The following is a 144179-nucleotide window of genomic DNA, read 5'->3' as shown; positions in this document are numbered from 1 at the left end:
GCCTTATAGACAACATTGTACCTTAGCATATTGTAACTACAATTATTTCTGCATAAGCTATTCTAGGGACAAAGATATAAGCATCACCTGCAAGTAAAAATAAATAAAGAAATGACAGAATTACATTTCTGCTTTACACCAGTGAGTGTTTTATGGCTTATTTGAACAACAACAACAAACATCCCAAACAAAAAACCTCCAACATACCCAACAGCAAACCACAACAACTCCCAAGACTAAGTTAGGGTATTAGGTTACAAACTGCTATAGGAATAAATATTTGCATAGACATAGCAAATAAACAGATTGAAAAATGCTAAGTTTAAAACATGCATTACCTTTTTGTTCTGAAATGAAGGGGTAATAGCACTGCTGAAACGGGTTTTTCCTTGATTAAGTCTTAATTCAGAAAATCCTTGCCGGTATTCATCTCCCTGCTTTGCCTGAATGTTTCGATCAACTGCAGGACAGCTTTGAAATGCTCTCACTTTGAAGCCTGGCGTTTATTTCTGGATCACCCCATGATCAGTGAATACAAGCCAAAATATAAGTTGTTCTGAATCTCAGATTTCCTCTTTGAAGATGCACGGCAGAAACTTTTACCCATCCTAAAGTTCTTCTCTGTTGCACTATCTGAAGCACTTCACTTCATCAAGCATCTGTAGCTAAATGGCACAAACCCGACCTTTCTATTGCATCATTATTTATTTTCCCTGACAAGTAGACCATATATGGATGTGTTTCTTGAGCTTAAAGAATAATAAAAAAATGCCATTTAATTTTGAAGTAAAATATATTGTCCTGGAGAGTTTTATTTACCTTGAGGAAAATGGAGCTCCATTTACATTTCATTTAGCTGCTGCTTGTTAAACAAAACAACTAAACATTACGTGGGCATTTATTGATGTAGAATGATAAACATACTTTCAATGCTGCAAGTTTGAGATTCAGAATTCCAAAATATGACAAAATCAGCTATGAATCCACTCCAAGTAGTATTTTTAAGAGCTAACTAGTTGCAAGTAACTGTCCTCGTATCAAGTAAATGTGAACAGCAGACCCTCTGTCCGACTCCATGAAGTGAAATGATAGCCATATTCTGCACATCTGGCAGAGGGCAAGCTATTCAAGGAAGAGACAGTACTGATCCAGAGATGAACTAGAAGAGTCAGGCACATAGAGGAGAACTGATGCTTGGATTAACTGGAACATAGGAATAATATTCAGTTTGGAAGGTTTCTATATATTTGTCTAGTCAATACAATGAATGAAGGGAAACTATAATATATATCAAAATGATGCCTATGCACCTGCTTCATTGGTGGCTGTGGAAAAAACATTATATATAAAGAAAATGCAGCCTAGATTGCCATGGGTCTGATTTCCTTTCTGAGTACTTTTTTGAGCCTCAAGCTGGCTGTACTCACCTGGTCAGTACATAAACACCTCCTCATCTAAGCCTCAACAAGAGGCTTAGATGCATTAGGTTTAGAGACATTCTTGAAAGGAACCAATTTAGCAAGATTCTATAATCAAATAATGCCTGATCCCTTCAAACTCACCTTCTTCACTTGTGAGGTCTTTCAGGACCAGCATCATTCCCTTGCCATGCTTGATCCTTGATCTGACTTGCTCCAGCATGACAGCATGCCCAGTACATCACACATTCTCATTCCCTGCTGTCTGCAAAACCATTTGCCCCTTGTAGTTAGTGTAAGGGCTGTTCTTTTGTTCAAAGTTAAGGGCATTCAGCAGTTAGTGTGGCAGGCATAACAGCCCTTGATGTCGTCACCAGGAGTGTGTGAAAGTCTTACGCCCATGACAACATGTCAGCCAACCCTCCTGGCTTCTAAACAACACCCAGTACTTTTTCCCCTGGTATTACCTTAAGACTGTGATCAGCCTTGGCTTAAAACCAGGAATGAATATCTGCCACATTTAACCCTTCTGCTTGCCTTTTGGCAGTCCCTCATTGGATTCACACTGTTTACACTCTCAGAGACGCCTTGATGTCCCACTGAACTCAAAGGAAAACGACAATACCGTGATGCAGATTGATGCCTGGCGAAGGCAAGAGTGCTTATGGCTTTCAGGATGGACTGTTTGATTAGAAAAAAGACACTAGGGGTCAAGGTCCTATTGGCTGTGAAAATTGCAGGTAGTTTCCCATGCCATTCACACCATGCACACAGCCAATTTCCTTCCTTCCCACCTTCCTAGATTTCATTGCAAAGAACTGTGCACCCCTTTGATGCATTTTGAGTTCCTGTGAATGCTGCTGCACCATTTTCCAATAAAAGCACAGTACACTGCTTCAGAAGGTCTATTTTCAGATACCACCAACTCTCCCTTTTGTCTTGAGTAAATCATTTAACTCCTCTGTGTCTTGTTTCCTACATTAGAAACATGGAAACAATTGAATGCATTAACTTCTGAGAAGAATCCAAAATACCTTATAGATGGGAAGCCAGCATGAATACTTACATGGATAGAGATTGCAGAATAAGACCTTATTTAATTAGTAACTCTGAAAAACTTTGGTACTCTCAGAGGAAGACCTCATAGAAGCTTGAAGTATTAATTACAAAAATAATACTATACAAGAATTAAATCATACATTTGTGGATTTTTTCCCCCCAATAAAACAATGTTATGGCTTTATTACGACATATCCAATGACTAAGAATAACAATAATTATGATTTATTAGCATTGCATCAGATTTGCTAACATTTCCCCTGGGCCATGCACGGTTATATATCTGCATTTTCAGCTTAACCCCAAGACATTGCAAGAGATTACAAAACGTCACCTGCAAAAATAAATAGATACATTTGCACTATTTTCCAGGACAGATTTCAAACTCAGGCACGGCATATTACATCTGTTTGCTTTCTCTTTAAATAGAAAATGTTGGCAATAGACAACTCATGCTGAGTCAGCTAGGGTCTCACAAGCAGGGCACAACAAAAGATGTTTGACTCTGAGAGAAGACAAAGAAGAATGACCACATGAAAAGAGCAAAAGGTTGAAGTGAACAGAAACATTTGTCTTATTCCTCGTATTTCTCCAAAATAGCCAGCAGAAATCAGATGGAGAAATCACATATAACACTGCATGTATTATTTGATAGTCTGCTTCCATAGTTGAATTAAGTAACCCTTCATCTCAGCTAAGCCCTTCAGCTTTGCTCAGCTACACAAGTGAATCAGGCAACTGAGGTTGGTGAAAAAACCAAAGTGCATCCCAGGAGAAAGATGAGTTTGTTACACACTCATTCTGTGTGTACAGCAGCCACATGAAGAAATGCAGGTGAGAATGGATATTAGCACAAACCATGTTCTTGTCCATAGTCAGTTACTACCAATGATGACTAACTGCTGCGTCCAAACATTCATGGTTGTTGTGAAGAGGAGCCATTAGTTGTAACAGTAACAATATCTGGGCAGAAAATCCCAGAATGCCAAAATCCAAGAACATTACAGGTCAGAAGAGACCTTGAAAGATCATTTAGTCCAATTCCCCTGCCAAAGTAGGATCACCTAGAGTAGGCATCTTTCACTGAGCGCATAGACCTAGGGCACACATCCCTGTACCTTTTGCCATTGTATACAAGTGAGCAGACCTTTGCATTCAGTGTTGCCTTGCTTTGCTTCTAAAAGACACTTCTGAAGATTAAATGCAAACAGCAGAGCCAGTAGCAACTCCTGTGCCTCCTGCTGCACAACCCATGTTGAAATAACAAGACAGAAACTGCCACAGGGGAAATCCTTTGTGAGAACTAACAATTGCTTTGGCCATAGCACCCTTAGAGAAGCAAAAAGCCAGAGGCATTTGTAAGGGAAAAGATGGAGGATGTCACACATGCTCAGTGTTGAGAAACACACTGTAATTGTTTCTTGCTGATTCTGTTGCCTAAATATTTCAGTGCTGTAAAGATGTAGGTGCTTTGAGATCACTGTACTGAAAACGTAATCTTTCAGGAGCAATTTATCCTGGTCTAATGGCTACTGACTCACATCTCTGAGTCAGGATGGGCTTTGGCTCAGTGTACAGCTTATAATCAAAATGGAGTCCTCACTCCTCTGGAAATACGACATGAGGAACACCCAGTGTTCAGGGTCCTAAGCCCTATTTCAGGTACCTGATGACTCAGCCCAGCCCTGCCCTGCCAGTGAGCTTTGCAAAAGCATACAGCTACTGCAGTCACTGCCTCTCTGCAAATGTCATCATAAGGTCACATCCACTGAATAAAACTGAAAGAGGAATCAGTCAAAGGGAACTTGAAATGCTAATACGAAGTGAACACAACCCAAAGACTATATGAGCAAATACATGTTCCTTGGAGGAAGTGAGAAAGCATAAACATTATCTTTTAGTTACTTTTTGTTGTGCAAATATAATTTAACTTATGTTATAATGTATATTAGTAAGAATCCTAATGGAAGATTTGTCTTTTTCTTGACCTTTACAACATTCAGAGATGTTCCTGCAACCACCTTTGCTCTGAGGCTCATGCAGCAGAGCAGAAGGATGAGAATGGCAACAAGGGACACAAGCTGCTGTGAATAGCAAACATCCTAGGAAACACAGTGATTCCAGAATGGCATTGATTGAAAAATTAAATCAATTTTTATGGGAATCACCCTTTCCACAGTTTTTTTTTTAGTCAGTCTTTGCAAATACTCAAGGAATATTTACCTCTCCAATCAATCCCTTAGGCTAGTTTATGAGCAATGTCTCTTTTGATGCATTTGTCTAGTACTCTTCAATTCTTTTAAGACTGATTTGTTTCTACCTACCGTGCCTGCTGCATACAATAAGAGTTATTGCATTGCTCTTGTTCCCTTCTCTCAATGATATGACAATGGGCTTTGTAGATACAGATCTGTCTTTGTGCTAATATTGCCACAAATAAACAGCTCTTAAAAAAACCCAGAAGACACCCCTAACTAAAATCAGAAGCTTGCAGAAACATCTGTAACATTGAGCACAACAAAGTTCAAGGAACTACTGCTTTCTATATGGTTGCAGCTAAACTAAGGCTAGCAGGTGCTGCTGCTGGAAGACAAGACAGCACAGCCCCAGGGTGAAGTGAGTGGTTTTGGTTCCTAAGAAATTTGCTCCAGTATGACTTGGGATAAATGCTGAAGGTGGCTTCTGGCCACCCCAGCTGGAAGTGAGTTCACAACCATGGGGCAGAAACTCAAAGCAAGGGAGCGAGATGTCATCCACATTGGTTCTTGCCGTGCTACACTGGCCTGCTCCCACCATGATATGGCCAGGCCTGGGACATCACCAGCTGCTGTGCAGATAAGAACAGACTGTGCTAAAGGATACTGTACCATCGTCTCTATTTACTCGGTGCTGGTTTTGCTGTGCAGTCAAATTCATATGGACTAAATACAATATTTGAAATCCTGATCAAATAATCTGTCCTTTATACTGCCACTGAGAGAGCTTCATTGTTCTGCACTGACTGTTTTGAGCATGCAAGAAAGAGGACCAGAGGTTTGTGCCTCTGTTAATTTCAAATCACAATGCAACAGGTTTGTTTTACAGGGTTGACATTTGATTATTTGCCCTATATCTTTCAGGTTAATTTTAGAGCTAAACTTAGGACAAGTGTCTGGACAGAATGTCATATGACACCAGTGTATATCTGTCATACAACATGCCATGTGAACGGGTAATGTTCAGCCCAGTTAAAAATAACTGCACACTTACCTAATTCAGCAGACTTCTGGACTCTGTCTTCTGAACTGGTATGCAGGCAGTGCAATAATAAGGGTCACAAGTATACTGAGGGAAGAGACAGCACTAAAAGCAAGAAGACAGGATTGTTTTTTCTTGTATTTGTCCTTTCTTTTTTGTATCAAGTAGCAATTGTCCCATAGTAGTCTATATATAACAGCTTAGGTTATCTTAAAAAGGAAGAGAATGGTCAAATTAGAGTGGAATTATGAAAAGAATTGTAGAGGGTTTTCCCACCAAAGTGGCAGATCTCTGATTCCTCAAGAGCAGAGTTAAATGGCTGTTAGAATTCACACCCTAAGCTCAGAAGAGGACAGACTGTTTCACAGTTAAGAAGTAGCTTTCTACATGTGTGTTTTTTTTTTTCAGTTATGACAGAGCTAGATGGACACCAGTTAGTATGGCTAGATGGACACCAGTTAGTATGGCTGAGGCAGACACAGATCTTCCAACTAAGCATCATTAGCTTTCTGAGCTGTATTTGGAGATCATAGCTCTGGGGAAAACCTGACTACCATAAAGAAACCTGTTATACAAATGCCAAAACCACAAATGAGATGGAAAATTAGTTTAACACCTTGATGGATGAGAACAAGCACAACGACATGGACTAAGACTGGAGTAAAGAGGTAAACTTCAGCCAGGCTGCCTTGATATAGCAGAGAGCTGTAGCAATAACCCAGGTGCATTTTCTCCAATGGAGCTGCTGCTATGCTTTTGTCCTTTGGCATTTTCCTAGGCCCACCTTGCTGATAAGGAAAGATTAGTCTGTTTTCACCAGGCCTTGGATGTCAGGGCTGTCAATGTTCCTGCCACTGTGGTGATGACCGTCAATGCTGACTTCTCCTCTGGTGTGAAGGGCTGGCAGTTTCAGCTTCTTGCTGCAGAGAAGTCCTCATAGATCCCCAGCTGGTGCACAGAATCCCTGTCCACCCATGTTGCTGAAGCTAGAGCCTGCCTAAGAGAAGGTCACCAAAGTGAGAGAAAACACTGAATGCTGCCAGCCATCAAATGAAGCTGCCAACAGCTGAAGAGTGCAAATCAAGTCATCATCAGGGTGCACTGAGAGCCAGGCAGTATGCAGGGCTGCTGAGTTAGGACTGGGGGAGTGCAGGGAGCTGCTGCTCCTGTGTCTGATGAGCAAGGAGAGGGTTTTGTTTCAAGGCGTTAGTAATGGGATACAAACAGCTCCCTAGGTCACCAGGCTGAAGCTGGTGCAGCCCAAATGGAGGGGCTGATACCTGACAGCTGTTCACTAGCTGGTGGGAGCACAAGCAGGCTTGACATGAACGTGGGGGCAGGGTACTCAATCACATCATGGCTTTTAGCAGATACTGCTTGGTCTTCTCAGCCAAAAAACTCTCCCCTTTATGTTGGACAGACTTCTGGGACCAGATCAAGGCATGTTACCATGTGAATATAGAGAAATATATTCGAGAATCACAGAATGGTAGGGCTGGAAAGGACCTCCAGAGGTCACATAGTCCAGTGCCCCTATCTATCCATTTTGGGCTTGCTCTCAAGACTCTTTGCTGTGAGAACATGCCAGCACAACACTTTTCAAACCATGTTTACTATGTTTTCTTCTAATGAGTGCTTTCCTTTTGACCTGAGATTGTGAACCAAGTTTAGATGTTTTAAGCTACTCACACTTTATACCAATGTAGGTGGGCGTGTGCAGTGTCAAAGATATTTTAACTGAAATGCTGCAAAGACTGAGCCATTTATTGTTTGGCACATTCTATTCTCATGAAAATGATTTTGCTCTGTCTGCTGTGATTTTACATCATGTCTGTCACATTGGTTGTGGTCACCAATATGTATCGAGCATTAACCTCTGCTATAATCTTTCCAATATGTATCGAGCATTAACCTCTGCTATAATCTTTTATCCTGTTGTTTGCTACTTAAAAGTCAGAGGTCGGCTTAAGTAGATCCCATGGATTGACTCTGACCGTGGTGGTTTAGGAGCACTTGCAAGAAATGTTTGGCTTATAAAATATTCCCCTTAGAGACATTCTGCCAACTCACAAATGCTGGCTTAAATATTGAAAACTTGGCACTTTGCAACCTTTGAGAATATTTTCCCCATTATTTCTTTCTCACAGTCCTGTTTTCATGTAACGTTGAACTCAAATATGAATCTTGCTAAGTTCTCTATGACAATTTGAAGCAATGAGTCCCAGAGCTACACATTTCTGTGCTGTTGTCAAAACTTCTGATCACATCTTGCTGGGTACCAGCAAAGACCCATGTGTGGCTTTGAGCATCAGGAGTTGAGATCTCCATCCCAGATGTATGTTGATACGGAGAGCCCAGCAAGCAGAAAGCAAGGCTAACACCAGCCTAGCTTTTGACCTGTTGAGTCATACGGAAATGATACTGGGGCATGCTGTGAATGCTGAGTTCAGGCTGCACAGGAAACTGTGGCTAGCTTCAAAACAGAGTCACAGAAAAAAAACCCAAACCAAGTAAGCCTCATACTCAAGACTTCAGAGAATGTGCAAGCACACTCATTAGGGCAGCCTGTACAGCACCTGTCACCAGCAGAGCTTCAGGCACATTCATGTCTGGAAAGAGTCAGAACACTCCTGCTGCAAAAAAAAAAAAAAGTGATTGATAGTGTAAATGTTCACCAAGGTTATGGAATTTCCCTGGCTGTTGGTTCACTACTCAGGTTGTGAATAAGAGTGAAGTGTTTCATTTTTTGTTTTTAAAGAAAAAGATTTACCACTGGAGTAATTGAACAGTTCTGTCTTCATCACCAATCTTTGTTGCCACAATCCATGCCATATATTTGGCCCCAGGTTCTGTTTGTTGCTGCTCTGCATCACATCTGTATGACAAAGCATGTGAACCAGTATTGGTTTTGTGGTATGCTCAGGTTTATTGGTCCAGCACCAAAGAAGCTGATGGAGTCACACTGGAATAACTGAGGACAAAGCAATCAGTTAAAATCCACTAAAGTCTTGTAACACACTGGAAATAACATAAACACGTGAAAAAGAATGTACCAACCAGGCATTATCAATATTTTTCCCTAGTGCAATTATATTGTATTATTTATGATAAACTGTTATTGTCTGTGCTAGTTTGAAGCAAGCTAGAATGTTTTGGTAAAAGAACTAGATAATGGGCAGTGAAAATGAAAAACAATCGTGTCTCTTCGCTCACAGTCACGCTGAGAACTCTGGGAAGAAGAAGTAAAACATTCTACATTTTGTTTTTCCTTCTGCCTTTGCCTTCAGACCTAGTCACATCTCATTAACCTTGCTCCCACTAACCTTGCTCCCTAACCTCTTGGCTGCACCTCTCTTCTTCCTGAGAACTGGGGTAAGGTTGAGAGGGACGGGGGAGGTGTTGGGGTGGTTTGAGAGCCCCTCCTGGGGACTCAGGTTTCTGGGAGGGGAGTTGTGCTTCTGTATTGTTTATCCTTTGTATATTTCTGTATATAACTGTATATACTGTAAATATCGGCTTGTATATTTGCTGCTGTAAATAAATAGCTTCATTTATATTCCCAGAGGCTGTCTGAGTTAGCTGGGGCAAATACAAAAAGTGTGGGGGAGCAGGTAAGAGCCCAAACCATCACATTGTCTCTCCTAACCCTCCTGTCATGAAAAACACACATAAGTAAGCACTCATTCTCTCTTTACAGGTATATGTACACACGTACATCTTACTGGGAATCTGCTGTACTTGGATGAAGAGGGTGAAGTCTTTTTCCTGAGATATCCATTCCTGATACAAACTAGTTTGGCGAGACAGTAGCTGGGGCAAACAGGACAACACCATGCATGATACAACACATATATGCACAGCTTTTTGACTCAGCCCCAGGAATGCCTGGGACAGATCTGGGAAACTGATAATGTGCAGCTGCTGCTCACACATGAGTCTATCTAATCCATCCCTCAACTGTAATGCGCCCACTACTATGGTGTCTATTTATGTCCTGCAGAGCTCTGAGACATATATGTATTGCCCTGCTTTACCTAAATTGCTGTCCATATCTACTCACCAGGCTGCCTACATTTAGCAGCCTTGCCCATCAGCCTTCTCAAAATTCTGCCAAAGATCCAAGTGGCACAGTCCCTTCTCATGTGTGATAGTAGCATTTCTTTCCAATCAAGTGTCTCTCCTAAAGGATTAGCGACACATCAGACATGCACATTTCAAGACCATTCTCTGGCAGTTTGCCCTTGAGGACCTCCACCCCCACTAATCAAAGACTGCAGACTTACAAAAATTGTAACTATAAATATATTAAATGCATAGGATCACTTAAGACATTTTGAATGGAATTAATCCTAGAACAGAAGCCTCATTTTTCATCCTCTACCTGCTAGACTTATTCTGGGACCATGTAGATTTCCCATCTGCAACATCAGAGATGGAGTACTTTCTCCAAGATTCCAACAGCCATGTCCACTGAATTGGTCTCTGAAGAGGAGGCAGAACAAACATTTCATCTGAAGAAAATCCTCAGGACCCGTTTAGCATCCCTCACACTCTGAATGACACTGATAAATACATGCCAATCTGGCCTGTCAGGATCTGGGCTCACAGACTTACAAAATCTAAAGTCTTCAGAATTCAACATTGATGCAAACTTAGAAGAGAGGCGTGAAATAAAGGCTGTTGCATTCGTTCTGGGTTGAAACTCCCTGTTAGAAAACTTGCTTACCTGCTGAAATCCTTTCTCCATTGTGCAATATGATGCAACGTTTTTTGCTGCCTGGCCCTCGAGTGCAGTACTAGAGTATAATCTTCGCACCAACTTGTCAGAAAGCTGGACAGATCTGTTTTATATTCCCTCACTCTGTATTTAGTCAACTTTGTCCTTGTAAAGACTCCTGCTCTTCTCCCAGGCAACCAGCAACAGAACAAGGGGACACAGTCTCAAGTTGTGCCGGGGGAGGTATAGGCTGGATGTTAGGATGAAGTTCTTCCCAGAGAGAGTGATTTGCCATTGGAATGGGCTGCCCAGGGAGGTGGTGGAATCGCTATCCCTGGAGGTGTTTAAAAAAAAGCCTGGATGAGGAACTTAGTACCATGGTTTAGTTGATTGGATAGGGCTGGGTGCTAGGTTGGACTGGATGATCTTGGAGGTCTCTTCCAACCTGGTTGATTCTGTGATTCTCTTACACTTCGGGAGAAGAGATCAGCACCTCCAGACAGTGATTCAGCTGATCTTTTGTGACTGGTCAAATTAGAGCCATAGCTCTATAGGCTTGTAGCAAGACACCTTAGGTACACAAGTAGTTATATAGACTGTCAGTGTCTTCCTCTGGTCTCCAGGAAAGTAGAGAAGTGCCTGACATTCTTTGAGAAATGAGGGATGGGTCTTGCTTTTCTTACATTCATAGTGTGGGCATGAGGCCAGAAAGACTGGTAATCCTGCATGATACCCAGCTTCTTCTGCATGTCTTTGGATAACTTCTTTAACAGCTTTACACAGAGAAGGTCAGCTATGAACTCTCTTCTTAGCAGCTTTACACAGAGAAGGTCAGCTATGAACTCTCTTCTAAGAACAAAATGCCTGCTGAAGCCAAATGCCATTTCACTGTGTACATTCAAGTGAACACTAAGCAAGAAATTAATGACTTGGGTGATGCTTTGGTTGATTTGATTGTTGTATATTTTCCCAGAGTTGAAACAGGACAAAGGTGTTACTCACATTGCCATCATCCACAAGGTGCAACAAATCCATTTGTCTGTGAGAGAATCTCAGAGAATGGGATTCTCTCCTTAAATCAAAGCAAGCTCTTAACAAAGTGATGCCCTTTCAGTGTACCTTGTGGGACTCAGTCAAGCTCACTCCAGATGTTTCACTTGCTTGTCTTGAAGCTCTTTGGAGATGCTCGGTACCTAGGGAGGAGTGATAAGCAGTGTAGGCACCTCCAGTATAAGAGGATGTTCAAGGGGTTGTAGCTTGCAAGGACAGTATGCAAAGGGTGGTTTCCAGTGTAGCTGTAGCCCCAGCTCCCACTGCATCTCATGATACATTGTTCAAGACCTCTCTCCTCTTACAACAAACTTTCTTCTAACTGACTCTTGGCCCTTTATTGCTTTTGCTGCCAACTCTGTCCTTTAGTTTGACTGGCTTTTCATTCTCCCTGGTGTTAATCCCGTGTGTTATTTATAGACAGCACTGGTATCCACTCTGGGATACTTTCTTGCTGGCATTAATCCAGCCAAACCCCCCTTACCCCAGATAGGCTCAGTTCCCCTGCTTTGATCAGTTCTCCCTGCCTACACCTGTCTAGGCTGCACCTTCCTTTTGTGACCATTCCACACAATATTTGGGAGCAGATCTAATATATGTCTAATACTGCAGAATGTAAACACTTGCTAGTGTTAGGATTAGTAGCATTATTATTAATTGAGGAGGCCATTGGGAAGCTGAACTGTCAGAAGTGCCAGATTCTGCCTCAAAGGATGGCTGGTTTATATCCTCCTCCAACATCTTGGAAATCCTCTTTATGAAGCATAGCACAATAAAAGTATCTTTTGGCACCAAGGGAACCTTGTTAACAACACACTCAATTCTCAGTGTTTGAATTAACTCTTCTAAAATAGTTTTGTGTATTTCTTAATTTTATTTGCAGCAAAGCTAGAGAGGATAGTTGCTAAATATGACATATATTGAGATTTCCTACTATAAAATACTTACAAACTCCCTGCCATTAAATGTTCCTCTGAGGCACCTTCTGGCTCTTTTACTGTAGAAACAACAACTGTCATTGCCTCCCTTTGCTCCTGAGCTATAAATGTACAGTAAATGTAGTCACCAGCAATCAGCTGTGCAGAGAGGTGTGCTGGGGTGTAGCTGGAAGCTCAGACCCGTTCTTCTGGGGCTGAGCCTGATATCCAGTTGTAACTGTCAAGCCATAGGTAAAGGACAAGGGAGATGGATCCTTTCTATGATAGCTGCAACTCAGTTTGACTGTGGGATCTGCATAGCCTTATGGTTGGGAACTGAAAATGCATGCTTCTCCAACTGATGCCAGCACAAGAAACAGAAATCTTCAATTTATCAATGGAGTTCTTGGGAATTAAGTCATGACTGTACAGTACAGGTTAGCAGCATCACAGTAAATTAAGTAGTGATGTTGTCCACACAGGAAAATTAGGTTAGGCCAAGGTGACATGAAGCTGCTGAAAGGATTCACCGAGTATGTGTTTAATTTCTGCATTGCTGTTGGATCTAAAGCATGGCCCTTGCACAGGGGGCTCCTAGACCTGTATTCTCCCACCAGGTACTGCAGTGAGCAGGGCTGCTGTGTCTAAAGATGAGAGTAGTGATGCTTGGACTTCTCCATCATACTATTGCTGCAAGCACAGATGGAATTGTAAGTGACTCTAAGCACCCTGAGCCCCATGACTTCCTTGCTTGCCATTTCTGTTGTGGGCTTTTATCTCTGTCGTGCGTCTGGCTCCCTACAATACTCAGGTAGAGGCAACCTGAAGAAACCTTCCTGGCCCTATTGAGCTTGATTAGCCCTTTTTTGCAGATCAGACAGGTAGATTCTCAGACACCAAGACTTCGTTTTTGACCACGGTTGGATTCTGTCCCTCCAAGTGACTGTGCACCTAGCTCTAAAACAGTTCCAGAGCACATGCTTCCATGTGAGCAGTGTGGACATGCGATAGCTGTGAATTTCTGCTTCCACCCTTTTGTGAGTGATGCAGTCTGTTATTCTCCACTTATAAGAACATTAAAGTTGCAGTTGAAGAGGCTCCAGACTTTTATAGTTCAATGCTTTTTCAGCAAATTGGTTGTGACCCCTGCAGCCCCATGCAAGGCAACCAAGAGGATTGTGATATTTTGAAACATTTATTACACTATAAAATGAGTTACGTCCTGCTCCCTGACCCACTCTCCCAATGTGTCTAAGGTCAGCTATGCTCTCTCAGTTTCTCCAAACAAGCAAACCAGTCCAATGAGTTTTGATACTTTTTCCTCTTGCTTTTATTACAAATATATTTTGGGTCAAGAAAATATTTGTTTTGTAATGCAGAGGGCCGCCACCCACTGGAGGTCATTAAACATAGATCCAGCTTGCTGAAAGCTCATTTAATGTAGATGGATCCATTTGTCTTTTAATGCTGTGTTAAATACTTAAGTGATTTTCTTCTAAGTAAATTCATTGATGCATTGTTTACATACAGGTAAAGGGCCTGTGTATCATTACCAAAATCTCTGTCCTTGCTGAGTTATATATACACCTTACATTAAATGCATTTTCTTAAGTCCTACCTGAATTGTTTCAAGCATTCCAGGTCTTTGGGATTTCAGTCCAATCTCAGTGTGAAGCGAAAATTCTGCACCAAAAGGTTTATCAGCAAGAGCTGTTTAACACACAGGCAGGTGTTAAGCCTATAAATAGTTTATCTCTTGGCAACATTTAGACCTTGAGCCATAAAATATTCTGGCTTGCTTTGACTATAAGGTCAGGTCTGTTTGAAGGAACAGCCTGTTTAAAGGACACAAGTCCTCACGCAGACTTTTCAAAAAACCAAACCCACAAAACCCAACTCAACCCCCAAAATAAACATGTTACCTTAAAAACCCATGTCACTTCTTTGTGTGAAATCTCACCTTGGATTAATTTCCTTCTTTGGTCACTACAGACTCTGTCTGTGTTCGTCTTCCAATTGTGAGCAACACCTTACATGGTGATAAGTTTTCCTCCTTTCTATCCTTATCACCTTGTTTTCCAGAAATGAAATTCTCTGGGATCAGAAGTTTAAAACCCTCAGTAGTAGAGGTACGAAGTCCCATACAGTCCCCTGACAAAATGTTCAAATTAAATCCCTGCAGCTGCCTTGTTTTCTTACCTTGCCACGTTTTCTGTGTCAAATACAGTGTTTCCTTTTGTCTGGCACCGACCAACAGAAGCACTTCATAGTTTTCTCACACCTTGGATTATCTGCTCCTTTGGACTCAGCAGATGAAGCAGCAGTCACTACTCTTCAGGCAGGGGTGGGGAAGGAGGCACATGTCCTTTTCCTAAAGAGTCTGTTTGAAGCCTCTTCAAGGTTGCAGGGAGAGAACCTAGAAATGTGAAACTCTCACATTTAAAAACTGATAGGCAAAAAGGACTCCCAGTTTCTGTTTCTGGAATTCATGATTGTTGAGGTGACCTCCAGATGCAGTAGAGGGGAGCACTCTGAGTCCTGAGATACAAATGCTCCTGAGTAGTCATCTTGAATCAATTCCCACTGCTAGACTCACTCCCTGGCAGTGAGATTAGGCTGTTTTGCAGAGGTCCTGATCCTTCGTGGATTTTGTAACATGCGGACAAGTCCTCAGAGGTCCATGAGTAGTCCAATTAACATAACCCACATGAAAAAACCTGTACATCATCAGGATTTGGCCCCTACAATGCAAAGAAGGTAAATTTGATAGATGGTAGGTGACACCTACCTACCATATCCCTTGTACCATTCTCCTGATAATTTGGAAGATGGTGAGGACCTCAGGGTGAGAGCTGTTATCAGGAAGCATGAGACTCAGCTACAATCTAGAACTTGTTAAATAATTTAGTCATCCTATCAGATGACTACAGAAAACACCAGCATGACCTTGAAGCCTTGCTAATAGAAACAATACCACAAAAAATGTAATGTTATTAAGGATGTTATTTATGGTTTACAGGGTGGTATTTAGGTCAGCAGAGTCACATCACCAAAAAAGTCAAATTCTTTGGGGAGTTGAATGCTATCTTCTTGAAAAAAAATCCTTAGGCTACAGACTTACGTATAGCAGATGGAGAGGGGAACATTTCTCCAGTTATTGCTGACTGAAGATGTGAAACATATCTCTCTCATTTGAAAAGGCTATAAAAAAAAGCCTGCTGTCAAATGAGTGGTGTCAGTGGCTACTGCATAGCCTGGATTCCCTCCCTATTGGAAATCTCTCATGGATATCAAGTGGGCTCCTGGAGGGGGGGGCCACATCCATATACAGATTTGGTGACTGAAGCCTAATTTTGAGCCATGTTCACAGATTGTTGCTACTGAAGCTGGCTTCTCTTGTTAAAAGATTAGTTCTGATACTTTTGGTTAAATCAATCATCCTTATTCTTTTTAATTAGGGTAAATTAAGAAACCATGCCATTACTGGGAAGAGTAATCAGTCCTGCAAAACCCTGTCTCCTTGGATCATCACCCTAAATCAAATACTCCAGGCCAGGTTCCAAGAAGGCTCAAGTGGCTTGGGCTGTGTCTAGGTGACACTGACTTTTCTGCTTGGCAGTGGCTGGGTGTTGATACTAGAGCTGCTCAAAGTCTACCTCAGTGTTGCTGGTAAGCTGTGGACCAGCTTAGCCTACATTTGACCCAGCCCAGCTCTAGAAGCAGGCTTGGTAAATTTGTGAAGATGTTGCAGTCACTTGGATAGTCATTTGGTAAGTGGAAGCCATCACAGCTGGCCAGCTTTCTTCAAGTGAGAATCACAGCAGTGGGTGAGCTTTTTGCTTTCTCTATCCAGATGCTGATAAGGAAGCTTTTGCCACTTCAGATGATAGGCAATTGCTCATGGAAAAAGCAAACAGCTGGAGCCACACATCACCTGGGAGAAAGGCCACTTCAGATAGCAGATGAGCAGGTTCCACAGAGGCCAGTAGGAATCACAGAGAGGAAAATGGGTCAAGAACAAAAGTAGCAGTATCATTGGGAAGTTCCCCAAAGAAAAAGAGAATCTCCCAGAGGGATTTGTGCTGTGTTGGAGCCCTGCTCTGTCACCTCAGGAGGAATGGCCTTTTCTGGGAACTTGTCAACTGAAGCCTCACTGCAAGGGGGCAGAAATTCGTGCAGGGCTTTTATGTAGGGCAGAGTCAGGAACAAACCAGGCTGCTGTCAGCCACCCCATTGTATGCAGCCCTGGCAGGAAGTGGGACTCCTATCAAACTTGGACATGAGACAGGTAGGTAACAAGCACAGTTTGAGGGTGGCACTTGTATGACACTCCTTCACAAGGAAGAAGGTACACATCTCAATGGTGAGCTAAACTCCCATTAACTCACCCTGCTCCCCAAATCACTTTGGCAAGTGCAGTACCACCCAGACTAGCAGCAGTTATGATGAGATCAGGAGTATCAGGCAATATGGGCAGTAGAGAGCAGTGTCTTATGCAAATAGTTGGGAACAAGGAGATCCAAACCGTCCCTCAGCCCTACCAGCGAGTTACAAAGAGATTGGAAGTCATATAATGTCATCCTTCAGTTTACCCACACAGAAAAATTTTTTCCACCTCTCACATTTTGTCTGAAAGTGAAAAGTTACATTGAACTGAAATACATCAACAGAAGATGCTAACAAGGGCTATATATCATAGGCAGCACATGCTCCTCTGCATGTGTGGTATACACATTGCACAAAGCATGGCTAGCCTCATCTGGCTGCCAGTCTGTAGCAGCAACAGTGATCAATCCACTTGCACTTCTTGGTTGAGATATGTCGCAGCATGTTCTTTAAAGCTGATCTTTTCAAGATTCAGCCCCTAGGAATGTAAACTTGAAGAGCACAGTATCCCTGGAGAAAGCCACAGAGCACACAGTCTGCTAGGATAAATAAATCCACTTGGAAACTGCCTACATTTAGCTATATATAGACATTTCTAAAAAGTGAGAACTGCAGTGGTTTTTCCATCAGTACTTGAAGGGCTTTCTCCAGCCTCTCCCAAAGCCCTGTATTAAAGTGGTTTAGCAGAATAATCCTGTCTTAGCAGAGATAGAGACATGGAGAAGTGATTGGTCAGAGGAGGAGCCAGGTAAAGGGGCAAGATTAGCATCCAAAGACAGTTCCCACGGTGTTACAGCTTTGGGTCTAACTCTGAGCTGTGGTCTCTCAATCTTCAATTGAAATCCTGACCCTACTGAGATGAAACAAATTGTTTTACCCTGTGAAAATAAAGAAGGAAGAAATCAGCTCAGATTATGGCCTCAAAACTATTGCCTCATATTATTCATCTCACTTTGCCCATGAAGTTTACATTAGTTCCTCAAAATTGTCCCTGAAACCAGAGCCAAATAAGGCTGCATTGGTGTTGTAGAGCACTCCAAATTCTTTCCTTTCCCTGCCCACTCCCCGCCCCCCTCCCCCCATCTCTGGGGATTTGAATGGGAAGGAGAAGGTGCAAAAAAATGCTTCTCCCCCCTGCCCTGTGGGCTTGAAGGGTGAACAGCAAAAGGCGTCTTTCCCCACATGTGTACCGACTTGTGTGGAAGCCCATGCTGGGAACTGGGCTGGTGGTTGGCTGGGTTCTTCGCTCCCAGTATACATGGCAAGTGGACACTTTGTCTAGAAGAAGCATAAATAGAGCAAAGGAAAAGGCACAGAGTTCCTGCCTTGACAGAGTGCCCGCTTGGAGAGTGCCGTTTTGGACCGTCCCCGCTCATGGACAGCTTCTGCCTTTTGTGTAGCTCACGGGTTTTTCACCGTCCCTGCTTTTGGATGGTTCTCCCCCATTTCTGCACCACTCTGTGCAAATTTGCAACCTCAGGAAGTCCTTGGGTCCATTTGAGAGAGAGCTGCGAGCAGCACCCAGAGCTGGCTACTCTTGGAACATATTGCAGCCAACTTCCTGGTTGCTATTACTGCTGGGGAAGAGCCTAGCAGTTTGGCTCTCCCCTGCCACTTCTGAGGCAGCATCACTTCCACAACTCTCTGTCTGGTGGAAGCTGTGTCTTGAGACACTTCTAACTTTGGTGGCTTTACCACCTGCCTTGGACTTTTGCCGTGTGGGTCCAGATGACTGCAGGAGGCTGCTTCTGCAGAGGAGTCCAGCAAGGGATCATTGACAATCTCCTATCTTAGCTCCATGAGTAAAGCCTGCTGCTCCCTTAATTCTCTGCTTAGCCAAATTTTTAGTGGAGTAAAGCTGTGTTTGTGGCTTAGCCTTTTCTATTTTCTGACTTTCCTAAATCTCTACATTTGCCCATAGCATCCTGTGAAGATTTTCCTGACTGAATTGAGGATGTAAATAAACCTATTTTTATAATTCCTGCCTTGGCCATTTAATTCCCAGAAGCCTCCACAACAACTGGGCCTAGACCTCATCCTCTTACCTCAGTGCACACAGCTGCCTCCTCGGTCTATTACTCAAGAGCGCCAGCAGCTGAAAGAGGGGAATGGGCTGTAATTCTCTTTCACTCACCCTCCTTCCTACAGTCTCTCTCCAGTGACAACCAAACCCTGGAGGCTCCTCATCTCTGGGGTGGAAGAGGTAGAGGGGCGCATCAGACACAGAACTTGTCCAGGGCCAGATGATATAAGCAGGAATGGAGGAACAAGAAAGGGCAGGATGCAAACCAGCATCACAGATTCTGTGATACTATGAGAGTACATTGGTACACAGCTACTCTGTGTTATCACAGGTCTGTCACTCTGTATGAGAGGTGATTCATTACGTATAAAACACAGGGGCTCTACTAACATATGCCTAGTAAACATCTTGCCCAAGATTTCCAGTGCCATAACAGCATATTCCATTTGCAGCTCTTCTGTAGCCTGCCAAATGTCTATACTAGAGCAAATGTCTATACTAGAGCAAATGTCTATACTAGAGCAAATGTCTATACTAGAGCAAACACTACCAAATTGAAAGGGAAGCATCTGACACTGCTTTGCACTGGGCTGTAGTCAACCAAGCCTCTCCAACAGGAGAGCTGGTTGCTAAACTTTTGTTTCCCAAGAGCCACCTAAGTTACTCACTAGCTCATGAAGCTATTAACTCACAGGCAGCATCAAATTCTTTCAGATCTAGTCTCAAAGTCCTTGTCTTTTGTCTCAGTTCAAAGGTAGCATCAGTTTTAACAGCTCTGGCATCAAACCACTTTTCAAGACCAGCCCTCTTTGAGTTGCCAAGAATTATCCAGCTAGTAAGAGCCTAGCTGAGTACTGTTAACGCCTTGTGCATGTTGCCAAACTCAACAAGGAGTGGTACTTACTGGTGCCAACACTGCTAACCTTTAGGACAGATAAGCAAGCAGAGGTAAGAACTAGCACTAGTTCTTTGGCTGGCAGATGTGGAGCTGGGCCCAGAATCCAAGAGTGCAGGTTCACTTACGGTCTCCAAAATTCCCCACCACTGTATTGCAGATCCTGCTCCCTTCTTGTCTTATGAATTCCAAGCTTTACTGTGGGCAGCTGCTGAAACAAGTAATCCACTTTGTTCTTGCCCAGGCACTGCTATGAGGTATAATTTGAACTTCTCAACCTAATGACAGGGGAAAAAAAATTAAATTAATTTATAATCACCATGCCACAGAAAAAGAGATGAACACTGTGTCCCTGTGCTGCAGTAATCCTGACTGCTTCTCTGTTCTGGGGCACGCTGCATACGGGGCTGGGTATTCATTGCCCTGGCTCCTCAATGGAAGCACCACCACCCTTCAATCCCAGATCAGCTGCCCAAGCTACAGGGAAGGTAAGGGAGAACACAAGAACTCTTTCCATGATGTCCCTAGCAGCACTCTTTAGGAAATGTCTTACAGTGAGTGCGAAAGGGAATTTAATATTTGGCAGTGGGATCAGGTTCCACCTCACAGGCCTTTATTTGTTTGTTTGCTTTGTTAAATGGTGCTAAATGATTGATCTGGGACCCTGGGCACTTGAACTGGCATTTCTCATTTCCCAACGATGCCTCTCAGAGGAGGCACTGTATTGCCACACGTGTTTGAAAACTCCTCTCAATATGAAAAGCTGCCAGCAGGGAGCATCCTAATGCCATTGCCCAAACCAGCATCATCTCACCTTCATATCATTGTGACTGTCCCAGCCTCTGGGTAGGAACTTACTGTTGAGAGGTTTGCCTCTCATTCCCCCCCATCTTCTCTAGCGAGGGTGCAGTAGTGATGGCTCTTCATCCGAGACATGGGACAGTGGACTGGATAGGAGTGCTCTGCTCACTGGACTGCCCTGGATGACATTTTGTCATTGCCTTCTGATCACACATGGAAGGGGAGAAAAACATATCTTTTTCTGGCGGGTGCCACAGCCCCATGTCCAGTCAGACCGCCAGAAGACAAACAGCAAAGCTTCTGCTTTCAGCAGAGTATGGTGTAGCGGTTCGATGACTTGGCTCTGCCAAGTTCCACACTTCAGATCTTTACATGACCTTCTGGCACTGTAATTACTACATACAATGCTGCTGGGTAGCTCACCCACAAGGCTCAAAAAGGAACACAGACAGGTACATAAACTCCAACAGCGACACCTCTCGAAGAGGCTGAGGAAGCGGAGTGTATTACTTCGGTGGTTCATAATCCCTCATAATTCCCTACTCAGGCGCCGTGACTCGGTTTTGGCCTCGGGGGAGCGGTGGGCGCCCAAGGCCCAGCACAGCTCAGTGCCGCCCGGCCCAGCGCAGTGCAGCTCGGCTCGGCCCGGCCCAGCCTTCCGCCTGCTTTGCAAGTGCGTCTGTGCCACCTAGCGTCTCCTCTGCCTCACACGGAAACCGCCCGCCTGGAGCAGCCTCCGGTTGTGAGAGACACTCGGAGAAGTAGTTGAACAACTGCCACTACCGTTAGCTGGGTAAAGATCTACCTCAGATGGAAGACACTCAAACTCTGTTGCCTCCATCGGCACGCAGTCATCAAGCCATTAAACGCCAAGGGGAGATGAACAGAGGAAAGTTACTCTTTCTGCCCATCTCTTCTCCTGTTACCTGTAAAAAACAAAGTGCTGTAGTTCTGTCCTCTGGGATCTGTGCAATTAAATTAAACCCAGAAGGTGTTCAAAACTTCCTCCTTATCTTTTTAAGTGTTGAAGCAGTTGGATATTTCCCTCTGGAGAGAAAGCAGAGATACATTATAACGGAGTTGTTATTCCATGGAGTGCCTTAATATTGTGTTGATCTTCTCTGTAGTTAATAAATAAATATAAACAACGTAGTAGTTTCTCTGACATTGCATCTTTATAGCTCCAGAAAGTGAGAAAATATGTAAGGATTGCATATCATTAACATAAAATTCTTTCCCTGATGTTTGCAGAAGATCAGTATGGTCTCAAATTTGGGATCTCGTGTCTCCTGCCCAGACAGGCCTTCAAGCTGACTGTACAAGCTGTCCTTGGGCTCTAACAAATGCAGAAGAGTCACTTGCTAAGCAAAACTCCTGAAAACAGCACTGGCATTTCAAGGCGAACCTAAAAAGCATATCAAAGCATTATATGCAACAGCCTGAAACATCTTTAATGCCACATGATGCTTTCAGTATGGCTGAAAACCCCACCAGCTAGTACAGCCAGGCTGCTGTGCTTAGGGACGGAGCAGCTGAATACCTCTGAGGTGGTGAGTACTGTGCAGCAGAGGTGAGGAAGATAGGCACTCCTGCCTGATGCATCTCCGGCAACGCTGTATCATAGAATCATAGAATCAATCAGGTTGGAAGAGAGCTCCAAGATCATCCAGTCCAACCTATCCCTCAGCCCTAGCCAGTCAACTACACCATGGCACCAAGTGCCTCATCCAGTCTCTTCTTGAACACCTCCAGGGATGGTGCCTCCACCACCTCCCTGGGCAGCCCATTCCAGTGGGAAATCACTCTCTCTGTGAAGAACTTCTTCCTAACATCCAGCCTATACCTCCCCTGGCACAACTTGAGACTGTGTCCCCTTGTTCTATTGCTGGTTGCCTGGGAGAAGAGGCCACCCCCCAGGGTGGTAGATGGTTTAGGTGCAGAAACCAGCAAGACCCCAGGAAACTTTCCTACTCATACTAAAACTGTGACCAGAGGAGGACTATACAGACCTGAAACGAACCAAACTGTGCCAGGTAAGTCCCTCCTCTCTCTTCTTTGGTCGATGTTTTGGTCCGCTTCAAGTCTTCCTGCAGTTCTGCTTCTCTTCCCCATGAGGGAGGTGAAGGTGGGTGCTGGCAGAGGCCAGCAGCCCGGCTCAGACACACAGCTGTCACTAGTGAGAGGGTGACAGGAGCAGCCAGTGGCATATTGCTCCACTCAGAAGCAAGGTTTGCCAGCTGTACCGAGGAGGAAAAGCAGCAGGTTTCAGGATATAAACAGCTGTCGTGTTAATGCTGAACTAACAGGAAGAAAGGCCAGGCTTAGAGTCTTTATTAGCTCCCTTAACATGCTCCTATGTGCTTGATAAAAGCGATATGGAGGAGGTTTTCCAGGGACAAGCTGACAGGCAGGTACAGGGGATTTTGCTTGAAAATTTGCTTGATTATTTGCTTGAATGAGGAAGACACGAAGGAGCATGCATACTAGGACTAAGAATTCCTGAACTTTAGTGGCTTAAATTTACACAGCAGTGCCCTATTGTGAATCTTTTAAAAATCATCATATTAAGAGGACATACGTTAAAAACCTTGATATTTTCTCCAGTATTCACAAGCTGAACTGCCAGGAAAGTAGTTTCTATGAGTATTTATCATCTTTTGGGAGCTTTTCTTGTCCTCTTGATCACTGCAATGAAGCTATACATAGCACAAATTGGGTTTTGTGCAGTAGCTAAATTAAGTAAATATGGGGAAAGCTGGAAACAAGGGGTTTATATTCAGACATGGTAAGAACTAACAAGAGATAGAGTAGTAATTCAGGCTCTATTGTTGTAATACATGCAGAAGTAGGACAGAAAGGTGGGGTGGTAACTACAGCAAGTGGTGAATGACTTTGAGGTGTAAGATGCTGAAGCATAACTGAAAGGAGAGGAAGACTTCCTTTTATCTTACCATAATTTCCCTCTTTCAAGGAGCAGGTAGGATTTCACAAGGAAAATCACCACCACTTGTCCAGCAGCACCACTCTGATTAAATTTTATAAATGAGACAAAACAGTATGTCCATGAGAGACTTCTGAGTGAAACTAATGCTGGAGTTAATCACTGTGCCAGGTTATAACCTCAGTGTATCCTCTGCTGCGATGTGCCGTGCACTTTACAACCCTACAACAAAGGGAATAGGTTTACTTAAAATTCAGTGCTGCCTAGGGAAAAATGTACTATCAGATTTGCCAGGATAGATAAAAGCAATGGCTAAAGCAGAAAAAGCACTTGTTTACTTTGTTTACTTCTCAGAAAAGCAAGGTTTCCTTCCAGAACCTGAGAAAAGTTTTTGAATGTTCATGGCATTTTTGTGCAGGGAACACACAAACACACTATCTGACCTTCACTATTCACCAGATAAAGCCAGAATATTTTAATGTTTTAATTGGGAAAGATGCCTGTCTATCCCCCAGACACAATGCAGCCAAGCCTACTGAACTCCCAGGGTTTTAAGATGACAAACTATTTAACAACCAAGTAGGCTCAGACTTACAAGACTTAGACAATCTTTTGCTCATTTGTTAAGAAACCAGAACACAGGAGCCAGGGCTACATCTGGCAGTTCTGGCTTTATTAATAATACTGGATCAGTAACTAACGAGAGCTGTTAGGAATTGGCAAGCACTGCTTATAAGGCTGTCACTGAAATCCAGTTCCCCCTCACCCCCATCTCAATACTCTGAAGTGTTTAATAATTTTTTTTTAATGAGTGTTTACTTTTCACATTAACTAATCCAAAAAGTTATGCTATTAAGTTAAAAACAATGCAGAGAAGGGGAACATGTAGTTCTAGCAACTGCAAGGTCACAGAAAATGTTTTTCTTGAATTTTCTCCTGCCTCAATAGTTCTTAATAAATGTTACTCAGTGTTTTTGTGCTGTCATCTATCATATTTTAAATAGGAGAACTGAATGCTGTGTAGTATGAGTGTGATCAAATGGTGTGATCTGGGATAGGGGTCCTTCTCCAGAGGCACTATAAATGGAGAACTTAAAAGGTACTATTTGTCCATATGCTGTTTGTGGGATAACTGCTCAGCTTACTATGGGACAGGAATGCAGGGTAATTTAGTGCACTTCAGAAGGGAGGCTGAGATGCTTAAAACCAAGAGATGCTTATGTTATCTCTAGGAATGAACATGTACAAAGCTGGACTGCCAAGCAACTGAAGGAAGGAGTCTTGTGAAGATAAGACAGCAGTGTTTCAGCTAAAACAAACAAACCAGGGCTAAAACAACAAAACATGCAGCTTCAAAACAGATTTGGAAGGCTACAGTGCATAAGTGAAGACCTTTGACTAATCAACTGCAATTTTACTGTTAAAGTTGACACCCCTCAATATGCTAATGAGCCAAATGGAGTACATACTAAACACGTATGACTACACTACTCAGTTCTTCATCCAAATCATGCTAAACATCACCCATAAAGCAGAGACAGACAGGGTTAAGATATATTAAAAAAGAAAACAGAAGAGGAATTCTTTTCTTGGGGAAAAAAAGACACTGGATTTATCCAAAATAACAATGAGTGATAAGCTATGCTCCTTTTCCAAGACACCTCCCTGGTATGAGTTGCGCATTTGATATACAGCTTAACTTTTGCCAGCATTACCATTTCTATTATATATTAGCATTACTGCAAAGATTTGCACCTCCAGCTTTGTTGGATGTTACCCAGGGTTTACTAATGTGAGCTCAGTCTCTTGCAGTTAGTGCATTTATCACTGGGAATCGTGAATCTGCCTTATCTGTTGCTGTAATAAATTAAACCTATAAATTATTTCCTCTTCCTGAACCTGTGTCAGCACAAGGCCTTACTGGGGGACTGGAAATGTTGATTTTGTCAAACAGTAGTTTCTGTAAGAGTCCCAGGACTTTGGGAACTTACTCATAACATGACACTGCTTTAGCCAAAAAGGTCGCTGTGCACTTCTTCAGCTGTGCCAGTAGAAAGTAAAATATTTAGGATTCATATCAAAATGACAAATATTAGTAGATCCAGAATGGGTCCCATCTATCGTATAAATACCTCAACTGGTAGCAATTAAACAAAGATTTTTAGGTAGAGTAGGATACTACAGACCCTGGATAATTGGGCTAGGGAAATGAAGCCATTGACAAAACCTACCAATGCAGAGGAAGTGAAGCCTGTACAGGTGGGATCCAGCAGCAGAAAAGACATTCCAAGCTGCAAAAGTAACTTCAGTCTCTACTCCAGCACTAGGACTGCAGCATTACTCCAAGCCCTTTGGACTACTTGTGCAAGAGAGCCAAGGATTAGCCAGAGCAACCCTTGCTTTAACGCTGGATCCACAGCGCCGCCCTGTGGTTAATCATGCAGCTCAACTGAATCCTGCTGTCCCGTGTCACAGTGACAGCAGCAGCAGTGACTACCACAGAAAGCAGCAGACCTGGGTCACTCAGCAACTGTGAATGTCCTGCATGGAGTAGAACTGATTCTTAACAACATGCTATACAAGCCTTGTCCCCAGAAAGAGTGCATCGCTGTGAACTAATGACTTTAAATGTGGGTAATAGTATTTTTAAAAGATGTGATGTTTTGAATCCAGCATATTTACTGCCTGTTCCCTCTGATGGTGAGCTGCATCATTTTTGCGCTGAAGTAATGTTTCACTACAGATGACTATGGGAAGATCTGCAGAATCAGCTTCTCAAGAACTTGTATCTATTGAGCAAACAAAAAGAAGGCACAAACCACAGGCTTTTCACCAGTACAGACTGGGACTGCTTGAACTTAAAAACATTGGAGGAAATGCCAAAACCACATCACTTTTGCTTACCTTCTAGAGCAACCCAGGATCAGGGAGTCATGCTCTTCTTGACCAAGTGGACCAACAGAGAACATAAATCAAGGACAATGTCCTGTTTGGTCTATCTACCACCCTTACAAAGTTTTATAAGGAAAAGGTTTGACATGGCATCATCATGTCTACCATTAATTATCCTGCAATAATTTAGTCCATATCATCTTGGGTGCTATATTAACCATTATAACAAAGCTCATAGGGAAACCCACCAAGACTGCAGCTGAGGAAATAAAACCAGAAGAGGCACAGCTGGACACATAAGCTGGTGCTGTGTACACAGGTGGCACTAACTACTCAGTGAAGAAGAGTTAGCCATGAGACTAAATGTTTTAGTGTTGGACTATCTTCTGTACCTTAAGGTATCACAGAATCACAGAATAGCAGAGGCTGAAAGGGACTTCAGAAGATCATCCAGCCCAATCCCCTGCTAGAGCATGATCACCTACATCAGATCACACAGGAACATGTCCATGTTTTGAGTATCTCCTGAGAGGGGGATTCCACAACCCCCTTGAGCAGCCTGTTCCAGTGTTCCATCTCTGTCATAGGGAAAAGTTTCCCCCTCATGTTTAAATGAAACTTCCTATGCCTCAGTTCCCACTTGTTACCCCTTGTCCTGTCACCAGGCATCACCAAACAGAGCCTGGCTCCAGCCTCCTGGCACTCACTCTTTACATATTTATAAAAACACTGATGAGGTCACCTCTCAGCCTTGTCTTCTCCAAGCTAAAGAGCCCCAAATCTGTCTCCCCTCATAGGAGAAATGTTCTATTCCCTTAATCATCTTTGTGGCTTTGCATCGGACTCTCTCAAGCAGTTCTATACCCCTCTTGAATTGAGAAGCCCAGAACTGATCACAGTACTCCAGATAGGTATTAAGGTAGTACCCTACTTCCATTAGTAACCCTTCTTTGTATAGATGTCTTGGTTCCTTTTCTTTTCTACAAACAAAGGGGCCAAGGAAAAAAATTAAAGAGATGGAGGTATTTTCAGAAGACAACTAGACCAAAAACAGTGAAAACCAGTAAAAAATTAAAAGACCAATGACCAGAATTAAGTAATTGGACTTGGGGATCAAGCGCTGGGTGGTAAGGGTGTAATGGAGGGGTATGATCTGGGGTAGGTGTCTGTCTCCAGAGGCACCCAGCTTGAGCTGTAAGCTGAGAGAAATTGGAAAGCTTTGCTTAGACTTTACATAAATCAGTGGGATCCTACCATCAGAGCCTGTTTTGGTGGCCAGCATGCATAAATTCATAACATGTCAATACTGAAATGGTTCATAATGGTGTAGGTATTGCCATGGGGAAAGGAAAATAAACTCTACTCCTATAAAAACATCCACACTATTGATTAGACTAATTACATCAATAATAAAAAGAACAGCAGATGTCTAATTAGCCCAGTAGTACCCAAGCCTGTGTGTACTTCGCAATGCCCCTTCTTTTCCAACTCAGGATTTGGATCCTTGTTCTGTAACTGCATTCCTCACCTCCACAAATTGGCAATTTGTACCATCTAAAGATGGTTGCTCTGGAAACAGCCTACGATTACTTCCAGCTTCACAGCAAGAGCTACTGAACTACAAGACAAACAAGTATAGCAACTCTGTCGCTTGCTTCCTCAGGCCAACAAACTTGCCTCAGGACTCAGATTGTTTTCTTCTTTTTTATCTACTCTGTGAAGCCAACCCTAGGAGGAAGCTTATGTCTGACTTCAGACAACATTAAAGCCTTCAAGTCCCCTTTTGTAGAAAGAAGTTGAAATTGGAAATGTCACAGAGGCCAGAAAAATAAGACATCTGCCTAACAGAAAGGGGCATGGAAGGCATCTAGAGGCTTAACACTCAGGATCATTTCCTAAACGAGAGCCTTTCTGTCTGGAATCTCCCTTTTTTTCCCCAAGCCTATGGCCTCTGACAACATCCTACTTAATATTTACATATTGTTGCTCACTATATTAGCAATGTGTCACTCAACTCAGGGTCTTCTCAGCTTCTTCATTCACTAAGCCATGCATCAATTTGGAATCGCTCAGGCACCAAACCCACACTGTGCTAGCAGAGGAAAAAGCAATGGGTGGTTTGACATCTAAGCAAGCAGCGTTTCTTACCAGATTTTTGTCCTGCTGTCAAGCAATAGGAGGTGAGATCATAGGAAAGGCCTTTTCCTATCTTCATTCCCCTCTTAGGGACTTGGATAACAGACTGGCTGCACTGTGTGCAGTACCTGGCCCCTGCTCAGTAAGGTGCAGATTACCAGTCAGTCATGTGCCTGGACTGCTGGCATATTGCAAGGCATCATTCCAGCTTCACTAGGCTACTGTGCTGTTTTATGACATATAGGGAAGGAAAAAATACTTCAAACTGCTGTCCAAACTATCTCCTCAGTAGATGTCTTAAACTACAGGGAACCTTCCCTTTATAGGGATATATGAGAGAGAGTGATTTGCCATTGGAATGGGCTGCCCAGGGAGGGGGTGGAGTCACTGTCCATGGGGGTGTTCAGGAAGACTGGATGAAGCACTCAGTGCCATGGTCTAGTTGACTGGCTAGGGCTGGGTGCGAGGTTGGACTGGATGAGCTTGGAGGTTTCTTCCAACCTGGTTGATTCTATGACAGATGAGAAACTCTGCAGCAAGCATGAAGTCAGCTGGCCCCACACATTCACAAAATGAAAATGCTCAAAAGCTATTAGGGTTTCAGTTTTCTGTTACGTGGCTCTATGAGCTTGGCCTCTACCAGCACTGCTGAATCTCACTTTCTTAATCTACTTGCAAGTTGCTCTGACAGCACAAATAATTAGTCCTTTAATTAAGGGCTGTTTTAGCTGACGTAAGTTGCCACAAAAGACAAGATTACTTGTTTGAAGCCTTAGGGTAACTGCAGTGCCAGTAGAGTGTTACAGAAATAATTCAAAACTACGTATCTCATTAAACATGAAAATGAAATTGCCTGTATGTGCTTAACATAGAACTCTTCACATCTGATTTGCACCAGTGATACATATGCAAATGATCAGAGATGAAGAAAACATTCTCCTTTGGCTTCCTCTCCTCCTGCATTAGCTTAGTTCACTTTGGAGGAAGGCAGCTAAGTAGAAATGCTTTTCAGTATTGCTTAAATTAAAGCAAGTACAATGTTTTTTCCTCTAGGTGAAAGACTCAAGAACATGCTGGTAAGATAAGGACAAGGCAAAACAGGCATGCACAAGATAGCTTTCAGAGCATTAGACAAGTATTCTTTTTAAGACACAGATAATATTCTTAAGACCCAGGCTCAGTTTTGGCTCCTGTGGAGGTGCAGCATCAATAGATTAAGCATTGAGAGCTCATGCTGAGCACATCAGAGGCTGCAGGAGAAAACCAGCAGCAAAGTAGCCCTCAGGCAAGCATGAAGAACTTGAGGAGGAGGTCCAAAGTGTCAGGCTCCATCTTGGGGAGACTTAGTGCAAGATGGTGGAATGAGGACCAAAGGGGTGGGAGTGCCAGAGCTAGGTTGTTAAACACAGTAAAACAGACACTGCTGAAAAATTACAGCAATGACGGTAGAGTAGTCTTACTGTTCCCCAACTCAGTTCTCCAAACGATCATGTGGGATTAGAAATTGCCAAAACCATCCTACCACATGTAGATTTTTCAGAGGAGATGCAGAGCTCGTGTCAGCATTCAGCCTTGATTTGCTGGTGAATTGTAAGCAGAACTGTATTGCTAGCTGTAAAAAAAGCCTACCTGGTCCTCAGTCCCTTGAGGGATGCAAAACCAGTGAGAAGTTTCCTTTCCACAATGTAAGAGTGTGATTAAAATGGCACAGAAGAAGAATGAGGGTATGTTTGCCTTCATTCACTTTTTTCCCAGATTTCCTTACCAAGGCACTTTCTTTGAATTCTTTTTAGTCACATTTATATCAAAGATGTGTTCTTTTCTCATATGGGTGAGGAAATAGCATCTCATCATCCTCCCTCTCCCTACAACCTTCCCTGTTCTGCTCCAAAGGGGAAGCACAATGCATTGCAAGGAAAGGTACACATGTAGTTGGTAAGGCTAATTAAGTTGTCATAGGTCTTCTTCAGTAACGCAAGAAAGCGAGATAAAGCCCCTCCAGAGGTGGAGGAATACAGGGGCTATTGTTTACATTGGTGAAAGAGTAGAGTTTACCATTCTCACAGAGTTGGCAAGTGGTTGCAGGGGACACTCAATTCCAAAGACACATTTTTTGTTGACTAGCTCAGTAAACTGCTACTTCCTATCATGGCAGTGACACTGGTTTTATACGGTATGAGACAAAATCTCAGCTCAGTGTACAGGCAGCAGGTGAAGGTTCCTTGCGCTTCCACCCACACAGATCCCAATGCTATATCTACCTCTTGTCTGCTTTTCCCCTCTCCTTGCCTGCTAAGTGCAAATGGCATTGGCTGTGAGGATCTAGAAATCTCAAGTGACATTTCACATCATTATCTTTTCCATTAGAGCAAAGCACATGGTTCTAACATGTTTTTGAATACAAACTCCAAATATTTATTAATAAAACAATGAGTACCAAGACTCACCCTTCAAAATTCTGCACATCTCCCAGTGTCCTGGCTCACTGCTACCTTGACTTTTTTTGGTACATTCTAAAGCATATTAACACAAGGGAATTAGACACAGTGGGGAACAGGAGAAAGATATTTGTGAGATTTCCATACGCAGAATTGTAGACCTGCTGATAATACAACCTGTATGCCTTTACCACTGAACTGACTGCAGTAAAAGCCAAACCTTCTCCCATTACCACCAGCTCAGATTGTACACAGACTGCATATAGCCTACCTCCCCCTTTCCTTTAAGGAGAGTAATATACAAATCAAGTTTTTATCATTGTTGTTATATCCACAGTGAATTTTACCCATCTCACAAAATGCAGTAATACACAGAACTCAAAACTAATTAACTTCAATTAATATAGAGCATAAGACAAAAAAAAACCCCACCACACATAAGAAAACAAGATCCAAGACAAGAGTCAACAGTAACGAACTGCATGTTAATAGAATCCTTTAAATGAAGATTTTGCTTTGTGTCTGCACAACCAAGGCATAGGTGAGATTCTCTGATACTACATGTCTTCTTGCTGAGTTCTTCCTTAAGTACTGACAGCCTTGATAAGGATTGTCCTTGTTTCCATTGCACTGAGCAATCTTGCTCGGTTATCTACTTTTTCATTTTTTTCTTCTTGGCTTGGTGTTTGGACACAGTACCCAGAGCAGACTCTGAAATATCCACTGCTATCTGAGGCAGTAGTTTTCCAGACTGTGTTGGGTACTTGGTTTTCATGAGGACTTTAAACAGTGGCTGGGACAACATACATTTTAGCTGTTTTTTCATCCCCTTCAGCATCTTCTGCTTCTGGCTTTCTTCTTGCTCACTACTTCTCTTTCCTTGGGGCAGAAGTCAAACACAGAATGTTACAACAGGAGAAGAACTTGCCTTGGCCTCTCTCACTAGGTTTTTGTAGTGCTAGGGAAAGATGATAAAGTCATCTTTCTGTCTTAGTAAGGTTACTCGACTCCCATACAATCTCCCAGTCATCTGTGACAGACTGTCCATAGGAGAAGAAGATCGAGAATCCTCACTACTGAGGAACTAGATCCTAGGTATCTTTCTGTTAAATCATTCAGTTGGCTCTCAACCCAGAAGAGAAACAAGAAAAAAAACAAACAGGGGCACAGAAGATAATGCATTAATCCAATGCTTCTTGCTCAGGCAGAAGCTGCTTCTCTGTGTTTCATTTTATGCATACCTTATTTCAGCACCTGCAAAACAGGACCCCCTTTCCTCCTTATGCATTAAAACAATGAAGTGCTCATATTCAATAACAAAGGAGAAAGGGCATAAAAAATACTGAAGACAGTTAATATGGTTGGGCCTGCACCAGAAAGAATAATCTGAATCAAGGCTGCTGTAATGTAGATTGAAAGGACATTCCTAAATCCTCTGTGACAGCTTAAGAGGCATCTAATTTAGGGGAGGAATGACTGAGATTTTTGGTCTCCAGCAAGCAAAGGAAGAATCAGAGACTGAAACATTTTCAAGCATGAATCTGTCAAGTTTCTGGGTGGCAAAGTATCACAGTATCAACAAGGTTGGAAAAGACCTCATAGATCATCAAGTCCAACCCTTTACCACAGAGGTCAAGGCTAGACCATGGCACCAAGCACCACGTCAAAGTGCTTTACTCAAGAGCCACAATTCACTTGGATTGGATGTGCTGTTTTGAAACTCATTTCAAAGCACAGCATACTCAAGATTATGTCAAAACAAGACAGCAGAGTGCTAATTATCAGAGATGATTAATGCCTGCTCGCGAAGTGGTCAAGAACAAGCTGGTGCGGCCATCAGTAAAGGAAAGAAAAAAAAGTAATCTGAAACATGCTTCAATGTTAAGGCATCTGCATACTTAGCAGCTAACAGGCTTAAGCTGAAGTGATTGAGGCAGCAGCCCTATTCAGCATGCCCTCAAATAACTAGTAGGAAATGATACTTTCAGCTCCTAAATGCTGAACACAATGTGGCTCATTTTTACAGTGCCTCTAAACACCGTGAAACTTTGCATTTATAGCTGCACAGCCCCACATGTTCTTCCAGGCACAGCCTGCAGAATATTTACTTTTAAAAATATAAGAATTTATTTACTTATAGCACACTACCCAAAAATCTCAGGAACTTGAAATGTAAATATTGGCCATTTAGCCCACAGAACTCAACTTGCATAAGGCTCACATATCTTCCAGTGTTTGCTAGTGCTTCCTGAGTGTTCCCACACAGGGCTGTCAGGTTCATGTCCTGCTGCCTGACTACAGGGCAGTGGGAGTGAAAAAGCAGAAGTGGACAAACAGCTTTTTCTTTCACACAAGGTGGGTAAGACTTAAGCAGGACTTACTGGACTATTAGATTACTCTACAATGTTTGCCAAAAGGTAAACAGTCTGTCTTATGACATGTGGACTTGCCTGCAACTTGCCAAAATCGTCACACCTTCTCACTCCCTCAGCTCCAGCACTCTCTATTGCACAAATATCCTAACACCACCAGCAACACCGTGTAGTAGTAATGACACTCATTTCCTTCCCTTTCTGCCCTAGAGGTTTTAAGAGTTTCTCTGCCATGGCAGGGCTTCTAGACACTTGTGTTACAGGACCAACTGAGCATACTCATAAAACAAACATTTCTACTTGCCCATAAGCATGTTATCATCAAGGTCAATCTCGAGAGCATCTGCAGCTTGCTGGAGCCAGGAATTGTGTTGCTTTGCACGACTGTTGAAGTATTCTACCTTCTCGATTTGCCGTGCCAAATTCACTCGCTCCTGCAACAAAATTACATTTTAGACATTATGATCAGGTTTGAATGTGGGACAAGTTAGGGAGATCAGTGTTTTGAAAGCATGCATTACAATGTAACCGAGGCATAGAGACACCTTTGTCCCCTACTGGTGTCCCAGCAGATATCCCAGGTAATAAAAACATGTCATCAATTGCTGAAGTGTTCTTCTTCTTCAGATCCATGAAAGAATCAGACTTACAAAATATCTCAGCTACTCAACATGCCTGAATGTTAACTTCTCACTCTTTAAACAAATCATTACAAATACTTCAGAGACATCAGGGACCAAATCATGATTCAGATACCAGTATCTGAAAATAGTACAGCTGGGTCACAGGTATCAACAATAAAAGGCAGCCTTTGCTTCATCCCACTCTGAAGAAGCAAAGTCCTGCAGGCCACATGGAAGGAGCTATTTATGTTTTCAGCAATGCACCTGCATTTTGTTTAGGCACAGGACACAATGTCCTGTCCTCCTTCATAGCTTCACGCAGGTGGAACAAAAAACAAACCTAATCAGCAAACCTAACCTGATCTGCAGCTTTCCTGCTGGAAAAGTAATTCATTATGGAAAGAAAATCTGCACCTACAATGATCAACCCACAGCAGCAAGTTCTGCTTTTTAGAAGTGTCTGTGGTGGCACCAGATAAAGGCTGTGCAGGACACTGACCAACCCAACCGAATAGTCTGGTGCTCTATAGTAACAGCACCAGCCAGAGCTGCCAGGATAATTAAGACCCAGAGAGAGAGGAAATTAAACATGCAGTTGGTCAATAGAACAAGTCAGTCACATCTTAGATCATTACAAGAAACTTTAAATAGCTTTTCCATCTTTCTAAAATTCAAGTTCTTTTAGTCTTTCCTCTACTGTGGTTTACCAATTCTGCCTTTTCTCCAGTGTGAAAACCCCTTCAGACTTCTCCTAAATTTGAATGAAGGCATGCAGAATCAGGGAAGGAGCATGCCAAAGGGACAATGAACCAGCACCACTATTAGCTCCAACTACAAAGGCTTTGTAATTAAGCACAGGACAAAGTGCAAACATAAGACCTGGCAATATGAAAGATCTCGGAGGCAGGAATACTGTTATTAAAAACACATCTTTTCCGGGGAGAGAAGCACACTTATGGATACCAGAGAATACTGGTAGATGGCAGCAGATAAAATTAAGTGTGGAAACAACATTTATTTGCCCATTAATTGATAGTGCATGATTAAGAGCCAAGAACTGCTCATCAAGAAACCAAAAAGGACCTCTGAAGAAACACTCTAAAAACAACAGATTTCTTTCAGTAACCAGAAACATTTGGTGGGTAGAGCGGGGTGGGAAGAGACATGTAAACAAACAAACAAAAAAAAACCAAATAACAAAGGCAATCTTTTTATTTCTACCAAGGGGAGAAAAATAAGCCCATGGAAGCATTTCTTTGACTTTCCTCCTCTTTCAGAAAGCTGCATCTCTTGAAAGCTTCACACCAAATACCTCATTAGCAGTAAGTCTGGGCTTTGAATCTTGCTGACATTATTCCCAAGGCAAGGATACCACTGCTGCCACTTAGGGTAGACCTTGGGCTCAGTCCAAGCCAGCTGGATGAGCAAGTACCAGAATATCACAAGGAAAACATCTGTTGCATTACAGTCTTTATACATATAAATGATATATAGCACTATATAATATTTCTCCTTACTCCTAGAAATAAAGAACTCGTCAAGTACAAGACTGCTTGCATTTTTCTCCTCTTCTCAATGACTGTGCAAAATTCAGATGTTCCAACCCTGGATGGATTTCTTTCAAATGCAGTATTTAAATGTATCAAGTTGTACATGGTTATTGTCATCCAAACTGTTAAGAGAATGCTGAGACATGGAATGTCCTTATTCAAGAAGCAGAAAATCTGTGGTGACTAGATGCTTTCTAAAATACATGTTTTGTGAAAGTTAGTGAATAACTGAATTATCCTTAAAATGGACAATAATCTAGAAAAAGGAAACATATCTGGCTTGACAAGATCTCAAGGCAGCTGTGGTCTCACAGGAGAAAAGTGGACAACTCACTATGCCAACTAAGAAGGCAGACAATGACCACTGAAGATCCCTGGACCTGCTACTGCTTTCTAGTCTGTTTCTATCACAAAAGGCTCTAAAACCAGCCATCTCAGCTTCCCAGCCACAAAACATACACACTTCCCGGTACTGCTTTTGAGAATCTAGTCAGGAGAAGCGCTACATTACGCCAGGAAAGAAAAATAGGAATGGTATTTATGCTTAAACACCTTAGTGTCACAAATACTGTTTTAAAAAAGATGAAGTGTGATTAACTTAATTGCTTAATTTTCAAATTCAGATCCCAAAGAGTAAAATATCACCTGAAACCTGGAAAGAATGTGATGGGCAATGCAGTAATATAAGTAAGCAAGCAACTACTCAGGCTGCAAAGAAACTGTTGTTTCTTTACCTTGATAGAAGTCATGCAGGTGTTTTCGACTGGGAAAAATGGCAACTCTTCACTCTTCTCCAATGTTTTATTGATTTTCCTGAAGTTGAGCAAATCATCAGGGCCAATCAGTAACAGGCTGAGGCCTTCACTGGCAGCTCGTGCTGTTCTGCCGCTTCTGTGTACATACAGCTCAGAAGTACGGGGGACCTGCAAGCATTCAGAAAAAACATGAAGCTGGTCATGGGAAGTTAACAAAAACCTGCTATGTTTTGTCCAAGAGGTTGCCAGAGAATGCTGGAGTTCTATATACATGGCACATTGCATGGCATACAGCTGGAGGCAAAGGAAAAGATGATGTCTGGAGATACGCTGTTCTCCAGGATTTTTCCTTGTATAATCTTTTGTGAGTCTCTCCTAACTTCTGACTCTGTCTTTTCACTTTCAAAACAGGAAAAAATTGTGTGTCCTCAGAGAGGAGTTACAGAGCTGAGTCATTTGACACCTCTGGATATCACAGTTAAATAAAAAGCAAGGAGAACCCTACTCATTATGTAATTCTCATATATAACCACACATTCATTAACAGCTACCTACGACAGTCAGTCACTGCAGCAATGAGATCCTTAAGCACAAAGCACTAGGGACACTAAAATTTAAAATTATTAAATCTCTAGTTGGGATTATATCATACACAGGGCTGAGAAGAGAATCACAGATTTAGAGTGGACAGGATTTGGATCAGCAAAAGCTTATTACAAAACCAAACCAATAAAAAAACATTAAAAATATTTAACCTGGTAATGGATAACATGCTGCACATTGGGAATATCAAGACCACGAGCTGCAACATCTGTTGTCAGAAGGACACAGCTGAGAAAGTGAAAACATTTAATGAATATAAAATTGAAGAGTAAACCATCTGCCAAGGAACATAAAATACAGCAACCCAGGATTCTACCACAACAATTTAAGAAACAGATTGGTACTATATCATCTACTGTGCTATTTGTTTGCCCTTACAGGAAACAATCCCCATTATTACATCAGAGGCAGTCTTGAAAAAGCAATTCTTATAGGAAAAAAAAAAAAGGGAAATTCTATCATCAGCAGGGATATTTTGTTTCAAATAAAGAAAATCCAAGTTCACAGGAACATTAGTACAAATAGTTGTTCAGTGACCTAATCAAACTACTTGGAAAAGGGGTATCCTTCCTTTCATTACATTTTTCAGTTCTCTGCCCCAAGGTGTGTTAAGAAAACATCTTTAGTCTGATATGACCATGACCATACCATTAACAGCACAGTTGATCTTTATCAGTAAAGAAAAATCACGTTATTAACACTGTAATTAACAGCTTTTGGGGCTGAGATATCTTCTACCAAGTTCTCAATAAATTAAAGCTAGAAATTTAAAGTGGGGATTCCACTTGAATAATTAGTATTTATTCTTATACTTAGAAATTAAGAACTACTCAAAAAAAGGTAATTATTTTATATAAACTGCCTATGACAGAGACTAAAGTCTCCCTAGGGTATAGAACAATTTGTCTTAAAAAGATTTTCCCAGGAACTGAAGAGTTACTTGTTCATAATGGAAATTTGTTAAGACTTTGTAGCATATGACTGCATGTTCTATTTCTACAAGGTGCAAAGCAGGGATAAGCAGAGAAAATTCATGGCCTCCTGCAGATTGCAAGCCATAGATCAATTGTTTCATAGATTTCTTCTTACCTTGAAAATCTGCAGTCTCTGAAAATACCCCATCTGGCCTAGGCCAACACTATCAATACTACATTTTGCCAAGAGATACCACAGCTCTGTTACGGCAATTGAGCTTCTGTTCTCCCTGTCCAAGTTTGTTACCAAGGTACAAGGTTCCCACTCAGTCTGACAGCACGCAGCACTTATATCAGGACTGAGCTGGGATGCATCTGGACAATGGAAGTACTGAAACCACCAGAGAGGTGTGTAGGATACTTATAGAAGTATCCATCTGAATAGAGAGCAAATGACAGCTTCTTCAGTAGCAATGAGCTGACAGACCACAGGGCAATTTAGGCTCCAAGGGAGGTCACGTCCAATCTCCTCCTCAAATCAGGATAAGCTATAACATTGGACCAGATTGCTCAGAACAATTGCTCAAAAGCAGCAACCTGTTCCAATGCCTTACTATCCTCACACTGAAAAAAACTTCTTCTATCCAGCCTGAACCTCGTTTCAACTTGCCCATGTTACCCCTAATCCTCCTACTACACACCGCTGTGAAGAGGCTGGCACCATCATCTTGGTAACATTCTTTTAAGATACCAGAAGGTTGCCATTAGATCACCACGAAGTCTTTTTCTCAGGTAATACAAGCCTTCAGCCTCTCCCCTTGCAGGCCAGCACTTCTTGACCATCCTGGTGGCCTTCCACTGAACTTGTTCCAATTCCTCATTGCAACCATCCTCTGAAAACTGATCCTTAATAACCTAGGGTCATGAATGTGGGACTTGCATCCCCAGCTAACTCCTCCAACCTGCTCCTGCTCTGACAGAGCTGTTTTCTCTCCCTAATGATCTTTACACATTTGTTTTCCTTCTACTAGGAAGTAGAAAATCAAATCACCTCTCTCGCTCAGCAAACCTTTCCAGGTTTTTCAGCCTTTGCTTCTGGTGCATGTTGGCATGCAAAGGAAGAGGGTCACAATTTAGGATTGTGAGGAGAGAACTGAGACGTTTCACACAGTCTATGCTGTTTGCAAAGACCATGGTTCTTCCTGGATACTGGAGAAGAAAGTAATAGAGGTAGTAGTCCTTCTCATCTGTATTACAATGGATTCTCGTTTCTGTAAGAGTCTCAACAGTAGCCTCTTTCCTTGTTAAGTCTATTACTTTGGGTTTGGCCTTTATTCCTACTTTTTCCATTAACAATTCCAGTTTGGTCTTCTTGTCAATCTTTTTAGCATTCTTCTTCTGCAGAAGTCTTGTGGGAGTCTGATGAACTAAAGTCAAAGTGGCAGAGAAAACAAAAGTCTGTCGTTGAGGGTTATATTGTGAATCATTTAAGATTTCCAGCAACTGAGACAGCTCTAAGAAGTGACCTTTTTCAACCATTCGGTCTGCTTCATCAATCACAAGGCATCTGTCAAATGGAAAACACACAGTAAAAATACACTTGTGCAGATAAACACAAATAAGATACACTCCTGCTAAATACATAAGGGAAGTTCTGAATGTAAAACCCAAAGGAACACCAGGTATGCCAGTGAAGCTACAGCAGCTTCCATATTTATGTATTTTAAAATCAAGTTTCTAAATTAAATTCTGAGGTTCCTGCTACTGGCTTTAACCAACATTTCTGTCCATCAATATAACCAGGGTGCATTTCAATTTACTGACATTTATTTTAATGTTTTAGCAAAGAAATAAGTGATTTTACATGATCTAAATTATTAAAGCAGTTGGTAAGCAGGCAGCAGGCAGTAATGTCCAGCTCAGTACCTGGCAGTTAGACCAAATAGCATCTTTACCTGAGCTGCCGAAGATTTAAAAGATGTGGGTGTCTCTCTTTAACCAACTCCCACAGACGGCCTGGGGTTGCAATTACAATTTCTGGCTTTCGATTCAGCACACGTTCCTGCTTCTGTGCAGCCATGCCTCCTACTAGAATTGCAGTCTTAATGCCTAGAACATAAAAATAACAGGTTTTATCTGACTTTACATACATCCACTCAAATAAGTAATTTCCAAAATCTATACTGCAACTTTCAGCAAGCATTTTGGCCAAGAAACTTCAGAACACACAGCAATACTGTCAGTTTTACAATCTTTCAGTGCACCTCTCTTCCAACAGCAGAAGACACATGTACATCCTCCATAACCATCAGCTTTGCTTATCAGAATCTCATGTTTTGTCAATTATATCTGCATGAACAAGCATGTTCCTGTTATGAATTAACAGGCCACTGCACGAACAAGGCTGAGAAATGCTTGTCCTGCTAATAACAATTAATGATTCTCTGGACTGCACAGTAGTGCAGACCACAAGCTAGTTTTACGTAATTTGCTCAGGTACTAAAATGAGTTTAGCTTTGGAAGCACAAGACTCCATACATAGATTATTTCACTCTGCTTCTTCAAAAAATACACTGGCCCATGAAAACCTCAAATCTACTACTAATGCAAGATTCCTCTAGTATCCCAGCTACCACAGATCTCGCCTCCCTGGTACTTGTGGAAGCCCACAATTCCAGGTGGAGATTTTCTTTTTCAAATTGAGATTGTGACAATAAAGAAAACCCACATGAAAACGTTTTTCTCTCCTGGTGCAGCAAGTGTACATCACTTGAGCAGCAGATTTTCACACCCAAATAGCACTACTCCTATGTGCTGACTTCTGGTTTGGAAGAGAAAGAACAGGATGAAATTGCTTTTGTTAGGCACATTACCCAGCAACATGCCGTGGCCTGACTGCTGTGAGAAGCAAGTCAGACAATCCAGCGATGTCTTCTACCTTTATAACCTATGGCCATAATTTTTTTTTGATAGATCAAAGTAAATATATGTAGATATATCTATTACCTGTATAGATTCATGTATCTCTGAAAAAAACAGGTAATTAAAATTATATATGTGTGTGTATATATAACATATATATCATAACTTACATTATCCACAACCAGAACAAAGTTAACTGTGGTTAAGTATCTAGCACTAATTCTGTGCTGCTAAAGAAAACATCAGTGGAGAGCTAGTTGAAGGAAGAAAACGTTATAAAGCAACATTAACTGTTTACTTCCACATGTGTCTCATGGCAGGATCTCAATATATTTCTCAAACACCAATGACTATGAACTCTAACCTTTCAAAAGTCACCCTAGTTTTATGATGCAGAAGAAACTGTGGTACACATTCTGGCTCAGCAACAGTATCGAAATCGAGCATAATTTCAGATATAGCCCTTGGGCATCTACATACCTGTAAACTTTGCAACTGCATCAATGTGGTGTTTTACTTGTACAGCTAATTCTCTTGTAGGAGTAAGAACCAGTCCTAAAAGAGGCCTTTTTTTACTGGAGGCAGCACTAAGTGTCTCATCACCAGAATCAAATTTGGGATTTTCCAGCACCTTCACACACCCTGTTGTGAAAGATGCATCATCTTCACCTCCAGAGTCTTCAGCCTGCTGATAGGTTAAGTTTTCTGCTTCATCCTCATTTTCCCATCTTGTTTCATCATGCTGTTGATGGGACTCTTTAGAAGCACTGTCATTTCTGGCTGTTGAGCTATTTGATTTTTGCCACTGCAGCACAGAGTGAATCATTGGAATTGCAAATGCAAGCGTTTTGCCACTTCCTAAAAAAACAAAACAAACAAGAAGAGTAATACAGATCGACAAGTCATTTACTTGAAAAGATGAGAAAAGAAACGTTCTATCACACTTTGTTCTTAAAGCATAACCTGTAACACACACAAACTTTTGAATTTTTAGAAAAGGAGAAACAGCACCTTTTCTCCTGTTCCCTTTATACATCTCCCTGAAATCACCAATAGCATACCTTCTGGTGAACAGGTATTTTTCCAGTCTCTGCCAGGTCAGGCAGATTCGTTTGTTCTGACAGTGTTTTGTTCAAAAGCTGCAGTTGCAGTCAAGATATTTTTACAGTACTGTATGCCCTTAAGGAGAATACCATGCCCTAATTGACAGTTCTGATCAACGTTCTCCAAATAAAGAAATAGCAAATGAGTCCAAGGACAAGCTGGAATGTACCTGAAGGATCTGTAACACTGTGATTACAACTTTCCAAGAAACTGTATTTTTTAATATTGCACTGTGTAATTTCCTGATGTATCATCAGCTCACATTTTATAATCATAGCACAGTTTTGAGAGAATGGGGCTGTTAAATACAAAATTCCCAACTTTAATTTCAGGGGTATTGCCTATTTAGCAGAGAATTGTAATATTAGTTAATAAACAGCTAAGCCCAGGATCAGTATCCTGACCAATATTGCTGCAAAACCTCCTCATATCCACTTCCCCTCCTTTCTTCAAGTCTGGGCGGTCACTTGAAGCAGAAAATGTTTATAATCTGCATTTCTAAGGCACTTAAACTGTTAGATTCTATATTACTGAACATCTATTTTAAAGTCAAGAACACTGCTGATCTGGAATTAAATGTAATGCAATCTGGCTAGTGCAAATGTCAGTACAGCACCCAGATAGACTACATCTGTGATTATCAGCACTGCTCTGCAGGCACAAGATTAACCCACAAATTAATCACCTCACAGGGCACATTACCTTCATGACACCAATCACACAGCAGCCAGGCTGAAAAACCATAAGAGAATTATATCTTGATACCCCTAGATACTACAGCTCAAGCTAATTCATGCTCCTTTAAATGGTTTTAGATTGTACAATAAAGTTTGGGTCCTTAACCAAAATATTCACTATTTCTACATGGTAATGAACGGAACTGGTTATATCACTGCAAAAAAAAAATCCCTGCATCTGATCTCCACAGAGATTTACTGTTGTATCAAAATATTGTTATTCTCCCTATATTGCTGCCAAAAAGGGAATAGGAACAGTTCTTTCACTTGTCAACTTCCTGCCTTAGGCCCAATTCAAAGAGATCATAGAATCAACCAGGTTGGAAGAGACCTCCAAGATCATCCAGTCCAACCTAGCACCCAGCCCTATCCAGTCAACTAGACCATGGCACTAAGTGCCTCATCCAGTCTTTTCTTGAAGACCTCCAGGGACAGTGCCTCCACCACCTCCCTGGGCAGCCCATGCTGTAAGAAGATGTAGAAAGAAGAACCGGAGCGTTTCAGCCTCTCCAAACTACAGCACTTCCTACAATCGTCCACATCTTCTCTCAGTTTTCTACAGGAAGATCGGTGACCACCTGCCTTTCACTCAGGAAAGGAGAAAAAAATATGGAACAAACCACAGTTATCACATGAGGCTTACACCAAATGAGCCAGCGACAACACAACCTGCCACCAACCATGCTTTCCGTTCTGCAGAGCTAGGGAGGAATTTACTCTTCAGCATTACCAAAACTGCACTTTTTTTTTTTCAGCACAAAAACAGCATTCAAATTTTCAGATCCATTTTCAAAAACAGTTCCCATGGGGGCTTCTTAATCTTATTAAAGATAGTAGTACCAGCCCAGCTTCTAATTAAAAAAATTAAAAAATCGGTTACTGTATCTTCGTGTTGGAGAACAGCAAATAGCATTGCAAGAGTTACTGTTTCAATCCCAGCCGAACCACCGAGCAGCGGGAATACTACCGCCAGAAAGAAGCAATACACAACTCGAATAACAGAAACTACGACTCTGAGGGTTAAACACCCGCAGTGCCACAGACCAGTCCCACCTTCACTTCGCACCTCAGGGAATACCCCACTGGCTGGATCAGATGGCTGCCCTGGGCGTGCCCCCCAAGGTTTCTGTGAAGAAAATGAAGCCCATTCTAGCCAAATCCCGGAAGAACAGGGAAAGCAGTGAGATAAAGCAACTTAGAACAGATGAAAAGAATGCATAGGAAACCTTTAAATCAAAGCAGGTTCCACTTGTGCTTCCCGGTTTTAGATTTTGGAGGTTTTTTGGTAAGTGTTTGCACTGCTAAAGACGACAAAACTTCAAGGTACGAGAAGGAAAAAAGTTGGAAGGAACATAATACTCTGAGACTTCAGAGCATTAGAAGAGCTGTAACGCATTTCACGAAGGCTTGCAGAGCTTAAAGACAAAGGCAAGAGCCGAACACAAGCTAGAAAGAGGTAGCAGCTCCCCAGTTATCTATGCAATACTCGAGGCACAAGCAGGGAAAAGGGCAGGTGACAACGTAGAGCCCAAACCCACAGAGAGCACAGGGTGATCTTGTTTTGCCACAGTAAATGTCTAGGCCATATTCATGCCCAACACTGTTAGTATTTCTTTACTGTTCCTAGTTAGTACTGAATCATCTGCAGAGGAACCTAGTTCTCTGTTTTGCCCTGGCACAGCAACATACACGTTTGGCTGTTGGAAAACTGACTGATCCTCAACTCCATCCTTGGAGTTCCCAAAATAGGAAACAGTAAAAAAAATTACTTCTGTTAAAAGCATTTTAAAAAAAGAAAGATCTCAAAGCTTTGCACACTGTACTTCATAAAGATGGAAACCTCTGTTAGTAAGCTACAACATTTTAGTACCGAGAGATATACAGAAACTACAAGCTCTTTTCCTACATACAGGGAGGTCATTCTGCCCCTGTATTCAGCACTGGTTAGGCCACACCTTGAGTACTGTGTCCAGTTCTGGGCCACTCAATTTAAGAAAGACGCTGAGGTGCTTGAATGTGTCCACAGAAGGGCAACAAGGCTGGTGAGGAGGCTGGAGCACAAGCCCTACAAGGAGTAGCTCAGGGGAGCCCTTATTGCTCTCTACAGCTACTTGAAAGGAGGCTGTTGCCAGAGGGGAGTTGGTCTCGTCTCCCAGACACCCAGTGACAGAACAAGAGGGCACAGTCTCAAACTGCACCAGGGCAGGTTTAGGCTGGACATTAGGAAGAAATTCTTCACAGAAAGAGTGATTGTCCATTGGAATGGGCTGCCCAGGGAGGTGGAGTCACCATCCCTAGAGGTGCTTAAAAGGAGGCCAGATAAGGCACTTAGTGCCATAGTTTAGTTCATTAGAAGGGTTAGGTGATAGGTTGGATTAAATAATCCTAGAGGTCTCTTCTAACTGGGTTAATTCTGTGATACAAAAAAATCATAACCACGAGTTGCACTTCGAGAGGGCAAATGGGAACTTCCCAGCATATACAATCAGTTAAACAGATCTGTACCTGTTTCTGCTGCACCAAGGACATCCATGTTATCCCGGATGGCAGGAGGCAAGGCTAAGGCTTGAATAGGAGTTGGAGCACTAAATCCCAAGTAGCTCAAGGCCTGCAATACTGGTTCAGGTACAAACAGGTCTTTCCATGCAGACACATCAGCCTTGTGATCAGTTGAGGCAGACAAAACTTCTGTTGTCCAGTTTTTAACCTTTTTAGAAGCAGATACCAATGGAAGAACATCCTGAGCCTGAGAAACCTTATTTTTAGGTACCTTCTTTTTCTTTTGAGCATCTTTTACACTTGAATTACTCTCAGACACGGGTCCATGGTCCTCACAACTTGCCACTTCGACTGTTTTCTTGCACTTTGCCTCTTTACCAGCCAGCACATCAATATCTGCTGCATTATGATTACTGCTTTCATCTGTATTGCTTTTCAATTTTTTGTTTTTCTTTTTCTTTTTGGGAGGGACAACAGACACTTCGCTCTCCTCATTGCTGCCTTCTGATATACTGTTAGCCTTTCTCTTCTTCTCTTCTACATTTCCCACTTTAGAAGAACTTACTAGTTTGTAATCTGTAAGTTCCTCCAAGCATACTATATCTTCAAACTCTTCATCAGCAAATAGATTGGGGTCTATTTCCACAGTTTTCCATTTTCCAATTACTTTAATGCCTTTCTGTCTCAATTTAAAGGATGACTTAAATCTCGCTCCTTTTTTCGTCTTCATTCTTCTAAAAAGAAACTGGTGCAAAAGAAAGCACAGCAGCAGGTCAAAAGAAGTACACTTATGAAACTCAAACAGATACAAATGCAAAGGACCACCCTTTTACTCTTTTAAAATCATAGACTAGTGTGATGGTTTGGGTGTTACCCAGCCCCTCCCCACTTTGGAAAATCACCCAGACTAGACTCAGTGGCTCTAGAAACTGAATGAAGCTTTATATTTACAGCTTAGCACAATATACAAGCACATACTTTATATATATATACACACACATATATAAAAATATAAGTTAAAAAGTAATACAGAAACACAACACCCCTCCCAGAAACCTGATTCCCCAGGAAAGGCTCCCAACCAACCTTCCACCTTTCTCCCACTCCTCTACCTTATGCTCAAGGTAGTTTGGAGAGTCGGCCAGGTGGGTTAGGAAGCAGATGGATTAGTCACACAGACATCAGGTTAGGTTAGAGGAGTTCAGCCCAAAGCCTAGAGAGACAAAGAGCGACTCTGTTATCTATGTTTGTGTTCTTGTTCTTATACATCTCAGCAAGTCTATGAGTGAAGCAGACATCACCACTGTTTTCTTTTCACAGCCTGTAATCTAATTCTTCTCACCAAGACATTCTAGCTAGCTTCAAACTAGCATAGAAGGGACCTCCAAAGGCCACCTAGTCCAACTCTGTCACAGTAAATGGACATCCTCCACTAGACTAGTTTGTTCAGAGCCTTGTAGAGCCTGGCCTTGAATACCGCCAGGGATCGGGCCTCAACTATCTTTCTGAACAATCTGTTCCGGTATTCCATCACTTCAGGTCCTAACATTCAATCTAAATCCACTCTTCCCTAATTTAAAACCACTGCGTTCTATCACAACATGCCTCTGTAACAGCTCCCCTCCATCCTTCTCGGAGGCACTCTTTTTTGTTAAATATTATTAATATGAATTATGAGCATGAACAGTATAATCACAGCAGGCCAGGCACACAGCTCTGGACGCAAAACCAGAACTGCCGGATAAACCCCCGCAGGCCGCGAACCGCTCTTGTCCTGCCTGCCCCGAGTACCGCTCACCAAACATTCAGCACGGCCTCCGCTGCCGCACACCGGAGCTCCGAGAAGCTGCCGAGAGCCGAGGGGCCGCACGGTCCCGCAGCGCCGGGCCAAGCAGCTCCGCAGGCAGAGGACGGAGCGGAGCAGAGCGCACAGCACCGCCCGCCCCAGCACCGCCACCGCGTGCACCCGGGCACTGCCGGCGCTGCGTGACGTCACTCCGCCGCGCCGGGGCGCAGGTAGATGCGCGTCCGTGGTGGGCGGGGCGCTGCCTGCGGGCGGGAGGGGTGGCCCAGGCGCAGGCCTAGGCCTGGCTGCAGGATTTCCCTGCCGGCAATCTGCGTGTGCTGGTTCTGGTACCCACCCTTTGCCTGTCCCAGCGCCACACCTGTGTAAGGCCGCAGGGCTGTCGCTCCTCTGCAGGCTGTGTGGGGTGGGCCGAGGGCTCTTCGGAGTGAAGGACTGGAGGGCAAGCGTCTGCGGCAGTGACCGGTCTTTGTGGGCCACCCGTCAGGCGCGGCTCGCGTGTGAACGCGGGGCTGTGCCTCGGGGCGGAGCGGGCGCAGCGTGCAAGCGCTCTGCTGGCTCGGCCTGTCCCGTCCTTCACCGGGCGGTGCTAAGTGCCGTGCAGCAGCTGGCGCCTATAGTTTCTCCAGAGGTAAAGCATATGCGCTGGTCAGGGGTGAGGGTTCTCGGCTAGGCGTTAAATTAGGGGCTCAAACATGATCTCCAAGGGTGTTCTAGATTCTCTCATGATTTGGCTGTGTCATCGACCCTAGGAATACAGGTTTTCTAATAGGTAAGCAAAGAAGTGAGAATACTTCCTCTTCTTTTGAGTAGCTGGGTAACTGGAGAATGATACCTGCTGGCTAGAGTTAGCCTAACTTGTTACGGCACCCTGTATTTTGAGCAAAGCAAACGGCTAGATACCTGTGGCTCACAGTCCCCTTGGGCTGGTCGTGCTGATTGTGACAGATGCGTCACTAGCACAGAACAGGACATACCTTTTTTCTAATTGGGTACTGCCATTATCTTTCACAAGTACTTTAGTAGCTATGGCCCTATTTGCATAAATAGTACTAAAGTTTAGATTACATGTGTGTGTGGCCTTGGCTGAACCTAAAGAAGTGTGGCCACCAGGTAGGTAAGACTTCATCTGGAGCACTGCTTCCAGCTCATGTGCCTTCAACACAAGAAGAACATGGACCTAATGGAGTGGGTGCAGAGGCAGGCCACGAAAATGATCAAGGTGCTGGTACAGCTCTTCTAGAAGGAGAGGCTGATGAAACGGGTTGTTCAGTCTGAAGAAGGGGAGACTTAATAGCAGCCTTCTGGTACCTGAAGGGAGTCTCCAGGAAGGCTGGCAAGGGACTGTTCCAAATGCCTGTAGTGATAGGATGAGGGGTAATGGTTTTAAATTAGAGAAGCACGAATTTAGGGTGGACATTAGGAGGAAATTCTTTGGAATAGATTACCCAGAGAGGTAGTTGAGGCCCCGTCCTTGGAGGTGTTCATCATGAGGCTTCATGGGGGCTACGAACACCTTGATCTAGTGGAAGATGTCTCTGCTTACTGCAAAGGCATTGGACTAGATGACCTTTAGAGACCCCTTCTGACCCAAGTTATTCTATGACTCTATGACATACTTCTGAAGCCCTGACAAGGAATAGAAAAATGTACTTACCTTCCTGCAACTAAAAACTTTCAGAACATAATCAACATCTTTATAGATAATTTGTGTAGAATTGTGTGCAAGAGATCTCATTCAAGAAAGTATGCCTAGAGGGCCTCTTAAATTTCAACTCTAAAATTTGCAGCTAAGGTTGCCTGTCATCAACATTGCTCATTCAATAATAAAAAAAATGTTCTTTATTGCTTGCTTGTGTGTTAATATCTTTGTTCTCTGTTTAGTAGTGCGGATAAAGTAATTTGGAGCAAAGTTGCAGAAAGCTGTAGAAGCATACCACTGAGGTCACAGCATGATTTTTTTCCCTTCTCCTGTTTATATGCTCTTTACAGCTTGATCTTGATGTAGGAAGAGGACTACAGAAATTAAATACTATGCTAATAGAAGATTTTTATTTCTGCTAAAAGACTGGCAGATACTCTTAACACTTTGTTTTAGTGTGAGACACTGGGGAGAGGAAAAAACAGGATATTTCTAGTTGATGAGAGACCAGGACAATAGACTAAGGTGCAATTACAGCAAAAATTAGATTTCTTCTCTGTAGGATCTGCAGGTGTTTCTTAGTTCTGTGAGAAGAAGGGAAAATGATGAGTTGCTTTGCTAATCTTTTTTTTTGTTTGTTTGTTTTAAATGTGTTCAGGCCAAAGGGGGAAATAAGCATATTAAATGATTTCAAGGACAGTTCCAGGTAATCATTGTTAATGGTCTGCCAATGCACAACATATGAAGTTGTTTCCAATTCATATCATGTGAGCAAGGCTGAGGCACAACGGATGCAGCATCCTTCATGTTCTGTAAGAAATGAGTGGAAATCAATTCAGAGTTCCAGGAGCAGGATTTGATACAGTAGCTTTAACACTTCATCCAGCAAACCTTATTTATGTAGTACTGAACTGGAGATAGTGGTGACTGATAATGTTGGTTCGCTGATAAGAGCTGTGACTGCATCTTCACAGGTAAGTTCAATGAGGGAGTTTCAGCAGTCTTTATTCATTCCTTCATTAAAAGAATCTTTCCTTCCAGGCTGTGTAGATTGAAATTTATGAGACCATTTTGCTAGTTTACAATTTTTCTTCTTTATCTCTTTTTATTTTACTGGGTATTACCAAAGTAAATTTACAGAAGCAGAAAGGAAATTGATTATTCTCAAATGTTTGTGTGGCCAACTTAATGCTGATCATGAATAAAGAGCAGAAAAAAAATACGTAGATAAGAGATTTCTTAGCCACTCATCTGTCTTACATAGTTACAGAGTTTGCAGCTCTATCCTGAAAGAAAGATTTAACATGGAAATTACTTGCTAAATTATGTTGAATTACAGCTTCTAATATAATGGATATATTTTTTTATAGGGCTTTCTGACTTTCCTCAAGAATCCATTTGTGGATGCAGCTGACATTTCCTTGATCAGTACTGAGCTGTATATACTATTTATAGACTAAGGGACTGAACTGTAATTTGAAAGCATATGCCTGGAGGTTCAGAAAGGCCTTGCCTACATAGTAGGGAGGAACTCTTCTTACTGCCATGGTGTGAACTGGTTGTACAATAGGCATTGATTTTCTGAGTCCCTTTGAAAAGGGATAACCAAGGGAACCAAACATTTGCTTAGCTTTAGAGTAATGTACATCTTCCCCAGCTTGTGTAACCTGAAAGTGACACTGAGATGTTGCAGCAATGCTTTGTAAACAAGAAGTGGGCATTTGTGTCCTACCAGAGTCAGCTGTTAAACTCTTGGTAAATACAATTCCATTATTGACAGTGCAAAGGGAGTTTTTTGTTAAAATGCCAATGATGAAACACAAGTCTGCTTCACCTCCCAAGAACTTCTTTAGATCAATGGTTGTTTAGCTTCAATTCACTGCTTCCTGGTATATCATAACAAGTATTATTCATACTTTAACGATTCATGCCATTTGTCTGCTTGTATACTTCATGTTAGTACATACATAATTGTTCTATCAATAATTTTCATATAATTTAAGCCAATATATCCGAGGGCCCTAGAAAAATTGAGATGTTTGGTGTCTTTATTGCAGAACTTTTGCTGAAAACAGATCCTCTGTCCTCATCTGTGAATTTAACAGTCCTGTAGATCATTAAACCAGAGGTTGTATCTAGTGGAGTACCTCAGGGGTCTGTACTGGGACCAATATTGTTCAGTATATTCATTAACAACCTGGATGAGGGAACAGTGCACTGTTTGATAATGATACAAAACTGGGAGGAGTGGCTGATACACCTGAAGGCTGTGCTGCCATTCAGTAAGACCAGAGCAAGCTGGAGAATTGGGCAGGGAGAAATGTAATGAAATACAGCAAGGGCAAGTGTAGCATCTTGCATCTGGGAACGAACAACCCCACGTACCAGTATAGGTTGGGGACTGACCTGTTGGAGAGCAGTGTAGGGTAAAGGACCTTGGCAGACCGAAGGATGACTGTGAGCCAGCAATGAAGGCCAATGGCAATCTGAGGTGTATCAAGCAGTATGGCTAGTAGATTAAGAGAGGTTCTCCTGCCCCTCTGCCCTAGTAAGGCTGCATATAGAATACTGTGTCTAGGTCTGGGCCACTCGGTTCAAGAAGGACAGGGAACTGCTTGGAAGAGTGCAGTGCAGAACCACAAAGATGATGAGAGAGTGAATGTCTCCCTTATGAGAAAAGGCTGAGGGAGCTGGGCCTCTTTAACTTAGAGAAGAAGAGACAGAGAGGTGACCTCATTAATGTTTATAAATATGTGAGGGGCAAATGTCGGGAGAATGGAGGCAGGCTCATCTCAGTGATGTCCAGTGACAGGTCAAGGGGGCAACAGGTGCAACCTGGAGCATAGGAGGTTTTCATGTGAACACCTCTTGAGGGTGACAGATCACTGCAACATGCTGCCTAGAGACTTTGTGGAGTCTCCTTCTCTGAAGATGTTCAAAACCTGCCTGGATGCATTCCTATGTGATCTACTCTTAAGTGATCCTGCTCTGGCAGGGGTTTGGACTTGACGATCTTTCAAGGTCCTTTCCAACCCCTAATAGTCTGTGATTCTGTAACTGATCCCCACTGTGCAATATTAGATGCTAGATGTTACAGATTTTGTCAATTAATATTTTTGTTTTTTATAAAATATAAAAGATTAATTCTAAAGTAAGTCAGGCCAGAGATTCTTTTGACCAATACCTTTGATTCTGGGATTCAGGCAGCTGAGTTGGGTGCCAGGAACAGCTGACTCCGCATGTGAGCAACTGATGAAGGCTTTCACTAAGTAATCAAATTCCTTTTTTTTCTCTCTTGTTTTTTTTTTTGTCTCTTGCAGGAAGACCAGTATCTGCCTAACTACTGATTTTAATAGCTGCTACAGCTAACAAAAGAATGTCACCATACTGTTATTTACATTGATACTCCTGGTGCATTTTTAACATGAAAAATGCATGGAGCCACTGGCCTGTGGGGTACTTAGAATCACAGAATCATAGAATCAGCCAGGTTAGAAGAGACCTCCACGATCATCCAGTCCAACCCATCCCCCAGCCCTATCCAATCAACTAGACCATGGCACTAAGTGCCTCAGCCAGGCTTTTCTTGAACACCTCCAGGCATGGTGACTCCACCACCTCCCTGGGCAGCCCATTCCAATGGCAAATCACTCTCTCTGGGAAGAACTTCCTCCTAACATCCAGCCTATACTTCCCCTGGCACAACTTGAGACTGTGTCCCCTTGTTCTATTGCTGGTTGCCTGGGAGAAGAGACCAACCCCCACCTGGCTACAACCTCACTTCAGGTAGCTGTAGACAGCAATGAGGTCACCCCTGAGCCTCCTCTTCTCCAGGCTAAACACCCCCAGCTCCCTCAGCCTCTTCTCATAGGGTTTGTGTTCCAGGCCCCTCACCAGCTTTGTTGCCCTTCTCTGGACATGTTCCAGCACCTCAACATCTCTCTTGAAATTGAAGAGCCCAGAACTGGACACAGGACTCAAGGTGTGGCCTCCTGTGATTTGCAGGTGGTAGCATTTGCTGTTGTGTATTTTCTGACATGCCAAATGAGGCCTATCATTCTGATCCTTAAGTGGGAAGGTAAAATCTTGGTTTTCTCCAGGTTAAGACCTTTGTTGGCCTATTCAGAAATTCTGGAATATCATTCTAGGACTAACAATATTTTAAGATAAAGCACCATAAAATAATTCTGGGAGACAAGTTGTAAAAATAATTCTGGGAGGAGAGTTTTGGGTTGTTTTTTTATATTTTTTCTTTCTGTCATCTTTATCATCTGGAACATCTTCCCTGTAGTCCTCCAATTTTTTTTTTTCATTGTTAAACCTAATTTGCCATGGTCTAGTTGACTGCTTAGGGCTGGGTGCTAGGTTGGACTGGATGATCTTGGAGGTCTCTTCCAACCTGGTTGATTCTATGATTCTATGATATTCCCCTTTGTTCATACTGCTTGAGTTTTCCCCTGCCCTCCCTTTCTTTTTTTTCCTCTTTGTTCTTCTAACTTCACAGATTAGTTGCTTGCTTATCTCTGTGAAGCATTTTTGGTATATAGTAGGCTTTGTCAAAGTGCTGCCTTTTCAGCTAATGGCATTCATAAAGCTAGGAGAACAAGATAATCTCCAGGCATGAGGTTTGAGAGCACTGGTACATTTAAGGCTAGTTAAAATAGCGAGTACAGCTATTGTGAAGAGTTTTCTGTGTGATTAAAGAATGGCAGACACCTATTTAAGACAAGAAAAACATTTGCAATGGTTGCAAATCAGTCAGATGCAACAGATACTTCAGAACATATTTTGAAGGGAAGAATGACAAACCCATTTACGATGGGAATAAAAGCCCACATTGATTAATTAAGGGGAATCATGTAATTGAGCCATGTCATTTGATGGGTTTAACTGTTTTTTTGAGCAGAAAAATAAAGTTCATGTCATCTATTTGGACTTATTTGGAATATATTTGTAAGAGAAATTATTAAAGCCAAAGAACAGAAAGAGAACTTTGAGGTGACAGGAATTTGCTACAGAGGAAGGGAAATGCTTATTTAATTTGGGGGACCACACTGATGTGTATTTTGATAGGTTAACCTATCAGCTATATGAGTTTACTCAAGGAGTCTCAGTCTTCTGGACTAATATTAATTCATAACTGTGATACAGTATTAAATTATTAAATTTGCTGATGACACAGTTATTAATACAGAGGGTAATTATATCAGGCAAGCTGAAAGGACCTCAAGGACGAGAATAATTGGATGAATTTACTCATAAAAAGTACAGCACTGTTCAGCTGAAGCTAGTACTGAGAATTTAAGATGGGAGTTAGTTTCAGATGACTGTGGAGAATGACCTCATGTATTAATTGATCAAAGGATAACTGTGAGCTGCCAGTGTAGTATAGTAGGTAAACTAATTCCTGCACACAAATTTATTCTTAACAGGAGGCATTACTTCCCTGAATTTTTTATCTGCAATGCTATATTCTGTTCACCTTATTTCAAGAGAGGTGAGGTCAAACTGCAGCTGATGCTGACAGGACTGTCAGGATGATTAGGAAAATGAAGAGTCCGGTTTACGAGTGAAGCCTAAAGGCTGAGCTTAGCTTGTTTAAGCCAGGATTATAGCAGATAGGACTGCAGTCTTTAAATAACAGGAAAGAAAGAATAATTTGAAGAAAAACAGTGTTATGAGTGTGAAGGAACTCTGTAAACTGGATAACAATAATTTTAGGTAGCAAATCTGAAGATTCTGTTGCAATCAATGAGCAAAGAATGCTTGAAGGCAAAAAGTCTTTAGTTTTAATATAAAGCTTGACATATGTATGACAGTGTTCATGGTGGTTGTAGCAAGGAACAGGATTTCATAGATTCCTTTATGCTATGAATGTAACAGTACTGGCCTCTGGCTCTCAGGCAGATTGTTGTGGCTTGACTATCTCCATACTGGTACAGTCTCCTAACCTGAGTTTCTGTGCTTGTGTCCTTACTGCCAATGGGGAGGTGTCTGGGCTGGCACTAGCACCTGTCCTGAACCAGGAAACCATGTTGGGAGCAGGCAAGCTGGCCTTGGGGGCTATGCTGGTGCTCCTACTTTTACAGTAGAAAACAATCCACTTAAACTTTGTAAAGTACTTTGCTATTAGTTCCCACTCTCAGGTCAAAAATCATACAAATAGCTGGAAAGTACGAAGAAAAATAGCTCTTTCTGTTTGCTCTATTCTTACTGTTTGTCCATGTGCTATTAACTGCTTTTTGAGAGAGAGCAACACATGCTGTAGAAGAACATGCATGAAGGAGGCAGTGATTGCAATCCTACAAATTTGACATATTATATAAAAACAAAAACAAATGTAAGGATCTTTGCTTTGTTCATCTAAAAGAATAATTTTTGTGTTTTCAGATCTTACTTGAGGATACTATGTCACAGGAGAGAACATGGCAGACCAGTTTACAGGCAACAAAAGCATGAGTACGTTCCAGTGTTTTCTTGTGCTGTTCTTAATTATATAGTTGTTAAAACAAGATGAATTGGCAAATGAACAATCAGAAATGTTCTGCAAATGGCAATAGGAAAATGAAGCAACAGTTTCTTAGCAACAGCTTGGATAATATGCTAAATAATATTTTTTCCTCCTGAGGTTTATGTATGCTGTGTTCCAAGCAGTTTTTCTGAAGTAAATGCATGTTTTTGTGCACGTTTCTTTTAGATTAATATTTTTTCAGGTTTGACTTGACATGGAGTTTAAGTTTTTTGGAAGAACCAATGGAAATGCTCTTACTTGGAGCACAAATAGAATGAAAAGATCTTGTTCAATAAGACTAAGAAGTCATTAGAAGGACCTTAACAGTCTTTTCCAATTTAAATGGTTCTATGATTAAAGCTGCAGTGGTGAGTGACAGTCGCTAGAGCTGTGGCCTTCTGGTGGTGACGAGCAGACTGAACTGACTGCATTTTAAGTTCTGAGTCCTGAGCAGAACTGTGATTAAACAGCAATCCACATGTACATTAGGAAAGGGCACTTATTTTTTGGTGGAATATTATGGAGAAGTTAAGAATGAAATGTTTGATTTTTGACCTTTATGGAAACTCTTTAGTAGTCAAAGTTTATTGTTGTTTTTAATAAATAATAAAAAAAAGTCCCCAAAACAAAATAAAAAAACCCAACCAAACAACCAAAAAACCCCCAAACCACCTCAGAAAGAAAGCATTGCCTTCAATAGACTCAAAATGTCTATTTTTTCCCTTTTTAAAAAATGTAAGAAAAAATATTCTGCTGCATTTTTTGTTTGGCCATTGCATAAGAAATTCTAGTTTGTAATCTTGAGTGTGCACATTTTGCCTTGAGAGCATTTTTTTTCCCCATGTCCTTTCTCTATCCCCTAAACCTGTTCCTTTGTGTTCTAGCTGATGCAGACATTGCAAATAATTTCATTCCCAAGGTTAATTCCTTGGGAACACGTAACAGGTGAAGTAAGAATTGCAGCCTTTTCAGAGCAATTTTCAGAGAGCAAACATCTAGGTGCAGGGTAGCAAAAAAGAACCGTGCAGCTGCACAACATGACAACTCCTTAAGTTGAGTCAGTGTAAGTGAAAGATTCTTCAGGTACAAAGCTCTCCCATCTATTTTCTCTGGTTTTGATATTTGTATTGCATTTAGAGTTTATTGCTTTGAAAGGCATGAATAACACTTTTTCTGTTCTTTTCCCAGGTGCTCCCGAATTGTGTCACTCAGTGAAAGACTGTGTTAAAATGAGAGTTCCAATTCACTCTGGATTTCATAAAAGCAGGACGAAATAGCTCTTCATTCTGTTACAATAGCTGTGATAAAGTTAGAATGAAGTTGAAAGTAAGGATTTGGGAGGAGAGTAGTGGAAAAGGGAGGAACTGAAAGCAGCAGAAGTGGAAGGCAGTGATGTATGACTCTCATCACAGATGAGAATGACAGACCACTTGGGGTGAAGATGCCTGAAGATTTACTACCAGAGATTATTAATTTTATATATATGTAGTTGTGAAACAAAATATGCAAGCTCCACACCCCCCCCCCCCACACCCCCCCCTGTTTCTTTTTGGCAAATATGTGGGTGAAAAGGAGATATGTTTATATCAAATCTGGGCAAGCTAATTCCTCCTGTGGCCTTTATTCTAGTCCAGTATTCAGTTTACTGGGGGGGGGGGGGGGGGGGGGGGGGGGGGGGGGGGGAGAAAGAAAAAAAAGAAAAAAAGATTTTTAAAGTTTATGGTGGTTGTGATTGCACAGTGTTTTTAGGACTCAGTTACAAGGACAGATTTTTAAAGGCATTAAGGGAGCTGTTTCAATGGCTTATAAAATTTATGTAAAACATAATATGATAAATCAGTCTAATCATATACCTAATCTCCACATTTTTCAGTCTTTAAAAGTGAGCTGTGAAATACCTGATTTGAAAACTGAAATGAGTTCATATTATCATAGTATCATAGAATCCACCAGGTTGGAAGAGACCTCCAAGATCATCCAGTCCAACCTATCCTCCAGCCCTATCCTGTCAACTAGACTATGTCTTTGGTCTCATAAGATCTTCAAGATTCTTGACAACTGTTTGTGAGGTGAAATAGCTGCACATTGGCTGTGAAAGAACTTGCAAAGCCTGCATGTCAGAATTCCAAATTTGGAGAAAAGAACATTTTACAAAACCTGTGTTTTCTCCTTGTGGAGATAGGCTCTCAGAGTAGTTAACTACATTCATTTGTAGCCATCATATTAACTATCTGATGCTGTTCCCTGGTTAAAAGCATAATGCAAAGGAGATAACTCAAAATAGCGTTTCTCATTTTAATTCATCATCAACTCAAAATGGTTTTGTTTTTTTTTTAATTACACATTATTTTCATTATTTATAGGTACTTTAGGATTTCTACTAGTAATTCTGTTGTACATTTGAAATTACTGGAGATGCTTTAATTTTTGATTATTTTACTAGTTTAGCTGAGTGCATTTCGTGAGCTACACAGCAAACTAACACATTTATTTTTTCCTAAATAAAGACTGGGGTATTTATCAACAGTAAACAAAAGTTCATCAAATTCTGGGCACTAAACTACATCATATACAAATGTCGGAATTATTTGCACACTTAGTCAACAAAACTTACTGGGCCAGGAGGGCATTCCACAGTAATAGTGAAACACGATGAAAGGTTAAAGATTAAAACAAAAAAACCCCACATTCTACAAGACCAGGCTTTGGGAAGAGATAATATTGCATCCACTGAGAAAAAGCCTTGTATATTATTCACAGGCATATATTTTATCTCCTGGTGTGGGTGTGATTGTTTAGTCATGTTCCATGTAATCGTTGCAAAGAACCCTGTCTTGAGGCCTGACAAATTACTTAGCTGGGTAAATGCTAAGTGCAACTGCATGTGTTGATTCTTCTTCTGCATCCATTTTGCTGCAGCAGAAGCTTGCTATTTTTTTTCCTTTTAAAGATAGCATTTCCCACGTTTATTTGTCCACCAATCAGGTGTACAAATGCTGTACCTTTGTTTTGAAATCAATATTCACACTTGTACACCCAACGTGCTGTCTATTTGTGAGACAGGATAATAAGTGCTACAGCATCCAAGGCCTAACTGCATGTATCAGGAAGAATATCCATATGGAATTCTGTCCTGCTGTTAAGTGTACAGGAGTGATGCGACCTGAATCAGGGAAAGGACTGTAAAGGGCGGAAGTGATGCCTTTGATACACAAAGTTCACTTCCAAGGATTTCAAAGGTGGTGGGCTTTTGTTTGTGTGTTTTGGTGGCAGTTTGCATTTTGTGTATTTTTTTTTAATCTAATATAAAATCATCCATAGGAGGAGAAATCTTTTTTGGAACTGTCGCTCACATATTTATTGGTTTCTTCTGTGTGCTTCTGCTTTGCTGTACGTGTGATAGTAGGTCAGCACACTAGTGAGGTGGCTGGAACGGGACACTATCCGAGATAAAGGGATGCTAACACTGGACGATTTGCTCCACGGGGGAGACCTCAACAGTGGAAGAGGAGCTTCGGGGAGGCTGCAGCTGTGGAAAAGAGCCCCTGGGCAGCCACAGCAGTGCGGAGAGGGCTCAGCTGGGCAGGCTGGTTTGTGAGAGGCGGTGGGAAGCAGGCCGAGGAGGGGGACCCCGCGAGTGGGTTACGGCTGCTGAAGAGGCGGCGCCCCTGGGGCGCTCGCTGGGATGTTGCCGCGCTCGGGAGCCGTTCTGCCTCGTGGAGGCCGCCGTAGCGCCGCGTTGCCCGGGCGACCGGCACAGCGCTGCTGGGGCGGCCCCGCCGCGGGGGCCAGCGCCTTGCGGGCCCCGAGGCTGCCCCGGCTCGGGGGCCACGTCGCTGGCCCCGCTCTGCCGCGGAGGTCGCCTAGGGGGCTGTGCCGCGGCAGCGGGACGGGGGCGGGGACCGTCACTGCACCACAGCGACCGTCCCTCCTCTCGGGGTGGGAGGGCAGAGGCGGCACCCGGGCACCGTGTCTGGAGGTTGCTCTTCTTCGCACTCTGCCCCGTCGGTGAGAAGCAACTCCTCAGCCTAGGCACTGAGCAGAGAGATTCAGCGGTCCTCTTTCTGCGCCCGGGAAGGTCCTCTACATGCAGAGGTGGCCCACAAAGAGGAGAAACTTGACTGGAAACTGGTCCCACGACGAGATACCAGGGCCGGGGGGCTGCAAGCACCAGCCCGCTCCTTACCTGCCCGGGCCAACCGGAGAATTTCTCTCCAGGAGGCTCGGCGGGGGCCAGCGGCGGCGGGCGGCCGCTGCCGCAGTGTGTGCGCTGAGGCAAGTCTGCTGGCGGCGGGCGCGCTCGGCGCGGGTGCTGCGCGGTGCCGCTCCTGCCTCCTTCCCTGCGATGTGAGACTTGGGGAAAGCATCGGTTGCCAAAGGCTGTAGTTCTTACATGCATCCAATAATCTTCTTCTCCAACATGGATTTTAGTCAGAGCAATTTATTTGGCTACATAGAAGACCTGCAGGAACTAACTATTATAGAAAGGCCAGTACGCAGGAGCCTGAAGGTATATACTGCAAAATAGAACGATGCTTTAAAATCCTTTTGGAATTGTGTCTGTTTTATTTCTGCCCAGCTAACTGAATAAACAGCTTTGCTTTTTTTACAGCACCAGTATACTAAAAACTGGTTTCAGGCATTTTGAAATAAACTGGAATTCTGTATAGCGAAGATTTGGCATTTTCCATATAAAAATGTTAACATATAAAAAAAGACTGATTTAGATTTTTAGATTAATCTATATGTGACTTGCTTGTACTCTAAGTAATTAGTAACGATAATGCTTCACATGGATTTCTACTTCTATCACATCTTTTCCCAGTGAAAGCTTCATTTGATTGAATTTGAAATGTTGGCTAGAGATGTCAGGGATTAAATTCAAATTACTCATGGAACTATCCCTGGCTATGTGGGGAGGAAGGGGTTGCTTTAAGAAGATTAATACGATGACATAGTAAGGCATTGTAAACTCATAATCTCTATTTTACGCTTGACAGACACCAGAAGAAATAGAAAGATTGACAGTTGATGAAGAGCTGAGTGATATTGAAAGGGCTGTTTATCTGCTCAGGTATTCCTTAAAATACTACCGTGAAACATTGCCTGACCACGATGCTTACATTCAGCATTTGTAGTGCTTTACTCTTAACTCCATTTATTTTCTGTCTTTCAAGTAGTATTTTTTTTTCCCCTTTCTGCAATGTTAAAAGTACAGGCAAGACAAAAGTAGGTTCTGTAGTTTGGTTGATTTTTTGTTTTGTTTTGTTTAATGCATGGAACAGGAAGCCTATGTACATGTATAAATATTTATTTTTTGAGTTTCTGATACGGCCCTCACTGAGTTGTACTTCATTTTCTGGTCTTCTACAGTTGATCTTGCAATATTCCTCGAGTGCTAACATTAATAATATTCAATCTAAGGCATGAACAGTTATCACGATAAGAGAGACATTAGGAGCGTACTGTATACATTTGGGCTTTCAGAAGAGAAAACTTGAGAGATTAGTTTTACAGCCCTTGGGAAATGCTGTGGAAGATTCTGTATTAATACTTTCCTGTGTTCTGGCTTTTCATTTTATCTCCTTCTTCAGAGTATTTATGTGCAGCTTGAATAACTTAAATTTTTGTCATCTTTGAGGATACAAATGTTCTGAGAAATTTCGATTTGAATATGCATTTTTAAACAAGTCTAGTAATTGAAGAACCAGCTGCATCTCCCTCTCAGTTTGCTTATTCTGCTATTTTAAGTGCTCTTCTAGTCTGTACTTGCCCTCAATGCTTAGAGTAGATCTTTTCAGTGCTTTAATTTTCCCTTTTTGGGACACATGGCATTATTTTTAGGTGTTTCTGGCTACTGATGTTACTTTTGATACTGAGTTATGTTATTATTTATTTATTTATTTAGATGCTAAGCTTCAATAAATAGTGGAATTTAAAACTTGCTTTCCTAATAGTTCTTGTAGTCAGAGCAGCCTGTTGACTGTAGGGAAATTCAGAGGAAACAGTTTGCATGTGTTGAATGTCACAGAGAAGGATGCGTACCAGTTTTGATTTTTACCTCACAGCAGTCAGCATAGCTGAATAGTAATTTTTTTTTCTTGCCCTGTGTTGCAGCACATTTCTTTTCCTCTTTTCCCAAATAAAGATCACTTTTCTAGGCATATGCTTTTAGTGGATCATTGTCTTGTTAAAGGTTAAAAGACTCCACTTAGTATCTTTCACTAATTGCTTTTGAACTTCTCTTGACATCTTCATCTGCTTTCACTCTATTTGAAGAGCTGCTTTGAGAGCATATTTTCTCATGATGGATGAAGTTTTCATTTTTGCCTCTTCATTGTCCTCGTTGCTACTTGATAAGATTTTTGTAAGGCAGTCACTTGCTGGAATTGTCTACATATGTTAATACAATAATCTAGTGGAAGCTCTTGCTATTCAATAGTGCATTGCCTTCCCTGCACTGAGCAGATTATAAGCAAGCAGAATTGAAAAGCTGCCTGTAACATAGGTAGTATCCTTTATATAGCGTACAAAGGTATGCATTATTTCTGTTCTTCAGGTTGTCCTTCCTCTTTTTCCTCATTCTTCTCTTTCCTCATTCATCTCTTTCCCTGTTCTCCTTTTCCCCCTTCCTCCCTGCCTTTCCCCTCTTTTCCCTTCTTTCTGCTTTCTTCTTTCCTGTGCTAATTTGAATTTTGATAATCCTAACAAGTTTATATATGTATATAATTCATTTTAGTGGATGATCATGCTTTCATTCTCTCCATTTCCACCAGTACTGTTACTCAGGTAACTATGTAATGATGTAGATTGACAAAATGATCTAGCCAGAGCTGATTGTTTTAATCCAGATCAGTTTTCAGCTAAATCACCTTGATTTGTCTCATCATGTGGATGTAGAAACAGTTGTGTGAGCAAAAGGAAAGGACTCAGTAACTCTCCTGGTGGCCAGAGTCACTTTAATTAATGGTGGTCGCATGCAGAGGATGATGCTCAATGGCATGAAGTCCAGATGGAGGGTAGTGACAAGTGGTGTCCCTCAGAGGTCTGCACTGGCACCTCTGCTGTTTATTATTCTTATCAACGGTATAGACAGTGGGATTGAGTGCACCATCAGTGAGTTTCCAGATGACACTAAGATGAGTGGTGCTGTTGATGTACCAGAGAGACAGAATGACATCTGGAAGGACCTGGACAAGCTGGAGAGGTGGGCCCAGGTGAACCTCATGAGGTTCAACAAGAGCAAGTGCAGGGTTCTGCACCTGGGCCAGGACAATCCTCACTATCAATATGGACGGGGGGACAAGGTGATAAATATTAGCCCTGTGGGAAGGGACTTGGGGGTGCCGATGGATGAGAAGCTGGACGTGAGCAGTCAGTGTGTGCTTGCAGCCCAGAAGGCCAATGGCAGCCTGGGCTGCGTTAAAAAATGCATTGCCAGCAGATCCAGAAAGGTGATAATACCACTTTGCTCTGGTGAGACCTCACCTGGAGTACTGTGTCCAGGTCTGGAGTCCTCAGTATAGGAAGGACATGGACTTGATGGAGCATGTCCAGAGGAGGGCCACAAAAATGATTAGGGGTTGAAAACAGACTGAAGGAGCTGGGGTTGTGGAGCCTGGAGAAGAGGCTACAGGGAGACCTAATAGTAGCCTTCCAGTATCTGAAGGGGGCGTACAAGAAGGATAGAGACTTTTCACAAAGGCCTCTAGTGATAGCACAAGGGGCAATGGATTCAAACTAGGAAAGAGCAGATTTAGACTGGATATTCAGAAGACTTTCTTTACTATAAGGGCAGTGGAGCACTGGAACAGGTTGCCCAGGGAGGTGGTTGGAGGCCCATCCCTGGAGATACTCAGGTGATGCTTGACAGGGCTCAGGGCAGCCTGTTCTAGCAAGGATGTCCCTGCTGACTGTGGGGGGACATTGGACTAGATGACCTTTGGAGGTCTCTTCCAGCCTGTACCATTCTGTGATTCTATAAACACTGGGTGAACTTCAGCTTTAGATCGTTGTGGCCCACAGCACTCAGTTTTAATTAGGTAGCAGTTTGCCTTTAGACTGAGCGAGTTCTAGTTTAGTAAGAATGCAGTAACCAATTGGACTGTCATTTATTGTAATCTCGTTCTAGTTGAGGAATTTGACTTCTTTAGACCAGGCTGTCAGAATTGTTTATGAGTTTGGCATAGAAATCAAGTGGATTTAGGTGCCTAAAGAGGGAGAGGCATCTGAGTGTCTAACATCTGTGTTTCAGAGCGCTTGGGGCTTTCTTACTGAGATCTAACTGGAATTGCTGGAGCTGTATTCAGACTGTAGTTTGGATGTTGCTGGCCAAGCAGAAGAACAGAAAGAGTGAAATGGCTGTGTGCATCTCAGCTATGCTGGTTTCAGGATTGATAGTTTATCATAAAACCATCAGATTAAGGATAAGATGCCAAATGTTGTATGAAAGTGACTGAATAGTTTATATTCCACTTCAGAGCATTGTGACCTCTAGCAGGACTTTTGCAGTAAACAGATCAGTGATTTATATTCCTGCTATAGGCTTTTGCCTATAGTCTTAATGTCTGTGTTTGCTGATGTTTGGTGTTACTACATATTTTTATTTGTCTCGGTGGAGCTCACTCTTTTAATGCATGCAGCCAGGAGAAAAATACATATTCTTTGCCTGACGTGAATTTGATTTGGATACAAGAATGCTTACTGGCATACACACTAGTGCAGTTTGTTTTCTGAGGACTTTTCTGATGGATTTCCCTAGAGGTTTTTACAGTGTTGTGTATACTATATTATTTTGTATTCAGCTACTTTTTGTTTATTCATGCCTGTTTAGTGTTAAGCCTTTCAGGCCTTGATGTTTCTGTCATACTCAACAGGGTAATAATGAGTTATCAAGGTGGAAGATTGAATTCCCTTTTGGGAATATGCTGTGCTTGGGCTTTGGAGTGATCCTACCTCTCACAATAGAAAACCACATAATCCCCCTCCAAAACATCCAGCAAAGTTTTTACGGACACAAAAGATACTTTATCTAGATGGGAAATAATTCAGTGCTTATAAACGTAGTGTGTCTGAAACAAAAGTTGTACTTCATTATAGCCATCTTTGATTAGCTAGAGTATTTAAAATTCTAAATAACTCCTTAAACAGTATATGTTGTTAATGCAGGTGTCAAACCCACTACTAATATTTAAAAGATTGTTTAATTCCTCTTCTAGTTTTCAGTCTTAATCATGTTTGTTTTGGAGATTTTGTTTTCTCTTACAGGTACAGGCAACCTGACCCTGAATTGAAATGAAAACTTTTGTTTAAATGTAACTGATAGGAGTTAATCTTAGAATATAAACTTTATGTCTTTTTTTTTTAATTTATTTTTTGCTTTGTTTTGTATTGTGGTTAAAGAATCATAAGAATTAATTACTGTGTTCTGGTTATAGACCTTCTGAATCTATGGTCCTGATGCATAGACAGTGCACTGAAAGATACAGCTGTCACACTATGTACATAGGAAAATAATTCTTCTAACTATACTGGCAAGCTGTAAATACTAACATAAAAAGTTTTTTTCTTCTTTACATCTGCATCTTCTCCCCCTCTTTTATCTTTTAAGTTGAAGCTTAAATTCTGTAAAAGTTTTATTCTTGTTTCACTTATTTTGGCCAGGTAAGTTAGTTACTTGAGCTTGACTCTATGATGCAAATAAATTAATGTATCTAAAATTTATTCTTTCACCTTAAACTGAAAAGTGTAGCCATAACCTGAAATGCTGCTAATTCACATACTTTTATTAAAATTTAGATTTTTGCAAATACTTTTGTTCATCCTATTACTACAGCTGGGGAATTAGTTGTAAATATGCAGATTAGAGTTAATATAGCTCTCCGAGAAGGGGAAAGGAGAGAGAGAAAAATAATTTTTCATTTCAGTTTTCTTTCTTGGGCCTCAAACAGATGGCAATGACAGTCCTCTCCCTCTTCAAATTTGTATTCTATGTTGGCCCTTGTGCCTGCACAAGCCATTGGGGAGTTTATCTGAAGCAAACCATGAAAATAATGTTTAGTTTTAAAACAGACCAACTGTAATCCAGGACTTCATGCACCTGAAAAAATCTCTGTGCCACTACAAGAGAACCAGGTAGCAGCATGGGAACAGTGCACATGAGTGAGTGAAATGGTTTTGAGACTTAGCAATATGTTTAGCTGGCTCATGATTTTTGTGAAGCAAAGGTTTCCTGGTGTGTATTTTCAGAGGCAAGGTAAGAATAGTGAAGTTCTTCCTGTATCAGAAAGAGTAGCTCTAAGATCCTTTCGTTATGTCAGTGTGTTACAGATAAATCTTGTGTGCTAGCACTAATGCTGCCATGCTTCCAAAGAAATACACTTGTGTGACCGCTTGTGCTACTCTAAGTGGGAATGTGAACAGATAGGAAGTCATCTAGCAGATCACTCTCCAGAGCATCGATAGCAGAATACATTTAGCTCGGGTTATGTAATCACAGAATGGTAGAGGTTGGAAGGGACCTCTGAAGATCACTTAGTCCAAGCCCCTACTAAAGCAGGTTTGCCTAGAGTGCAACAGAAATGTGTCCAGATGGGTTTTGAAATTCATCTGAGAAGGAGACTGCAACCTCTCTGTGTAGCCTCTTCCAGTGCTCGCTCATCCTCACAGTAAAGATTTTTTTTCCTTGTGTTTTGTGGAACTTGCTGTGTTCTAGGTTGTGTGTGTTGCCCCATGTCCCTTCACTTGCACCACTGAAAAGGATCTGGCCCTGTCCTCTTGACACCTGCCCTTTAGGAGCTAATATTGAATCTATATGTTGAATTAGTGAAGTCAAATACTGGTTGAAATGATCAGAAAGTATTGTATTTCATTATCCCTTAGACGATAAATGGACTTGGAAGTCTGTGTGAGAGCTGTAGTGTGTGATGTAAGTGACAGCTCTTCCTAATGCATTGTCAGATTTTTGTCTGGAAGTGTCAATGATGTTTCAGAGTACCTTTATCTATGACATAATAAGGAGAAACCAGGTAGCTCTATGGATACCATTTTCAATAATAAACACAGTTCAAAGGCCTGTGGGTTTTCTTAACACGAGAAAGTTGTTCTGTTGCCCTGGGAAAAGCTTACCATGCTGTCTCAGAAAAGATCTACATAGGAATGTCCTGCTAAATATTTACTGTGTTTCTTTCTTTCTATGTGACAACACAAACCCTATGCGGAGAGGCTGAGGGAGCTGGGGTTGTTTAGCCTGGAGAAGAGGAGGCTCAGGCATGACCTCATTGCTGTCTACAACTACCTGAAGGGAGGTTGTAGCCAGGTGGGGGTTGGTCTCTTCTCCCAGACCACCAGCAACAGAACAAGGGGACACAGTCTCAAGTTGTGCTGGGGAAAGTATAGGCTGGATGTTAGGAGGAAGTTCTTGCCAGAGAGAATGATTTGCCATTGGAATGGGGTGCCCAGGGAGGTGGTGGAGTCACTGTCCCTGTAGGTGTTCAAGAAAAGCCTGGATGAGGCACTTAGTGCCATGGTCTAGTTGATTGGCTAAGGCTGGGGGATAGGTTGGACTGGATGATTTTGGAGGTCTCTTCCAGCCTATGATGATAAATAGCATGTTGCCCAGGAGGAAACCCAGTGTTTGTTTGGTTTGGTTTTTTTTTGTCCAGATGAGCACTGATATTTAATAAATAACTTCCATGGTTTATTTTGAGATGGCACATAATCCATGTGTAAGAATAATAATTCTCCTTGGGAAGCTCCAAGTGTTTGTAACAAAATTTTGTACTTTTAAAGTACTTTTATCCTTATCCTTGCTCAATATTACTTATTTATGTTTCTATCCTTTGCCTGATTTGGGAAGAGTTCATAGTACACACTGGTTTGTATCAAGACCTGGAGATGCATGCAGTGTAAACTACATGGGAATGTAGATGGGGAAAATGCAGTGTTTTATGCTAGAATATGTCAATGGTACAAACTTCTTAAAGAGTAGCTCAAGCTGTCCATTTATGGCAATCTGAGAACAATTTTCAAATGATGTTGCCTTGTGATATACTTACTATTTGGTGTTTGGAGGACTACTTTGTTGTAGTCATAGGGGACCTCCAGATGTCATGGTGTGATGTTTCCAAGGCCCTGCACTGACTCCATTTATTGCTGCCAGAGAGAAGCAGTAGTAGTAGTTAATACTGGTTCAGCTACTCTTCCCCTAAAAGCAGTAGCAGGCATTTCAGTTGTTGCAGAATTAGCTGCTTTCTTGCTTGCTTGCTTGCCTGCAGCAAACGTGGTCAAGGCCCACATAGATGAGTGTGATCAAAGGCAATGCCACATGGACTCCAGACGATTCAATGTGAATTATGCCAGAGACGTTTATTGATCATTCAGCTCTCAATAAATACCCTCGGGGACACAAAGCACATGCCTACACATTAGCATAGTCAAGGACAACCCACTCCATCAACATAAACCACACCTTGTTTTCCTCATTACCGAGGGGTCTGTTATCTATCCCTTCTGAGATAACTTAGCCAGCAGCTGGTGGGAACCAGGGTCAGCATCCGCTTGTTACTATCCTTCTTCACTTTGCATTCCCACATTCAGTGTCATTTTTTCTGATACTAATTTAAGGACTTCAGGAACTAGGACTGAGAAACTGGGACTGCGTGCTCGAGCCTGTGTTTGTGCCTCAGTTGATATGCTAGGACAGGAATAAATTGAAATGAGATAAGAATTAACTGCATTGAGATGTAAAATTATTCCTATTCTCTGGGGTATACTTTCTGAACTGTTTAATGTAGCTGTTTTTAGAGTTAACTTTAGTAATATTAAAGTTTTTGTCTTTTTTCCACCAGGTGCTAGTCTGAATGCCAACACTGGTAAAATTACACCAGGTCTTTGTCAAGCCTCAGAGCCCAAAGCTTTATGTCATAGGAAAGAAAGCAGAATTATTTCATTACTTAAAAAATTTTTGCACTGTGTGGACAGATTTTGAGGCTAACTGCTTTTGTAAGGGCATTTAATTTAATCTTTCTGGGACAGCTTTTTGTGTAAAAAAAGTTCTCTTTAGGTCTTGAAGACAAATTGAAGAGGAAATTTGAAGCGGTTCCTGTAGTGAGCATTTCTATTGGCATAGTTTGGAAAACCCTCTATTAGAGATAAATAGTAACTGTAATAGCTAATGATTCACAGCTACAGGACTTCATGCCTGAAAAAGAGCTCTTCAGATTCCAAAACAGATTGGCAAAAGTAACATCTCTAGCCAAAGACAGAATTATGTCCTCAGGGAAAGGTTTTTAAAAGTAGGCTAGTGATGCAAAAGTAGCAAGGATCTTTTCATTTGGATTGATAGTGATGACAGTGCTATGTGACTGAGTAGTTCTGGAACTCACACTTCAATTCTTTCCCTGCCCAAATGTATTATTTCCAGTCTGAACAGTCATAGTATCCTTAGCAGGCTTTGCAGGTAAGGGTTCTTTTAAGTCTTATGCCTCAATCTGTTAAAACTAGTTGTCCATGAGTTATAGTCACTGCAGTTCTTGAAGTTGCTACTTTGTTGGTGAATAACCTTGCTGGAGACAAGTTTTAGACGAGATGGAATATTTCAGACTGAATGTTAATTCCCTATAGCCTATTAGATGAATTCCTGTCTGTGGAAGAAAAATGTCTTTTTGCTTTATGAGTCATAATAAAACAGAATGAAAGGAGACAAGCACTTGGAAACTTATGCTATATCTTCTAGGTGTATCTGTCTGAGGCATGCTTTTATTGCCTCTGGCTGACATTTTTGCACAGGCAAGAAAGTGTACCAGGTATTTCATATCTTATTATTATCTAAAGGAACTCTTGATGATGCAGGTATTCTTGTTTAAATCCTACCTTTTAGTTCCTTTTGCATTCGAATAAATGTTTCTTCACATTTGCTTTTGCAGAACTTTACCCTATGAGGGATTAATGTTGAGGAATAAAAATACCAGACTTTGGATATATTCCCCAGTATCTTGGTAGCTGTTGTTTCAGGAGCAATTTTCTTTATTCTGTGTTGTGTGTCTGTGAGTTCTGAGAACATGTACAGTTCTTTTGTAGATGAGCTGAGTCATTCATTGCCAGTTGTGTCAATTCACAGCAGAACCGAAGGTAATTGGAATGCTTTCTTGGCAGTAGTTAACATCCTGCCCATCTACCCCTTACATAGTAATGGATTTTTGATATCTACCCCTTTCCTAACAGACTCCAGAGATAGACAATAATTCTCAGTCTAAGTATATAATTTATATATTCCAAAATTTTATATAGTTCCAAAATTGTACATACTTTGTTTTTATATTGTGATGGTTTGGGTGTGATCCCGCCCCCCCACTCCCCACTTTAGAAAATACCCACACTAGTCTCAGATGGCTCTGGAAATATGAATGAAGCTATTTATTTACAGCAGCACAATATACAAGCAGATATTTACAGTATATACAGTTATAGACAGAAACATACAAGGTAAAAGGTAATACAGAAACACAACTCCCCTCCCAGAAACCTGAGTCCCCAGGAGGGGCTCTCAACCACCCCTGCACCTTCCCCCTGCCCCTCTCAACCTTACCCCAGTCCCAAGGAAGAATAGAGGTTCGGCCAAGAGGTTAAGAAGCAAAAGTGAGTGGAGGGTGTGTTAGAGAGATGCAGCTCAGCCAGCAGCCCAAGCCAGAGTGAGAGAAAATTGCCAGAGTGTTATCTAATGTTTTCATTTCTTCTTCCCAAACTCCTCAGCAAGACTTCTGAGGGAAGTAGACATCACCATTGTTTTCCTTTCACAGCTTATAATCTAGTTCTTCTCACAAAAACATTCTAGCTAGCTTCAAACTAGCACACACACACACACACATACACATACACACATATATATATATAGTTTGTGTGTGAGATCTATATATATAAAATATATATTATAGTGGGATTTTAGTTGTAGGGTTTTTCTGTAATTCCTACTTTCCTGCTTTTGCAGTGTCCTTAAATTTACTACAGCATAAGAAAGTCAGATTCAGATTATGTGTAAGCAGGGATAGATGAACTGACATGAATGGAATTGAATAACTTTAATTGTATACAGACCCAGATTAATATAGTTAACTGTATAGTGAGGGTTTTTTTTGTGTTTGTCGTTTGTGGGTTTTTTTTCTACTCATCTACTTCAGGTAGCCAGGAAGGTATTTGTAGGTCTTCAGATATTTTTTTTTTTAATTTACGTTTTCTCTAAGCTTTCATAAATAAAGGTGATCATCATGACCAAGTCAGGATAATGTATAATGATGAAGAAAGACTAATCCCTCAAACAGCATAGTTTTGCGTTCTTTTGTATTGTGACGGTTTGGGCGTTACCTGCCCCCCCACTCTTAGGAAATCACCCAGACTAGACTCAGATGGCTGGAAATTAAGGAATGAAGCTTTATATTTACAGCTTAGCATAATATACAAGCAGAGATTTACAATACATAGAACTATACACAGGAATATACAAGTTAAAAGTTGGATAGAAACACAACAGCCCTCCCAGAAACCAGAGTCCCAAGGAGGGACTTCCAACCACCCTTCCACCTCCTTTCCACCTCTCTACCTTATCCCAGAGTTTGTCTTACATGCAAGAAGAGATCAGAGGATCAGCAAGGGGTGTTAGAAAGCAGGAGTAGTTGCACAGAAGCAGGCCAGGGAGAAAACTACAGACACCAGCTATAACAGAGACCCACACTGTCTTATCTATGCTTATGTTCTTGCTTTTGTACATCTCAGCAAGCCTATGAGTGAATTGGACATCACCATTGTTTCCTTTTCACAGCCTGTAATCTAGTTTCTCTTACTAAAATATTCCAGCTAGCCTCAAACTAGCACACTTATTGGGTAAAATAAGTAATTTATCTGTTCTTGTTATCCTTATGTAGTTTTCAGTAATCCTTCACTTTCAGATTTTTTTTTGGCTTTGCAAAGAAAAAGATTTTTTCTCATAGTTTTTTAAAATTTAACATTCCAGATGATTGTGAAAAAGTAACTACAGGAATTTTCTTTTTGCCTTCCACCGTGCATCTTAAATCAGAGCGATACAACACTGTAACTTTGAATGAAATTGCAAAAGCTGCCATAGTGTGTTCTGTGGCCATCAAGGAAGATAAGGAGAAGTATAAGCAGAAAGTTTTGTAGCTCCTGTTTTTTTACTAATGAAAATAGTTTTATGTGCAAACTGTCAACCACTCTTGCAGTAAAAAGCTCTGAGTCCACATTTCTTGAGGTAAAAACTGTGTATCAATTTAGATAGGTATCATATGCCCCCTCCCTGACTTACTGTTGAACAACAAAGAACAACATTAAGAACTGGAGCTATCAGTTTTATGCAGAGATTAAATAGAAGTTGTTCAAAGCTGCTTGCATAACTCCAAAACGTTTCTTTTTATCAGTTGGAGAAGAATAAAAGTCAGGTTCAAACTCGGCATTGATAACTCAATTGACAGAGCTGCACATCAGGAGAAGTGCTGTTGTACTTGTAATACCAATACATTTTGCTTGCAGAGGATTGTGTCTGCAAAACTGGCCGATTCCCTGTTTGCCTGTGCTGCCTGGGAATTGCAGCTGACCAGTTTGTGGTCTGAATTTCCAAAGTAGTATATACTATTTTTCTTTTCTTTTTCTTTCTTCCCGCCACCATCTCTTTCCTTTTTTTTTCTTCACTCCCACTTTACAGTGAAGTAGTTTGATAATTTCTATTACCCAGAGCATATTGAGAAAGCTAGACTAGGGACAGCAAAGAATCTCTTTGAAAATGTTGACTAGGTAGCTTTTTTTAAGGTATAAATTGATCATATTGTCTCTGACAGACTAAACATAAGTAGAAGATAAATGCTTCAATATACATATTTATATGGTAGTTTTACTTACATTGTTGTGTCTGGAGATAGACATGCTGACTTTAAAGGGAGAAACAGCAAAGATGCCATTTTCACTGTTGAAATTGTAACAGAGCTTTTTGAGGAGGAGGATTTATGTCCATATTGAATAGCAAAACATGAGTCACTGCCTCTTTGCTGCTTGCACCAAAATACTCTGTTATAAACAGTTAATCTCCTTTATGTAATTTCATCTAAAAGCTCAGGATTAGGATACCTATTTATCTGTCATTTTCGAAGACAGAAGTATTTCAGGATGTAGTCTTTGAGGCATTTTACAGCTTCAGGGAATTTTACAGCTGCATCAAATATTAACCACTGAATCAATGGAGGAAAGAATGGTGATTCCTTAAAATGAACCTGCTTCTTTAGTACAGGTTTTAACCTAAGAGTATGTCTATTTCACCTTTTTCTCGCCACCACGTAAGGCCAAATGTATCTGTATTTTAAAGCATATTTCTAACTTCTTTTGAACCTTGCTTGCCTGTTGTGTTACACATGAAGTAAATAAACCATGAGTTTGTAATAAAAGATTTGGAGCATACTGGTATGGAAAAATCAGGTCTTAAGGGCAGATAAATACACTTGCACACTGATCACTTAAACCCTTCCATTTATTTGAAAGTGATGTTAGAGCATAGATTAGCTGAATGCTTATTTCATTGCTACTGCCCTGCAGGATGTCAGTTAGGGTAACCAAGTTAGCCTCTGCCCCAATGTTATATGGGGTTCTTACCTATCATTTGGCTTCACCAACCACTCAGTAGTTTTCTCTCAAGAGAAATAAAGTTTTGAGATCTTTGTATCTTACTTATTTATTGCCAATTATGAAGGTTTTAAGTGTATAAATTTTGAGTACCTCATCTTACTTCCTCATAAAGTAAGATGATGATTAAAAAAAAAAAATTAGTAATTGAGAAGTGACAGCTTTTGGATCTATAGTGTGTTACCTGTGAGTTGAAGAAGATTCTAAGATTTTAGTACTTGTTAGATTATTTCAGGAGTTCAGACTCACTTTATGTGCTCTTTGGTGAGGATGGAGGAGGGATTTTGTTGTTTTGTTCCGGTATTTTGTTTCTTCCATAGTCCTGAGGGTATGCCTTAAACATAACTTCAGGAGACTACACACTGAATATCAATGGAGATAATTTATGTGTCACCTGTAAAGATTTGTGTTGGCCCTGTGATGCTTGTAAAAAACTTCAGAGCTCTGGATGTTTAACATCTCCCTCCCTGGAGGTGTTCAAGGCCAGGTTGGATGACGCCTTGAGCGACCTGTTCTACTAGGAGGTGTCCCTGCCTACGGTGGGGAGTTGGAACTGGATGATCTTTGAGGTCCCTTCCAACCTAAACCATTCTATGATTCTATGTTCTGAAGTAGTATTGTTGTTATGAGCACTGTATGCCATTGGTAAGTTAAATTCTACCTATAGAGGTCAGTTTGCATGGATGCCATATCAAATACCTAATGAGTATTCATTAATATAATACATTAATATTCCATGATGAGTTCAGACTTAAAATTTACTGTCTCACACCATTTAGTGATCAGTTAATTCTGGTTAATTTCAGTAACAAACAAACCAAAGGTGGTGGTGGGGAAGCACTGCTGTCTGCAACTACCTGAAGGGAGGTTGTAGCCAGGTGGGGGTTGGTTTCTTCTCCCAGATAACCAGCAATAGAACAAGGGGAGACAGTCTCAAGCTGTGCTGGGGGAGGTCTAGGCTGGATGTTAGGAGGAAGTTCTTGCCAGAGAGAGTGATTGGCATTGGAATGGGCTGCTCAGGCAGGTGGTGGAGTCACCGTGCCTGGAGGTGTTCAAGAAAAGCCTGGATGAGGCACTTAGTGCCATGGTCTGGTTGACTGGCTAAGGCTGGATGCTAGGTTGGACTGGATGACATTGAAGGTCTCTTCCAACCTGGTTGATTCTATGATTCTATGAATCAATGGTTGCCATTTACTATACTTTCTATTCTTCATTGTTATTTTCATAGGATACTGCTGTGAAGGATCTATGTAGTAGAGCATATTTGACATGCATTCAAAGGAAAGAGATACACTTTTCTTCCAGAGATGATTCTGAACTCATTTTAGTAAATGTAGGTGGAATTACTGTTAAATACTTTATGTATTCTTTCCATTGCAGAATGTCAAAAGTCTTTTTGGGATAATTGTACCATTAGAAATAATTTAAAATATGAATATGTGAGGAAAAAAAAGGTTTAACAAAGGGGTGTTTAAGATCATTGTAGTGATTTTGAGGGTAGGGAACTTTATTTGGATGATAATTGCTTTAATCTAGTTGTGTAGGCAGGAGGATTCTGATGGTGTGCTCATAGTAATTCTAATGGGAATGTAAATACAGATGAATTACCTGTATATGCAGTACTCATTTTTATCTACTGTTTAAAATTATTTTGCCAAAGAGGTGGAAATTTGCAAGAGTTGTGTCATCACTTCAATTTGTTTATTGTGTTAATTGTATTACCTGATTTGATTGTCTGTCCACTCCAAGCTATGTGGAACAATCTTGTTTATTTCTGAGAGACGCAACTCTGACTCTTTCTTCATTTTAATTAACTGAATTTCAGCCTACTTTCCAAAGTCAGTGTGAACCTAGCAGTTATTTTTGTTAGACAGAATATGAATCAGCTTGAAATTAATTTTTAGCTATTTTCATGTTTACCTCAGTTACATTTGTTCTATGGTTGCTTCCAATGGATGACAAAGTAATGCTAGTGTTAGTGGTTTGAAATTGTATTGCTTGTGCATGTAACTGCTTCAGTCTGAAGTAGACCATAGAATCATAGAATCAACCAGGTTGGAAGAGACCTGCAAGATCATCCAGTCCAACCTATCCCCCACCCCTATCCAGTCAACTAGACCATGGCACTAAGTACCTCATCCAGTCTTTTCTTGAACACCTTCAGGGACAGTGACTCCACAACAGTATCACAGTATCACAGTATTATCAGGATTGGAAGAGACTTCACAGATCATCAAGTCCAACCCTTTACCACAGAGCTCAAGGCTAGACCATGGCACCAAGTGCCACATCCAGTCTTGCCTTGAACAGCTCCAGGGACGGCGACTCCACCACCTCCCTGGGCAGCACATTCCAGTGTCCAATGACTCTCTCAGTGATGAACTTTCTCCTCGCCTCGAGCCTAAATCTCCCCTGGTGCAGCTTGAGGCTGTGTCCTCTTGTTCTGGTGCTGGCCACCTGAGAGAAGAGAGCAACCTCCTCCTGGCAACAACCTCCCCTCAGGTAGTTGTAGACAGCAATAAGGTCACCCCTGGGCAGCCCATTCCAATGGCAAATCACTCTCTCTGTGAAGAACTTCCTCCTTACATCCAGCCTATACTTGCCCTGGCACAACTAATACTAGTTTGAAATATTTGAGTAATGAACAGAAGGCAAATGAGCAAGACTTTGCCTTTCTGAGCTGTCTAAAAGTAGCTTATACCATGAGTTAATTCACAGTTTTGTGTTAATTCTGTAATTATGTTTTTTTCTTTTGAGCCAGCAGGCCTTTTGAATATGACACTAATAATTTGTAGAAATTTATTGTTAACTGTTTGAAGGTCCAAGTCAGATTTCCTTTGTTGGGAAAAAAGACCTGCCACTGAAACTAAAGTTTCAGTGAGTTTCTAAAAGTTCAGATGTATTTTTCAGTGCTCAAAATTTTGCTCCTTTTTTTTTTCAAATTGATCCATGACCTCAGCTTATGTTGTTGTATGTGATACCTGCTTACAATCTCTCTCTAGATCTATTTCTCTTGCATATGGGGAAAAACACTGTGAATAAAGGCTTTGAACCCTTGGAGTCAATCTCTTTATCATTCTTTTTCACTTTTTATTGTGGCTTTTCATTAATTCACTGTACTTTTATTTATTCTGTATTCAGCAGCCTTTACAGTGTCTGTATTGGTCTTCACATTTGCATTTTCTTTTGACTCAGTCTGTGAATTGTCAGCTCATAAAATCATAGTTAGTGTATAAAGTATGCTTTATGTGCCATTTGTCTGTTACCAAGGTTGATGCAGCAACCTAGAATTTGTTATGCTGCAATTTACAAGCATATTCCAAAAATCACAAGCTTTATAGAAGATTGCTCAAATGTCCTGCTTGTACTTATAAGTCTTAGAAGGCTATTGTTGTTTCAGGCTTTTATGTTGTTTTCAGTGTAAAACAAATACTTGCTTATACAGAGAAAGCAAAGCAGATATAGACAGATAAGTAGCAGCTGCTTTCCTAACCTTTGCTGTGCTTTTCCTAATGGTGTACAGAGGAATTCCTAGTGGAATTAGTATATCACATCAAGTTTTTCTAAATGATTGAAGTCACTCTAGTATGGAATGAGATAAAGGCAAGTCTTATCTTCTGTCAGACTAGCCAGTGTATCTTGAAAAAATACAGTGATTTTAGACCTACAACTCCATCTTCTAAGGGAGAGGTTGAAATAGACAGATACTGCTTTCTAGCTCAAGAGCTTCTAAAGATTCAGATATCAAAATCCAGAAGGTTCTCATCAACTTCTGCAAGTGCTAGTTGGAGAGTGAAAAAAACAGAATGCCTAAGAATTGATTCAAAATGGGATATATTACAGTCAGAGAGGGTGAGCTTTTGGGTCTGTGTCGCATAATGCTCCCACACTTTTCAGACCCATGAGTAGAAGACAAGCAATAATTAGGTTTTAGTACTCATTACATCATTTGAAAAGTTCATCTGTTTTGTGGCATGAATAGCTAACTCTGGGATTGAAATACTGATGCACCAAATAAGACTGGGGAATGAAAAGAGATACAGTGTCTAAATTAGACTATAAGATAAACTTAGGCTAGCAGAAGTAATTTAGCCCTCTAGAATTTGGTTAGCATCTGTGATTATTCTTTTTTTTTTTCTCACTTTCTGTGCAGAAAAATTACAGGCCTTGTACTCTGCCAGAAGACTTCTTATATCATATAATGCATGCTGTGAAATGACAGATCTTGTTGGAAGTAAAAATTATAAATTCTGAGTTGGTGAAGGAGGGCTGGGCAGAGAGTGAATTAGATCAGCTATGAGCTTCTGTTTGTTGTATCATTTAGGATTTGGAAATTGTGTTATTTAGAGTGAAAAGACTGGTTTTACTTTTCAAATTTAGACTGAAAATACGTAACACTAAGATGAATCCTACCCCGAGACCATACAAATTGTAATATATATTGTAAGTCATCTAAAGAAAAGGAAACACTAATCTTCTAGGAGGTAGTAACATTGTAATTAGGGTAGTGTTTGAGAGGAAAAATGTGCTCTTTTGAGGCACTTTTTAAATCCTCAAAACTTTTCTTAAAATGCAAAGGAGAAGAGCCTAATGTTTCCTCTGCTAGTTTGAGGCAAACTGGAATAATTTAATGAGAGACTTTAGATTATAGGCTGTGAAAGGGAAACAGTGGTGATGTCTACTTCACTTATAGGCTTGCTGAGACATATCAAAACAAGAACACAAAACAATAGATAAGATAGTGTGTGTGGGTCTCTGTTGGAGCCTGTGCTTTCTCCCTGGGCTGCTTCTGTATAACTAATCCTTCTGCTTTCTAACCCCCTTGCCATTCCTCACAGCTCACCTTGCATGTAAGGCAAACTCTGGGGTAAGGTAGAGGGGTGGAAAGAAGGTGGAAGGGTGGTTGGGAGCCCCTCCTTGGGACTCTGGTTTCTGGGAGGGGTGTTGTGTTTCTATCTGACTTTTAACTTGTATATTCCTGTGTATAGTTCTATGTATTGTAAATCTCTGCTTGTATATTGTGCTAAGCTGTAAATAGAAAGCTTCATTCCTTAATTTCCAGCCATCTGAGTCTAGTCTGGGTGATTTCATAAGAGTAGGGGGGCAGCTAACTCCCAAACCATCACATCTCAGCAACTAGTGTGTAAATTCACAGAAACTGATGATACTAGGAAGAATGCATTTTTTTGTGGCATTATAATACATTTCTTTTGCTCAGGAACAGAAAGGAGTATTTGCATCAATTATAAATCCTTTTGCTGTTTGTCAGTTGTTCAGTAAGCAAACAGAAATAAGAAACTTCAGTTTATTAAGCTGATACTGGTAAACAAAGTTACTGTGAATCCAAAACTACTGTGCAGCTAGATCTAGGTCTTCTGTTTGTACATTAAGTGCACTGTAAGTTTCATGTACAGTGGTGCATGTTCAGATATGTACTAAGGTCAGATTAATTTCTTATTGTGACCATGGCTACATATGTCTGAAGTAGAAGATTATGTTGAGTAAGTGGTTTTGTAAATGACAGGCTGATAGAAAAGGTTTACTATGGTTATACTGTGATATTATCAGGATTTCTGACTTCTTGAAAATGGATATTAATCAGTTACTAAATTTTCAGATTCACTTTATTCTGTTTAACTTTCAGCAAAATTATAGTAACCTGAAAACACAATTTCTTCCTTAGTTGCTCTGGCTAGACAAGTAATGAAGGGAGGGAAGGGTTAAAGGACAAAGCTGCTCAGTGATTCTTTGGCCTCCTTGCAATAGTGGACTTACCTGTAGTCTGGTTTATATTTGTGTTCCAGAATCTTGCATATTCAGCAGGCATTTCATCCTGGCAAGGGAGCACAACATTTGTAACATGTAGATAGTCTCTAAGGAAGAGAAGCAGAAGGGCTTTGCTTTGCAGGCACATGAGCAAAGAAGAGCAGCTCCTATCTGCATCCTGGCCTTGTCACAAAGCAGAGGCCCTCAAGTACCTTGACACTAATCACTGAAGATGTGAGCTGTCCCTTGTGACCAGCCTCACTCTGCCGCAGCTCCGACGGCAGTTGGGCAGAGTGTGCTGGGTGCTTGGAGAATATGTGACCCTCCTGCTCCTGCACCACCGATTAGGGTGCCTGGCAGTGTGCTTAGACTCCCAAAACAGGAGCCTGGATTTGCTTAAACAAACAAATAAATAAATAAATAAGGAATTCTGGCTACTAAACTAATGGACAAAAAAAAAAGGAAAATTAATTAACAAACCACCCTGAAGTCTGCTACTGGAGTAGGATGTGAAAAATGTTTTTTGGTCTGTTCTTCCTAACTTATGCATGGATGAATTTGCCTCTTGCACTGTTTGAAAATTTAAAATATGGAGCTGGTTTAAGACTACCCTGGAGTAGATTTCTTTTCAGTTAAGTTACTCATGGTTCCAGAAAGCACCTACCACAGTATTCAAATATTCAGCATTCAAGAAAAGGCTGGATGAGGCACTTAGTGCCGTGGTCTAGTTAGGAAGTTCTTGACACAGAGAGTGATTTGCCATTGGAATGGGCTGCCCAGGAAGGTGGTGGAGTCTCTGTCCTGGAGGTGTTCAAGAAAAGACTGGATGAGGCACTTAGTGCCATGGTCTATATGACTGGATAGGGCTGGGTGATAAGTTGGACTGATCTTGGAGGTGTCTCCCAACCCGGTTGATTCTATGATTCATATTGTCATAACTTTCATATATATGAAGGCTTGCATACATAAATATTATAATGTATTGCAACATCTGGGAAAAAGGCCATTTGCTTCTAGCACAATTTAAATTAGTTTTGAAGTTTTACATATGGTGTCCATGTATCTGTGGTCTTCATAAGGTGTTCTGATAGTGAAGAACATGCAATGTTGTACGTACAGCTTAGAAGTTCCAATATTTTAATACATAAAATTGGTTATAATATATAAAATAGGTAAAATGATCGACATCTGTAATATATACATACAGTTTGTCTGTGTTAATACTGTTTTTTAAATTCTTGGTGTTAGCTTTTCTTGAGAAAAAGACTGTTTCCATACAGCAGCAAAAATGTAAGCAGTTTGATATATCAGATACCTGATTTTGAAATTGTGGCACAAATAGCTTGTGTGTCTTTGCAGTGTCATATCCTAGGGCAAGTTATCAGATAAAACATCAATTTAATTCCAGATGCTTTTAATGTTATTTGCAACATGATAGAGGATAATGCACAAGCAAGTTTGTACAGCATTTAGGTCTATAAAATCTCCCTTGTGATGTGTAGTTTGAAGACTCTGTTAATATTTGTACAGTTCACACTTCTCAGTCTTTGTTCAACAGAGACTCTTAAATGAAGTTATATTAATGCGGTGACAGATCCTTCCACAGAACTGTGTCTGTTTATGACCTACTTACCACAACAGATGTTAAATAGATGTTCAGCCACTCCTGATATATGTTTTATGTTTACAGAAATATGCTTAAAATCTAAGAATTTATATAATGAAATAAAAGGATGGGATGGTTTGGGTGTTCCCTGCCCCCCCCCCTTTGAAAATCACCCAGACTAGACTCAGCCAGCTCTGGAAATTTGAATGAAGCTTATATTTACAGCTTAATAGGATATACAAGCAGATATTTACAGTATATATATAGTTATATACAGAAATATACAAGGTAAAAGGTAATACAGAAACACAACAGCCCTCCCATGAACCTGAGGCCCCAGGAGGGTCTCCCAACTGCCCTTCCACCTTCTCCCACCCCACTCAACCTTACCCCAGTCCCAAGGAAGAATGCAGGTTCAGCCAGAGGGTCAGGAAGCAAAGTGGATTAATCAGAGAAACAGCAGAGAGGCTAGAGACAGAGAGAATGCAGCTCTGACCTCCTCAGCAGAAGAAGCAGAAGTCCCATATCTGTGTTTGCATTCTTGTTCTTATACCTCTCAGCAAGCCTGTGAGTGAAGTAGACATCAGCACTGTTATCTAGTTCTTCTCACCAAAACATTCTAGCTAGCTTCAAACTAGCACAAAGGAAAATGACTGGTTTTTGCCAGTGTTAAGAAAAGATTGTCCTTTTACAGAAAATACCAGTTGGTATTGTATCAAAGGAGTGTTCACTTAGAAGTAAAATGCAAATTAGTCTTAAAATCAGGCAAGAATATTTGTGATTTTAAGACTTCTTTTGCTTTCTAGATTTTTTTTCCCTTTTTGTTAACAAAGCCCAGAGATTATACAACCAAAGATAAATTAAAAAAGATAACTTGCAACAGTGTTAGTTTTCATCCAGCAAGTTTAGTATATTTGAAGCCTGCATCTGCCTGTCTGCATAGGAAAGATTGCTATTAAAAAAAATCACATTAAAAATAGAGAGCACTGTTTAAGTAAGTTTTAGGGGTCAACAAATTTATGTTATTGGCAGACATATTTATCTGGTTTTCTAGTTTTCCTTGGCAACCAGTCGATTGTATAGGAGAAGAGAAATCCTGAAAGGAGAATTGAAATTGAATTGTTCTGAATGGGCTAAATCCTGTCAGATACTGAACTTTAATACAAATAGGAAATGAACTTTAGGATTTATGAATCACAGAATAGTTTAGGTGGTTGAGGTTCATTGAAGATCATTTGATTTAATGGCCTGCACAAAGCAGTGCAAACTTCAAGTCTAATGTAGTTTGGTGTTAGATCTGCACATTGTCCAGATGCGTTTTGGATGTTTCCAAGGATCACCCAACCTTTGGATGCTCTTTTTTAAACATTTGACAACGTTTTTTTTTTGGATTTTCTTTTTCCTAACACGTGGTTATTTATTTAATAGTTTATTAATTTTTAATCATGTGTCTAATCCCTCACTCATTAAATTTAGTTAATTTTTAATTCTCTTTTCAACAAGTGCACGTTTACACCAACACAGAACATTTTTGAATCATGCACAGAAAATACTAATGTCACTTACAGAGTGTTATGACAGTAATCTCATGCACCTATCAATTAGAACTTACAGGTTTGTAAATCTAAGTTACTCAAAGTGTGAGCTTCAGTGATTAATTCAGTAGTGGCTATTTAGCAAATCGATTTGCTGACCTCATAAAGTTAGCCACAGTGTTAAAGAAAAGTCAGTTCCTAAGCACAGTGCTTCAGTTAGAGCTTGGGCAAACATTGTGTCTTCTTGACAGTACTGTTTTCTGCTCCTGTCATGGTGTTTTGCAGGCTAGTGCAAATGAAGGAGAGGAATGTAAATCAGTCTCTGCTTCAGACTTCTTTCTGTTAATATTCTCTTGGGGAACGTTCAGTGACTAATCTTTCTTCGTGCTGTAGAAGGAGCTGTAGTCCTTCATTTCTTTTACAGACAGAAATGTTTCTAACTGAGTACCCCAGGGACTTGGTAAGCTTTTTTGTTCCTATTTTACAGAATCTGCTTTTAAAATGAAAATGAAAATGATTTTCAAACATCCACCTTAAGTAGGTATTTTAAATATAAGAAACCTTATTGTGTGACCTGAGCTTGCTTAAAACTCCTGTTGAGAATAGTAAACACCTGTCCTGAATATAATCATTGAATCACAGTACAGTTAGGTTGTGAAGGGGCCATTCATTTCACCTCACTGCTTAAAGTAGTGTCAATTAGAGCAATATATTCAGTGTCTTGTCCTGAAGTCAGATTTTGACACTTGTCTGGGCAACTAACGCCAGTATTTGAACACTGACATAGAAGAGCATCTTTTTAAGGTTTTAAGTGGAATTTCCTGTGTATTGAATTGTCTCCATTGCCTCTCTTCCTGTCACTGGACACCACTGGGAAGAATTTGCCTCTGTTTTTTTGCTGCCTCACATCAGATTTTATACATGCTAAACATGATCTCATACCTTTTGAGACTGAAAAAAAAACCCTGATGTCTAACTTTCTGCTCAGCTATTAGATACTGTAATCCCTTAGTCATTTTAGTGCTCCTTTGATGAACTCACTGCTGTTGCCTTCCGTGAGCTGCTGGTGATCTCCCTAGTGCAGCCTAGAATGTTGTCAGCTGCTTTTGCCACAAGGATGCATTATTGGCTTCTAGTCAGTTTGGAGTTCACTGGGGCTCCCCGGTCCTTTCCTACCAAGCTTCTTTCCATTTGCTGGTCTATAGCCTGTACTGGTACATGGGGCTTTTCCTCCACAGATACATGACTTGCATTTCACGTCTGTGTTTGTTTCTCCATCTTGTTGAGGCAGCACAGCCATCTGGTTTATCAGCCCCTCCTTCCAGTTTTGTGTTAATTGTATACTACTGAGAATGCATTCTGTCCCATCATCCAGGTTCATAGAATCAACCAGGTTGGAAGAGACCTCCAAGATGATCCAGTCCAACCTAGCACTCAGCCCTATCCAATCAACTAGACCATGGCACTAAGTGACATCCAGTCTTTTCTTGAACACCTCCAGGGATGGAGTCTCCACCACCTCCCTGGGCAGCCCATTCCAATGGCAAATCACTCTCTCTGGGGGAAGAACTTCCTCCTAACATCCAGCCTAGACCTCCCCCAGCACAACTTGTTAATGAAAGCGTTAAACAGCATTGTCCCTAGTGTACACCCCTTAGATCTACATCTGTCTGGCTTCCTCTTGGCTGCCTTGGCCACTGATTAAAACCCTTTAACCTCAATAATTCAGCCAGCTTTCAGTGCACGTGAATGTCTATTTATCTAACTTGTACTTCATCAATTTATCTGTGAGAGTATTATGGGACACGATGTCAAAAGCCTTGCTAAAATAAGTTAAACCAACTTCTGCCATCCACACCAGTAATCTTGTTGCAGAATGCTGTCAAGTTGTTTGCTCAGGCATGATTTCACCTTTGTAAATCCAGTCTTGACTACTCTCAGTCACTTTCTTTATCCTTGTTTTGTTTGTGAAATAGTTTCTAGAAGGATTTGCTTCAGTCTTGAGGCAATCTTAAATATAACATAGACTTCATCTTGTGGAAGTAGAAAATACAAGTAACGCCGTGTGCAGGGACTAGAGGTAGAGGCTTAGTGCTACACTTGTGCATGAGGAATACTAGGTCTTCAGTAAGCCTTATAGTTAGACCAGCTCTGGTACTGCCAGCTGTCAGCAAGCAGCTGGTGCTTCAAAAGCAGAAAATATTAGGACAGAAGTGTTCAGGAATGAGAGCTTTTCCCAGTATTGAGTATTCCCAGCATTGTAAAGTCACTGGGATCTCCTGTGGGATGAGTTTAGAAGATGAGTCCTGAAGCTTTATATCTAAATGTTACTATCTATGTGGATTTTGCTAGCACAAAAGAGGTTGAGCTAAGTTGCTTCTAAATGTAGGGCTCCATTGAGTTCTACAGTTGGCACTATTGATAAAGGAATCGCACCTACATTACATTGAGCTTGTTGTGACTCTGAAGAAGAGATTTAACATTTTAAAAAAAATATACTTATTAATACATAAATGTCTAAATCTTAGCATTAAGAAATAATTCATTATAACCCTGAAGTCTTTAGTGTTTTAAAAAAAAAATCTATGGTGCAGCTCCTTTGGTAGACATAGAAGAAAAATCTTGTGCAGTTGGAAAATTACAGGCTGTGTAGGTGTTGAAATGCCTCCTGCTTCGCATTCTTAATTGGCAGCAAGCCAGATACTAAGCATTTCTGGTTTAAAGGGAAATGCTCCCTTTTCCTTTACATTTTTGATGGATGAGGTTGTATTTGAGTTGCTTTTTTTAGCAGTTAGGATTTCTCCCATCTTGACACAAAAGGAACAAACAATTAAATAGCTTATCCAAGTTACCATGGCCTGTGTTACTGTGTTATTGCTGGATAATACTGTGCTGGTTTGAAGCAAGATAGAATGTTTTGGTGAGAAGAACCAGATTACAGGCTGTGAAAGGAAAACAGTGGTGATGTCCACTTCCCTCATAGGCTTGCTGAGATGTATAAAAGCAAGAAATAAAGCCATAGATAATCTCTCTCACTTCTGCTGCTGGCGAGCTCTGAGATGCATCTTACTCTCTGACCTCACCCTCCGTTTTTTTTCACTAATCCACTTTGCTTCCTAACCCCCTGGCCAAACCTCTATTCTTCCTTGGGACTGGGCTAAGGTTGAGAGGGGTAGGGGGAAGGTGTAGGGGTGGTTGAGAGCCCCTCCTGGGGACTCAGGTTTCTGTGAGGGGAGTTGTGTTTTTGTATTACCTTTTACCTTGTATATTTCTGTCTATAATTGCATATACTGTAAATATCTGCTTGTATATTGTGCTAGCTGTAAATAAATAGCTTCATTCATATTTCCAGAGCCAGCTGAGTCTAGTCTGGGTGATTTCCAAACTGGCGGGGGGGGGGGCAGGGAGACTGTCCATCTCATCTGTATAGGCTGAGATAAATTGCTCTTTATTGAATCTTCTTTCTCTACCTTGATTATAAAGGAAAATAATGGCAGGCAAAGACTGTCTAAGATTAGGTTAATGCTGTCATATATGCAAATTACAAACACTTTGTGTTACTCTGTACAAAACAGGAGATTTATATCCCTTAGCAAAATTTACTCTTTGTTGAAGAGGAAGATTTGATTGGAGTAGATGTTTTCCTGCATTAAGACCCTTATGCCAAGTGATAATAATAGTTACTATTACATATGTCTGCCGAGTAGAAACCTAACACAACAATGAATTGAGGTATGTGAGACTGTACACAACAGCCTGTATTTAATCTTCCCCAATGTATTGCCTTATTACATGCAAAATTATCTTTGTGAATATAGGAAGGAATTCCTTCTTTCAAAAAAACCACTGAGATTGCAGTTTGCTAGACACAAGTTGATGTTAATGTTACCTAATTGTCCTTTGAATATTTTTACTGGGAAATTATAGAGTGCAAAATACAGAAAAATCTTTCTGGTAGGATTTTACAGTATATTACAGTATTTCTGAAGGGGTATTTAAATTAATTTTAATCAAAGCCTTTACTTTTGCTTCTTGCTTGTTATGCATGTGTATCATCATTTAAAAACACACATATGTATGCATTTAACAAAAATTATCTAAATTGGCCTGCTTTGACTGTACCTATACTTTGATTTCATCTTCTGAGACACATGAATTAGGATATTAATGGAATGTGCATAGATCCTTTCAGCTCTGAATGCTGCAGAAAGGCTTTGCATCTTATCTGTGAGTTCCTTAATGTACTTCAAAAGCAGAATAAAACTGGAAGGCAGTTGTGTAAATCTACTGTCCTGTGACCAATTTATATACCTGATCCCCTTCTGAAGCTCAAATGTTTCTCTGTGAAAATTTAGAATGATGGTGGGATGGAGAGTGATGTATGAAAGTATTTATAAGTAGTTAGACTATGAATTTGTTTTGAAATTATGTGTGTATTCATATATTTAATTGTAATATATTAAGAAAAAAGCTTGCATGTGTGTAGTTGAGCTTTGCATGCTTACATAAAAATCATTTGCTTAGCTGTTGGAACAAATCTGAACTTGTTTAGCAAAATGAATTCTCTGCATTTACACAGGAAAAAAAGATGTAGTGGTGTTTATTTTTCATGTTGGCATCCATACCCCTTGTCTTCTCTTTCTGTCCCAGAAGTTTATCCACTTGGGGAGGTTTTGTTTTCATCTTGTGACTTTTCTCCACTTCTGCCATTTCCCTCTCATCCTGCTTTTTTCTTTTTCCTGTCTCTGTGGTGGGCTACCACTGAGAAATACAGGGTGAGGAGAAACATACAAAATCTATAATCTAACTCAGTTTTGCATCCTTCTTTAATTATGTTTGTCAATACACATCTGTCTGTTTTCCTTAAAAAAAGGAAGAAGTGGTAGATTGATGTTAAAATAATGTACATGGAATGTAGTTTTTGTTTGTATCTTCTATTTGTCCCCTTTCTATAATCATATTTATCACTTGTATTGTTAGAATGTAAACTTTCCACCAAACTACTGCCTTAACATCTTTCAAACATTTTACACTTTCTTTCCAATGCTACACTAAAATTAGAACATGCCATATTAGAAATTATATGTAAGAGCTTTTGTTGTTGATGTTGTTTTCTACTACAGGCTATATATAGGAAGTAACACCTCTCTTGACTTCTTATATGAATTACCTGGATAGTGTTGTTGGTTTGTCATTTGTAGGGTTGGTTTTTTAAATAGAAACTATGCATTTCTAACCATCATAGAGAGTAATATATTCTGTGTTTATATTTTTGTAAGTTCTGGCCAGGATATCCAAGGAACAAGTGTGGTGGCAAATCTTCCAGTCCTGGTGCGACAGAATCCTGCCGAAACACTTCGTCGGGTTTTACCAAAAATCAAAGTAAGTTGAGTGTAATGAGGTTTGAATATATCTTTTTCTGCCAGTGTAAGTATTTTAATAAAGGCAAAAACATCACACATTTAATCATAGAATCATAGAATCAACCGTGTTGGAAGAGACCTCCAAGATCATGTAAGTTTAACTGCAGAGGAGGTGTGGCCGGTAGATCTTGCACATTAATTCACACAATTTTCAAAATATTGCAGGTATTATATAAAAATAAAAAAGATGTCACAACAGGAGGAGAAACCAGAATGAATACTATTTGTATATTATAAAGGTCTATGAGGGTTTTGACAGCTTGTTAAGAACTCTTTTCGTGGACTAGCCAGTCATAATGTCTCATTTTACGTTCTCAATCTCCCTCCATCCATACATTATGATTTCATGCTGCTATCAAGAAAAGTATACTTGGCTTTTAGCTGTCTGAAGTTTCATGTGCTGTCCTCCACATATTTAGTAAGTCACTGCTAGCTGTGGTAGCTGCATGCTGGCCATGTAATGTTGTACAATAATTTTATATATAGATATGTTTGTATAAAGGATGTTTGGGTTGCTTAACTTGGATAATGGTCCAGGGAGAGCTTAGTGCAACCTTTCAGTACTTAAAGAAGGCTTATAAGAGAGATGGGAGCAGATATTTTTAGTAGGAGCTGTAGCAGTTAATGTGTAATGGTTTTAAACTATAGGAAGCTATATTCAGACTAGATATTTTTTATAGTGGGGGTGGGGAAACACTGGAGCACGTTACTCAGAGAGGTGGTAGAAGCCTGATCCCTTGAAACTTTAAAGGTCAGGATGGAAAGGACTTTGAGCAACTTGATCTAGTCCCTGCTCACTGCCAGGGTATTAGACTAGATGACCTTTAAAGATCACTTCCAACATACGACTTTAAGGAAGGGAAGATAAATCTCTATTTCCTCTCTGTCCCAGGTATGAACTCTTTCCAAGAAGAAAAGAAAATGCTCATTTAAGCTGTGTTTTAAGGAGCAGTTTTGGGCAAATAAGAACAAACTACAGCAGAAATGCCAATGCAAAGTCAAATAACAATAAAGATAAATACTATGGATAACTCTAAAACTAAGTAACTACAAATAACTCAATTCTATGTAAGGCTGCAAAAGGTCTTTAGGCTTTATGTTAGTCTGCCTGTTAGAGTGATTTTCAGTGATTTTTTAAAAGACTACCTCTTGAGTAGAATCTAATACATCAGTTTTGCCTATCAAAATATCTGGAAGTTTTTGTTAACAGCAAATTTCTGAGAATTTTTTTTTCACTGTATTGGTGTATCATCAATCTTCTGCTGATACCACTGACAATTTTCATGTTATTAAATCAGAGTTTTGATTTAAATAGTCTATGGCCTGGTCCTATGCCATTGATCACTTTGTTGTAAACCCATTTCTACTTTACACAAATTTGTCAGCTAAAGGAGTATTTTGTTTGCACATATGTGCTCATATGGGAAAGGAGGTAAAAAACACAAGGGTTTCATGTAGAAATGTTATGATTGAATTGTTGTCTTGGTTTCACTGGGCTGTCCTGAGCCAGCTGTAGTCTGCAGGCCATTAGCAGTTTGAAGTCAGCCAAGGCAGCTGATCTGAGCTGTCTCACAGGTGCACCCCATAACATAAACAGCATACCTAGTAAAAGGGGGAAGTTTGCTGAGAATGGGGTGTCTCTTGCTTCTCCTTTTCCTCCGTTCCTGCAGAGGCAGCTTTCCTGTTTATTGTGAACATTGTGCATTCAGTGCCTGAATGTAAATGTGTATGATTTATAATGGCGTTGCTATTAGTTTAGCTGTTACACTAAGTACATTTTCATTTCAATGCATGGGTCTTTTCCCAGTCCTCCTTTGTTGAGGAGGGGTCTCTGGGTGATAGAGCAACTGCTGTAGTTTAGCCTATGCAGGTTAAACATAGTTGTGTTCATCATTTTATGGACAGACTCAGTTTCCCTATACATTTTCAGAGATACATTTGACATTTTCAGTAGTGTGACTCAGTCATAAATGGACATGAATGACAGAAAGAGTTTAAGTAGTCACTGACTTGAGCGAAGTATGACTTTGGTCATCTAAAATGCATTACACTGAACGTTTGGGTTCCATTAAGAATCTCCTTAACTATATTGTCCTTTCTATCACAAGCATTTTAGAAATGAGAAGAAAAAATCTTCTGTAGTAGCTGCTATGAATTTTCTTCCTATGTATGTGTCAGATTCTCGTTACTAATTGTAAGAAAGTTTGTAATTATATTAGTAACAAAGATGAGATGATTAAGTCACGTACATTATAGAGTTTTCTACGTTGCAAAGAGGTGATAACTAAATAGCAAAGTGGGCCCATGCAAAAGTGATACTTGTTTGTTCCAGTAAATTCCCATTTCTTTGCTGAAGTGTTGAAAAAAAAATGCATTGCTTCTTTTATTGAAATGCTGTGTGGATAGATCTCTCTCAAGTTGTTTTTCTTTTTTGTTTGTTTGTTTGGTTGGTTGTTTTTTGTTTTTTTCTTTTAAGGCATTATATTCAGAAAAAAAGAGTTATGTTATGAAAAAATATTTGGTTTATTTCTTACTGCAGAAATGAAGGCTCGGAGAGTATCTTATCAATGGAGGGAGGGTGTAATGAGGACAGAATCATTTTTATTTCAGTGTTACCCAGTGACAGGACCAGAATTGAATAGGCACAAACTAAAATGTAGGTTTGTGATGGTTTGAGTGTTACTCACCCACTCACACTTTGGAAAAAATCACCCAGGCTAGACTCAGCCAGCTCTGGAAATTGAATGAAGCTTTATATTTACAGCTTAGCACAACATACAAGCAGATATTTACAATATATATACCGTTATATACAGAAATATACAACTTAAAAAGTGATACAGAAACATAACACCCCTCCCAGAAACCTGAGTCCCCAGGAGGGGCTCTCAACCACCCTTCCACCTTCTCACCCCTCTACCTTACCCAAGACGTTGCCTTACACTTAAGGTGAGTTTGGAGGGTTGGCCAGTGGTGTTAGGAAGCAGATGAGTTAGTCACACAGACGACAGGTTAGGTTAGAGAGAGAGAAGTGCAGCCTACAAAGCCCAGAGAGTGACTCTCTTATCTCTATTTATGTTCACGTTCTTATACATCTCAGCAAGCCTATGAGTGAAGTAGACATCACCATTGTTTCCTTTTCACAGCCTGTAATCTAATTCTACTGATCAAAAAATTCTAGCTAGGCTCAAACTAGCACAAGGGTTAGTCTGAACATCAGGAAAAACTTTTTCACTGTGAAGGCACAGGTTACCCAGTGAGATTGTTGTCTCCCTTCTTGGAGATATTCAAGAACTGTCTGGATATGGTATGACTCTAGGTGGCCTTTATGAGCATGGGGAATGGACAAAATGACTTCCAGAAGACCCTTTCTGCCTCAAAATTCTGTGCCATTGTGAATATCAGACATCACCTTTGAACTTCATATTATCTCCTGAAACTTTTGTGACTTCGTTAGACTGCTGTTTCTTAAGAGGAGCTCTTCTATTTTTTTCTGATTATTTGAATTCAGCAAATGGCCAAGAAATAGCTATCCTCAGAACTGAGGAGTAGTATTGGCCAACAGATGGTTAAAAAACACTCAAATAATTCTAGTTATATTGTGTACTCTAAGATACAGATTACTTTATTTAAATATATATGTATGTGTATTAAAGAAAAAAAGCTTTGAGGAAAAGAATGACTTGGATTTGGGGAGTAATTGAAACCCTTTTAAGTTACACCAAGTTTCCACATTACTACTACATGGTATTCTGACATTAATAATGCATTCTTTCTTACTGGCTTCAACAACATTTTTTTGTTCTTAAACACACTCAATCCATTTTTATCTTTGGAGAGGCTTAGGGAGCTGGGGTTGTTTAGCCTGGAGAAGAGGAGGCTCAGGGGTGACCTTATTGCTGTCTACAACTACCTGAAGGGTGGTTGTGGCCAGGAGGAGGTTGCTCTCTTCTCTCAGGTGGCCAGCTCCAGAACAAGAGGACACAGCCTCAGGCTGCGCCAGGGGAAATTTCGGCTCGAGGTGAGGAGAAAGTTCTTCACTGAGAGAGTCATTAGGCACTGGAATGGGCTGCCTGGGGAGGTGGTGGAGTCGTCGTCCCTGGGGCAGTTCAAGGCAAGGTTGGATGTGGCACTTGGTGCCATGGTCTAGCCTTGGGCACTGTGGTAAAGGGTTGGACTTGATGATCTGTGAGGTCTCTTCCAACCTTGGTGATACTGTGATACTGTGAAAGCAGAGTTCTGCCTTAAATAGAGTAATAAGAAACAGTGGGGGTTTTGTCCGTATTTGTCAAGAGTGTGGAGAGCTTGTAGTCATTGCCTTTCTGTCTTTGGTAAAAAAAATCTTATATGGGAATACAGTTTTTGATTCTAGTCTTAGGTTTTTATATAGGGATGGATAAGAAAAATTAGCAAGGTTGGTCATTAGCATGATCAAGAGCTAGGGCCTGGAAAATATTTGTATGTCAGGAATTGGAGCTGCGTAGGTTTAGATCAGGTGATAATTACTTTTTAAAAGTTTCTTCCTACATAATGTTAGAGGACATTCAACTGAAAATAGTATATGAAGAAAGAAAAGTTAGGAAGACAGAAATATTAGACATGAAAGTGACAAAATTAATCATAATTTGATTAATATTTGAGCAAATAACTGAGAAAAGCAGTGTTTTTTTTTTCATCTTGCAGCATCATTGAAATCCAGTCTAAATGCCTTTCTAAATGGTAAATTAAGCTTAAATTAATGGACTCAAGACAGAGCTAAAAGGATGAAATATAATGAGGTCAATCTAAGTGTTCCTTTCAGATTTAAGCTTTATAAATTGAAACCTTCTGGAAGTTAAATTTCTTTCTGTGACGATGCTTTTATAAAGTAGGTTCTTCAGTGGTGTTCTGCTAATCTGTAATAGGAGAACTGTTCTGTTGTACCCGTGTTCACTCCAACTTCTAAGTGCAAAACAGTGTTTGACATTGCTAACTATGCAACCTCTATTTTTTCCTTAGTCTTGTTTTTATTGGTAGAGTCGTCTAACCATTAAATGGGAACTGTTACACTCTAGAAAGGCGCAGCTGAATTCAGCTGAGATTAGAGTGTTCCAGATGTAGTCTGGCACTGTAGAGAAATAAGATGACTGAAATTGGTGCATTTGGTTATACTTCTGTAGATGGGGAAAAGAAGCTCAATATGGGTGAACAATGTGCTGCAATAGCAATGAAAGCCAACAAGATGCTGGTTTGCTTTGCTAGCAAAGATTAATAAGTCATTATCTGACTTTACTCAGCACTTCTCAGACTACACATGGAGTACTGTGTTCAGTTTTGGGCCTCAGTTAATGAAAAAGGTGTGGGCAGGCTGAAGACTATCTAAGAAAGGGCCAGAAAGATGATCAAAGGACTGGGAAGCCTGCCATATGAGGAAAGGCTGAGGAAAGCAGGTTTGTTTAGCTGTAGGAAAAGAAGGTCTAGGAGCAGACATTATAACCATGTTTTTCAGTATTGAAAGGGCAGCTACAAAGACAGAGACTCCCTTTTCACAAGGAGTCGTATGGAAAAGATGAGGGATAATGAGCAGAAGTTACTCTCGGGGAGATTCTGATTGGACACAAGTAAGTTTTTTTGCAGTGAGAGCAATCAGCCATTGAAGTAATCTCCCCAGGTGTCTTGGGTTCTAATGCAAGTTTCCAGAGACTCTAATAAATTTAATAGACCCAATGACAATTTATAGAATTTATAGAGTGCCCTCCCCTCTTCCCCCTCCTTTCCCAAAAACTAGGGATTAGATATAGGGAGAGAGGTAAGCACACCCAAATAAATCAATCTCACTCGATTTGGAAGGTAAAAGGACAAAGTTTAACAATAACTTAGAAAGAAGGTATTGGAGGTAGGGAAGTTTACAAAGGATAGGGAAGGGGAAAACAACAAAATACAAAAAGAGATAAAGTACAACCCGACTGGTGTGGATCTGCCTCGTGGCTGCCACGTGGTGTGCTGGTATGCAGTGTGTGTGTGTGGGTCGAGAGGGAGCGAAGCAAGAGCGAGCAAGGAAGCCCCTCTGTCTTTTATAGCACAGGAAGTGGGGGGAGTGGGCTAACCGTCACCTGGAGTGTGGCCCACCCCTGGGAAGGGGCCAAGACCCCTAGGGTCAGGTTCAGGGTTGCTCCCCCGGAATGTTAACCCTATACACCAGGGAAGTGGTGGATTCCCTAACACTGGACACATCTGAGATTCAGCCATCTTATCTTGACCACGCTTTTGCCAAGAAAGGTTGGATCAGATGAATCTTGAGATCCCTTCCAACCTGGTACTCTGATTTGTGAAACATGAAAAATGAGCTGTGTAGTAGTTTCAGGGTGTTACTTATCTTCGCCATTGTAGTGGATACCTGTCTCGGCCATCAGAGATAGGTGTCCTCCCAGACCAATTCAAAACTAACTCGCTCAGAAATAGACAGCAGCAGTCACGTGGGTCTCCTTGGGTAACCTTACGTGGCCAATTTGGTGAAAACTCCTGAAAAGAGTGAGAGAGTTGCAAAATGAGAAGACTAAAAGAGTAGTTGCCTCAGTTTCCCCAAGTGATTCAAACAGTTCTGGCAGTGATTCAGCTAATACCATTACACACTGTACCAATTGTAATTGTAATGGTCAACATTAGAAGGGCCCTGCCTCTTACCAGGCAAAGGCCAGGGACCAGAAAGATAATAGGATACACTGGAATGTATATATTAGATGGCCTGGTACCTTGAAGACTCAGAAATGTAGGGCTCTGGTGGACACAGGTGCTCAATGTATGTTGATGCCTTCAAACTGTAAAGGAATGAAGTCTATTACTATTTCTGGAATTACAGGAGGATCTCAAGAATTGACAAGAAATAAGTTTGACTGGGAATGATTGGGGAAGGCATGCCATTGTAATGAGTCCAAATGCACGTTGTATTTTGGGAATTGACTTGTCACCATATTGTCATCATATAACTTGTCACCATATGTTGTCACCACATAACTGGGCATAGAAACCAGTGCACTTAGCATACCACAGCAAAAGCAAAACCAATGTATTTAGATAGCATGCCAAAGCAAAACAAAATACTGTTTCTATTAGAGCTGAGAATAAAACAGGTACAGGAAGAAACAAATGTAAGGAGTATCCTTGCTGGATACATTACAATTTTTTGTATGATAAACCTGGTTACTTTTGTAAAGTAGTGAGAAATAGATCTGTACAAATTGATTATAATTCCTTAAAACCTAAGTAAAATAAAGTTATATCAAAGAACCTTTATATATTTGACATAAGTGGTTTAGGTCTGAAATGAGCAAAATCAAACAAGCAACACATCAATAAATATGCCATATCTAAGTAATTATTAAATTAGGTGAAATTAAAGTAGGTAGTTTTGGTTATGCTAACAAAACTAACACTTTGTATATCATTTAGATGCTAATATAGGTTTGAGATTCTTAAATACTTTTTAAAATTCTACACTTAAAGTGTGTGTCCTCATATGGGTTCTTTTGTATAGAGATCCCCACGCTCTGGATTTCTGCTTGCACCTCCTCATGAACCTTGGAAGTCATTGAAATGCAGATTTAGGAAAAGCTTAGACATTTTTCTCAGTATTTCTTGTGCACCAAATTGCTCCCTTCAAATGGTGGTAGTAGTATTTTCCCTATTTTCCACCCTTGGCCAGAGGGAAATTACAGGTGTCTGTCCAATTAAGAAGCTTGCAGAAAACTATGGCTACACATGTTGAAGTAGCCTTATTCAATGCTATGTGGTTGCTTTGAAACTTGTTTTCTGTTTCTTATTTTCCTAATATACCAGTCTCCACTTGAAAGCTTATCTTCTCTAGTTGATTTTTTATAGTTTAACAAGAAGAGGTGGGGTGATTTTCACCCTATCTTTTGCCTAGCATTGATATTAAGGTCCATCCTCATTGTATCTTCAAGCTTCTGTACTGTCCATTATTTCTGTGTCTTCCTAGTCCTAAATGAAGATTTCTGTCGCATCAATGCAGTTACTGAAATGACTGATAATATTTCTACTTGCATCTGTTGCTGCAGAGCATAAAGTGAATTCAATTACAGGGGATATTTTTCTGTTTTCCAATCAATGGAATAAGCCATGCTTTCTAAATTTTGCAAGTCTTAATGCTTCAGAGTTGACTTGTAGACATTAGGAGAGCTGAAGAACATGCTACTAATAAATTCCATTAAATATGTTTGTCTGAATAAGGTAGGCAGGAAAAGTTTTTTTTCCTTTGGAGTGACACTGTGGAGGATCAGTATATACAAAAATATGTTCACTTTCTAACAAAATAAATTTATAGTAAGTAAGTTTATGTCGCTCAACCTGAATTCAATGACATTTGAATGAGGAGACCCATACCTTTTCTTGCATGGAACTGTACAGTTCTGAGTGCAAGCATCAATGCAGGCAGGTGTGTAAGCAATCTAGACATTTACATTTCAATGTCTCCCGAGGTCCATGAGGAGGCACATCCAGAGAATGTGTTCTCACACATGATTATCCAGAGTTGTGTGGATCTGTGGAGGAGACTATTTGGAAACTTTATTTGATGGTAAGTAACCCTGTTTACATTGCGTGCAAAGTGACTGTGTACATAAACTGGAATTCAGCTTCATTATACTCTGCATTGGTGTCTCCACATCTACAGTATCTAAATAGTTCTTTTTATTATTTTGGGGATTTTTTTAAAAACAGATGTAAGCCAAAATCCCAGAACATTTTGTGCAGATACTTTGATCTCAGGAATATTCAAAATATAAAATTGGTAGATGTCCTTATTCTTAGCTGTGGGTGTTGTAATAACAGAGGAGGAATAAGAACAGAGATGGACTGTGGATGTAAAAAAGGGCAGTTTCCATGGCTATCATATGCAAATATTGTATCACACTTAGATTGATAAGCTGTGCAGTGCTGTTTCTTTTTTCATTTTGGGCAGCAGGGACACAGAATGCTTTCACAAATATATATGATTGCAAACTGAGACAGCTATTGAGAGAGAAGTATCGGTTCTCTTTGAAATCAGGTGAACTAAACAGACATTTGCACACAGAAACTGGTTGACATTTGTAGAATGAAAATGTCTTGGTTTACTTTGAGGTAAGCAAAGCCTACTAAATAATTGCTCAAGATGTTCCCTGATTTTTCTAAGCAAAATTCATCTGCTAGATAATACTTGGGTGCATAACAGATATTAATCTTGTCTAGGCTGATTTCAAAAAGGACTCAAAATTCTGGCATACAAAATGTTTAAAAGGAAATATGAAACTCTTGCTGAATTTGAGGTCACACGTAAATTGGATGTAATTCTTCAGTAGTACAATAATGCATTCTATTTTCTTGTGAGAAAGATACATTTAGAGATGTAAACAAAAAGAGTGCTCACCTGGCTGATAGATTTGTACATACTTAAAATGAATGATGTGTCATAGAGTGCATCCTGCGAGCTCTTAGGCATGTGTATAAATCTGAAAATTAAATTGCTGGTTTGTTTCATTAAAAAAAAAAAGTAATAGTTAATATTTGAATTAACTTTAACTTCTGAATTGGTACTTTTAAAAACAGCCTATTGAATTATTTTCTTTTATGTTAAAGCTAAGTAGTAGTAAATGCTGAGTTAACCTCACTAAGTTCCATTTCGACGTGCTTTATCCTTAAAACTATATAAATGCACACATTTTCATTTGTGTTCCAAGTCAGTTGGCAAGAGATGAATTTTAAGTTGTGTTCTGCTATTTTAGCATCTCTCACTGGATGTACAAAATACTTCTTTTCAATTCATGTGCGTAAACAGCACAAGTGCTGTTGTTGTCTGGTCGGGTTTTACCTCTTACTTTGTAAAGCAGAAAAATGGATTTTGTAGTTTACCCAGGGTGTTGCATATTTACTCTTAAAAGTGAATGTAAAAATGTGAATGTTATTCAGTACATCTCTGCTTCGTTGTCTAAATTGATATAATTTGTAATTATACAGGAAGTGCTGCATGTCGCAGGAGTGGAAATGCAGTTAACAGCTGCTGTTTCATTTCTGACTGTTTTGCAAGAGGAGTCGGTGTCCACTCATACGTACTCCCACTCCTTCCTGCACATCATCCTGCAGAACCTGGAGCACAGAGATGCAGGTCAGGGTAGTACAACTGTACTAATGACTCATGAATTCTCTATGTTTTGTTTCCTTAGTCACTGTACAATACTGTGTAGAGCGGCGCATGCAATCACACTTACTTCACGTGAGAGGAAAGACTTTTGCATGTGGAGCACTTACATTCTGATAATTAAATGTAATTCTGATTGAAGCAAACAAGCCAACTTCGTCTGGAGGACTCAATCCTCAAATTGTTACCTAGCCCATGCTTCTACTGAAAGGCTAAGGAAATGGAGGGATAACATTTCTTCTGTGTGATGATTATTTTTTCTGAACTTCTTAGACACTATTTCTAGGATACAAAGGAAAAAAAAGGCCTCTTGTAAAACTAGAAAGTTTCAGTGAGCATAAGAAAAGAATATTCTTCTAAATGAGACAAATTTTATTTTCAAAATAACCCAAGATTGATATTATTTTTGTACAGGTGTTGAAAAGGTAAAAGAAATAGGGACAGTATCTGCTTCTCACCTGTCCTACTTATTAGTTTGAAGTCTTGAATGCTGATTTAGAGGCTTTTAGATACCTAGCTCCTTGAAGGGGGTCATGTGAATAATGAGAACTAATTTTGTAAAACTGATGTGTGGTTTGTTGCACTTGTTACATATACAACATAACATATAATTCATTTCTTTCTAACAGGTGTCAGCAATGCATGGCTAGAAACACTTCTTGCTGTAATAGAAGCTTTACCAAAAGAGACTGTCCGACAAGAGGTAATAAACACTCTCCTACACATGCTGACAAAAAAGACTATTTTAAGCAAGTCACATTTACTTAATAAGATTTCTGGCATTTCTATAGCTGTGAAAACAGTAATGCCAAGAGAGCCAGTGGCATCCTGGCCTGCATCAGGAATGGTGTGGTCAGCAGGAGCAGGGAGGTCATTCTGCCCCTGTACTCTGCAGTGATTAGACCACACCTTGAGTATTGTGTTCAGTTCTGGGCTCCCCAGTTTAAAAGGGACGTTGAGATGCTTGAGCGTGTCCAGAGAAGGGCAACGAGGCTGGGGAGAGGCCTTGAGCACAGCCCTATGAGGAGAGGCTGAGGGAGCTGGGATTGTTTAGCCTGGAGAAGAGGAGGCTCAGGGGTGACCTTATTGCTGTCTACAACTACCTGAGGGGTGGTTGTGGCCAGGAGGAGGTTGCTCTCTTCTCTCAGGTGGCCAGCGCCAGAACAAGAGGACACAGCCTCAGGCTGCACCAGGGGAGATTTAGGCTTGAGGTGAGGAGGAAGTTCTTCACTGAGAGAGTCATTGGACACTGGAATGGGCTGCCCGGGGAGGTGGTGGAGTCGCCGTCCCTGGGGCACTTCAAGGCAAGGTTGGACGTGGCACTTGGTGCCATGGTCTAGCCTTGAGCTCTGTGGTAAAGGGTTGGACTTGATGATCTGTGAGGTCTCTTCCAGCCCTGATGATACTATGATGCTATACTATGATACTAACATGCTATAAGGGAGTAATGTGTTAAAAGAAGATCACCTTAAAAAAATTCAGTGTTTTTAAGCAAATAAAGACTTCCACTGCACTTTGTATTGACATTTTTTCATGTATCCTGTTTTGGTTTACAAGATGGTATTTCATTCTGTGCTGTCTCAAAGAAACTACATTTTGTTTGACACTGGACTAAAATTCTGATTTCTGTTGAAAGCAACTGAATACTGTAGATCCATTTCATGGTGTACTTCAGTTATTCCTGATGTACCAAAACCCCAGTGTCCTGCTAGCAGTCTTTCACTATGTAGCTCAAGAAAGACAAAGGAAATATTACAAAGTTATAATGTCACTTCCCTTTACTGAATTGATTTCTTTATTTTTTTTAAATAATTCACATTTTCATTGTTAAATTTAAATCTTTGATACGTGCATCTTTTACCATGTTTATAATTTAAAACAACATGGAGATCTAAATACCTCATTGTTTCTGTAGTATAAAAACACTAGTTAAAATTAGTGGTTAATTGAAACCCAGCACAGTTTACAAAATAAACTGATAAAAAGTTTAGGATGAAAAGTTAGATTGGAAAAGTAAAAAAAAAAAAGAGACAAATTACTCTGTTCACCTTCAAAATCTAATTGTAATGTAATTCTCAACATGCCATTTAAACAAGGTGGGATTTCTCCTGATTTGTCTCTTAAGAACAGCACATTTGTAAGTTTCCACAAAAATTTGCTTTGAGAAGATGACAGCTGATAAAGTAGTGCTGATTCAGCAGTTGTAAAAAAGCCTGAACCTGAAAAGGTGCCTTTTGTGTTTTGTTGGAGGAGCTTTTTTATCAGGAAAGTTGGAATATTCAAGTTGTTATAGTTAGAAGCAAGCCTGATGTACCTGTTCTAGTCTGGATGATATATTTGTTATTACAGAGGTATGATTCTCTCAGCTCAAAATTTCAGGTGGTAAGAGGAAGAGAAAAATGCTTTTAGAATGTTGTGGTACTTCCTGCCCTATATATTATCCTTTTGTGGAGCTCTGCAAGGGATATGAGTGAGGAGCTGTGGCATGTTACAGGAGATTCTTCTTTGTAAAGTTCCTTTTGTCCTGGCACCTGGATTTCTGTGTTTACTTCTGGGAACAACCTAAGTATGGTGTTCTGCAGGCCTTTATTAGTTTGTTTCCGGCACCATAGAGTGCCAGAAATGGCAGCAGAGATCCAGTATGATGCAGGCCTGATGGAAATTAAATCTTTTCCCTGCAGATCCCCAAGTAAGGAGACCTGAGAAGGATTACTCTTAAAACTTTATGTCAAAAGTGATGTTCCATGGGATAACTTACGAGAAAGAACCTCAGAGAGACTTCTTTCTAATTTCTCTGGATTTTGTTAGTTTGGGTTTTTTGGATGGGTTTTTTGTTTATTTGTTTGATTGGTTTTGTTGTTTTTTTTTATACAGGGATGTACTTTGGTGAAAATTTCCAACTAAAGGCTACAAAAATCCATAAACAACTTAGTTCCTAAAATAAAGATGCAAGTAGACAGATGTAAACCTGTGACTGTGATGTGACTAAAGGCTACAAAAATCCATAAACAACTTAGTTCCTAAAATAAAGATGCAAGTAGACAGATGTAAAACTGTGACTGTGATGTGAATCAGAAAGTTGTGTTTCGGCCAAGCTACTGGTTTAATATGCTGCAGTTAGCACTGAATATTAAATATGAGATTCCAATTAGACTGTTAATGTACATACACAGTATTACCTTTAGTACTGATGAATTCCATAAAGGAGGTAAAAGACATTTGGAATGTCTAGATGATTTCTTTTATGAAGGAGACTACATTATTTACCACTAACATTTTTGCTTTTCTCCTTACCTGTAGATCCTGAATCCACTTGTTTCCAAAGCACAACTTTCTCAGACGCTCCAATCCCGCTTAGTTAGTTGCAAAATCATGGGAAAATTAGCTAACAAATTTGAAGCTCACATGTAAGTAGGCAGTACATATATTTTCATTCCACAGTATCAATCAGTATTTCTTTGTTAGTGGGCAAAAACTGCAAGAAAAGTGGATTTTATTGCAAAAACCAAATGCTTTCTTTTTACATTTCCTTTTATCTGCATAATAATAATGGAAAAAAATGCTCATTATATAATGAGCATATTCAGACTTTCTGGTGTTCACCAGTTTATACTTCAGTTTGTATGTTCTTCAGATGGGTACCATTTTCATGCCATTCTTTCATTTTGTTTTTCTTACTAAGAAGTAAGCCAAACGGTGGATTTATCTGCAGTTTACAGAGACAAAATACAAATTCATCCCCTTAAGTCTAGTTGTTTTATGTGTCTAATCAAATCTAACATGTACATATATTTTTTGTTCTCCCTGATTATATGCAGAGGTAACAGGAGCTGCTGTTGCCTGATCGTTTTTTGAGGTCTTAGATTCAGTGTCTGTGGGTTTGGACAGTGATGCAAAGCAGGGAAGCAGTGATGAAAGCAAATCTGAAAAACTGATGTGCCCAAAGCAGTTGGTGTAATGTATTTTTTGAACTGTTTATCCATTCTTTATGATAGCAGGACCATTCTACCAAATGTGCTACCTATCCAGGCAATTGGCCACATGTGATTTTGCATTACAAAAGAAATCAATTGAGGGCAACTAAATGCAGAGAAACTATGTCTAGATGAGAAAGTCTGCTCTAATAATGATTTTAATTTGCCCCCAAATGCAAGAATTCAGTGTAACAGAAAAGATGAGCAACAGGACTGTATAAAAAGATATTTAGGTATAAATGCATTTTAAATTACTATTTCCATATTCCATTAAAAAAAATCAAACATATAGAAGCTACCAAAATGAAGCTATCCACACCTTCATTTGCAACACAGACCACACTTGTCAGTAATGCAAAAGTTAATTAGCATAGCAAAGTAGTGTTTTTTGAGAATGTTGACCAAAGCCTTCAAATCTGTATCTTCAAAATGTACAAAATTCCAGCATGATCAATGTCGCTTTTGTTTACTTGATATCACGTTCTGATGATGGTGAATTTCCAGACTTTAGGGGAAGTTATCATCATATTAGACATAATAAGTTCAAATAATTGTACCTTCTTTTGTTTGGTTTCTTGATGTTCAGAAACAAGAACACTCTCATTCCACTGGTAGCAGCACTATTTCTGTGCAGAAGCTAGGTATTAAAAAGGTGACTGAGAGGTTTCCGAGTCATATAGATCTTCTCATAGAAGGCTTTTGAGTGCAATTTAGAGGCCTGGAAGGAGATCTGGATCCACATATTTAGAATGTGGCAGGCTGAATAAGGTTCATGACACCCTTTCATTGCACTTGCAGAAGGGATCTTGATCTAGGCTCAGGAGGCATGTCTGGCCTCAGAACCTTGCAGTGTGTAAGCTTATCTTCACGTTTGAAGTAAAATTTTGCTGCAAGCAGCAAATTAGTTTTCACTAGAATGAGTGAAGGCTGTTCAAGCTGACTTGGATATTTGCTTGTCTGTGGCTTCATAGGCTTTCTCTTGAGTTTTGCAATAAAATAAGGATTTGGATAGACTTATTTTATGAATATTCATGACAGCAGGCTGGGCAGTGAAAAGAAACAGTGGCTGATTCTCCCAAGTTGTAGTATGTGTTTTTACATAAGCAGAATTCAAAGTATTTATTTTCTATCTGCCTTTGATTTGATATGAAAAATTGTGTCTACTTGCATAAAGACATTGCAATACTGAAGCTTGTAATTGTAGTTTTTTATTCTACTTTCTTCCCAAATATTTCTTGACGCTACATGAAAACCAGAGGTGAGGTAATAGAGACAATGACTTGGGAATTGCACTCCCATTTACATTATTCTTTTTATTCTTATGGTGGTTGTTCAGAAATTGTACTGAAGATGATCATTAAGTGAGGACAGCTTCTCTAAGCCTCCTTACTATTTTTGTAGTTAAAAAAAAAGAAATATTAAATACAAGCAAATTATAACAGGTGTGAATAATCCTTTTTCTGTTTCTTTATAAGATACATGTGTCTGATGTAGAGCTTTCTTTTATAATTGCAAATTTTCACCAAATGTGATACATTAGTTTGAAAAACAGTGCCAGTAAGAAGTAATATACATGTATGAGTTCATTACTAAGTAGTGGGGTTTATAAATTCTTGTTTGTATAAGCATAAAAATATTCACATTTTTAGTATTAAGAGAGAGATTCTTCCATTGGTAAAATCACTGTGCTATGACGTGGAGTATGAAGTGAGAGCTTGTATATGTCGACAACTGGAACATATAGCGCAAGGAATAGGGTGAGTACAGTTTGTGTAACTGCTTCTAAATGCAAAATCTTTCTTCAAAAAGATCTAATGGTAACCTAAAACCTCCTCAGATTTCTAAGTTAATTCATGTATACTCAGTAATGATTCTGGAGTGTACAGGTGTATGCCTAGGAGTTGGCTGTTGGCAACTGAATCTTTTACTATTTTTAGGGGGTTGTTTCTTTCTGATAGTAAAATTGCTGAGCCATACAAATAACAGTGTTTTCGAAGTTAAGAGTTTTTTTAATAGAATCATAGAATCAACCAGGTTGGAAGAGACCTCCAATATCATCCAGTCCAACCTAGCACCCAGCCCTAGCCAGTCAGCCAGACCATGGCACTAAATGCCTCTTTCAGTCTTTTCTTGAACACCTCCAGGGACGGTGACTCCACCACCTCCCTGGGCAGCCCATTCCAATGGCAAGTCACTCTCTCTAATTTCAGTTATCCATCGATGTTGTTAGGCTTATTGAAAAATGGAAGAGAATTATGGCAAGTATTAACAGTTTCTAACAGTGATCCTGGAGTTGTTTTGCAAAAAGACTTGAAGAAATTGCCAAGTAAGATTCCCTGCTCTGTGTTACACAGTGAGATCAGATCTTAAGGGTCCTTGTGGGCTTTAAAATTGTGAATGAGCAAATTCAAGGATGAGGCTAAAACTGAAATGTAATTTGAAAGAGTACTCATAGCTTCATAGAATAATTTAGGTTGGAAGAGACCTTAAAGATCATCTAATTCCAGCTGCCCTTCTATGGACAGGGGTAGGTCACTCAAGGCCTCATAGAACCTGGCCTTGAACATCTGCAGAGAGTGGGCATTCACAGCCTCCTTAGGCAGCCTGTTCCAGTGTCTCATCACCCTCACTATAAATAATTTCTTCCTAATATTGAGTCTAAATTTACCCTCCTCAAGCTTAAATACGTTCCCTCTTGTCCTGTCCCAATGGGATTTACCTCACAGCCATGAAATACTGGAAAAGTGTATGTCCAAGTAGTGTTTCAGCTTACTCAGATACAGGGAGGGCATATTCACATCAAGAACAGAGTGTTAACCACCTTGTCCTTAACTTAACTTCTGTTTTGGTAAGGTTGTACAGGATAGTAACTTCTGAATTCCTGGATAAACTTCTCTCTTTATTCCATTGCTCTTTTGCAAGTTCAGAGGATGTGAATAATGTGAAAACAAAGTATTGTCTTAGTTCTTAACTTGTCTTTGTGCTTTCTTTATAGCACAATGTAAGTTAGCACAGGAAATAATTTTACATTTTCCATATCAGATGGCTTTGGATTTTAAAGAACTTTTGATTACAGAAAAGAAAGGAGTATTGGTTGATAGTATTGATATCTGCAAAAGTAGAAACTTAACACAAATTTAGCTCCTCTTTAGTCACCTCATCAATTTCAAAGTCAGTCCCTAATAGAGCAGTCTGCTGCCAATGCATAGTTCCAAGTTGTCAGGACCATCACACACAAAGACAGTACTATTAATTACTAAGACAAAAAGAGACAATCAGAACCCTTGATTTACTAAAAGCTGATATTGTAGAGAAGGCTCATCTTTGAAGCATTCCATTGCTCTTCACTGAAAGAGTCATTGGACACTGGAATGGGCTGCCCGGGGAGGTGGTGGAGTCGCCGTCCCTGGAGCTGTTCAAGGCAAGATTGGACGTGGCACTTGGTGCCATGGTCTAGCCTTGAGCTCTGTGGTAAAGGGTTGGACTTGATGATCTGTGAGGTCTCTTCCAACCCTGATGATACTGTGATAAGATTTCCAGACACTTCAGTCCAGTGTGTCTCACGTTTAATCATTTTGGCTATGGTCCATTGCATTGAGCAGTTTCTGTGTATTTGATCAGAAGAGTTTTCTTGGGGAAGTAGGTGGCCCATTTTGAGCTTTTTCAAACTGCATATTCTGCAATTTATTGCAAGCTAAATAGAATGCTTTTTTTGGTGATGAAGTTTTACATTTTAAACTTGGGTATTTCTTTGACTGACAAGTTAAAAAGTCCTGAGAGTGATTTGAGGCTTTTATTTAATTTTCATTTTCTTAAAACTTTTTCAGTTTTTTGTTCTTGGCTACCCAAAGGAAGTCTAAATGAGTATGTCAAGGAAGAATTCTATTTTGTTGTAGCAATATACTTTTGTTATGCATTTTTGTTGTATATTTTCTTCTGACTGTTTGCCTCACTTTGCAGGACAGAACTAACAAAAACTGTGGTGCTTCCTGAATTAGTAGAACTGGCAAGAGATGAGGACAGCAGTGTACGTCTTGCAGCTTTTGAGACATTAGTAAATCTGCTTGATATGTTTGATGCAGGTAAGTATTTAATTTAGGTTTGCTAGTCCAGCTCTTAATGCTTTAATGCATTTTGTAAACATCTTTAGATGCTTTTTGTTCTGTCTGCATTCTTCAGACATTCCTGTTATTATTTTGTTAAATGATTTTATCCTTTATGTATTTCATGACTTGCAGTGCTTTATACATAGTGACTCTTAAGGGTAGTGAACCTGTCCATGAAATAGTTATCTTATTCCAAGTTTCTAATACAATGAGGCCTAATAAAATGAGGAAAAATATTGTATAAATGATGGAAAGATTGGGTTGTTTGTATTTATTTAGTGCTATCAAGACACAGAATATAAAATGTTAGTTGAGCAGTTTCAGTTGCATATGCTTTTTTGCTGTTAACTAGGTTTTGCCTCTTAACTGAAGTAAAGCCAGCCCTAACTATTGACTGCAGCCTGCTTCTGAGCTGAAGAACCCAGACTGGAGCAATGATATGATATTTATGTGTGTACCAACAAACCTTGCACGTTTTAACATGCAGTGTTGTATGTCAGTTGCATTTCTAAATTTTGGAGCAGAAAATATTTCTTTAAGTGCCACAAACTGTAGTGGGCTCAACTGAGCAATTGAGGTACTATATCTTAGCAATTGCTGGATACACAGCACTGCAGCTTTCTTCTTTGCAATTAGAATGTCTATTTTATAAAGCTTTTCACTATTTAAAACAGAAAATGTAAATGTTTGCATTTTTCTCAGTGGTCTCTATCTTTCCTCTAATCAGCATGAGTGCTTCTTGCATTTTAAAGTGTAAGGGTGAGTGTGAGTTCATATAAGGAAGGAGAAGTTTTCTGTCCTTCAGCTGATTCTTTTGGCATAGTGGTAGTGGATTACCTGTGTGCATGACTCTTGGATTGTCATCACAGTTGCAGTTCAACATTGAGTGGGGCAAATTTAATGAGAGCTAATACAACTGTTCCAGCATAGGGCAGCATTTTGAGTAACTGCTGTGCCTTGCCCTCCAATCAGTTGCGCTATATAAATATTTTATATTGTTGATGACTGCTCTGCTTTTTATACCATCTTTGCCCAAGCTCTTCAGCTGTTTATCTTTGGTAGCAACTCTGTATTTTGAACCACATTTCCCACTCCATCTTACTGATGCTAGTACTTCTTCTTGATATGTGAGCGAGGAGCAAATATTTACTGTACAGAGATTTGGTGGTGAATTACTAAAATGGCATAGTTGCATATAAGCCATTTGGAGGAGTTCATAAGGAAAGAAGAAAGTTCTGAGAATACCCAAAATAGATTTTTTTATCAGTAAATGCTTGTATCAGTAAGAATGATAGTAGATTAATTTTCAAATTATTAAACCTTTGCATTGATGACATCAAGTTTATACTTCTCTCTAAATCTTCCAGCCTTCACTCTTTTTCCCCTTTTCACCCTGTCTCGCTCTTTCCCTCCTTCATTTTGTAACTACTGCTTTTAGCTATTGCAAAAATCTTAGACAAAGCATTCAGAAATCATTTACAGATTTCTACAAATTCAATTTGTGTAGTTCTTTTGTTTCATGACTGAACTAGAAGACAAATGTTTTGAAGGCTGATAACTCAAAATTATATGCAATGGTTTCTTTTTCACAATGCAAAAATATTTCTTCAGATCAAACTAAATATTTCCTCTGACTATAATTTACCTGATTTTTGGTGTTGATCTACCATTAGAAGATCCCAATGCCTTTAAAATTGAACATACTAAAATCCAATGGTTTCATTTAAAACAAGTCAAAACACATACATTTATCTTGAATGGGTACTCCTTTATTTTACAAGGAGGCAGAGTGCTTGGATTTAACTTTCTAATTTCTAAAATATTTTGTTTCTTCCTCTGCCTTGAATTATTTTGTTTCTTTGTGAATTTATTGTTTACCAAAAGATTTTCAACTTCCTCTCATTAAACTGAAAAAGTTCACTTCCTATATGTCAAGGGTTTTGTTTTTTACTATCATGGTCATGTTCAGTCTTGATCTCCATGTATTCCTACTAACATAGGAAATCCATTGTAGAATTATGGAAGTATTCTTTCCTTCTCTGTATTCTTGGTGCTGGGAGAAGTTAGTGACTGTTCACTTCTTCTCAGCCTCATCTTTTACTGGAGGATGCCTTTTCCCTAAAACCAAACAAAACAGGTAAGATATTAACATCTAGGACCTGTTTTATAGTAGTATGCTTGGCATTCTTATATCTGTTTCCTATGTCCAGTGCATGCCTGCCAAAAATATTCCTGAGCATGTTAAATGAAACTTCTTGTAATTTACTATGGAAATCCTCTCTGTGATAACGAATGCCTAACTTTAAAAATGTCTTTTGTTTTTCAGGTGACAGAAGTCAAACTGTGCTCCCCTTAGTGAAATCATTCTGTGAAAAATCCTTCAAGGCAGATGAATCTATCCTAGTTTCTTTATCTTTCCATTTAGGGAAACTGTGTAATGGATTATATGGTATGATTTTATGTTATTTTTTAAAAAAAATCTTTAAAATGAGGGAAGATTGGAGAATTTGCATCTCATGTGTGGTGGTTTGGGTGTTCCCCACTGCCCCATACTTTAGAAATCACCCAGACTAGACCCAGCCGGCTCTGGAAATATGAATGAAGCTGTTTATTTACAGCTAGCACAATATACAAGCAGATATTTACAGTATATACAGTTATAGACAGAAATAGACAAGGTAAAAGTAATACAGAAACACAACTCCCCTCCCAGAAACCTGAGTCCCCAGGAAGGGCTCTCAACCACCCTTCCACCTTCTCCCACCCTTCTCAACCTTACCCGAGTCTCAAGGAAGAATGGAGGTTTGGCCAGGGGGTTAGGAAGCAAAGTGGATTAGTCAGAGAGACAGCAGAATAAGTGCCTTACCTATGTTTGGATTCTTGTTCTTATACCTCTCAGCAAGCCCATGAATGAAGGAGACATAATCACTGTTTGTTTTTCACAGCCTGTAATCTAGTTCTTCTCACCAAAAGATTCTAGCTAGCTTCAAACTAGCAAGTCATGGAAAATACCCAAATTTTAATGTAGCAAATGAAATGGTAGTTAGGAAAGGTGTTATGGGAAGTAAAAGTCTGAAATAATCCGTTGCATAAGTACTGGATTTTGTGAATTTCCTCTTTGGGTGTCCATCTGTCTATTTGGGATTTTATGTTTAGACAGAGACAGAGTTTTTTGTTTAGACAGAGTCAGAGACGGAAACATGGTGGTTTGCTTTTATTGATTTCACTAATTTGTTCTGATTCCTTCTCATGTGTTCAGGAACTTGTATGGTTCACTGGTTTTGAAACTAGAAACTAGTTTGAAACTGAAAATGCAGTGATATTAACTGCACTAGTTCACTTGCCTTCTCAGTACTCTTTTTAAGGCACAGTTGGTTGTACTAAGCCTGGCGATACTAGTGAAATTTGAGAAAGGAAACAAAAGCATTAGGTTGCCCAGGGAGGTGATGGAGTCATCATCCCTAGAGGTGTTCAAGAAATACATGTACATGGCACTTAGGGACATGGTTTAATGGCCATGGTAATGCTACGTTGACAATTGCACTTAATGATCTTAGAGCTATTTTCCAGCTGAAATAATTCTATGTCTCAATGATTAAGCATTTCATTCTTCTTGGTATCTTATCACTAACAGCATTTCTCTCTTGAGAATAGGAAAAGGAGCCTTTTCCTTGATTGCTCTCATATTACTAATGTACATATAAAATGATTTGCAATTTTGCAAGTCATTTTGCCAGTTACATGCCAGTTAGTTCTGAGTTTTCTACTTTTGTTCTTATACCTCTTCATTATCTGTAGCAGCATGGCCTCATTTTTCAACTTTGTACATTCTTCATGTGATTGAGTTCCAAAAATACCTAAAAATGTAATGCAAGAATAAACCAAGATTAGTGGAACATACAAATGTATTCACATTTGTGCAGTAAAGTCCTGTGTATTTCAAGAATTATGCTAACAGAAATTGAAATTCACTCCATTATATTTAGCTGTAATACCTCTTTTTTGCTGTATAAGGTGTATGATGATATTCTTCTAGACTCAGGACTGGGGGAGAAGAGGTAACATTGGATAGATTTGATAGATTTGTAAATGAGATTTGTTTTGAGATATTATTAACAGAATTTGTAATGAGGAAAGAAAATGGGTTTGGTTTTTTTAGGCATTTTTACTCCTGAACAGCACTTACGGTTTTTGGAATTTTATAAGAAGCTTTCCACACTGGGTTTACAGCAGGAAAATGGACACAATGGTAATCAACTACAACTTCAAACTCTGGAACAGGAAAAGAAGTATATTTCAGTGAGGAAGAACTGTGCCTACAATTTTCCAGTAAGTAACATTATTTTAAGGTTAAATAATTTGTCATGCATATAGTTCGCTAAGTAGGACTGCATGAGTGATTGAGAGGTTATCCTCAGATTGTTAGCTAGATTCTAGATCTCTTCTAGAAGGTTCAAGGTAATGGCTAAATGTAGAAGTTATCAAAAAATGTTACCAGGAAAGATTTATCTTTGCATGTCCTTAAAAAATTATTGACAAATTTTGACTGAGAAATTGCTGTTTTGAGAGGTTACTGCTCTCGTTCATTCCTACACATCTTCTCCAAACCCTTAGCACTAAGACACTGGGAAAACAACTGTAAAACAGAGTCCTTGGTTTCAAACTACTCAGATCTAGGTTTTTGTATTTGGTGTGTGTCACAGTATCACACAGTATCACAGTATCACCAAGGTTGGAAGAGCATTTTAGGAAGCTGAAGATTGACTCTGAATGGTTAGATTTATGTTTTAGTAATCTGAAGTTCGTGTAAAGTCTTTAAACTTACCAAGCATGTTTCTGTAAATCTACATTCTATTTTGACATCCTGCATTAATATTTAAGGAAAATATGTTTGTACCAAGAGGCAGTTACTCTACCTTTTAAAAACATGCAGTCTGTATGTAGGTAGAGATCTGTTGGTTTATTTGAGCAAAACCAAGGTATACACACTCAGTATTACACTGAAGATCAGATCCTTGCTGCTTGCTAAAATCTTTGTGTCAGTCTCCAGTTGCAGCTTTAGCTATTGTATGCAAATGTTACCAACATTTCTAAAACTAAGCCTTTGTAGCTTGTCTTTTTTAATCTCTCTATTCAGAAAAAAACCCAATACCAAAACAACAACCCATGCAATGTCTGGAAGATATGTAAATCCAGTTTAGTTCTCAACTGCAGAATTTGTCAGATGCCTGCGTTTTCACTTGGGCATTAAAAATGCTACACTCCTTTAAAATTGCAACCTATACTCTTGCAAGTGTTTTGCTGGTTTTTGCTCAGTGTTTTTATATGTCAGTCTCAGATACTGTAGTCTTTTAGCTATACAGTTAAAAGAAAACCTTTATCTTACCACAGGCCATGATTGTTTTTGTGGATCCAAAGAACTTCCAATTAGAACTGTATTCTATATTCTTCTGCCTTTGTCATGACCCTGAAGTTCCTGTCAGATATACTATGGCCATAAGCTTCTATGAAGTAAGTCTTCAGTGGTTCATTAGTGATTGCATGTGTAAATTTAATGCCATTTTCTTCTTTAAGCTCGCATTAGTGACTCTTCAATTGAAATAAAGAGATAAAACTTGTTGAAATGATTTTGCTTCTAAAAGATGTTCAGTGTTTTCTAACATCTGTATATAGGATCATAGAATCATGCAGTTCATTGGGTTAGAAGGACCTGTAAGGGACCACTTCTTCCAGTTACTAGGGAACTTCACCTGAGTGCTGTGACTTCTCAAGTATCATAGTCTAAGGCAATTTTTGTAATGTACCTTTTGTAAATTATAATAGACTGAATGTTAACTCTTCTAAGGAACGTGAAATAAAACTTTGGAATGTTCCAGAAGAAATTCTTTTAGGCTTGCAGTTCAGTCTTAAAAGTTTTTGAGAAATGTGAAATAGAGTTAATTCTAAAAGCATGTTTCATGATAGAACTGTTTCTTGACTCATTCGTTATATAAGCATATTTTTAATGTGATTAATGGGAAAGTACACAACTTTAGAAGACTGGTAACAAATAATTGTTCTACATCCCTTCTTTGTATACTCAGAGAGTAATTTCAGATTGAAAAAATGTTTACTGTAAAGTAAGTGCATATAATATGGTTGCTGTAGTGCCATGGAACTAAAGAGTGTTTCACTTTGCTATCTAACTGTCATTTTTTAGGTTGCTAAGCTTTTAAATTCTGGTGTCTACACAATACATAAAGAACTGGTTACACTATTAAAGGATGAGTCACTGGAGGTAATATGTTTTAATTGGAGCTTTCTTTTGCTTGTTAAATCAAGGCAGATGATATTTAATAACTCTGCAATAAGACAGTAGAGTAATTGTTTGAAATGATCAACAACTTTTTATTTCTGTTGCTCAGATGTTTCATAAAGATGCTAGTCTCCTGTGAATAAAAAGGAGGAAAATAAGGAAGATGTTTGAATTTATTAAACCCACATTGAATTTATCAGCTTTTGAAAATACTCATTCTAAGTTGTTTTAATTGCTGTGTGATTTATTACCTTATCAAATTCTGTCGAGGGTTTTGGTTTTGATACCATATTAAAATAATCATTAACAACATGCAAGGCTTTTGCTTGCTGCAGTTGAAGAGGAGATGAAGCAGTTGTGTACAGTCCAAAAGATAAAGATTTATAGAAAGGGTTTCAGTTAAAGGTCTGATACAGAAGCTGTGATGTTTATGAGACAGTGTAGTTCAGTGTACCTTGGTTCCAACCTATGAAAAACATTAATCACTTACCTATGTTACAGAAATTTATGTTTGAAACAAAATCACCAGTTATTTCAGTAGTTGATCTTTTTTGGTTTCTTTGTAGTGTCTTTGGATATGGCAGGGAAAAATGAGTTTTGCTTTCAGGTGCTCCTTTTTTTTTTTTCTTTTGGTAGCATTTGACAGACATTTTAAAGGGAATTCTAAATGTTCATAGAACATGTACCTAGAGTTTATGAAATTTGGACTCATCTGCAAATTCTCAAGTTGCATACTTGAGAAATGAGACTCAGAAGCCACTGGTGATTTTGAAAAATGCCTTAATTTGATCCCTATACAATTGCCTAAATGGTAAGAAAATATTTGATGCTTTGTCTTTTATACACCTCAGTCAGCACTGGTGCAAGTAATATTTAATTACTTACTTTTCTACTCTTATTTCAAGTATTACAAGGTTTGAAAAAATTTCTATTAATATAGGGTATATGTTCTCTTTTAGCAGCTGCAGGTTTTTGTAAAGCATGGAAAATTGCTTCTAAGAGAAAAAGAAATTTCTTTGTTGAGGCTCTTACTTAAGTGTCTACTAAATACAGATCTTACGAATCATAGAATGGTTTAGGTTGGAAGGGACCTCAAAGATCATCTAGTTCCACCCCCCACCATAAGCAGGGACATCTCTGACTAGAACAGGTCACTCAAGGCCTCATCTAACCGAGTCTTTAGCACCTCCAGGGAGGGACCATCCACAGCCTTCCTGGGCAACCTGTTGATGAATGCTGAAATTGTAGTTTGTTTTCCTAAACTGAAGCCAGTAATACTTTTACTACTTCATGCATTAAACATCAGTTTTGAATTCCAGTCCTCATCAGCCCAAATGTGATTGTGAGAGAATAGTATCATAAAAGATGTCTGCAGGGACATCTTGGTTAGAGATAAAATTGAGTACAGTTAATTTACAGATCTCATGCGTTCTGCCTTTCTTTAAACAGGTGTTGGATGCTTTGGTAGGTCACCTTCCTGAAATCCTTGAACTAATGGCTAATGGAGGGGAAAATAGTGGCTCAGAAAGCAAGGTGGGTGCCTTCCTGTTTTTTTAATTTGCTTTGAAAGTGTGGGTAGTAGCAAAGTTGTTTGGTCATAGAATCATCAAATCAACCAGGTTGGAAGAGACCTTCAAGATCATCCAGTCCAACTTATCACCCAGCCCTATCCAGTCAACCAGAACATGGCACTAAGTGCCTCATCCTGGCTTTTCTTGAACTGTATAAAAAGAGGGTTGTGATTAGTTTCTACTTTAGAGGCACAGAAAGTTTCTGTGTTTTGTTTTTTTTTAAAGATTAGACTTAATATAAAAATGTTTAAAAATCCATGTTATTATCAGTAATTAACCACAAATTTGCTGAAGTAGATAACATTTTGACATGCAGTTACTAAGTTAAAACACCCTTTAATGTCATACTAAAGGAGTGATAGCTAATACCTAGATATTTTAAAAGCTTTTGAATATTGACTTGGCAGCTGCTTCTGGTTGGCATTTTCAGACACAATTTCTGCTAGGAAGAAGCTTATTTCCTGAAGTACAGGTGTGGAATTAGGATTTAGGAGATCTGTGGTCAGCTCTCAGATTTGCTAATTTAATTGTATATGCCTGTGGATGATGTTTCTTTCAGTGACTCACCACATGTAAAGTGGAACATAAGAGATCTGCTTCAAGATACTGTTTCAAGCACACTTCCTAAATGTATAGAGAAATTGAGATATTCCAACAATATAAGAGCTGAATAAATTTGTTTTCTTGTATGCACAGGAGTTAAGAGTGTAGTTTAAAATGTGAATTTCAGGTGTTTACAGCTGTAAATTTGTATAACATATAGCAATTGCAGTATCAAACATGACAATCGTTGCCTTCTACTGAGAAAATGTGTATCATTCCTACTAAAATAAATTAGGGAGCTGAGAAGAATAGCTGCAAAGATTGGATCTCAAAGGAAAATGGAATTTATTTAGTCTGAGAGAGAAGACTGGAGAAGGTTGTCATATTAATCTTCATATCTATAAAAGGATATTATAAAGAGAATAGTGATTAATATTTGTTAGGAGGAGAAGCTGGAAATGAAAGTGGATACTGGGATAGCTTTTTGGCTAGTTAAGTGGAATTTACTGCATAAGGGAGAGAATCAGAGAGAGAATCAGAGAATCAACCAGGTTGGAAGAGACCTCCAAGATCATCCAGTCCAACCTAGCACCCAGCCCTAGCCAGTCAACTAGATCATGGCACTAAGTGCCTCATCCAGGCTTTTCTTGAACACCTCCAGGGACGGTGATTCCTGCTGCCTGTGTGTAGATTTATTACCTATTCTGCACAGAAAGTCGTAAGAGATGTGAAGAACCTCCACACAGGCCTCTTCTGTTACTTAAATGAGCAGTGGTGCACACGACAAATCCATGATTCTGCATAATGGACAGGACTGGGCTCATCTGAAAGTGCCAAGAAGCAGATTCAGACCAGAGTATTTAAACCCAATCATTATTTATTTTTTTTAAGAACAACTTAGACTACTATCTACTGGAAACAGTCAGAGTGTAGCTGATCCTGTCTGGGAAGAGAAATTATCTGACCTCTTAAAATTTCTTCCTCTTTTACATTGTTATGATGTGCTTTCTAAGCACAGTAACGTGACCTGCAGCTAGCCAATGTAAAACTATTTCAATATTTATATTTTTATTTCTAGCTGTTGTCTATTCCTGACCTGATTCCTGCATTAACAGCAGCAGAACAAAGAGCAGCAACATCTTTAAAATGGAGAACCCACGAGAAGTTACTACAAAAGTACGCTTGTCTCCCGCATATTATATCAAGCGACCAGATTTATTACCGCTTTCTGCACAGAATGTTGACAATCATTTTGACAAATGTGAGTCTGCCTCTTTCTTTCCCATTGTTTTTTTTTGTTCACACCACCAAATGTTTGCTTTGTATAGCACTTTATTTGTCATATTAATCTTAAATTACTATTTTCCTTCGTATATGGTGTATCAAGCTGTGGGGCTCTTTGATATAAGGCAGAAAAACTGCTCTGAGAACTCCCCCATTTGAGCAGCAAAATTCCAACTGACAGGTGGTTATGTTTCTCCTCCCACTCTTTCCTTGTGCTCATTATCTGAGATCTGCCTTCTTTTTCCTGATTTCCCTCCATACATTATTTTGCACTGTGTTCTGTTCTTTATGAAAGAACACTTTGTTGTGAAAATGAACCATCTTTTAGCACTACTAGTCTGAATTTTTGCTGAATTAAGTCAAGAACAAAACTCTCTGTCGAAAAGAAGATGTTAAGTTTTATTTTCTAAGACCTCTGATTTAGAAGATGCCTTCCACACATGGAATATTTTAAGGCATTTATGAAATAGCTGAATTAAAAAGTTAGGCAGAATAAAGTAGATGTATTGGTTAGAGTTCCTTATTCTCCCTTACATTATGCTAATTATTGCAAAATTTAGAAAGTTAAGCTAATTCTTAGCCATATTTTCTATTTGAAGATTGTGTTCTGCATTTTCAGTCACATTCCTTTAGATATGTTTAATTGTGTTCCCTTTATTTCTTCCAAGAATGTTCTGCCAGTCCAAAAAGCAGCTGCTCGGACTCTTTGTGTTTATTTGCGTTACAATCGCAAACAAGAACAGAGGCATGAGGTTATTCAGAAACTGATTGAACGTAAGATCATTTTTCCTTCATTACTTAGAGATGCAAGTTAGTGTTGACAGAAGATCTGTTGTTTATGGCTGTATTCATTCAGTGTAACTTCTTGCCATCATTGGAGGGATTTCGCTTAGAAGGCATTCAGTTGCTCATATTATCACCTGGCAAAACATATTATGTATGTCTGAGGGTTATATCTGAAGCATATGCCAAGGAATTGGGAAGCAAGCAGTGTGATGAAAAATTGATGCTATGACAAGGCTCCTCCAACTTTCAATATAAAATTGCTTAGCTGGAGGTGCTGCATTATACAAAGTGGAGTTCTTCTGTAGAAGTAAAATTCTACAGGGCCTTCAGCATAAGAAAAGCTGAATAAATATTATCAGAAATTAATTTATGAATGAGTTTGTCACCTAAGTTAACTTTATGGCTTATGCTATTTGTTTTAAAGGTAGGTTAGGAATTTGAATAGCTCCCATTAATAATCCCTAATGTTTACACTGTGATTTGATGTAGGTGTGATGTGGTTTGAAAGGCATACAGTTCAACAGAGTAGCTCGATCACTTGCTGGTTTTGCTTTTTTCATAGGGTTAAACAGACAAATTGTGTTTCTGAAAAAAATTGCATGCTGACAAAAGTGGTCACTGAATTCAGAAGGTTAAGTTTTGACAGAGAGAAAGAGTTCACATAGGCTGAGGTGTGCCTTGTGATGAGTGTGATTACTATCTTTCAAAGGTTTACCTTTGAAATGTTTTCCGTCTGATGTTGAAAACTTAATAGATATTATCTGTGGGTTGTTATTTTTCAGAACTGGGTCAAGGAAAAAGTTATTGGAACAGACTTCGTTTTTTAGATACTTGTGAATTCATTATGGAGCTGTTTTCAAAATCATTCTTCTGTAAATACTTCTTTCTACCTGTGCTTGAACTTACACATGATCCAGTGGCAAATGTGAGGTACTGTATGAAGACTATGTAGCAGTGTACAGGGAAAAAAAGCTTTAAATAACATATTAAGAAATGTTACTACAGGTTTTTGGATTTGTTTATATAGTACAACTTGAATAAAATGGTCTACAAAACCTTCAGGATGGCCTATATTAAATGTGTAGGGGATTATGGGAATGGTGTTAGCAAACCATAGAAGCAAGTCAGTCTGAGTGTTTGCAGAATTGATCGAAAAATCAGGTTTTGGGAGTGAGACAAAGGGGCCAGCAATAGATGAAGGTAGTCATAGAGTCATAGAATCAGCCAGGTTGGAAGAGACCTCCAAGATCATCCAGTCCAGCCTATCAGCCAGACCTACCCAGTCAACGAGACCATGGCACTGAGTGCCTCATCCAGTCTTTTCTTGAACACCTCCAGGGACGGTGACTCCACCACCTCCCTGGGCAGCCCATTCCAATGCCAGTCACTCTCTCTGGCAAGAACTTCCTCCTAATATCCAGCCTGTACTTCCCCTGGCACAACTTGAGACTGTCCCCTCTCTTTCTGTTGCTGGTTGCCTGGGAGAAGAGACCAACCCCACCTGGCTACAGCCTCCCTTCAGGTATTTGTAGAGAGCAATGAGGTCACCCCTGAGCCTCCTCTTCTCCAGGCTAAACAACCCCAACTCCCGTAGCCTCTCCTCACAGGACTGTGCTCCAGGCCTCTCACCAGCTTTTCTTGAGTGCAGAGAGAGAACTCGAACTTCAGTCTCTATTAATTTCCATCTGTTTAAATGTCACTGTATTTAAAACAAAACACAACAGCAATTCTCTGTGATCTAAGCTTAAGAAGTCAGTATAGGTTTTACCTTCTGTAAAAGCTTCTACTTTGTTGTTTGAGTAAATTGAAAGAGAACAGAAAACCATAAAGAAATTTGACATGTTAACCATTTTTAAATAGTGTTTTTTCTGTTATTTCTATATACTTTTTTTTCTCCACTAAATAGGAAACAAGCAATCACTGCTAAAAAGAAAATAATTCCTTTTTTGCCTGATGTGTGTAAGTCATGTCATCATTAACATGTCTGAACATCTAATGCTGCATTTACATAAACACTGTTGGTACATAGATGTGTGTATTCAGGGAGCTTCACTAAATAGTTTTTTTTACCAATTGAAACTGTTTAAATAGACCTTGTGTTGAGTATGAAGGCTAACATCTCAAAGCAGCAGGATCCCAAACATAAAAACTGAGCCATTTTGTGCATATAGGTTAAAAATCATATTAATGTCCTTAAGAGGGCCATGTTGAAACAATAAACTAAGTTTGTATATAATCTGATTAGCTTATTCTTTTTAATTAAAGATTTTAATTAAAAACTCTCTTGATATAATACAGATATTTAATGGATACTTGAAATAACTTGCAGTCCTTTAACTGATGTTAACATTAATTTTGTCATACTTCTTTTCTGGATTGTTCTCTTAACACTTTTTACAGAAGGGATGCACTGTCTCTAGTGGACTGAATTTTAGAAGTCAGACGTGGGTATTTGCTCATGATTGTAAAACAGACTTAGGGAGAATATTAATCTAGCTTTCTGCAGTGTCATAACTCTTTGCTACGGGTGGTTGTGAAGGTTAAAATGTTTTGAAAGTATAAAAACAGTAAGATGAATTTATATAAGAAGTTACTGTTTCTGGCATAGGATTGTCTCTGATCACAAGCCAGTGAAATCTGATGACAGAAAACATCACTATGTATTGGGTTTGAGGTTTTAAAATTTATTCCTAGAGATGAAAAGTATTATTTGTTATTACAATATGATCAAATGCAAATATTTTAATGTTCTTAAAGGTATGAAGTATTTTTATTTAATCTGCAGAGCATTTTAGTGTTAAAGAAACAAACAACAATGAACACATTTCTCATATAACCATTTTAGAAGCAATGCCTAGGAATCAAGGCAAGTAAATTATTTCAGAATAATTTAGGTTGGAAAAGACCTTTAAGGTTGTCGAGTCCAACTGTGAACCCAACACTGCTAGATCACTGCTAAACCATGTCCCTAAGCACCACATCTACATGCCTTTTAAATACCTTCAGGGGTGGTGACTCCATCAGTTTCCCTGGGCATTCTGTTCCAATGTTTTACAACCCTTTGCATAGAGAATTTTTTCCTCCCTGTCACATGTTGCTTGGGAGAAGAGACCAACACTCACTTCGTTATAGACTCCTTTTAGGTAGTTGTAGAATGTGATGAGGTCTCATTTGACCTTCCTTTCCTCCAGACTCAGAGAAATGGAGTTGCTTGAGCTACTTCTCATAGACTGGTGCTCTAGCCTCTTCATCAGTTTACTTGCTCTTGTCTGGACATGGTTCATTGTCTCAATGTCTTTCTTCAGTATCACAGTATCACAGTATCACCAAGGTTGGAAGAGACCTCACAGATCATCAAGTCCAACCCTTTACCACAGTGCCCAAGGCTAGACCATGGCACCAAGTGCCACATCCAACCTTGCCTTGAACTGCCCCAGGGATGACGACTCCACCACCTCCCCAGGCAGCCCATTCCAGTGCCCAATGACTCTCTCAGTGAAGAATTTTCTCCTCACCTCGAGCCGAAATTTCCCCTGGCGCAGCCTGAGGCTGTGTCCTCTTGTTCTGGAGCTGGCCACCTGAGAGAAGAGAGCAACCTCCTCCTGGCCACAACCACCCCTCAGGTTCTTGCATCAAGGGACCCCAAAACGAACACAATATTTGAGGTACAGCCTCAAAGGTGCCCAATACAGGGGTCAATTACTTCCCTAGTCCTGCTGGCCACACTATTTCTGATACAAGCCAGGATGCTATAGACCTTCTTGGCCACCTGGGCACACTGCTGGCTCATATTCAGCCAGCTGTTTCACTTTTTCTAACCTCCAGTCAACTGGGACCTTCCTGGTTAGTCAGGACTGCTGGTAAATGATGGAAAGTTCTTTGGTGAGGACTTTGTTGGCTTCTTCAGTACACTTGGATAGATCCCATCTGGCCCCATAGACTTCATTAAGTATCTCCATTAGACTGCAAAATATTCATCCTGCTCCTTGTCTCTGCCTTTCAGCTTGTTGAACTGGGTACCCTGAGAACAATTTGGTTAAGTTCACTTTGTGTCATTCAGTTTAAAAGCAGGCAAAATTGGGCTTCACAGAAAGGCACTCCAGTAACAAATAGAACTGTATTCACAGTGTCTGAGCAGGAGGGTTTTAAGGTTGACCTTATTTACTTTATATGAATAATTTCTCTTGCTGAATTTACTGCATTTAAAATTGTGTCTTCATTCAATAGAGCAGCTCCCAGCTTCTGAAAGCATTAGAGCCTGTTACTTAAAAAAACAATAAAACCAAACCCAGAGAAATCTTTATGACTTTCAGATGCAGGACTGTAGTCCCAGTCTGTGGAGACATTTTTGATAATCTTACAGTATGCCTGCAAGCAATAATTTCTGAAAAATAAGAGCTACTAACTTAATTATTTTATGTCACATGCTAGCAAATACAAAAAGTAACAATATTAGACATCTGCATCAAAAAGTGATTTTTTTTCCTTTGTAGAATGAAGCTATGCTACTTGTTACCAAAAGTTAAATCTACTCTGAAGATTCCCACTGATAAACATTTACTTCAACAGTTGGAATTATGTATAAGGAAACTTCTATGTCAAGAGAAAGACAAAGATGTCCTGAGTATTGTAAAAAGAGTAAGCAGTTTTCTTTCTTAGCAGCATTTTGTCTTGCAGTTAACATTAAAATTTAAGATGATCAAAGCTGTGCTTTCAATTACTGTTTCAAGAGCAGGAGCCTAAAAAATTGTGTTGCCTATAATGTCATTTTAAACAATTAAAAGAAGATGCAATGCTTACATTGCATTTATTTTCTAGTGACTAGGATTCAGGATTTTGACCAGGCCCTTGACCGTTGTGAAAAAATGGTGACTAAAGATAGGATAAATGGTTGTCCCTAGAGAGCTGTTTTGTTAATCTATGTCATAGAATCATAGAATCAACCAGGTTGGAAGAGACCTCCAAGATCATCCAGTCCAACCTAGCACCCAGCCCTAGCCAGTCAACTAGACCATGGCACTAAGTGCCTTATCCAGTGGTTTCTTGAACACCTACAGGGACGGTGACTCCATCACCTCCCTGGGCAGCCCATTCCAATGGCAAATTACTCTCTCTGGCAAGAACTTCCTCCTAACATCCAGCCTATACTTTCCCCTGGCACAACTTGAGACTGCGTCCCCTTGTTCTGTTGCTGGTTGCCTGGGAGAAGAGGCCACTCTCCACCTGGCTACAATGCCCCTTCAGGTAGTTGTAGACAGCAATGAGGTCACCCCTGAGCCTCCTCCAGGCTTTAAAGTATATAGATAAAGGGTTTGGAGAATTTTGAAATGTTACAAACACCTTTGTGATGTGAATATTCACCAAGAAGTACACCATTGAGGGATATTCATTTCTAGTCTCAAAAGAAGCTGTGAAGTAACTCAGAGAAGTGGCTTCCTTATAGGGCCAGTGTGCAAGAGGGATTGGTTGAACATCTATGTGGAATATCCTGGTTTACTCAGATTCTTGAGTAGTTGTTTTGGGTTTTTTGAGTCTCAATTCCTAGATCTGTTCTCCAGCCATTCAATCTTGTGTGCTTTCCTTTGAGTGTATTTTGAATGCCAAAGAGACAGTCTGTTAGTTCTTTATGGCAAGTCACAGCAGGGCTCTGAGAAAACTCTGCCAATGTTAAACTGCATTTGTGACACAAAAATACAAGTATAGGCTTCAAACGTTTTGGAAGAAAAGACATGTTTTATTTTGAGTTACAACTATTCTAAGCTTCTTATATGGACAGGTTTTTAGCATACTGATATATACTATTTGGATTTTGTTTTTAGACAGTGTTAGAATTGGACAGAATGGAGGTCTCTGTAGATGCTGTGAGTACTTACTAACTTTAATATTTACCAAGTACTTCTCATTTCTTCTCATTTTCACCAGTATTTTATGCTGTAGCCCATTTATATGGACCTACTGTCTGTATCACAAACCTCTTGTTAAGCATTGTGAGAGAGGCATGCATTTGAGGATCTGGAGATGTACACAGGAATGCCAACATGTCACAGTCCCAAATAGTTGAGGAGCTATTGGAACCAGTTAAATGTATCTGACAGCTACAGACTTTAATACTGAATATATTAATAAGTTTCCTTAATTTTAGTAATTGACTTAATTGAAACTATATTCCAGCAACCTTGACCTGAATTAATTACCTCCTTTTTTTTTCTTTAAAAAAACAAATGAACAGAAAACCCAAACCCTTGGTTAGTAATTAGAGTGAAGTGAAAAAACTAGTAAAACAATTATGGTTCACTTGCCAATTCTCATTATGAATATAGTACAGAAAATAATAGTGATGTGATGGTTTGGGTGTTACCTGCCCCCCCCAACTTTAGAAATCACCCAGACTAGACTCAGCAGGCTCTGGAAATTGAATGAAGCTTATATTTACAGCTCAGCACAATATACAAGCAGATATTTACAGTATGTACAGTTATAGACAGAAATATACACAAGGTAAAAGGTAATACAGAAACACAACAGCCCTCCCAGAAACCTGAGTCCCCAGGAGGGGCTCCCAACTGCCCTTCCACCTTCTCCCACCCCTCTCTACCTTACCCTAGACATTGCCTTGTGCCCAAGGAAGAATGGAGGGTCGGCCAGGGGGGTTAGGAAGCAAGTGGATTAATCAGAGAGACGGCAGGTGAGGTTAGAGAGATGCAGCCCACAGCCTGGACAGAGAGCAACTCCCTTATCTATGGATTCTTGCTCTTACATCTCTCAGCAAGCCTATGAGTGAAGTAGACATCACCATTGTTTCCCTTTCACAGCCTGTAATCTAGTTCTTCTCACCAAAACATTCTAGCTAGCTTCAAACTAGCACAAGTATATGGCTTTCTGAAGTTGGAGTGATACCTATTCACCAAGAATCCTGAAGGGGAAGCATTGGCTTTTGAAGTTATCGATGTAGTTGTCTTAACAGCGTCTTCTCTCTGCAATTGTGTTCTCAAAAGGTATTCTAAAGCTAGCTAATATTTCAGAAAGGCAGATACATTCCTTGGTTTTGTTTTGTGTAATGGCTTATCAGTTGTAGATACTCATTTTAGACCTTTAAAAAGTTTGAGTGTGTGTGACAGACTGTACCATTTGAGAAGAACACTTTCATTGATTTAGACATTTGAATTAAAAATATTGGCAGCTCTATTACCAGCATACCTGTGTAGCACAAAAAAAAAAACATTGTCAGCTGCCAATGTGGTATCTTTATAATTAAAATAAAAAGGCATCATTTTAATAATGATATTCAAATGCAAACTTCAAGGTTCCTTCATCATTAAATTCAACAGATTTTGGTGTGATTTTTATTTAACTGATTGGAGGAGTTGTACTAATAGTGGGAGAGAATAGAACTCGACTGTTATTTTGGTCATTTGGAAGCAATGCCTAGTTGAAATCCAATATTTTTTTTAGAGTAATACCTAAGAAAATTATTATTATTTTTTTAAGGAACAATTAGAAAAGGAGAAGCAGCAAAATGAAGGAAGACCTACAAACATTAATGATAAAATGTTTGAAAAGAAGCGTAAGTTTGGGGGTTTGTTTGCATGTTGTTTGTGCATCCAGTATTCTTCTACAAAGGTAGAAGTGAAAGGAGCAGAAAAAAGATGCTTTATATGGTAAACAGAGTTTTAGAAAGTGGCAATCAAACTTTTTTTTCTATATATTTCTAAGGATCTTTGTATAAGATAGCCTCATTTTATTAGATAGTTTTAGTTCTCTAATATTATTCATTTTGGGATGTAATGTAAGTACTCCTCTGTGGCATTTCTGAAGTGTTAGTAGCACTGGATTAGTTACTGCTGTTTACTCCATGATTGTGATACGTTGTGTATTCTTTAATTATTTAAAGTTAAGCTTTGAGAGAAATATTTATGCTGGCTTTTTTTTTTTTTAATCAGGTAGAGACAGTAAAACATCATCACTGTTAGCAAAAAGTATCACTCTCTCTGTTCCGGGAAGCTCTTCTGGTCCCTCAGCAGGTAAGAACTCTTTAAAAAGTTTGGAATGCTTTGCTTTCCCATCAGCAGGTTAAAACTCAGCAAAGCTACCTTTGGTTTTTTGGGGGCCAAGTTTCACCTACTTCACCTAGGGAAAGATTCCACTCCTAGAACTGAATATGTTTTCTATAATTCTTATTTTTATTTTATTCCTCACTGCAGAAGTAGGTGGCATACGGTTTATTTTTTGTTACTGAAGTATTTAAGTTGGTTCCTTCAGTTAGCATAGGGTGGCAGAAAATGATCTTTAGAAGTGTTCTTAATTACTGAAGAAATAAAATGATATCCATGTTAAAATTATCTGCTACTTTTAATTTTAGGCAAAGAAGACAAGAAGTCCAAGTTGGTTCGAAGCCAATCTTTCAGTACTCAAGCACTGCATCCAAAATACAGCAACATAGACAAGTGTCCTAAGTATCTTTATCTTCATTGCTTACCTCATAGGCATCTGTTTACCTAATAGGCATATCTTTTGAATTATATACACATGAATCTGTAAATTCCCTTTAAGTTAATTTAGGTCACCTTTTATCATGTCAAGAAAACGTTTTTCAATATGAGCTGCTAGTTGTAAATGAGTATATTTCTTAAAGTTCAGCATAACTTCCTCTTTTTTTTTCATATAAGCTTAGAAATTTACCTCTAACACTGTTAAACAGCAACTGATACACAATTTTCTTTTGTTTTGTTTAAGTAAAAGCTCTAATACAGGATATACATCCTCAGTATCAGGAATGGGAAAGAGTTGTATGTTATCCTTTAGTGGTAAGTAGCTTATCATATTATATTTTACATGATTTTTGTGTGGGGGTGCTGAATATATGGGGCCTCTTAGACAGACAGACTGCAAGATACTGTTTTCCTTAACATAGAATGATAACTATCCTATTAGACAGACAGACTGCAAGATACTGTTTTCCTTAACATAGAATGATAACTATCCCACTAGACAGACAAACTGCAAGATACTGTTTTCCTTACCATAGAATGATAACTATCCTACTAGACAGACAGACTGCAAGATACTGTTTTTCTTCCCATAGAATGATAACTATCCTATTAGACAGACAGACTGCAAGATACTGTTTTCCTTAACATAGAATGATAACTATCCTATTAGACAGACAGACTGCAAGATACTGTTTTCCTTACCATAGAATGATAACTATCCTATTAGACAGACAGACTGCAAGATACTGTTTTCCTTACCATAGAATGATAACTATCCTACTAGACAGACAGACTGCAAGATACTGTTTTCCTTAACATAGAATGATAACTATCCTATTAGACAGACAGACTGCAAGATACTGTTTTCCTTACCATAGAATGATAACTATCCTACTAGACAGACAGACTGCAAGATACTGTTTCCTTACCATAGAATGATAACTATCCTATTAGACAGACAGACTGCAAGATACTGTTTTCCTTAACATAGAATGATAACTATCCTATTAGACAGACAGACTGCAAGATACTGTTTTCCTTACCATAGAATGATAACTATCCTATTAGACAGACAAACTGCAAGATACTGTTTTCCTTACCATAGAATGATAACTATCCTATTAGACAGACAAACTGCAAGATACTGTTTTCCTTAACGTAGAATGATAACTATCCTATTAGACAGACAGACTGCAAGATACTGTTTTCTTTAATGTAGAATGATAACTATCCTATTAGACAGACAGACTGCAAGATACTGTTTTCCTTAACATAGAATGATAACTATCCTATTAGACAGACATACTGCAAGATACTGTTTTCCTTAACACAGAATAATAGCTATCCAATAGGATTGAGCACTTCAGTGCTGATCTATTTATTCTTCTTTTTTTCAGAGTCCTTTTTTTATTTTGTTCCAATATTGTTTAAAGTGACATTTAGTAGTGAGAGTAAAATGAGTTTAAAACTTCTTGGTTGGCGTTTTGGATGTCATAAAAAGATTGCTTTTTGCGGTTTGCTTCTACTTGTTTTGCTTGTGGAAATGGATATTATGTGTAACTTCTACTGAATTATGGGGGAGAAATTGCTGTCTGGAAATGCCTCTCTCTCTATTTGCTGTTGAAGAGTTTGAGTAGTTAAAAATTGGGAGGAGATGAATTCTTTCTAATAAAATCTGCCATTTTCTCTTCACAGCCACTAGACATTGGACAATTATCTGCTAAATTTTAAGCAGCTAAAGGCTGGACAATTAAATCCCACTGTTTTCATATCTTAAATGTATTAATCTTCTCTTCTAAAATGTGCCTTCTATTTATTTTTATTTAGTATTTTCATAAAAACACTTAAAGAATTCTTAAGTCAAAACTGTTCCATTACAGAAGGTTAAACTTCTGTCAAAGGAAACACACCACTACTGCCCAGGGAAAAAATTGTCTCACTCTTTTTGCTTTCCATGTATTTTTCTCAGACAAAATTATTTGTCTAAACTGCAGCTCTTTATTTCAGATGATTCATTCCGGACTCATTCTAATGGTCATAGTGGGAATGGTACCTTAACTTCCAGTTCTTCTCGCAGCTTATTTAACTCATCTGACCAAAAGAACAGTGGAAACAAGGAGAGCCAGTCCAGAAGGATGAGCATGTAAGTGGTTGATGAGTTTAAGTCAAGCTTATGGGTAACATTTACAAAGGATACTGAAGCCATGTAAAAGGACACTGAAGCCATGTAAAAGTAAGCCTGTATTTATAATACTTCTGCACCCAGGTTTTGAAATAGGAAAATAGCAGGGTAAAAATGTAAGGAGTGCAATTATAAGTGTTTTTAAGATGAAGTTCCCTTTTAATTACTCTTCAACGTGGTTTCTTCTGCACATTTGCATTCAGCTGGTACATTATGGGGAGGGTGGAGTAGGACAAAGTGAAGATTAGTGCATTTGATACATAATAACTACAACTATAATCATTTAGCTACCTGTAGTTACATAAATAGAATGTATGTATTGTCATATGATTTAGTTTTTCCTTTTTCTTCATTTTATGTGCTCATATATGTTTGTGCATTATTGTATCACGATGAATTTTGAGAATTACAATGAACTGGTACTGCTACTTGTTATTAAGGCTGCCTTCTTTGGCTTACTGTAACCATTTAGACAAAATTAAATGCTAGGCATCTCCCTCAGACTGGTTTTCTTCAAGCATCAGCCTAAACTGCCCAGTATTTTGCAATCAAAGATGAATTTGTGTGCTCCTGGGAGGAAAGTGTAACAGTCATGAAAACTGCTGTGATGTGTACTTAGATCTCTGTAGCAGCCAGTTCTCTGCATATTCCTTTTATGCTATAACTTGTTCTAATTTCCTGGTGTTGCACTAGCTGTAATCTTAGGTGCTCAAATTGAGGTTTTTCTTTGCTGTCAGAGATTGGCTAGCTCAGTCAAGGCAGAGCAGAGGAAAGAAAGGAGTCAAATATATCAAGAAAGGAAGATTGTTTGGGAAAGCAAACTTTAAGTATAGTCTAAACTAGAACTAGAAGCTGAAAAGTACAGAGAAATTCAAACTGGGCCTTGGAAGTCTGAATAGGTATTAGAGACCAATAGGTATTAGAGACCAGAGATAAAAGGAGTCTGGAGAATGTGAAGCTTTGACTTGCTGGTCAGAGATAATGGACTTAAGATTTGAAATTCATACCAGATAGGAATGAGGGAATATCTTAGACTGCTTTCCCAGGTATGAAGAGGAAGCAATGGAGATAGTGATCTCTTGAGAGGTCCTTTCTTTCAGGTCAATAAAGTATCTGTATGAACTCATATTTTTCACTTCACTGTTTTTAGATTCCTTTAACAAAATGAACCAACCTCCCCCTTTACTCACAGATACAAGTTACGACAATTCCTGAAATGTAAAATCAAATACTCAAAAGTTTAGGAAATTGAGTTCTCTTGAACAGCTACTTGCATGGGTTATATTATGATTCAGTCTCTTGCCGTGTGACCACGTAGCAGTTTTCCTACTGGAATTTTACCACCTCCACTCTACAAGATAAATTTGCTCTGGAATTAAATCAAGATTGCATAATGGTCCCTCGTTCCTAGAACAGATTGTCTTTGTAGAAAAGGTTGGAAGGTAAATACAGAATGAAGGTGGACTGTTTGTCACAGCAGAAGTACCTTAAGATGCCAAGTCAAATTACACTCTGCTCCCTGTTTTCTTCAGGCCGCTAATGCTTTCTTGTAAATACTTCCAACAGTACTTACTTCAGATGCTGTATAGGTGATCATTTACTTCAAAGTACATGATTTCAAGCCCAGAGGTTAGATTAATAGACATACTGGTATTTCCAGCAATTCATAAAGTAAATAGGACATGTATCTTGAGCACATCAAATAACACAGTTCCATACTTTCAGAGGTTGTGTGCTCAAATCCCCACATGCTTTCACCCTAGTCACTGTATACCTCTATTCTCTGTCTTTGAAGCCAGCAAATCTATTGAAACGTTGTAATTTTTGTTTTAGTAACCATTGTATAAATCCCACTTACTCATCAGTCTCACACGGATTTGGAGAAAATAAATGTATTAATATTCACAAAGCAGCTAGATACAAAGATTAAATGGATATATTTTTTTTACATCACATAAAAAAATTTCCACATTTCAAAGGTTTTTCTGTCTGTCATCTCAAATAAAGCTGATGTCTTTAGTTTGGATACAAAAGATCAGAAAAAGACTCACACAGATCAGTTTGTATCTTTGTGTTCAGGCAGGAAAGCAGAATGTAAGAGAGTCAAGCCTACGATCTCAGTGTACCATCCCCAAGTGAATAGGTTAGCAGCAGACTGTTTGAAAGTAGGTATCTGATCAAACACAATGATCTAGGTATCCTCATTGGTTCACAAAGTCCCTGAACTGCATAGTGTCAGAAGACAGGAGGATATACTAGGGCAAGAAAAACGTTTTTGGGGGAATGAAGAGCAGGCTTAAAGGATGACCTACATTTAGTTTTGAATGTGAGTTTTAATCTTCTGTGTTCTTGTGGGAAAACACATCTCTCAAGCTGGTATAAAGTCTGATGCATTGTAGATTCAATTTCTCTTCTGTAACCTGAACCCAAACTTAATTGTTTTCAAAATGGAGCAGCTCCTTAAGGAAATATTAAGTACAGGAATGGTTGGTGGTAAATGCATTCATCCATGTAACCTTATTGACCACAGGGGTTTAGATATACCTCTTTTATTTTTCTTTTGTTCAGAAAGTCAGTACTGGTGCTAAATAGACACATACTTAAAATACAAATGAAGTCAGTTACAAGGAAACATTATTTTCTAGATTGAGTGAAAAGAAAAGCATATATCCAAATATATACAAGCAGTTGATGGAAACTACTCATACTGAGAAAATAGCTTGAAAATTGTACATTGAGTGGTACATAGATGCTCATGAATGAGTGTCCCTCTCTGATCTCACTAAGGCAGAATATTTGTGAGAAAAGAATAACTAAGTATATATTTATACTATACCATTGTGTAAATTAACTTATGTGCTGGTCAGATATTGCACTGACAATTGTAGCAGCTGTAGTTTGCTGGCTCTGCAACATGAGTAAGAGGACTTCTATGTTCCTTTTTCTAAGTAATTATGTGTGTTTTTTCAAGAATGGAAAATTGAACAGTAATATGTTCATTAATGATTAAAATACCAACAGATACAATTAATGATTCTTAGTTCATGGTGATGCATATTTTGACAAAAAAATATTTAATTACTTAAGTCTAATCTTTTCTCTAAAAATAATCTACTGAATATTAGCAAATGTTCTCTTTTGACAACGTTGCTTGCAGGGATGAAGAATTTCTGATTTCATACAATCCTGTTCTTGTGGGAATTTTTCAAGACCCAAAGCTACTTTGTTGGAAAACTGACTTTTTTATTCATGAGTTCAAACATTTTTTAGTCCTGTTTCAGAGTTATGTGTGCCAATTAAAATATTTTCACTTTCTGAAGATGATGTAGAAGCAAGGAGAAAACCCCACCAGCTCAGTAAATAATGATCTGGGAGTCATAAGCAGATGAAAAGATAATTAATTTCAGTGTCATTTTCAGGATTTTAGGTAATACTGAGGAATAGAAAATGCAGGAATTATGCTAAAGGTGCACCCCTATAACTTCATGGTGAAATAACCAATGAGATGAATACCTGCTTTAAGCACCTATAGGAACAGAAAAAAATCACAGAGAGCACTGGTTGAATATTTTATCCCACAAGAGGCCTTAAGTCAATTTACATAGCAAGTGTGCTCTTCTGATTTTCTGCTGAAGAGTTGTAACCATGACTGCTTGTACCACCTTAACCATCTCATTGAGAGGAATCTCTGCATGACCTGTAGGAAACTTAATGGAGAAGTACACTCTTATTACAGTATCACAGTATCACAGTATCATCAGGGTTGGAAGAGACCTCACAGATCATCAAGTCCAACCCTTTACCACAGAGCTCAAGGCTAGACCATGGCACCAAGTGCCACATCCAACCTTGCCTTGAACAGCCCCAGGGACGGCGACTCCACCACGTCCCTGGGCAGCCCATTCCAGTGTCCAGTGACTCTCTCAGTGAAGAACTTTCTCCTCACCTCCAGCCTAAATTTCCCCTGGTGCAGCCTGAGGCTGTGTCCTCTCGTTCTGGTGCTGGCCACCTGAGAGAAGAGAGCAACCTCCTCCTGGCTACAACCACCCCTCAGGTAGTTGTAGACAGCCCTCAGAATGTGTCCATTTGGTTTTTTCAGTGGATGCAGTAAAGCAGCTAGTAATTTTTAAAGCACAGCAACAAAGAATTACATGAAAATGTTGCACACAACAGCAGTGTGTTATGCTTTGTTACTTGATGATACTGAAACAACATATTATGTGTTTCTTCTTTTGTATGAAGAAAAAACAGAAAATCAAACTCTTAGATCTTCTGGGAGAGAAAAAAAGAAACCAGAGACTGGTGAAGCAACATTCTGGTGTGAAAAAGTGGAAGCAGCAGGTGGGACTTTATAATGCCTGGAGTGAATAAAAAGCATCTTGTAATGTTAAAACTTTTTAACTTTTAAATAAAACCTGTAAAATATGTTCCCATAAGTAATGCAACAGTTGCAGAATTTTAACATTGTAGTGAAATGTTAGGAAATGCAACTTCAGCTCTGTGCTCTTAACTGCTGCAGCTAAAGAGAGGATTTTGTTTTCTTCAACTGCGCCTTTGTAGTATAAATTCTTGGATTTAGAATGCACATTTCCATTGCTTAATTGGCTTCTTTACAGTTTTTAGCAATTCTTAGCACCCATGTTTAATGCAAGGAGTAGAAGGAATTGTTACAATTAATGAAAAAGTAATGCCACATTTTAAAGAACCTTCAAACCTGATTTAAGACCAACAGTCCAGAACCATTGATTAGTCTATATAAAGATACATAGCCTTCAATAGCATTGTGCTGTGAGTTTGGAAGTAATCTTTCTACAGGTAATAAGTAAAGTTCATAAAGATCCTGTGTAAGTTCAAAGCAGTCTAAAAGCAATGTCTCGAGATGATACAAAAAAGAATTTTATTTCCTAAGTTTTGCTGTATAAAAACTTGTTTTAATTTTTAGTATTTCAGATTGTATTTTCACTTGAATAATTTATAATGATGAATCTAGTTTTTGATCAGCTGCTCTTTCAAGCTGTCATGCTTCAGTGATGTCATCTGCATTTGTTTGTATCAATGCCAATGTTTCTATCAAAGTTTGTCTGTGGAAAACATGCAATTCTGTTTAAAAAATATATATATTTATGCCAATACTTGAGATAGAGCCTATGAAGCTATTGTCAGCTTCTCTCTTTCAAAATAGAAGCAGCATAAATATATTGATGTAAGAAAGAGGTGTTTTTTTAGACTTTATTGGTGTATGATAAAGATGATCTGATATATGAATGCATCTGCGTGTGTGGTTACTTTTTATAATGTAAAAATGCAAATGATGATTTACTCAAAATAAAGCCTAAGACAATGCAATGCAGTGCATGTTCTTGAGAAAAAAAAAAAACAACTCAGAGCATCTTTTATAATTGAAATAAATAACAGCATTTGCCTACAGCAGGTATTTATTTTGCATAGCAACAATGTTAGATGTATTCAGCTGTGTGTGAAATACAAAATGTGTCTTTGGATTTAGCAGTGTTTAACTATCTGAATTCTTAAATTGCACTACAGCTGGTTTTAGCTATGTTCTTTGTCTTTAGTCACAGACATTGTTTGAGTTCTGTGGAAACACTCAAAAGTTTTCAGTTCTGCAGCCTAGTGTAGGACCTTTAAAGTCAGGCATTTCTTTAAAACCTTTTTCAAGTATTACGATGTTTAGCATGCAATATTGGTGCAGATACATGGAGGGCCTATGCTGGCTCCTCCCAAGTTCTGCTTTTGTCTTATTCATGAGAGCATATACCACAAGTTCCCCAAGGCACAAGTAACTCAACACAACAGCTATGCTGCTAACCCGTGGGCCAGAGGACACTGCTCGGTCTGTTCTCAGTCTGACTTCTGGCAGGGACCAAACTCAGCTCAGCAGTACTTAGCTTGCAGAAGAGACTCAAAACTGTGTTTGACCCTCAGATGCCTTTACTAGAACAATGCAGGACATTCAGTAAGCTAGGAGACTTGAATCCAAGCTTTTTCTCCCCTTAGTAAGCAGGGAGTGAGTTCATTTTTTTCTTGTTGGCTACATCTGTCTGTCTTTTTTAACTGATTAATTTATTTAATGCTGATAACACATACTCCACTCAATCACACTGCTATGTATTAAACTCCTGCTGCATAATCTTTACATGCACTGTTTAGGTGGTTTTTTCATCTGCACATCTTCCTTGTGCAGACTTCTGCTGCCTTGTGCATGCTTTCATCAGTCCTTCACACTACAGATCTCCATCCCAGCAGTCTCTTGTGGGCTGCTTTCTTCTGGGTTACTTCTGTTGGTCAACAGTGATACTTTTGAACCCACTGTAGCAATTGTTCTTACCTGAAATTTAGAATAGCATCTGAAGGTCAACTGTACAGTGATAATTGTGTGGTTTTCTATTGCAACATTCATCTTGCTAATCATTTAGGAGTCAGAAGGAGTGTTTGCTCTTTCTAGGTGCATTCATACTGCAGCTGGAGCTTAGGTTCGATGCACCTTCACAGTATAGTCAGACACCAGAGTCTGCCTGCTGAATCCTTTGATGAGTGGCTTACACAGCAAGCGTCTGGGTACTGGAGGCAACTGAAGGGATCTTTGAGAGATGTTTTACCAGCTTTATCCTGTAATGTACCTTTTGTGTATTGTCGTAGAAGCATCTGTCTATAAGCATTTGCTGATAGAAGAGCTAAAACGTTCTGTGATTTTGAAAACTCTTCTGCCCCCTCCTGAGCAGCTATTTTGAGAAGACTGTGAGCAAGCAGAATAGCAGGTAGATCTGTAAGTTACATATAGCTAGAAGTAGCTTTTTGTGTTGTTTCATACTTTATACTTAGGATGCTGATGCTAACAAAATTTGCTGTATGTTAAGGAACTTACTGTTCACCTGAAGGTGCTGCACTGCTTCAATAGAGGGAATTGTTTTTAGATGCTGGAAATATTTTTGCAACACCTTTTGGATTTTAGGATCAAGTGTGAATACAATTATTCCTCTTTTATGGAGGCGTGTTTTTGCCTATCAAGGTCTGTCTTCATTCAGGCATAGAGTTGTATTACATAGTTCACCCTGATAGCTAGATAATAATACATGCAAAAGTTTAGGGTTTAGGAGAAGCCTAGCTTGATGTTACAAAGTAGTACAAATTCAGATTTTCCAGGTTCTGCATTTTTAAGAACTATTTTGTGTTTGGCAGAAAAAAAAAAAGCAGCACATCATGTACCCTTAGGAAATGAGGGCATTTGAGATTTTGAATAAATACTTTGAAAGAGGTCACACTCCAGGCAATGTAGACTTCATTGCAGATTCAGTTTAATTTCTACAGTAACAAAGATCTCTAGCCAGAGGCTGTAAATTGTCTTTTAGAGCCTGTTTCTGGTTTTTGTAGGTGGCAAAATTCTGCTCATGTTGAGGTCAGTAGGCTCGTTGCAGAAGTAAATAACATTGAGGAATATCAAGCTACAGCATTTTGGCATGCATTTCCTGAATATTTTGGCATGAGAGTCTCTGATTTTCATTCAGCCTTGTCACTAGAATTTTGGGGTTTGAAAGTTCAGTTCTGTGTTTTTTGTTTTTGTTTTTTTTCACTTGCATGGTAGATTTTACAAGACATGTTCTTGTCATACTGTAGGATAGCCAGTGTTACCTTTGTTCACATTTCTGTTGGATCAACCACCCTGCCAATGAAAAGTAATGTTCTAAAAGTTTCTTCAAAGATCATGAAAAGGAATGGTCGGTCCACTTTGATGGTGGGAGGCACTGTGAATGCAGTTATTTCTGACCCACTGGCTGCTGTAGCCTCAGTTCCTTCTTCATCCACTTCAATTACTGCCTTTTGGACAACCTGAAATGCAATATAGAAGTTAAATAGTGACAGACACAAATACTAGAATGAAGAATGGTTTTCAAAGTGCAAGGGGCCTGGGTGATGAGCACAATTTGTGGAGACACCGTGAAGGCAATGCCATTCACATCACCTGCAGGAGGAGAGGGTGGCTCTGAGAAGGTCCCTGCACTCCCCCTTCCCTCCTATACACCTCATGACTCCCCACAATGCTCCCATCTCAGGCACAACAAGATGGACCCTATAAATCTTAAGGGAGTTCCCAGTTTTTTAAGAAGTGGATTTTTTACCTCAAAGATGGAGTGTGATGAGAACTGGGTCTTTGCATCTCTTCATGGTGAAGTTCTTCACCATGAGAGTGGTGAGAGCCTGGAATGGGTTGCCCGGGGAGGTGATTGAGGCTCCATGCCTGGAGGTGTTCAAGGCCAGGCTGGATGAGGCTCTGGCCAGGCTGATCTAGGGTAGAGTGTCCCTGCCCGTGGCAGGGGGGTTGGAACTAGATGATCCTTGTGGTCTCTTCCAACCCTGACTGATTCTATGATTCTATAAGGCATTTAGTTGAAGTAGGCTTCTATTAAGGGTAAAAATGAGTATGTCTGTGCAGTTTAGCTCAGTGTTAAACTGGTGTACCCATAACCTGTCTGCTGCAGCAGCAGAAGAGTTAGTATAGCCACCATGACACCAATACTTAAAAATGAGTATGCTACTTCAGGTGTCATTGTGCTTTTCCACATTTCTGAGCATAAGTCTCAGTTAGAGATTTTGTTCTTGCAGCTGGTAGCATGAAGCAACCATTACATCTGTACAGTGCTCATTGTTGGTATTTAACTGTAACAGGGAGAGTTTCTCAGAAGTGGGAGATGTTCTCATCAGTCACAAACACTGACTGGCTGGATGCACCATTTGCAGCTGATTTTGTGAGTGCTTAGATGGATGCACCAATTTGGGCCTTTTTCCTGTATATTTCTAATTAAGTGTGTATAGCAATGAGATGCAGTCCTGGACTGGTCAAAGGCCTTTCTTTCCCACTGAAATTGCAGCCTGACACAATCTGATTTCTTTCCCATTTTGTTATTTGAGCCTGCATAAACTTCTTAATACTTCCCCTCTGTTTGGTCTGTATTGATGAACTGCCTAGTCAGCTAGTAGCATTCCCAGCTCCCAGACTCATGGGAATGATTAATGTGGAGACAGTTGGAGGACTTCAGCAGTGTTGAGCACTCTGCTAACTGTTCTTAAATAATAAGACTGACTATCATGATCCACAGGCACAGAATGCTCCTCTGGCACATCATAGCTGATGCACATATTGCTTCTAGTATCAATTAGCTGTTACTATTCAAGTGTGGTTTGTTTTTTTCCCACTTTTTTTCCATGATAACAGAGTAGAGTTAACTGCTGAGAATCATCATGGAATACTTGTATGATCAAAGGGAAGGGAGGAAAGTGCTGCAGATCGACATTGCATTTCCCAACTGAAAATCACTGCCATTTTATCCAAGAAATGATTACTTTTAGGATATAAAAAGTCATATTGTTAAATCACATCTGTAACAGCAGCACCAGTAGCTTAGACAGTTCTTTTTGATAGGGTACAAATTCATGAGGTGAAGGTGCAAACAAGACCATGCCAGGCTCATTTCAGTGGTGCCCAGTGACAGGACCAGAGTTAAATAGGCACAAACTGAAGCACAGGAGGTTCCTTACCAGTAAAGACTTCTTCACTGTGAGGGTGACAGCACTACCACAGATTGCCCAGAGAAATTGTGGATTCTCCTGCCTTAGACATATTGAAAACCTGTCTGGGCATGGTCCTCAGCATCTGACTTGAGGTGATGATGCTTGAGCAGGATGATTACAGAATCACAGAATGGTAGAGGTTGGGAGGTGCCTCTGGAGATCATCTAATTCAACCTCATAGGTATACTTAAATCAGGTTGCACAGAAATGTATCTAAATAGGTTCTGGAATTCTCCAGAGAAAAAGACTCCACAAACTCCCTGGGCAACTTGTTCTATTGAGCTGAACCAGATGACCTCCAAACATGTGCAGATTGCATGTGCTTGGCAAATTAGTTTCTTTCCTATTAGTGTTGTTAGAAGTGTATATCACATAGTATCTTGACTGGGCTATTTACATACTATTGTAATTCAAATAGCAAATAATTTCAGAAGGCTTACCTGTGAAACTGCTACATATCCTTCATCTGTGAGGTGACCAAGATCTGCAGTACAGGTAAAGAGATTTTTAATTCCAAGAGTGTGAAGCAATTTCTTCATTTTGTATTTCTGCTCTAGTTTGAACTTTGGAAATGAAATATCCACTTTTCTGTGTGGAGAAAGGAAGAGAAGTTCAATGCAAAATTCAGCTGTGTAGACCACTTGGCTGCTGAAATGCACCCTAGTCAGGAGTGAAGCTTTACACAGAAAAAGAAGGGGCAAAACCTAAATAGTGTCTGCTGGAATTTACATTTGCAGAGTATCACCTCTGAGCTGTTGACTGCCTAAGATGCTAGAAATTGTTTCCTTCTCTGTATAAAATTCTTCCACCACTACTTACAGTGCCTGGATACCAGAGTGACACGCTAATTTATTGACCAGTGAAAATTTATCTGATTTTATCCATTACTTCACATTTGCACTGACAGTAGAAGTTTCATACTCTGTGTATCTAAGTGTATTGTGCACTGTGTCTGGCAGTGCACAATTTAAGGAGAGAGCGAAGGCCTAAGGAAGAATTTGGAATGACTAGATTGACTATATCTGCAGAGGGATAGACATTTCTAACTGAACAAGCCAACCCATCACCTCAGATGAGGTGATGAATGGCACCTCCTGCCATTAAAAGGTATTTAGAGTGGGCTATTGTTAGGCCAGTAAAGGATCCCTACTCTGGAGATACTAATGCCACAGAGGTGCCAGCATGTGAAAAAGGTTAGGAAAACCAGCTAAACTTTGTTGTGTTTTCTTGCTTTGTATCAATAGACAGGGAATACATTAAGGCCAGTAGGTGTCAAAGAAATACCTGGTTTTCATGTTTCCAAGCCAGGATTCCACAAGCTCCATAGTCAAATGGTCTTCAAGTGAAATGTAATCTGCCTCCTTTTCTGGGATGACAACCAGCATGTGGGCTTTCCCTTTGTAGGGCAGCTTTATCACAGTGCATCTTAGGTGCTCATCAAAAGTTGAATTAACTTTATCTGACTTGAACATCATGGGTACCTGTACACTTCTGTATTTGTTTATGTGGAAAGTCTCCATTTCTGTGAATTTGGGATTAAAAGGATAAACCCATTTGCCTGAAGAAAGAAAGAAAATAATTCTGTGCATTCAAGTGTGGTCAGAAAAATATTCAGAAGCCCTCTAAAAAAAGTATGTTTTCCCTGTCTGGTCGATGTGAATGTCAGTCGCGTCTGGGATAAGCAGATGACAATTGCAGTACGTGTACTGGGTGTGCTTTACATTTTTTACACCAGGGAAAGTATGTCAGTGACAAAACAAACTCCTCTCTTTCTAATTAAAGGAAGGGAAATATTTTTCTGAGGTTGAGTAGTTGCCAGTGAAGTTCAGAATTGATATTCTTATTGTTAATTGAATGCCATGTAAGTACTAATAACATGACACCTTCTCCAGAGTCCTCTACCAGCTGTTCAACATCCTGTTTCTATATTAATTATGCAATCTTTTAGATGGGGCTTCAGCAGAGCACTGATTTCTAAGATGCACCAGAATATAACCTCTTCTGTACTAATTATGCTGCTCTCTGCCACTGCTTTCAAACACAGCCACAGCTATTTATCTTTTTTCTCTGATTTTCTACCAGGGGAAGTAATCTTGGCAACAGACTTCTGTGAGAATAAATCTAGTCCATAGAGAGGCTGTATGGCTGAGGGGTTATTTTCTGTTCTCATGTGTGCGTTTATTTCAGTGGGGTTTCCATGTATGACACCTGCTGAGTGCTTTGGACTGGAGTAGTGACTGTGACTGTGGGTTCTCCACACAGCATTCCTCTGTTACCCTTATCACACTAGCTCTTTATCTTTGCTTTTTACCTGACTGGGTGTCTCTGGCTTCTGTGTGGCTGTTTCAGAGTAAAGGGTGGGCTATGGCTGCCTGTCACTGCCAGGACCTTCTTTAGGAGTCCCTTATCTATCTTCTAAACCAGTAGTCAGAAAGACTCTAGCAACAGAAAAAGGAACATAATATATTTGTCAGTAGCTGACTTCTCCACAGAGCAATCTCTGCCCATCACAGCTATTTTTTTTACCCTCACCTTGTAAGGTGGTATAATGGCATACTTTGTTTACTCCAGGGAGAAAGATTCTCGGCTGAAATAGAGAATATTCTTTTGGTTTTATGATTTTGTGCAAAATCAGACAATGATTTTATGCCCAGTACCCAGTTCCAGTACCCCAAAAAATGTTCACAGTTAAGGCTATTTTAATTAGTGAATGAAAATTAAACATCCTTTTAATAATAAAAAGGGGTCGTTTGGAGATGGATTGACAGAGGTTGGGGCAGAGCTTTTTGTTCTCTTTGAGGTTCTGTTGCATGGAAGAGAGTAAATAATTGTGGTTCCCTATCCTGAGAAATAATGCCCTATTAAATACTAATAAAATGAAAGTGCATCTAGATAGGGACATGGGGATAACAGGGCTTCTTGACTTCATTTAAACTTCCTCTAATGCAACCAAAGTGCTGATTCTTCTAATAAATAATACTTCTGCAAAATAAAGCCAGTAGTTACCTTTAAAGACAACGTAGTCCACAAGAAGCAGTTTGTTATGGTGGTCAAGCTCTTCAAAAAGCTCTGGGATTTTCCCATGAGTCCTTCTGTTAATGTTTTGATTTATGACAGACATTGCCTGTGTAGAGTTTTGAAAGTCCACTCTCAGAAAGTCCATGTCAAAGTACTGTTTTGATAAATTGAGGAAAGACTCCTTGAGTCTGAAGTCTTTTTGGATGAAAGAAAGAGTACCTTCCACAAGGAGTTCTTCATTCATGGTGATGTTATCTTTCAGTTGTTTAAACAAAGCTGGTAGGTGATGGTGATCTACTCTGTCCTTCAAGGCATGGAGGTTTAGACCTTTTACTATTTGTCTGTGTGTTTCCCCTTTAGCTGCCAGCATATATGTGATCATGAGGGCTGATACAGACAGGGGAGAGAAGATTACATTGTTGTCATGTGTCATAGCAATTTTTCTGTAGAGGTTAAATCCAAAATTTGCAGTCTTTTCAGTGAGGTTGTAAAGAGTGAAGTCTTCGACACCCTGGTCTTCAAAAGGCTTAGAGAGGTTTTTACGATGATACCACCACTCTTCAGAAATACTGACAGTTTTGTTTATGTGCCAGGAATTATTCTCTTTGTCCTTCCTTGGAATTTTGGGTTTGATGCTAGCCTGGATGGTTTCCACACACATTTCACTTAAGAGAAGCAGGTAAATTCCTGTTTTCATGTTGACATCCAGTAATGAGCTCTTTTTTTTCTAGTTAAAAAATGGAGAAAGAAAAAAAAAAGGCATCCCAATGACTTTTTAGTTTGTTCTTCTATTCACAATGCAGAAAGGTCATAGACATAGAGATGTGATCTTTCTGTGTCTTCAGAGTATATGCTCTAAACCTGAGATCTGTTTCCTATCTGATAGGTCGTAGAATCATAGAATCAACCACGTTGGAAGAGATAGAATCATAGAATCAACCAGGTTGGAAGAGACCTCCAAGATCATCCAGTCCAACCTATCACCCTGCCCTATCCAATCAACTAGACTATGGCACTAATCCAGTCTTTTCTTGAAGACCCCCAGGGACGGTGCCTCCACCACCTCCCTGGGCAGCCCATTCCAATGGGAAATCACTCTCTCTGTGAAGAACTTCTTCCTAATATCCAGCCTATACCTACCCTGGCACAGCTTGAGACTGTGTGGCACAACTTGAGACCTATCCCCCAGCCCTATCCAGTGAACCAGACCATGACACCAAGTTTAAGTCAGTGAAAGATAGAAGTTTCCAACATCATTAAGTGAATCTAGAAGGAATGCCATGATCTTCTGGTATTGGTGGTTCACATCAGAAGTATTTAACTGATTTTTCCCTTGCTAACTTGTAATTCTGCTACAAAATGAAACCCAAATTATCAAGTACAGCCTTTTTGGGCCTGTGTCTCATCTTCTACTCCTGCAAAACAGATGCCAGCGCTCTAAAAGGGAGAGTTCTAGGCAAGCAGTTTTTATCCTCTCGCTATAGGTTATTTAATACTACCATTCCGATCACTCTCCAGACTACATGCCATAGGAGTCCCTGTTCTTTTATGGTTCACTGTCAAACAAATGCTGAAGTGGCTTGGCCGTTTTTGAGTCCTGCCTGAAAATACCACGTTTCACTACCAAATAGCACAAGGATGAAATACTTGTTCTGTGCTGAAAATTACAATATTTTTCCCAAGTTGTGATTTCTGAGCTATGTTGCTACAGTGTCTCTCATCATTCTCCAACAAAATACTTGGAGAACTGGGCACACATACATAAGATACAGATGATTGTGATCAATGGTGCAACGTCTAGTTGGAGGCCTGTGTCTGTTGGTGTTCCCCAGGGGTCAGTACTGGGTCTAGTCTTGTTCAACATACTCATCAACCACCTATATGAAGGAACAAATTGTAGTCTCAGCATGTTTGCTGGATAAAAAACTGGGAGGCGTGGCTGACACACCTGAAAGCTGTGCTGCAATTCAGCAAGACCTGGACAGGCTGGCCAGCTGGGCAGAAGTGAACCTCGTGAAGTTCAACAAGGGCAACTGTAGAGTCCTGCAGCTGGGGAGGAATAATTCCATGCATCAGTAGAGGTTAGGGATGGACCTACTGGGAAGCAGCTTTGTGGAGAAACATCTGGGAGTGCTGGTGGACAAGAAGTTCACCATGAACAATCAATGTGCCCTTGTGGCCAAGAAGGCCAAGGGGTGCATTAAGAAGATTGTGGCTAGAGGGTTGAGAGAAGTTCTCCCACTCTGCTTTGGTTAGGCTGCACCTGAAATATTGTGTCCTGTTCTGGGCTCCCATGTTAAAGGAGGACAGGAAACTACTGGATAGAATCCAGTGGAAGACCACCAGGATAGTTAGGGGACTGGAGCACCTCTCTTACAAGGAGAGGCTGAGAGACTTGGGGCTCTTTAGTCTGGAAAAGGGAAGACAGAGTGGATCATGGTTAGGGTTCTGGAGAACCTCTCTTACAAGGAGAGGCTGAGAGACTTGGGGCTCTTTAGTCTGGAAAAGAGAAGACTGAGAGGGGATCTTAGAAATGTATTTGAATATCTAAAAGATGGAAATCATGAGGGTGGGTGTGGGCCCTTCTCAGCAGTGCCCAGTGATAGGACTAAGGGCAACAGGTACAAACAAGAGCACAGGACATTTCACTTGGACTTAGAGATAAATTTCCTTGAGGGTGATGGAGCACTGGAACAGGCTGCCCAGAAAGGTTGGGGAGTCTCCTTCTCTGGAGACTTTCAGAATCCATCTGGACACGTTCCTGTGCAATCTGCACTAGGAGGAGCATTTAGACTAGATGATCTTCAGAGATCCCTTCCAACCCCTACCATTCTATGATTCTAAGGCCTCAGGCAAACTTCAGCATCATGCATTTCTTGTGTAAATTTGCACATGCAAATTCACTTTTCAAGTGTAAAATGCAGCTATGCTTATTGTTCATCTTTCCATCAAATTTCTCTCCCACACACCAGTGTTGGAATTGTACCCATTGCTCAGTGCGGATAAAAGGTGAATGGCCTGATCTTTGGTGACACATTTTCCCGTTGTAAATTAAACAGGATGTTCAAGACCAGCAAGGCTGCACAGAATCCTTTCATACAGCAGTGGCATGCAAGTGAATAAGTGAGATAAAAATACGGATTATGTGGCACATCGTTACAGTAGCAAGTAATTCAGCAAACACACTATTAACTACTACTTTTAAGTTGAGGATCTGTAACAGCAAATTAACAAACTGTGTCATTTGTGATTTGACATATGGGAAAGCTGTTTGGGTTTTTTTTAATTTGATTGCTGTTCCTTCAGAGTTCTGCTGAATTTCACACTTGCCTGATTCAGGCTGTGGGAGTTAGTCCTGAAAAGGTATGTTTGTGCGAGTAGGGAGACATTTGGGTGCCAAGTCACAGGGTGCTTTTGGCAGTCAGGTGCTGTGCTATTTTCTTTTCATATGATAGGTCACGTTCTGTACTTAGTGCAGCACAGATGGGCTGTAATGACTTAATCGGGAGGCAGTGAAATCCCTGAATGTTACGCCTGCTCTTAAGTGCATGTCAGCCAGGGAACAGAGTAAAATACGCAGTGTACTGTGCTTGTGGATATTTTCTCTTTCTCACTAACTCTTGCTTTATTTTTAATGAGATTTCCAGTGTTTGGATTCCACAGGACTGAAATGGGGAAGGGGAGATGACTTGATTTCAGTTGCTGCCTGCCTTGTCAAATGGTGCATATGACTTGGGCAGGGTTGTGGTACTTGCTCTCCCCTGATGGACTGCAAGCTGTGCTGTTAAGAGCTATTACAGTAAATGTTAGCCAGTTCTGCTCCTTATGAAGTGACCTACTTCTGTGGGAATAACACAAGCGTTGAGGTACTGTTCTTGCCATAATGCTACGCCTGCCCTGGCAGCAAAGAAAGAGGTTGTTCCCCCTGGGAGTGTCATCCCTACTTCAAAGAGGTATCCTTGGACATTGCAGAGTCAGCTCCAGCAAAGAGGCAGGGATTTGAAAATTTTGCTTTTGATCATATTCAGTCACAGAGGAAGGGTTTTCTGCAACAGCAGCAGTCCCTCTAAAAGCCTCAAACCCAACTGCTCATTAGGCATTGCAGAACAGCAGATTCCCTCTGTCTTTTCTGGGGATACAGCAGTTCCTCTGCAACATCTGACAGTGCTGCGTTTAACAGACTTCACTGTTGTGTCTCTCAGAAGTCTGGGACAGTATGTGGCTAAGGTGAGCCACCGTATCTCCCACAGGAGGTGTGAAGGGACTTAATGGGTGAAGTGGTGAGCTGCCTTCCAGAGGGCTCTGCCTTTCTAATACAAATACAAATCAGATTGAAAGGATGGGGCAAATGCAGAAGCCCTTGTTTACAGGCATGTTCCAGACCATACAATACTCAGGTGAAGAGTCCTGCATACTTGACACCCACAAATGCTACAGATTTGTGTGTTACAAACATCAGGAATAAGAACCTCACAACTGCACTGAGCATTCACTGCAAATCACCCAAATTCACTGCAAAAATGTGTGGTTAGCTTTGTCATTCACCTTTAGGAACAGTTAGAAATAAATGCATGTCTTCTAGGACTAGGGAAAACAGCCCTTCAAACAAATACTTGTATTTTTAGACCTTAGTTGAGCTTATTGCTGGTTTTAAAGAACTCATTTTATGCATAGACAGTTTATTAATAAACATGCAAGTGTTAATAGACATAGAAGTGTTGCTAGTATTCTCAGACAGCAAAGCAAGAAGTTGCTTGCTCAAATACAACTTAACTTGCAAAGTCATTAGAGTAAGAGAAAAAGTAAGTCTGTTAGAATGCTGATTAAATCCTAGAACCATCTAGAAAATAGCAGATAGATGCATATAATTATGTATATCTATTTTAAAATATGGTAATCCTTTACCATCTGAATGCTTTATGTAAATCTTGACTTACCTGCTGGATAACTCCTCTCCATCAACTACGTTCAAAAATGCGATGACGATCTGACTCATATGTAAGTTTTTCAACAAATATTTGCTCTTCCAAAGAGTGATAATCCAGCTTTGCCTGTTATAAATTAACTGCTTTATAAACAGTGTGAGCTGTGTTTCCTATAAATGGCATAACGAAGGAGGGTCCATTCCAGTAAATATGATATATCTGTAATGAGAAACGAGAACAGTAAATTCTTTGCGTCTAGCCCTTCAGCTCCTAGCAGGACTTTGCCCCATTACAC

The 144179-nt window shown here is 39.8% G+C and overlaps 3 protein-coding genes and 1 long non-coding RNA gene across 12 annotated transcripts; 2 read left to right on the top strand and 2 right to left on the bottom strand.

The window, feature by feature from the left end:
* Positions 1-30863: 30863 nt before the first annotated feature.
* On the bottom strand, positions 30864-47258 carry DDX24 (DEAD-box helicase 24). 4 transcript variants are annotated; one of them, XM_064142402.1, is made up of 10 exons: positions 47131-47258; positions 46102-46202; positions 44996-45734; positions 41130-41507; positions 39683-39836; positions 38779-39294; positions 36966-37041; positions 36190-36378; positions 33587-33716; positions 30864-31789 (listed from the first exon to the last, which is right to left on the bottom strand). In XM_064142402.1, the coding sequence occupies exons 3-10, from the start codon at positions 45717-45719 to the stop codon at positions 31563-31565; spliced, it is 2394 nt and encodes a 797-aa protein (XP_063998472.1). In that variant the 5' UTR covers positions 45720-45734; positions 46102-46202; positions 47131-47258; the 3' UTR covers positions 30864-31562. The 4 variants fall into 4 exon arrangements, with proteins under 4 accessions (XP_063998472.1, XP_063998463.1, XP_063998452.1 ...); XM_064142393.1 differs by having other exon boundaries at positions 47155-47233; XM_064142382.1 differs by lacking the exon at positions 47131-47258 and adding an exon at positions 46788-46953 and having other exon boundaries at positions 46076-46202.
* A 12-nt stretch (positions 47259-47270) lies between these two features.
* LOC135174824 (uncharacterized) lies at positions 47271-56469 on the top strand. The gene is made up of 3 exons (XR_010302107.1): positions 47271-47565; positions 54826-54894; positions 56135-56469. It is a non-coding gene; the product is annotated as an uncharacterized LOC135174824 (long non-coding RNA).
* Positions 56470-58991: 2522 nt separating this feature from the next.
* Positions 58992-131702, top strand: PPP4R4 (protein phosphatase 4 regulatory subunit 4). Of its 6 annotated transcripts, none has more exons than XM_064142344.1 (24): positions 58992-59221; positions 59947-60020; positions 86812-86914; positions 96946-97093; positions 97756-97829; positions 100427-100533; positions 102750-102857; positions 105061-105182; positions 107533-107655; positions 109366-109535; positions 110598-110717; positions 111406-111483; positions 112951-113034; positions 114694-114876; positions 115568-115673; positions 116468-116615; positions 120179-120323; positions 121505-121546; positions 123174-123249; positions 123626-123706; positions 124045-124138; positions 124419-124489; positions 126182-126317; positions 130599-131702. In XM_064142344.1, the coding sequence occupies exons 4-24, from the start codon at positions 96973-96975 to the stop codon at positions 130621-130623; spliced, it is 2214 nt and encodes a 737-aa protein (XP_063998414.1). In that variant the 5' UTR covers positions 58992-59221; positions 59947-60020; positions 86812-86914; positions 96946-96972; the 3' UTR covers positions 130624-131702. The 6 variants fall into 6 exon arrangements, with proteins under 6 accessions (XP_063998414.1, XP_063998384.1, XP_063998397.1 ...); XM_064142314.1 differs by having other exon boundaries at positions 59129-59456; XM_064142327.1 differs by lacking the exon at positions 102750-102857 and having other exon boundaries at positions 59129-59456.
* Positions 131703-133729: 2027 nt separating this feature from the next.
* SERPINA10 (serpin family A member 10) lies at positions 133730-139680 on the bottom strand. Its single transcript, XM_064142363.1, has 4 exons — positions 138948-139680; positions 137226-137499; positions 136382-136529; positions 133730-134201 (listed from the first exon to the last, which is right to left on the bottom strand). Exons 1-4 carry the CDS (start codon positions 139654-139656, stop codon positions 134010-134012), a joined length of 1323 nt encoding a protein of 440 aa, XP_063998433.1. The 5' UTR covers positions 139657-139680; the 3' UTR covers positions 133730-134009.
* Positions 139681-144179: the final 4499 nt, after the last annotated feature.

Source organism: Pogoniulus pusillus, chromosome 1 (assembly GCF_015220805.1).
Source record: "Pogoniulus pusillus isolate bPogPus1 chromosome 1, bPogPus1.pri, whole genome shotgun sequence".
In the NCBI taxonomy this organism is placed as follows: domain Eukaryota; kingdom Metazoa; phylum Chordata; class Aves; order Piciformes; family Lybiidae; genus Pogoniulus; species Pogoniulus pusillus.
Note: the sequence above shows the minus strand (reverse complement) of the source record. Positions and strands in the feature narration are given on the sequence as shown.

Bases quoted from the DNA above. Each gene is read 5' to 3' on its own strand.
- DDX24 (XM_064142402.1), bottom strand. From the start codon at position 45,719: ATGAAGACGAAAAAAGGAGCGAGATTTAAGTCATCCTTTAAATTGAGA. The intron at 37,042-38,778 runs GTGATTTGATTT...TCACTTTCTCAG, and splicing joins AGGTTTGCTGAGCGAGAGAG to CTGTGTCCTTCTGACAACAG. The intron at 33,717-36,189 runs GTAAAGAAACAA...ATTTTGTTGCAG, and splicing joins CCTGCATGACTTCTATCAAG to GAGCGAGTGAATTTGGCACG.
- PPP4R4 (XM_064142314.1), top strand. From the start codon at position 59,340: ATGCATCCAATAATCTTCTTCTCCAACATGGATTTTAGTCAGAGCAAT. The intron at 59,457-59,946 runs GTATATACTGCA...TACGCTTGACAG, and splicing joins CAGTACGCAGGAGCCTGAAG to ACACCAGAAGAAATAGAAAG. The intron at 124,490-126,181 runs GTAAGTAGCTTA...TCTTTATTTCAG, and splicing joins TTGTATGTTATCCTTTAGTG to ATGATTCATTCCGGACTCAT.
- SERPINA10 (XM_064142363.1), bottom strand. From the start codon at position 139,656: ATGAAAACAGGAATTTACCTGCTTCTCTTAAGTGAAATGTGTGTGGAA. The intron at 137,500-138,947 runs GTAACTACTGGC...TTCTTTCTTCAG, and splicing joins GGACTACGTTGTCTTTAAAG to GCAAATGGGTTTATCCTTTT. The intron at 134,202-136,381 runs GTAAGCCTTCTG...ATTGCATTTCAG, and splicing joins GATATGTAGCAGTTTCACAG to GTTGTCCAAAAGGCAGTAAT.